General features: G+C 41.2%; 2 protein-coding genes across 4 annotated transcripts; one reads left to right on the forward strand and one right to left on the reverse strand.

The window, feature by feature from the left end:
- The first annotated feature begins 668 nt into the window (after positions 1-668).
- Positions 669-71,846, forward strand: ELK3 (ETS transcription factor ELK3). Of its 3 annotated transcripts, none has more exons than XM_068970057.1 (5): positions 673-984; positions 28,511-28,719; positions 54,638-55,417; positions 63,723-63,845; positions 69,338-71,846. In XM_068970057.1, the coding sequence occupies exons 2-5, from the start codon at positions 28,513-28,515 to the stop codon at positions 69,434-69,436; spliced, it is 1,209 nt and encodes a 402-aa protein (XP_068826158.1). In that variant the 5' UTR covers positions 673-984; positions 28,511-28,512; the 3' UTR covers positions 69,437-71,846. The 3 variants fall into 3 exon arrangements, with proteins under 3 accessions (XP_068826161.1, XP_068826158.1, XP_068826159.1); XM_068970058.1 differs by lacking the exon at positions 673-984 and adding an exon at positions 6,922-7,041; XM_068970060.1 differs by lacking the exons at positions 63,723-63,845; positions 69,338-71,846 and adding an exon at positions 63,405-63,713 and having other exon boundaries at positions 669-984.
- A 2,985-nt stretch (positions 71,847-74,831) lies between these two features.
- Positions 74,832-117,754, reverse strand: CDK17 (cyclin dependent kinase 17). The gene is made up of 16 exons (XM_068972111.1): positions 117,637-117,754; positions 112,251-112,415; positions 108,468-108,601; positions 103,629-103,754; positions 92,106-92,162; positions 91,073-91,187; positions 90,234-90,328; positions 89,844-89,906; positions 87,470-87,593; positions 85,258-85,378; positions 83,065-83,162; positions 82,472-82,577; positions 79,958-80,000; positions 78,449-78,539; positions 77,088-77,165; positions 74,832-76,567 (listed from the first exon to the last, which is right to left on the reverse strand). Exons 1-16 carry the CDS (start codon positions 117,752-117,754, stop codon positions 76,530-76,532), a joined length of 1,572 nt encoding a protein of 523 aa, XP_068828212.1. The 3' UTR covers positions 74,832-76,529.
- Between the last annotated feature and the right edge of the window lie 26,425 nt (positions 117,755-144,179).

The raw sequence follows: 144,179 nt of genomic DNA on the forward strand, positions 1-144,179 counted from the left end.
CTGGAGAATCCTGGCTTCCAGTTTGTGGCTTCTCATCCTTTTCCCCCAAAGTGGGCCCCCTACTCTGAGCGCTGGCTTTTTTTTTTTTTTTTTTTCTCAGACAAAACCCGCGTCTCCTTTTTTGCACATGCAACAAACATCTTCTCCTTAGCAATCACGCCCCCACCCACGATCAAAGCAGCCCTTTGGCCCAGAGCACCGAGACCCCACTCCCAATGCCCCTCGGCCCCATCGCTCTTTCATCCCAGCTGACATTAAACAGCAAATCCAGCCGCCTCCCCACTTTGGGCCTCCGCGTCCAGACCAAACCGGGCAGGGCAAGCCCCCACGGCGGCGCCCAGCGTAGTCCCCAGCCCAGGGACCCCCGGTGTGTGTGTGTGGGGGGGTTGGTTAGAGGGTGGGGAAGAGGGACCCCCCGGCCCCGGCCGCCACCCAAGGTCAGCCCCTGAGCGCGCCGGGGCAGCTCCTCCGGGTTCCTGGCCGACTTGCCCGCCCCCCCGGTGGGGAGTGGCTGCGGCCACTCGGAGTCGCCAGGGGTCCGGAGGCTCCTCCCCGGGGGTGGCCGAGCAGGAAGCGGGGAGCGCGGCGGGCGGGGGCGCGGGCTCGGTGCGGGGCCCGGGGCGGCGGAGTATGCGCGGGCCTCGGCGGCCAGCCCCGGCGCACAGCCGCGGCCGGGGCGCGCGGCGCGGGGCGGAAAAGCCTGTTTACACAGACTGCACACCGCCTGGGGAATAATGCAGTAAAGGAAGTGAGCCGGCTCGGCCTGACTGCTCCAACTTCCTGCTCACACACACCAGAGGGGGGGAAGAAAAAAAAAAAAAGAGGAGCGAGAGAAAGAAAAAAAAAGGGGGGGAAATCAGGATCTCATTACAAGAGCAACAGACCGTCTGCAGACGCCTGTCAGCATGGAAAGTCGGGGGCTTTCGCCCGGTTCCTCCTAGAAATTCCCCCGAAGAAGGATCTTGAAAGCTCCTCCACAACTGGGTAGGTAGTAGGGTTCGTGCCTGTTGCTCGGACACTTGCAAAGTTTCGTGGGGGTTGGTTTTTTTTTTTCTTTCCTTTCTTCTGTGTGGTTTGGTGGGGGTGGGGCGGGTGGGCACGGCTTAGGAGGCTGCAGGCCCGGGGGCTGCGGGGAGGCCGCGGGGAGTGGGCGCCGCGGGATGTTCCTGCGCCTGGGTCCGCGCGCGCCGGCCCCGGGGGCTGCGGCCACCCGGCGCGGGCACACCCCACCCTGGGCTATGCTGCGAGCCCGGAGGAGGGGGCGCGCCGGAGGAGCGGGGGACGGTGAGACTTGGGGTCCCCGGGAGGATCGGTGACTGGAGCAGGCTGCGTGCCTGGAGGCTGGACCACCGCTGACCTTCGAGGGGGGCTGGGACTTCCTCGGGGTTGCATTGGGTTACGGATGCTCGGATTCAGGGAGAACAGGGGTGGGGAGGGAAGAGGAGGGCGTGGGGAGCCGAGCGGCGGGGCTGGGGGCCGCATCCCCTCTGGCTCGGCAGGTGACCCCCAGCCCGGGTCGCCGCCCCAGGCGCACGCCCAACTGGACCTTATAAAGCCGGCAGTCATTACTGGACACGATTTGGGAGGAGGACCCGGCAGGCAGGCGATGGTCTTGGAGCCCCCAGCAGTTTGGGATAGGGCTCTTCAACTTGCAACTGAATGTTGGCCTGTTATGCTACTGTAACTTTAGGGGGTAGGAATCACAATTTTGGAGGGTTAAAAGAAAAATCGGAGGTCTGGATTTTTGTTACGTTTTCTGAACCGAATCATCTTGAGGACAAGCTGCAGTTAGGCGGCGGGTGGGGGTGGGAGAAAGAAATGTTATTTCAGAAACTGCAAAAGGGGCTTTTTAGAAAAAGAAAAAAAAAAAACGAGTGTCGGGAGAGTTTCTGGCTTGTCTGGAAACGGCAAGACTAATTGCCATGCGCTTCCGCTTTGAAACTGGCAGCAGACAGCATCTTGAAAATGACTCACTAGAGGAGCTCACAAAGAAACTGTGGTTTGCTCCTTCTCAGGTTTATATATTTGTGCCTTTTACAGTTTCCTTTGTAGTGTTCGAGGGGTCACCCGCCCCTTCCCCGCCGGCCCCCTCCCACCCTCCCGCTTTTGGAAGCCCCTGGAGGGTCTTTAACTCCCCCAGCACCCCAGCCGGGAGGTGGGGGACGCCGGGAGAGGCTGAGTTGTTTTTGGAGTTGGCTGGGGAGAGGGTTAAAGGGATTCTGCTGCTGCAGGGGGAAAAAGTTCCCTGAATTTTCCACTGGCTGCTGCAGGAAGAGAGCCCCTTTAGTCATTGCTAAGTAATGTCTGCACACACACCAACTAATCTCATTAGGAGTTTCCGCTGCTCAGCACAGGAGGGGTTTTGTGCAGCCACTGTCAGCCGGGGGAGCCCTGCGCTGGAGACCGAGACAAGTTACGGCTTTATTTACTTAGAGGGGCAAGTCGCCCAACGAACCATTTCAGGGCAGCATCTTAAACTTTGAAGTCATTTTGGATTTTGGGCTTACAAGGTTTTTCTCTTCTAGCTGTCCGTGCGCGCGCGCGCGCGCCTGTGTGTGTGTGTGAAGTTTCTATTACCCAAGCAGCTCAAACACACCCATCCTCTCTCATCTGTGCTTCAGTTGGAGGGGGAGGGGGGGTGCGGCGGAGGTGATGAGAAACCGAGCGTGTTGCAGGCATCTATTAATGAGCTCAAATTGATTTCTGAGTCTTATTGGCAAACAGAATACCCTGTGAAATCTCTCCCTTCTCTCTCTCTCTGTGATACACTTTTATTTGGGAAAGGTCAGTTATGAGTTTCAATTTATGGGGATTATAAAATTACAAATTGTGTTAGGAGGGCTCGCGGGTCAGACAGTTAAGAAGACTGTCCCTAAATGTTTTTAGGGTTTCCAGTAATGATCCTCCCTGCAAAACCCCTGATGGTCATTCTATGCCAAATATAGCCAAGGCCTTCTTGGCTTTTTTTTTTTTTTAACCTTTCAATGTTGGAAATGTGTAGTTACTGAAAAGGGTAAATAATTTTAAGGAACCTGATTGGCACTGTAGGTCTCCTTCATTGACAAGGACATGCTGCTCTCTTGAGGGGTTTTTAAGGTTTTCAGTGTTTCTTTTCTGGTGGCAAAGCGTGTCCTGAAAACAACCCAACCAGCCCCACCAGGGTGTGAGTCAGTGGACATGAGTACAGGATGTCCCCAACACCGCACCTGGCACAGAGTAGATGCTCAATAAATTGTTGCATTGAAAGCTGTAAGTAGGATAACAAAACTTACAATAAATAGATAAGGAAAAAAGCTTTCCAAAGGCAGCATCATTCTGCAGGAGCTATCTTAAGGATGAAGGTTGTAAATATTCTCCTCTGTAGACTACATTTCCTTCAAAACAAAAAGGAGGTCAAGTTCTTTATTCTGATAAGTTATTATTTGGAATGCATGATGTTCATTTATATCAGTTCTCAACTAAGAGTAATTTTGCTTCCCAAGGGATATTTGGCAATATCCAGGGATATTTTGGTTGGGTACTACTGGCATCTACTGAGTAGAGGTTAGGGATGCTGCTGAACATCCAACAATGCCCAGGATAGCCCATTACAAAGAATTTTCTAGCCCAAAATGTCAGGAGTACCCAGATTGAGAAACTCTTGTTTACATTAATGATGAAGATGATAACTTTCGTATGAATTCATTCAACAAATAGGACATATAAAAATCATCATTGGCACTTTTCTGTCGTGTTGAATAACAAAGTAGGCATGAATTTTCTCTCCCTTTCTCTCTTTTTGGTTAGTAGTATGTGTGGAATGACATGTAAATAATGATAGTGTGATGGTGTGCCTTTGTGAGGTGACTTAGACCCTCTCTGCACCTCACTCACCTGGTACTAATGCTGTCTAGGCCAGAATGGCAGTAGCCCAGATGGGGGAGAGCAGTGTTTTGGTTTTTTTTCAGCCCTATTTTAATTTTGATGTTTGCTAAACATTTATGAAAGACCTTCTCTTATTTAAAAAAAAAGCTTAATAATTCAAACCTGGTAATGCATAATAACTGTAGTTGTGAGATCCTATATTGAAATTTATATTTGTAATAACTTTTTAGAACATGAGTCTTTCCCTGAAATCGGTTTTAAAGGGCTTCCAGGCAGTGCATATAAATTAAAATATTCCATTCTTAGCTGTCAGATACTGGATTTTATGCATCCTGTGCTGCCCAATTATATGTTTATCAGATTCAGAAAACCAACACCAAATAAACCCAATACACTGAAAAAAAAATTTAATCTAAGGATGTGACTTCCTGGAATAGAGTTTTTTGTTTTTTGTTTTTTTGCTGATGATGAATTACTGCTTACTAATTAATGGCTCTGCTCCGTTCTAGTCCCAGGGAATGATTGAGCCATCTTTGTGATTTCTAGACCTGGGGTTCCTCATTAAACTTTAAAAGAAACAAGATTCTCTATCCCTTTTGGGTTTGACCTGACTGTGGGCAGACAGCTTCTGCCCCAAGGGCCAATACCTGCACGTACAGATGAGCAGTTGTGGTCATTTGAATGAAGGGCTCTATTTCTGGCAGATGTTTCTGTATGTTTAAGGCAAGATTTTTCATGTTTTATTATTTATCTGTAATCCCCTTTGCCTTCATAGATTGACATATTTGAGGTCACATTAGTATAGCAGTATTTTCTAAAGGTTAGTTGTTTTTTTCTATTATAAAAATATTAATGTGAATTATCTTAGGAAGAGTGAGAAAACCACAAAGAAAAAATAAACATCTCCCATAATCCCTGTTAACACTTCAGTGTATTTTTTTTTCTGATCTTTTAAAATACATACACACATACCCACACATGCACACACAAAATTTTTAATTGGAGTCACACTATACTTTCTGTTTTGTAACTTATTTTCAGTTACCATATCGTGTAACACAGTTTAATAACTTGTTCTGAGACCAAAATCACCACCCAAAGAGCTTGTATTTATTGATCCAATAAATGTGTTGACTCAACAGTGAATTGACATAATTTCTACATGAACTCTTTCAGTATTTTTGTCTCTGTGGCTCTCAAGTCATGTTCTAAGAATGCTGCCCTCATGAAAGACTGAATTCATATATGCTGTGAAGTTTGGGATTTTGATGAGCTTCTCTGTGATTTAAGGATGAGTCATGATTTGCAGAAGAATATCAAGATGTAGTAACAGGAAGTCCAGGGTGCTACACATCAAAATAGAATGCTCAGTGGTGAAAACAGAGAAACTAGGTTAGACCAGAAATACACCTTGAACTTCTCTAACTATAAAGAAGAGAAGAAGGTGCTTCTTGCACATTGGGTGACTCTTATTCATTAGCATTTCATTTTATATCAGTAAAGTTTCCGAACTTTGAAATTGGTATTTTCAGTGAATTTTCAGTTCAAGATTATTATTGCCCGTGACCAATTTGAATTGAGATCATCCAGCTTTTTGGCTGAGACTGTGGCAGTGAGAACGTGAAAATTCTGGTTTTGCCACTTAGAATACAGCCTCAGTAAACTGAATTATCAGTGTGTGTGTATGTGTGTGTGTACTGTTTCCTTTTGATTGATACATAATTGATTTATAATAACAAGCTAATTTCAGATGTACAACAATGATTCAATTATGTATATTCCTTTAAAGATTCTTTTCCCTTATAGGTTACTACAAAATATTGAGTATAATTCCCTCTGCTGTGCAGTAGGTCCTTATTGGTTACCTGTTTTATGTATAATATCATATATATGTCAATCCCAACCTGCTAATTCATCCCTGCCAAGTCCTCTTTTCCCTTCAGGAACCATTAGTTTGTATTTTTCTGTGTCTGGGGTGCACTGTTAACACATCCTATGGGCCTTCAAAAATGGTAGATAAGTCAGTCTTTTATGTAGAAATTTGACTCCTCATCATCCCTACCCACAACCAAAATGAAAATTGTTTTCATCCATTACTGGAAACTCAAATATATGTCAGCAATTTAAAAATAAACTTTGGATTGACCGTTTCAATAAGTTGTAATTTGGTTGACTTGCCACTAGGAATTACTCACAGACCACTTTGTGTGTTTTAATTTACAGTTGCTGGAAAGTTATTATTAAATTAGGAATTAAATGGGATTATTTTATAATTGGCTGTGAGATTTATTTGCATATTTTTAAAGAAATTAAGATGATAGTTATGCTAATAGATTCTGATTTGAATTGGATTAAAATAAATTTACTTATATGCATGCTCTAAAGAGAAATTTGAAAGCACATAGCATCCTAAATATTTTCAAAGTTACCATATCTAAGGACAGTTCCTAATTTTCCAAGTATAAATATGGGAGTGATGAGACTGTCTGGTGAGGTTAGGGGTCATTTACTCCAAAAGTAGAATGAATCTGAGACTCTTTGTGTCTTTTTATTTCTTTCACTGATGTATAATTTACATACATGAAATTGCACAGATCTGAAGTGTTATACTATACACCTATGTAATCCCCATCCCTTACCTCCAAGGACAGAAATTTCTATCATCTAGAAACATTCCCTGGTTATTATTATTATATTATGGCAATTTCATGATCCTACCATGTTACTAAACCCCAGAGCACTAGAATAAAATACTGTAGTATTTTTACTTGATCTGCTTGGTTAAAAAGAAATTGTCAAAATGTGTGGATTTCCTCATCATCCTGTAAGAGGAAAAACGAATCCCTTCTACACTATTTAGTATCACTTATGCTAACCAACTGTCATATGTATGTTGTGGGAAAAAGTAGATTCTCTTAAAACAAGTTTGGTTTAGAGGCTGACTTGATCTCCCTGGACGGTTTTCCTGGCCAGAGGATAGAGTGGTTGGAGAGTTAGATCCAAAGTCCTATTTTTGTTGGATTTTTTTTTTTTTTTTTTTTTAGAATAGAGAACTTGAATTCTTCCAGGAGTTGTGAAAGTGTAAAGTGAATGTTGGCTGTCATCCCCCGAAAGCTGATTTTGAGAGACAGGCAGCAAGTTTTTGAAACTGTTTGGTGGCGGAAAAAGGGATTCCCCGTAAGTTTCCCTTCAATCCCATTTCTGCCCCTTGTTGAATCAGGATCACCGGAGGGAAGGTGCCAAGCTCCCTTTCCTCCTCCTCTTGAGGTTTATGGCAGGCACCCCTTGTTTCTAAAGACCACGACTGCCTCATTCTTGGGAACACCAGTGACTGTCTCCAGGTTGGGTACTGAGTGGCCCGGATAAGATTTTGGTCACCGGGTTGGGTCCCTGCTCTTTCCTCCTGATCATATTTGAAAATCCTTCCCCCTGCTGAATCTGAGGGGGTCCACATTTCCCCTCACCCCCTCCGGTCCCTTCCCTGCCCACAAGCTAGAGCAGTCCTTCAAACCCAGTTCCGACCCTGTGGCTCCTCTGCTTACAGTCTCCCAGTGGCTGCAGCTGGGATAGAGACCAAAAATCTCTAATGTAAGCGGCATGCTGTGATTTAGGCCAACTCCACTGGCCTTTCCTCAAGCACTCAAATGTGTAATGTGCCCTCTGAGCACTGGGCCCTTCCAAATGCTCTTCTCTCTTCTGGGAATCCCCTCCTGGCCCTCTGTTCCCATCAACTTCTCTCACTACACTTTTGAGGTCTCCGCTCAACCGTCTCTCCCCGGGGAAACCTCTGCCAGTTCTCCAGACCAGATCTCCCCTATCTTCCATCCGTGGCCTTTAGAGCCCTTGCCACTGGCTTTACTTGTGATTTCCTTTTACCTGAATTCTTCCTCTGCAGATTCTTGCTATCCAAGCGCAGGTACCCAACAGTTTCAGATGTTTATTTCTGGAGATAGGGTTGGTGTTTCTCATTATTCATTAATACTCCTTATTCAAAACTCAGGAATCATGTAGATTTGATAGCTGGCTACTCCTTGTTATCCGAAGTCACCGTCCAAACCCTGAAATTCATTAGATTCAGAAACTGAGGGATATCTGCACATGAATGTATCAAGATGTATTGCTCATAAGTCTTGCCCAACAGTCTGTAAGCTCCCACTGGGCCTCATCTTTTCTCATCCTTGTATTTATTCCAGCCCTTTGTACAATATGTGACATCCGTTGCGTTAAAAGCAATCTGAAGGGGAAAGATTTTGTCAGGATGGCTCTTCTCCCTCCATTTTGCCAGTGAACTTGATAAAGCACTTCATTGCTATTCCTAAATCCAGCTCTTTCTTAGTAAGTTATTTGAATTAATAAGAGGCCTATCTCTTGGTTAAACCAAAGAGACAGCCAAGAAGGTACTCTATAGAGGATATATCGTTGTCCAGATTTGTGAATTTATAGAGATCAGGTTAGTGTGTTATCATCTGAGAGGACAAACTTTAGCTCTGTCTTGATATCAGTGTTATACTCAGAATGCTTGGTTAACAGGTAATTTATAAGATAGTACAGCTTGAAAGAATCTCAATGTAAAGTTCTTTCCATATTAAAATGCATCATTCTACAGCAATCATAGTCCTTTATTGAGACTTCAGTTGACCAAATTTCCATAGATTCCTTGGGCTGAGTTCCATAACACTCACTGTTAAAAGTGCTTCTTCATTTATACTAAAACCTTTGTGTAGCTTTTGTTTATAACTTCTTACAATAAATGACCTTTCTGATTGAATTTTAAAATAATAAGACTGCCTGTGTGTTGATGAGGGGATGAATAATTAAATACCTAAATTGTTTTCAGTTGAGGGCTAGATCTGCTGCTAATTTCAGCTGGGTTTTGCCGAGGAGTAGTTTGTTGATGGTCAAACCTTGATTAATCAGAAGGTGTAATTAAGCAATATTTTTTTTCTCCCTGCAGTTAATTGTCAGAAGAGAGAGATTATGACAACTACCACAACAAAACAAGCCCCGGAATGTATTCCGGGATGTGCTCCAGCGTAACTGCAGGGTCTCTCTGTAGGAATTCACTGCAGGAATTCTTAAGATGTTTACACCTGTAAGTCCTTGTCATTATCAGAACGGTGACAGGAGAGCCCAGGAGAATCAGAATGTTCTGTTAGGCAAATGGAAAAGGCTGTAGACGTGAGAACAGTTTCCCAACACAAATAGTTAAGAATATGTCTCTGATTAATACTCAGTGAACTGGAGAGGTAACTTCCTCAGTACCCCTTTACTGGAGCATTGGCGTGTGTGTACGTGTGCACGCACATGTGTGTGTGCCTCCGTAGGTGGAGCTACAGGAGCAACGCATGAGTCTAAGAGAATGAGACACTGTGTGGTCTCAGTTTTTGCTGCTTCTCCACAGAGTCCCTCCTCTCATGTGAGATTCAAGCCCCAGTTCTATATAGAGGATTGGCATAAGGGAAAGTTTGCCAGACCTCTTCATCCCATCCCAAAGAATCATTACTTCACTGTGAGAACTCAAAAGAGCTTGGATTTTTTAAAATATAATTTTCAGGAGAGAAGAAAGCCCAGTGCATCATAATTTCAGCAAGCCCCATATAGAACATACAGGAAGGGACCAAACCACTTAGCATCCTTTGAAGACTATGTGGATGCAGCTCTTTGATCTTTTCTGTATGGTCTTACATTTGAAATCCTCTGGATTTTAGACTTCATGAGGGTTGTGGGAAAGCTATTTTTGCTAACTTTCCTGCCTGTTTTTCAAACTCCAGATATTGATCATTTAGACCAGAAGGTGTTGGGTAGTAGAGCATGGCTAGGTTTTTTCTTTCTTTCTTTCTTTTTAGAAGCATTTTAGGACAAATATCTCCAGATTCTCCCAGTGATATTCTGAGTCAGGGTTGGAAGTGATTAAACCCCAGGTGGAGAGAGAGATGCTGGTCCCATGGTGCTGAGTCTCTAGAGGAGGGAAGACTGGCTGTTGGTGAGCCCTCTCCATCTTTGATAGTCAAGGCAAAACCAGAAGCATGGCTCATCCAGCCACTTGGCTTTCCTGACTTTGCTTCATTCACTTCTTTAGGTTCTTTAGCACTGATTCTCAGTTCTGCATTTGTGATCCTTGGATGCACTGAGTAACTTTGAAGAGTGTTAAACAATTTCCTAAAGTGAATTACTTTCATTACAGAAGTATATGCTATTAAAAGATGTCTTAAAGCAAACCAAATGAGTACTTGGGGCTCCCAGAAGCTCAGCATCACTGCTCCCCAGAGTTTTGCCCTGCTTTGATTTAAATCAGAACTGAACCACAAGAACAGCACCCTCCTCCAGGCTTTGCCACATCCTTTATTTTTTTTTTTTAACCTAAATATTGTACATGCTGTGCGTGTTCAGTCACTTTAGTCGTGTCCGACTTTTTGCGACCCCATGGACTATAGCCTGCCAGGCTCCTCTGTCCATGGGATTCTTCAGGCAAGAATACTGGAGTGGGTTGCCATGCCCTCCTCCAGGGAATCTTTCCAACCCTGGGCTTGAACCCAAGTCTCCTGCGTCTCCTGTATTGCAGGTGGATTCTTTACCCACTGAGCCACCTAGATATTAAGACATACCAATTTGTCTTCAGGAAAACAGAGACCTTCAGACCTTGATGGAGAAGATCGTATATGTACCAAATGCTTCCAATACAGAAAGGGTGATTTTCTTCAGCAAAGGGAAAAGATCATCTAAAGTTGAAGCTGGCATTTATTTTGTGCAATTAATATATTTGTGTGGAACAATTATTGGAAGAGTACGCAGAGGAACAAGTTTTACGTGACATGTAAGAAAAGGGCTAAACCGACTTGGTGGATGGCAGATTCCCGCATGGGAGTTAAGGTGTGTGAGGAGGCTTTCGGCTCACTGATGTTGGATGCTGATGCTAGCAACAACCATTCTTTTCTGTTGGATGCTTTTGTTGGTGTCTTAAAGGAAACGTGTGCACATCAGCCTGACACGAATGAATGACCTCTCAGTCTTCCACTTGATGACAGTTTCATTGTTATTTTGTTCATTTATTCATTGCAGTTTGGGGGTTAATAAACAGATTTTAAGTATAATGCCTTGGAGAAGATTAGTTTTGAAATCACTCATTATCTGTTTTTGCAACTTAAAAAAAAAAGATACAAGTAATCATATTCAACAGAAACATCAAGATACTTTAAATGTGTTCCACTTTCTACAGTTTATCTACAAGTCAGGCTAGATTTTTGAAATGGATGTTCTGTGAAACAGTGAGATGCCTTTTGCTTGCCATTTTACCTTCACGCCATTGTAGTTTTGCTTCATGTTAAAAAGAACTTTATTAGCAGTTATTTGAATTTAGAAGAAACTCGGCATTTTGGTACCATACTTGTCACATATAGCTACATTTGATATCTCTACAAAAATGTGGGAGAGAATTATGCATATGGAGACAGCAAAGCTATAAAAGTGAGACTCTACCTTCATGACTTGAGATGCAGCTAAAATCCCCCGCAGATGTCCACCACATGAGCAGGTGATGATATTTTGAAGACTGCAGAGTCACTGTTTTTTATAGATCCCTTCCAATGTGAATATATTATCATACCAGATTTATGTATAAATGTTGAGGCCGAGAATTTGCATTTTCTAAACCATGCCAAGCCTTTTGTCAAGAAGAGCGCTCAAGAGAAATAATGATGCTCAAGTAAGTGTGGATCTTTGCTTAGGTAGCCACCCTTGAAAGGCAGGTATTTTGTGCTTCTCCAGAATCCCTACAGAAGGTGTCACAAATACCAGGAACTTAACACTATTTTTGTAACAGTACTATATATAGTAAAGCCCCCCAAACTAGCTAATGTTAGTCAATATATCCCAGCCAAATTTTGACATTTTCAGAAACCAGCACATTTTGTGAAATGTTACACTCCAGAAAAAGGAAAGGGGAAAGGTTTATATTTATATTATCATTAGCCGTTTGTAAACAGTTCAAAAATGCTGTAACGTTTCTAACACCGATCATATACTTCTAAACAATGTCAAGATCAGCTAACTAGTATCGTTTTCTATTTTTAGAAGACATGGAAAATGGTTTTGGTGGACTTATTCCAGGAAAAGGGAAAGATAACTTTACCAGGAGTGTTAATGTTGGTGACCATTTTTCTTTTTAGTGATGTAGGCATTCAGATATGATTGAAGAAATGATGCTTTTTTAAAAAAACCTTTATTTGGAGTATAATTGCTTTGCAATGTGGTGGTATTTTCTGCTGTACAGCAAAATGAATCAGCCATATGTTTACATAGATCCTCTCTTTTTTGGATTTTATGGAGAACAGTGTGGAGGTTCCTTAAGAAAATTAAAAATAGAACTATCATATGATCCAACGATCCTGCTCCTGGGCATATACCCGGAGGAAACCATTCCAAATGATACATTCACCCTAATGTTTATTGCAGCACTATTTACAATAGCCAGGACATGGAGGAAATGATACTTTGATTATTTTAAGTTCCGTAGAGAAGACGAGAGTTTCCAGTGTCTCCGGGAAGACCACAGCTCTCTCCCTCTCCTGGCCGATGCCAGGGCTCTCTGGGAAGGAAAGCTGGGAGGAGAGGGTCAAGGGTCCCTTTTGCTCCATCCTGTTCCCAAGCTCAGGAGCCTGATGTGTCATGTGTGCGTGAGAAGCAGTCGCTGCCAAGAGACGTGTTCAGATGATGGTGGTAAGTGGAATTGAGATGGACTGCAACGACCTGTGGGAGGCTTCGGTCAGACAGAGGAGCAGAAGCAGCGGTCTCCACGGAGAGAGTTTGGGGGACTGGAGATCAGGGCCACAGGGGAAGGGGAAGCTCTGAGCCTTTCCCACTCGGGGGGAAGCGCAGGAGGTTGAAATGCCTGCAGATGTTGGAGGTGGCCCAGACTGAGTGCATTCAGACCAGGGAAAGGGGAAGATGCACAGATGATTACCTTTCTACCAGGAAATGCCCGACCCTGCAGCTGGACGGGGATACCGAGCACAGCTGTGCAGACTTCCTGGTCCCCACAGTCCCTTGGGGGCCCTTCTGCAAGGAAGGGATGTTGTCGCAGGCCACTCCTGACCCCACCGGGGACTCCTTTCTCCCTGGCCTTGTGTGCGTGTGTGTGTACACACTTGTGAGAGAGACCAGGCAGATGTGATGTCGATCATTTGTGTGGGTGCATTGAAGGAATGGCCTGAGGACCGAGGACACAATTGTTAAGCAAAATATTGCTGGTCACCATTGATGGGAAAAGTGCACTGTCCAGAGTTTTAATTAGCAGAGTTTATGACATGACTTTTGTTTAATTCAACATGTTTTCTCTTGCCCTCCTCCTTTTTTTTCTCTCTTATGTTTCCACTGGGTGGTGCTGCAGGAATTCCTACCTTTTGCCTTGAATCTACCCTTCCCAGAAAGACGCCTCTAAAGCATAATAGGAGGAAGTCGGTCCTGATTTAGAAAGATTTTACAGTTTCAACACAATAGTGGAGTTTGGAGGATGCTCTGGCAGGAAATGTCTCAGTTTCTGGATGTGGAAAAACCACCATCATGTTGTATCATGCAGAAGTGTTCTGACTGCACTCTGTATATCCTTGTGGAGTGTGTACACAACTTACTGTTCAGCACAGAAGAGCTTTCAACTTTATCTGAAAGGTTATGGTTTCATCCTAGTAGAAGTGGCATGTGAGATTTCCTTAATTTTTGATTTTTGTAAAAGTAGATAACTAAACATTTTCTGCCTTCAACTTAGTTCACAGATTTAAAAAATCTCTCTGTGAAGGCTCTATTTGAAGCTGAAGGTATTCCATTTTTATTTTAAAGATCATTTAGATAGCAATTGATCCAAAGGATATCTTAGATATTTACTTTTGAAATACTCTTCAGCAAAGGAAAGTAGTTTGTAGTTTGCTAACCCTGTATGGATCAGGGTTAGGGTTGGTCTTACTTAAAAAGTTGAAACAGAGAAATTAACATTCTTTCCTGAGATCATGCAACTCCTCAAGGCCATGACTATGATGAGAATTTATATGTTCTGACATCCAGTGTTTCTCCTTGCACACAGGATTGAATTTTATTAACAGTACAGAAATTTAGGGAAAAGATTTTTCCATTCAGAGTCCTATGAAATATAAGAATCGGGGGGTAGTGTGGAAGAAAAGTACCCACTGGAGATTAGGGAGCTCATTAAATTGAAGCTCAAACTCAAGAACACTTAGCAAGGTTTTAAGTAAGTTTTACTCAATGCAAAACACCTTTTTTATTTTATATGCATGTCATGAGACGCCACGAGATCCCACATATTGCTTTCTTAGAACCTGAAACAGGGATTCCCCAGAGATGTTGGTTTTTAAAGATATTTTTAGCCTCTGCTGAGTGCTCACCAAGTCCCGTGGGTCACGTCTTTTTAGTGGGGTCCCCAGCCTGCCCCTACTCTCAGTGATGTGTTTCTCATGAGTCATGTCATTGTTACATGAAATGCATGCAGGTTTGGGGCTCTGCTTGGGGACTAGGTGAGATCACCTGCCTTTCATTTCCCACGTTCCTCCTCCTGATCCACCATCTAGCGTGTGTGTACACACCAAACGGGAGGATGTCTTTCCTATTGAGAAAGAGCTAAATAATAGAAGGCACAGCTTCTTACCATCAAGAAGCAACCTTGGTTATTTAGCATTGGATGAAGCTGCTGCATATTGAAACCAAGAGTAGATCTTTTAAAAAAGGGAAACTTTTTTTTAATATGTTTTTAAATGATGGGATGGGTTCAAACTTTCTTAGAACCAGTTGGAACAACTGGAGTCACAGAAGCAAAACCAGAAATGAACAAGGAAACTTCTTGATTTGATTTCTCATGGGAATGTTAACTATATTTTCCTCTGTGTTAAAATGGGACATTTCTCTTAGTAGCTGTAAGGTGTGCATATAAGAAATGAAACCTCTGCTGGGAGAACTGTGTGTGGTGATTAAGAAGCTGGACTCAGAATCCAGGTGCACCTGGATACGAGTCTCTGTTTTCCCATAATACTCCTGTGGCTAGAGCATCTTATTCTACCTCATTAAATCATGGGTATCCAATTTAGACAACGTGTATAATGCCTGGTACATAGTAAATGCTCATCACATGTTAACATTAAAAAAAAAAGTTCCTCTTTAAAGAAGAAATCGTGGGGGTTTTTTGGTAGAAGCCCTGTTCTTGAAAATTTCATGGACACTCAGTATTGGTGGTGGTGGGGAGACAGCTAACATTTCCTTTAGAATGGGGCTCTCTGAGATTTATAAATTATCTTTAGGATCTGAATATATCTTTTTCCCCTACTAGAGAATTTTAGATTCTCGAAAAGGGTCCATGGACCAAAGACAGGAGGAAGATACTGCCCTGGGATGAGAGTGTGTATGTGTGTGTGTATCTATTCTCTTGGTATATTAACAACTGTATGTTTTAGGTTAACTCTAGGAGATTGCTGGTATTTGACTATTTTCAGCCCATGAAAACAATATCATATGGTTCAACCTAATAGCTGTATGGTTAAGAACATAATTTGAAATAGCATTATAATGAGAAATTATAATAAGGGATGATTATTTATTTTCATATGTTACTTATCAAAGCCTCAAAAGTCAGAATTCATCTGACAGCCTTGGACCGCTAGAAATCATCCTGATATACGATAACTTCTGTATACAGTACAATCAAGTGGTCTTAAATTTTCACTGGGGACTTATTAGTAGTTTTATCACATTGAATGAATCATTCTTCTAGCTCCATATGACTTTTGATCCAAATGACTACTGTTAGGAGAATTTGCTTAGTATTTTTTTCCATGTTGAATTCATACGGTTAATTACTCTGGGGAAGGGAAAAAGTCTCGATGAATTTCCTTGGGCAATAAGCACAGCAGTGTTCTTTCAGAAAGCAGAGTTTGGCTGTTGTGTTGAGGGTTAAAACAGAGCTGACACACAAGGCAAAATGAAACCAGAGCTGCAATTACAAAGTGGGACAGATGTAGGAGGCCAGGTTTCCTGTGGCCCATTTTCCAGTTTCCTGCCTACAACCTGTAGAAGAAGAGGAAGCTGAATGTTACCAAGTATGAGAGCTGGAGGGAGATGTGCTTCAAGCCAGAATTAAGATCCTCGAAAACAACGCAGACAACAAAAACAACTGCAAAGAATGGGAAGGTTCAGGTTTTAGTCCAAAAATGTCCGGGAAGGAGCAATTCATCTGTTTAAAGAAAAGGCATTGTCAGCAGAGCCTGGGGTTTGTGAGACCCTTTGGGGGACCTGGGGAGTGTCCCAGGTTGTAGGAACCTCTGATTTTTTATAGCCCTACTTATCTTTCAAGATGTGGTCTGGTTTTTTAATACCGTTGGTTACCTGAAAAGATTTTCTCTTCAGTGCCCAGGACTTCTGAGTCTGTTTTTTGGGGCATGTTGATATACAAGGGAGGTAGATGTGGTTAATCGATTGGCTGTAATGAACTACAGCCCCACTTTGGGAGGGCTGGGTGACCAGTTGGCCGCTTTGATCTAGCAGGCTTGTGTTCCCTCAACTGTCCAATAAAATTGTGTCTGATGTTTTCAAAGAAGAGATTAAATGGAGATGTGTATATATGTGGAGGACTACAGATGATAGAATATTTGTGTGGCCTGATTGTAAGCCATGTGGGGAGATGCCGGAGAAGTGGGCAAGTCCATCTTTCTTCCAATAAAAAAGGAGAAAAATAAAATTCTTCTATGTCTGGGCTCTTTAGCAGGTGATAGAAGAGTCTCTGAAGCCAGATATTACAGTCCGTATCTTAAAGGGAAAGAAATTGAGATTCATGATGCGTTTTTGTTGAATGCCCATTGTTTACCAGGTGCTATGCTGGAATTGCCGGATGACACTGATGTAGTGATTGTCATTGTTCAGTTGCTCAGTCATGTCCAACTCTCTTGTGACCCGTGGACTGTAGCCTACCATGGCATTTCCCAGGCAAGAATACTGGAGTGGGTTGCCATCTCCTCCTCCAGGGGATCTGATGGCCAACGAGAAATAGCTCCATCGGTGGGAGGCTTGTTCAAGGCTTCACAGAAGGCATGGATACAGGCAGCATCTCAGTCCTGGGGAAGGCTCACAACGTACAGGGCACTGTGCTGAGCTTTCTCTGTACACCATCTCATTCAGATCGACCCATTTGTTTCTTTCAGGTGCAGAGAAATAGGTGGGTGCTTCTGGGACAGCCAGTTATTTTATTTATTATTTTTTAGCCCTGTGGATTGATCACCACCTCCTCTTCTGGCATAGGAAGAACAAACTCAGCACCAGGAATATTAGGAAGTTTGGAGATGTTGCCAAATTTAGAGACCCAAGGGGTATCCATCCGTGCCAGGCAACCTAGAGTGAGATTAGGCCCTTTCTTATCTGCATGTGGGCCTAGTCTGAAAATGTGGGGCGAGCTAGGACTGGATGTGCAGTGGTGGGGATGGGTGGGGTGGGAAATGGTGGGACATGGCTTGAATATACGGATGTGGCAGAAAGTAGAATGGCTGGAACCTACTTTCCCAGCCGAAGTTAATGTAGCCATCCATTTACTTTTCCAAAGGAAATTCACCCTTTGAAAGCCACCAACAAACCAACTGAGTTGCTTCCCATATATCCGCAGACAACACAGAGTTGTTGGAGTGGATTATATGCACAGTAAATAGCAGGTGTTATTATAGTGGCTATCAGTGACTTCCCCAGAAAAAATCTTTCTCTGTCCTCAGAATGATTTGAAAAATGTTGTGAACCGCAAAAGGTATTAAAAAAAAAAAAAAAAAAAGGCTGAGTGATGACTGCTTTCCCTCTTTTCTTGCTCACTCTGCCCTTTAAGGGGGCCTTCCTAGGTGGTGCTGGTGTCAGTGCAGGAGACCTGGGTTCTATCCCTGGGTCGGGAAAATCCCCTGGAGTAGGGCACGGCAACCTACTCCAGTATTCTTGCCTGGAGAATCCCATGGACAGTGGAGCCTGGCAGGCTACAGTCCATAGGGTCATAAAAGAGTTGTACATGACTGAAGGGACTTAGCTCACACACACTGCTCTTTAAAGCACAGACAATCTGCAGATAGTCACGGAGTGAATGAGAATATTAACATTTTTAATAAATAAAAAGCCTCGAGGGACATGAATTTAGCCTCACAGATTAGCATTTTTTTGCATACCGTGGTTGGCAAGAATTAAAATGTCTTTTGAAAATACATGTCAATAATCTTAGTTTCACCTTCTCAAAAATAATATAAAAAAGACTTCCATTTGTGTTGCTCAGTTACCAAATATTAATCCTTATTTACTTCATGCCCTAAAATTATTCTGTGCCAAGTTACTGCTGACCTCAAAGAGTACAAATTGTTGTTTTCCAGTTCCCTGCCTTAAATACAGGTTTTTGTTTTTGTTTTAATGAAATGGTTTCTGACATTTCTCTACAGAAACAGTTAATAGATATTCTGGGCAGAGGAATTGAAATTCAGAGAATTTTCGGTACTGAGTGTTGAAGTTTCATCCTGACTTCTCTAACTGTGCAAGTTTTAACAAGTAAAAAGTTGTGAACTTGCTGAACACCTACTTTGTTTATTTCTTTCACAGGAGTTTTTTTCCTTTCCTTGGGCTCTCATTTCTAATTGGCTTTTTCTAAGTTGGCTAAAAGTTCTCTAGTTCCCACAATATATAAGCTTTACAAAGACAATTTTTCTGAACCCTCTAAACTCCAACTCAGGGTAGCTTAAAAAAATGAAACTAGAAACATGCAAAGAGAAGTGTTAGGTTGCCGCAGATAGGAAGAAGAGCAAATAAGTGGGTATTTCAGCTTCTAAGAATGGAAGCAGAAACCTCAGGCTTTGCGTACTCTGTGCAGCTCTGTCTCACGTCAGGATGTCTGGCGCCACCTTGCGGCAGAATGACTGCCATCAAGAAGAGGAGCACAGCTTCTCAGGAGGACGCAGCCTGAGAAGGGGTGGGGGCAGGACTAGATTTCGGGAGGTGTGGTGCTGAAGCTTAAAACAAGGTGCAGAAATCCTCTTTGTACAGACCCCCACAAATTATAAATACAAAATCACTAGAGCCCGTAGACTTGTGCAAAGTGATGGTCCCTGAGGCATTAGCTTCACCAGGAGCCCTCTGGTGCAGGGTGACAAGGTGATGCTGGTGGTCATGGGTTGGGGCGGACTCTCCTGGCAGCCTGGCCACTGCTGGAGGCTTGGTGGTGTTTGAAGGAGCACAGTAACCTCTGCTACTGGATGGACTTAGCTATTATTTTGCTTGAGGTGTAGTTGATTTACAACATTAGTTTCCAGTGTACAGCAGAGTGATTAAACATTTTATAGGTGAAACTCCGTTTGTAGTTATTATGAAATACTAGCTATATTCCCTTTGCTGTGCAATCCATCCTTGTAGCTCATTTATTTTACTGACGGTTGTTCAGCAGTTAGTTGTGATTCTGGTGTTTCCATGGGATGGAGTAGGTTCATGTCCTTCTACTCCACCATCTTGTCTCTGCCCCATGCTTATTTATTTTATGCACGGCAGTCCGTGGTCCTATCTTATCCCTCCCTGCTTGCCCCTCCCTATTGGTAACCACTGGTTTGTACCTATGGGTCTTGGGTGGACTTTGTTTTTCAGGCATGAGTTGTCTCTGGGCAGGTTACATGGCCATCTCATCCAGGACTCCACACTGATTCTTACTCTGGACTTTAGCCATCACTGGCTGCTCCCACCCCTGCCCTACCTATGGTGCAGAACTTCTGCCTCTCTCCTCTTTAATTTAGTTCAGTCGCTCAGTTATATCCAACTCTTTGCGATCCCAGGGACTGCAGCACGCCAGGTCTCCTTGTCCATCACCAACTCCCGGAGTTTACTCAAACTCAGGTCCATCGAGTCGGTGATGCCATCCAGCCATCTCATCCTCTCTCATCCCCTTCTCCTCCCGCCTTCTATCTTTCCCAGCATCAGGGTCTTTTCAAATGAGTCAGTTCTTCACATCAGGTGACCAAAGTATTGGAATTTCAGCTTCAGTGTCAGTCCTTACAATGAATATTCAGGATTGATTTCCTTTAGAATGGACTGGTTGGATCTCCTCACAGTCCAACGGACTCTCAAGAATCTTCTCCAACACACAGTTCAAAAGCATCAATTCTTTGGCGCTCAGGTTTCCTTACAGTCCAACTCTCGCATCTATACATGACCAATGGAAACACCATAGCTTTGACAAGATGAACCTTTGTTGGCAAAGTAATGTCTCTGATTTTTAATGTGCTGTCTAGGTTGGTCATAACTTTTCTTCTAAGGAGCAAACGTCTTTTAATTTCATGGCCACAGTCACCATCTGCAGTGATTTTGGAGCTCCCCCAAAATAAAATCTGTCACTGTTTCCCTTATTTCCCCATCTCTTTGCCATGAAGTGATGGGACCAGATGCCATGATGTTCGTTTTCTGAATGGTGAGTTTTAAGCCAGCTTTTTCACTCTCCTCTTTCACTTTCATCAAGAAGCTCTTTGGTTCTTCTTCACTTTCTGCCCTAAGGGTGGTGTCATCTACATATCTGAGGTTATTGATATTTCTCCCAGCAATCTTGATTCCAGCTTGTGCTTCATCCAGCCCAGCGTTTCTCATGATGTACTCTTACTCCCTCCTCTTACCCTTTTCTTTTTGATGGTGAAAGAGTGTTCTTTTCTTGCCTTCCACCCCCTAGAACTTCAAATGCTCTCCTACGACAAGACCTTCTCCTGATGACGCAACTCCATGAATTATAAATCTGTACCAGAACCTGTATGACCCAACAGAAGCTAAATATTAACAAGGAAATGGGAGAAATCACAGGCACGTCCTCTGAACAGAACTCTAGCTTTAGGCTTTTGAAGGAGGGGCATTGGTCAAATCCTCTCACCCTTTTCAGATTTTGTGCATCCTTTTGTTCAAGGCTCTGCTCAAGCTCACTCCTCTAGCAAGCCTTCTCCAGTAGCCTGCTCCCAGTCCTGATCCTGATGCGAGTTCCTTGCTCTTGGTGGAGGCAGTGTAACAGTGGTTAAGTGCACAGACTGAGGCCTGTACTAACCTCAGTCTTATTCATTTGTTTGACAAAGTGGGGCAGAGGGAGGCACCATCGGCGATGAGAGTGATCAGTATATTCAGTCTATAGCTTCCTTCTCTTTGAGACTCCCTCCAGATGAAAGAGTGAATCAAGGATACTATTTGTGCTCTTTAAAGAAAAAAGAGTTGAAAACACAGAATGAGGGTGGAAAGTGACTGCTCAGAGTCTGCCTGAATGTCCCTCCCTCCCTCTGTGCCATGGACGAGCTCTTTACGCTTGAGCAGCCTGGGGAACGCTCCCCAGTTGGGCTCCATCTTCACAGGCAGTATCATCATGGCTGTCCCTTGGGTCATCGTTTTAGAGCCCTTCTTCTATCTCTTTTGGAGCCAATGGTTCTTGTCTCCTTAATTCCCTTCCCTGCTCCAGGGGCACAAGATAGATCAGGGCAGAACGAGTCCCAAGGGAGATGTGAGCACCCAAGGGCTGTCTTCGCTAGAGAAACAACTTGGAAGCTTCAGGATAAGCATTTTACACCAGGATTTCTTAAGCTGAAGGCAGTAGATATGTGTTCAGGAATCTGAAATTTTCTGCCAGAAGTTTTAAAAATCTATTTTTTGACTTTTAAAAATATTGACATAGAGTTGATTAACAATCTTGTGTTAGTTTCAGGTACACAACAATGTGATTCATTATATATATATTCTTTTTCAGATTCTTTTCCATTGTAGATTATTGCAAGGTAGGGAATATAGTTCCCTGTGCTACACAGTAGGTCTTTGTCATTTATTTTATATATAGTGGTGTGTATCTGTTGATGGTTTTTCATCTTTTGATGATAGTCTTTTTAAAAACCCACATAAACATATTCTAGGTCACCTTATAAACAACAGTCACCAAAGAGCTGGAAGATTCTTCCTGGATTTCAGTGCCTATTGTGGAATCATTGCCTAATGAACAAAGAACCAAGGTGGATATAGTATCTAAATAATGCCTTTGAGCTAGGTGAAGGCCAAATATCCTCACAACATGATCTATGAAGAAGTTTCTCTGTTGTTTAAAAAATAATAGTAAACTTTGGAATAACACTGTGTACCAAGTGTAGTTCAAGTGCATTCTTAGGAACTCATGTAATCCTTGCAACAGCCCTCTAAGGGAGATACTTTTATCATCATCTCCGTTTTCCTTATGAGGTAATTGAGGCACAGAAAGGTTAACTAACTTAACCAAAGTCCCACAGCCAAACAGGACTGGTACTTAGATTTGAACCCAGATAGTGTGGCTCTGAATCTGCTCTTCCTCACTGTGTAGCCTTCTAAGTAGACAGAAGCAGTTCACCCTCTCAACAGAAGCAAGTTGTAGAAAATAATTATGCTTCCACAAAAAACTGTGTGTTGTCTAGACTCTAATCTCCTCTGGAGGATGTGATTTTGGTTTTATGGAAGGTTTTACAATCTACTAATTAGAGATAGCTGATAACAAAAATAATTATTGTCTATAGGTATGAAAATTCTCTCCTGTCTTGTAGAGTTCAGTTGACTCCTCTGTCACCCCTCTTTGTGCATTCAATATTCCTAATTTATAAATGCCTTTATTATTCAGATTCTTTTTTGAACTTGTTAGAACACCTGCCAAGTTCCCTGGTTGACTAATGAGTGAAATAAAATCTTTAACATGTCTTCATTTTATATCTGTAGGAGAGCCATGATTTTACCCATTTTGAAAATTATTTTTTAACAAAGGTATTTCTCAGCTCTTAGCTTCTCGATGAGGCCTTCCATGACCTTCTGCTCACACACCCCAGGCTCCCACTCAACCTGCTCTGGTTGCCTTTCCCTGTGACACTGTTTTTCCAAAATATTGTGTTTTAATAGTCATATGTTTGTTTGTGGCCTGTCTTCTCCCATTAGAAGGTAAGATTCACAAAGACAGAGGTCTTCATCTCCTTTGTCTCTGATGTATCCCAAATACCCAGAAAGTGTCTTGGCATAAAATGGATACTCAAAAAAAATTGAAAAAGGTGGAGGGAGAATTGAGTCTCTCTCCTCTTTGTAGGGTATAATTGTATAAACACATACTTACTCAAAATAACTTACATGGCCATAACTTCTGTGTTGGTTGTCTCTCAACCAAGTATCATGTGCCATATGTAAGATTAATTGTTAATTTGCATAGGGTGGGAGCGATCAGCTGGTTGTAAAGGACTATAAACCTTGAGGCACTTATATCCATTTTTCTTCTTAATATTGAAGGGAGACTATAATAAGATATTTAGTGAAGATGATTTGCCCACATGAGGACCTATTAATTTTTTGCCTCCTGCTCCTTCCAAAGGAGGGATGTGTGTTATTCAGATTTGACAAACTGTTTTAAATGATCTAACTATCCTCCACCGTGGCAATATCTAGGCTATAAATTGCAAAGGAGAAGGAACAGCTGGGGGAAATAGCAGGTAGCTCTGTTCTCTGGAGAGGCCTGGAAGAGGCCTTATCCACTGCTGTGACCGTGGTCTTGGGTTAGTTCCAGTAGAAGTGCTGAGGAGAAACCACGTGCAGTGGGCGGCAGGGTCGAGGTGCAGTCAGCGATGGTGCAGAGGGGACCTGATGCGGAGGGCGCCTCTTCCTGCGAGAGCAGCGATGCTTTCACAGTGGATCCTCCTAAACATAAAAGTGCAAAGCTTAATGTTCACATTAAGCACGGCATTATGAGCACTGTAAAATCTAGAGAATCTTTCAATTGATAAAAATTTAACCTTGAAAAAAGAGGAAAAATAAAAATAAGAATAGAATCATGTGCTTTCCGTGAAATTAAAAATAATTTAAAAACCATCAGTCAGTGATTTTGCAGCTATCAAATTATTTTATGAGATTTTTTAAGATTTCTAAGGATCATGTATTCATATTAAATGTTAAATTTTATCGACTTTTGGAAAAAGAAAAGAATGGCATTACCATACCTGATAAAATTTTATCCCTTCAAAATAAGGCCTGGGGCGGGGGCGGGGGGGGGGGCGCGAGGAAGAGTAGCATTTTCTACTCAGCTGAAAGTTTGATTTGGGAAATTTTTTCTAAAGGAAATGATAGCATTTCTTTCATGTATTCTACATATTTTAAGTGGAGAGTTGTGAGAAGTCAGCTAAATGAGGCTAGGCTGATGAAACATATTAAGTTAAAGCAGACCGCCTCTTGTATAATAATGTATCAAACATAAATCTCAAGTATCAGTGCTTTCTTGAACTTTTTATTTAGTAAGAGCCACAGGATGCAGCCTGAATTACACACATTCTTCATAGTGGCAGCCAGATACACTGGACTTGACTGTACCTTCATGTTAAGACATAGGACTTTATTAAGGATTCTAGGCATCAAGGAGTTGATTTTTTAAAAAAACACTAAAAATAATTTTTTGGGGTGAGAGATATATTAATTTTGATGAATTTGCTACTGTGTATTGGTGGTTGGGGAGAGTGTGTTCCCCAGGCATGTGTTAGACTCTTTCCTTTGCCAGTGTCCTTGAGGGGGCAAAGTTTGTAGCTCACAAAGGTGTGAAGCATGACTGTGCGTGAAAACAGTTGTGCAAATGATGACACTGAATCATAGTTACTAAAGCTGGAGCTAAAATCGAGGAAACGCTGAGTATCTTAGTGGTGGGAACCACGGCGGTGAGATCAGTTACTGACCCGCCCACCCCAAGCCCTCCCGTGTTCCCACTGCCCCGCATACACTCAGCCACTTCCATCACCAGAGAGGGTGGCAAGGGTGGAGGCCAGAGTGGCCGTGGGGGGCTCACTGGCTCCCAGCATGACTTTTGCCAAGTGTAGACGTGGGTGACAGATGTTTGTAGGTGTGATAAGCTCGTGGGGAAATATTTCTGAGGCTCATCTCTGAGTCATGTGTGGCTGGATTTCTCACAGTAAAGATTTGTGTGACTGCACACTCACTGAAGCTGGCGGATCCATCGGCGTGGAGGAGTGGCGGAAGGGCTGGAGAAGGAGAATGGGCTGTCAGAGGCGGGTTTGTCATGCTTTAGGCAGGAGTGGGTAGACGGTTTAGTCACCTCCAGTGTAGCCGGGTCACTCACATCAACCCTCCTAGGAACCCTCCCACCCTCAGCGGTGACGGGGGAGGAAGGGGGCGTTCCTCAGCCCCCCAGCCTCACCAAAGCTCTGAGTGTGTGTGCGGGGCAGCCCTCTGATTCCTGGTGCTCAGCTTGTGGCTCTCGGCCCAGCTCATCAGTCCTGGAAATCTGGCAGGGCCTTGATGAGGGTGTCCTCGTCCTTACCCTTCGCTCCTCTGCCTTTTCACTTTCCTCTCTTACGTCTCCCTTTTCTTTCCCTCTTTCCTCCTCTTACCTTTGCTGAAGGCCATGCCATCGCACCCATGATCGTTTATGTGGCCCACTTGTAACCTCAGAGTAAGACAGGATTGGCCAGTCCCCTGCATAACATGCTCTTTCATGCCTAGACACACCTCATGATTACGAATGTAAGTTTACAGTGTAAAGATATCATACCCCAGCAAAGAGAGTGTTTTTAGACTAAGACATTGTAATAGTCAGCTCTCGCTGCTATGATACTGCATAACAGACAGCCTGAGAGTCACTGGTATACAGAAACTTTAATTTTTCCCGTTGGTTGACCTCAGGGACACTGCTTCAGACTGTGATTTGTGGGACTTGTCTCCAGGCTTTGGGTCGAGCTCAGATTGGCTCCACATGTCTCATTTTTGCACCATAGCTTCACAGTAGTAACAGGAACACAAGAGGAAAAGTGCAAACATAGGAAGCCTCTTAGACCTCAGCTGAGAAAGGGCACATTGCCGTTTCTGCTCATCATTCCATTGGCCAAATCAAATAATGTGGCCATCCCCAAATATCAGTGGGATGGGGGAAAAGTACTCTACCCATTCTGGGCGCTGCTGCACGGCCACATGAAAGGGAGGAGGAGTGAAAGATTGAGAACATTTATCCTGTCCGGTCCTCATTGTTTATGCCTGGGGCACATGGCTCCAATACACAGCGTTGGAATGCCATGGAAAGGGATTCCAGGAAGCACAAGAAGCTCTGAAGAGTCCTGGTTGGTAGAAGCACTAAGTGTGAAACACATGGAGATGTTTACATTGTCCTCCTGTTCCATCTAGAACGTTATGGCCCATATCAGAGATGGGGAAGGTGCGAGTGGCTAGAGCCACCAACCCAGGAATCCCTTCCATCCAGACCTCCAAACCCACTTTGGAGCAGGTTCCTCCGAGCATCCACTTTAAAATTTTAGAGATATTTGAAAGCTTACTGTCTGAAGGGTTTGGGTGAGAAAACACTGAAGAATTTGAGACAACTGTTAGCGATTCTTAGTGCCAATGATGGGGAGAAAGTTGTGGTCCGTCCTCAAATAATCAGAAGCTTATATTCGGAGTTGGAGCTGGCGGGCTGCTGCGTGTGTTTACGAGACTCATGAGATACAAAAGGCTGTTTTGATCCAACAAGGAAGTGATTTATTGTCTTACGGACTGAGAGGCCATCGTGGTGAAGACTGATTTCTGAAAAGAATATCTCCTCTAAAGAGCCGTAAATAAAAGTGCCCTATGGGTATTTGAAGAACATTGCTATTCTGTTTCTCTTTAACTGAGAAACCCATGTTGCTCAGAGAAACAGTAAAATGTGTTCTTTTGGCTGAACATGTGAAAGGAAATAAGGAAATAAACACTTATTGGAAAGCTAGATATTTTTCACATGGATCCCCGTGTGGAAAGGGAGAAGAATGATTCATCAGTCTGAAAGCTGCCCCTTTAAGAGAAATGCAGGAGAGGAGGTGTGGAGTTGACAAAAATATTGGTACAGATAAGTCTCCCTAAGGCTGTTACTCTGGCTCCTGGGTCTCCCAGAGTCGTGTGTTTCTCACCGCTCGCTTGTTCCCGTCACCCTGGCTGCCTGCTGGGGCTTCGGTGTTTCCTCTTTGCCTTACGGCATAATCCCTACTTCTCTCTGGCTTTGTCCCCACCTCACAACTGGCCTTCGAAGCTTCTGTCTGTGCCAGAAGCCAGTTATCCACCCTCTGGTCATCCTGGGCTTCCTCATTCCAGCATCTTTTCCAGATCCAAACCCAGGGCACTTCACGTGTCCAGTCATGAGGGTTGAGCTATGATGAAGCTCTCGAGACCAGCTCAACCGCCTCTCCTTTCGTAATGTGCAATTGTTGATGAGACAAATGGGCATTGTTGTTGTTATTTTTACAGTCAGTACCCATTGCCATGAAAGTCTTCAAATGTCTGAAGTTGGGAACGGCCTGGGAGAGTGGGGAAAAATTTCCTTGAGAAAGTCCCATATGAACTGGGTAGTGTTGGATGAGTAGGATTTCACCAAGCTCCAGAGCTGAGGAACAGCATTTTAGTCAGAAGGAACAGCATTTACAAAGTCCTCAACAGAGTCAAGGGGGAAAGATAACATTTTATAGGCTTCCTTCTCATAGTGAAGAAAAGAATGCATTTCCCATCTCTGTGTTTGTGACAGGGGTGGGCTTTTTTTTGGGGGGGCGGGCTCTGCGGGGTCTTATTTACCACATGTGGGATCTTTAGTTGCGGCATGTGAACTCTTAGCTGTGCAGGTGAGATCTAGTTCCCTGACCAGGGATCGAACCCAGGCCTCCTGCACTGGGAGCACAGAGTCTAAGACCACCAGGAAGTCCCACAAAAGGTGTTTCTATCTGCAGCGTGACAAGTGCCTAAGAAAGAGACCACCTCTCTAAGTGGCAGTGACTGATCCCTCAGGTCTTTAAGCATATATCAGTAGGGCACTGGGCTGGGTTATCAGAGCACTGGGAATACAGAAAGTAACCTAACAAAGTCCCTTCTTCCAGAAGCTCCTCACCCAGTCACACCTATTGGCATACCCCCAGCCCCTATGTCAGAGAAGGCAATGGCACCCCACTCCAGTACTCTTGCGTGGAAAATCCCATGGATGGAGGAGCCTGGTAGGCTGCAGTCCATGGGGTTGTGAAGAGTCGGACACGACTGAGCGACTTCACTTTCACTTTTCACTCTCATGCATTGGAGAAGGAAATGGCAACCCACTCCAGTGTTCTTGCCTGGAGAATCCCAGGGACGGCGGAGCCTGGTGGGCTGCTGTCTATGGGGTCGCACAGAGTCGGACACGACTGAAGTGACTTAGCAGTAGCAGTAGCAGCAGCCCCTATGTAACTGCACTTAGCGGCTCCAGTGTTTCATCCAGGTAACAGCCTAGAGGCTGACCAGCGAGGGAGCTGATAGGACAAATGGGAACAGACACCATGTGCATTGTATGGGCAATAGTTTGTATGAGGACTGATTCTAGGAAGGGGCAGTCCGTTAATCATTTTTTTCATATCATCCCCAGTGTAACCCTGTCACCTGTGGGGATGTGTGTGGCGAATACCAGGGTCACAGGGCTTCCCTGTATTTCTGAATCGTGGCTGTTTTGCAGACATGCAGCCGGATATGATCCAGAGTGGCTGGTTGGGATGGAAATGAAAGTCACTTGAGGTTTGCTGCGGTAGGGGTGGTGCTGAGATGTCCACCCGAGTGCCCCCACCCCCCCAGCCCTGGCAGCTGCACTGACGCAGCCCTCCCTCCCCAGGTATGGAGAGTGCAATCACGCTGTGGCAGTTCCTGTTGCAGTTACTGCTGGACCAGAAACACGAGCACCTGATCTGCTGGACTTCCAATGATGGTGAATTCAAGCTCCTCAAAGCAGAAGAAGTGGCCAAGCTGTGGGGACTCCGGAAAAACAAAACAAACATGAACTATGACAAGCTGAGCAGAGCCCTGCGATACTATTATGACAAGGTAAGCCTTGGCCGTTTCGGGAGGCTGTCATGGGGAGGGAGCCACCCTCACGGTCCCCTGAGGACAGTGGAAAATCGTGTACAGTGTGTGCGCGCGCACGTGCATGCTTAGTCATATCTGACTCTTTGCGACCCAGTGCAGTAGTAGCCCACCAGGCTCCTCTGTCCATGGGATTTTCCGGGCAGGAATACTGGAGTGGGTTGCCATTTCCTTCTCCAGGGAGCGTACCACGAAGGGCATCAAACAGGGGCTGCTGATGCAAGTTTGGTTGCTGTTTAAGAAAGGCTGTGCTGTAGGGACTTTTTTTCTGGCAGCCCTTTAGGTGATGGTGTTTTCGTTGTTTAGTTTCACAAGTTGTCTCCAACTCTTTCTCGACCCCATGGAACGTAGCCTGCCAGACTCCTTTGTCCATGGGATTTCCCGGGCAAAAATACTGGAGTGGGTTGTCATTTCCTTCTCTAAGGGATCTTTCCGACCCAGGGATTGAACCTGCATCTCCTGCATTGGCAGGCGAGTTCTTTATCAGTTAGCCACCAGGGAGATCCACCCTTTAGGTGGTACCATGGGTCAAATTTTGTTGCCTCTGCATTTTCTTCTGCGGTTGCTGCAAAAATTTGCTCACAACAGAAATTAGATGCAGGGAGGTTCTGGCGCCTCCGTCATAGGTAGAGTGACAGAATGAATGTGACAGTCGAGAAAGTCTGCTTATCCAGTCTGGTTTGTGATTCACTCAAACAGGCCTTTCCAGGGTGGGGAGGGGATGGTACCTGGGGCAAGCTAAATAACATTTGGGTGCCTGCTGTCCTCATTTATAAAATGGGGCTCAAATAATGTGGGCTCAGGACTGCTGTGTAGAACTAAACAAGCCAGCACACGTGGAACACTTAGAGCAGTGCTTGGTACTCGGGGATCACGACTTCGTGGGAAACCTCCCTAATTAAAAGCAAGACCGTTCTCATGTTTAAGTCCCGGAAATAAGTCAGAGTGCTTTATTAATGATAACACAGCATAGTTTTCAAAGTCTGGACAGTTGGAATGAGCTGTAATGCGTTTCTGGAAAAGCAATTGATGTGCCTGCTGGGGCAAAATTATTGCTCTTGAGGGGTAATCATTTCTGGCCTGTAATTGTTGACCATTTCTGTGTGGAGCTATTGTTGCTGAATATTTGGCCTCATAGACATAAAGATTTGGAGTCCTAATAAGGGTAAGCTTTTGTTCTGGTTTTACTATTCATGTTGAAAGGTGAATTAAAAACTGATTTAAATATTAGTTCCTGAACTATCTTTAGTGCCTTCCTCCTGCCAACCTCTTTGGAATTCAAGACAGAAGGATTACACATTTCAGGAAGTGGCGGCATCGTTAATTATAAAGTGTTCCTTTATATGATCGTAATTGCATATGATTATGTCATTGAAATGTTAAAGGTGCTTCCCTTTAATGTAGCAATTAATTAATGCCGGCTTAATGCAGAGTCCTACCAAGATGTAAAAAGCACTTCTCACAAATTGCGCTGTCTGAAAGCCTCACAGATGGTTTATTGTTTTGCCTTTTTTCCCAGGTTCTAAGTCACACAATGAGAATTGGGGCCCTCTGAAGGAAAACTGTCATCTTGTTGGCTGGCAAAATGCCTAAGAGCATGACTTTGAGCCTGACCAAAAAAAAAAGTGATTTTATAGTTTTAAATCAAGGTGTCACAGAAAAGGGGTTCGGTGTCTGACTTGGTTTCCCCTTTTTCACATGGCCCAGGCACTGGGACAGAGGACTGTGGGATTTCAGCCCAAAGAGAGATCAGAGGCTTAAGGTGACTTCCCCAAGAGACAGGCCAAGTCGTGCAGTACAGTCTACATCTGATCTCCCTTGGGCAGATTTTTAAATCTCTGGGGAAAGCAATTTCAGATTCTGCAGTCACCCTGCATGTTTTGTATAGCCTGGTCTCCACACCCCCTGAGACTGTCCTGTGGGTGTCTCTTCCTTTACAGGTAAGGACATGGGCCTTTGATGGGAAACCTTGCCCACAGTCCTGCAGCCAGAGAGCGGTAGAGCCAGGGTGCCCACGTTCCGGACCGGAAGGCACACACCCTGCCTTCTGAGCCATTTGTTTCCTGTGCCTCTGAGCACCTGATTTCCAGGCAGGCAGGCAGTCAGACAGCACAAAGGGTATCACAGCCTTAGACGTTTTTGTTTTTTGTCAAGCACGCTGGGTCTGAGTGGCCAGTGTGGCCTGCTCACCCCCAGTGTCCCTTTCCTCTGCTGCTGGGCTGAGCTAAGGTCTGGCCACGTGACCTTTGTGCTGCCAGCTAGTGCTGCCAGTGAGGGCCAGCGTGGCTCTTGCCCAGGTGTCATGCGGGCTCAGCCACCAGAAGATGCCCTTCCTCCTTCCTTGGGAACACCTACACCAAATGCTTGTGTGTGCACTCGGCCGTTTGAGTCTTTCTCTTGAGACCTGCGATGGTCATTAGACACTGAATACAGGGTTGTTTGTTTTTTCATATAATTTTTAAAAAATGTTAAGTTATTTATTTGTTTTGGCCATGCTGGATCTTCATCGGGGCATGTAGGCTCCTCTCGTTGCGGTGCGTGGGTTTGGTAGTTGCACCAAGCAGGCTTAGTTGCCCTGAGGCATGTGGACTCTTAGTTCCCCGACCAGTGATCGAACCCATGACCCCGGCATTGGAAGGTGGATTCTTAATCACTGGACTTCGAGGGGAGTCCTGACAGCAGACACTTAATATAGTTTTAAGTGAAAAGAGGAGGAGGGACAACATGGGGAGGAGATGAAGAAGGGACGGGTGCCCTGAGTGAGTGAGGGGAGAGAAAGAACAGAAGGGGGGAAGAACGTGGGAGAAGAGATGCACGAAGGGTGAAAAGTTGTATTTTACATTTTGTGATGGACACTTTTCAGTTTTGTCAGTGTGACTCTAGGACTCTGTGTATTTGAATGGTATGAAATTGCCAATATCTGACTATTTTTGATCCACAAAAATGGCACTCTTACATGATCTGGTCTCTCACCTGAGAGGTAGGTTCGAGGAAGGTCTTTGTGAATGTGGAGTCCCTGACCACGTGGGCGCCCTTGCTGTGCCCCATCCTGCGCTGGGTGTGCTTCTCACGGTCGCACAGCCCTCCTGTGACCCTGTCTGCCTTTCATGCCTCCCTCAGTCCCCTTCTTCCTTCCCCTCCCCTCTCCCTCCCTCCCCCTGACACTTGCTCAGAACCTGCTCTGCACGTGGCATACATTAGGTGGCTCCCCACCTTGTCAGCTGCTTCTTGTTCCTATTGTCTTTCTTCTTCTTTGCCAGCTAGCATCTCTTCCCTGTTGAAACTGTACGTCCCTTGATTTGTCCTAATAGGCAAGTATTCCTGCCAGAGTAAGCAGGCATGAGGACATTATTGTTTTTATATGCTACATGTTACATTTTTAACCCATTCTAATAATATTTAGAAATGGGCAGAGGGAAAAAGTGGAAAATGTATGCAAAACTGCAAAAGACGTCAGAGAACAATGTTTAGGCTAATGGAACCAGGTTGGGGCTGAGGCTCTTTAATCCTTGTTCCTCAGGAGGATGCCCTCAAGTCCCCCACCCCCACACCCCCACCCCTCCACCCTGGGCAGATTATCACAGTGAAAACTACAATAATAGCATTAACTCTGGGCTACAGGGTTTGGATTTAAATCCAGCTCCATGACTAAGTGCTTTGCCTAATTTCTCTTGGCCTCAACATTCTTTTCTGTAAGAGTAGAGACTATGTCATAGGATTGTGGTAGGGATTAGCTAAGTTAACACATGGTTAGGGCTGAGCCTCTTGATGAAGGTGAAAGAGGACAGTGAAAAAGCTGGCTTAAAGCTCAACATTCAGAAAATGAAGGTCATGGTATCTGGTCCCATCACTTCCTGGCAAATAGATGAGGAAACAATGGAAAAAGTAACAGACTTTATTATTTTGGGCTCCAAAATCACTGCAGATGGTAACTGCAGCCATGAAATTAAAAGCTGCTTGCTCCTTGGAAGAAAAGCCATGACAAACCTAGGCAGTATATTAAAAAGCAGAGACATTACTTTGCCGACAAAGGTCCATCTAGTCAAAGCTATGGTTTTTCCAATAGACGTGTATGGATGTGAGAATTGGACCATAAAAAAGGCTGAGCACTGAAGAATTGATTCCTTTGAACTGTGATGTTGGAGAAGACTCTTGAGAGTCCCTTGGACTGCAAAAACATCAAACCAGTCAATCCTAAAGGAAATCAGTCCTGAATATTCATTAAAAGGACTGATGGCTGAAGCTGAAGCTCTAATACTTTGGCCACCTGATGCAAAGAGCTGGCTCATTAGAAAAGACCCTGATGTTGGGAAAGATTGAAGGCAGGAGGAGAAGGGGATGACAGAGGATGAGATGGTTGGATGGCATCACTGACTGGATGGACAGGAGTTTGAGCAAGCTCCAGGAGTTGGTGAAGGACAGGGAAGTCTGCCATGCTGTAGTTCATGGGGTTGCAAAGAGCTGGACATGACTGAGTGAATGAGTGACAACAGGGCTAAGAACAGTACCCAAGCATGTTCAGTGCTGCCAAGCGTTAAGCCACAATAATAATGCAGAGGCTAGTTCCCTGAGCACTTATTTGAAAAATTCAGGCAGGTGCCAAGAAGAAAGTTAGGACTTTTGTGCCAGCGTCCTGCACCAGCACACACCAGGGTGGGGTAGGCAGATCGCGCATGTCCAGGTGTTACAGCTCTTCTTACTCATGCTAAGAAATGCTTTGTGCTGTTTTTTTTTTTTAATGTTTATTTATTTATTTTGGGCTCTGTTGGGTCTTAGCTGTGACACATGGATCTTTGTTGCTGCGCGTGCTCTCTAGTTGTGGCGTGCAGACTTAGTTGCCCCTCAGCATGTGGCATCTTAGTTCCCTGACGAGGGATTGAGCCTGTGTCCCCTGCATTGAAAGGTAGATTCTTAACCACTTGGACCACCAGGGAAGTCCCTGTGGTGCTTTTTTAATATCTGTTTTGGCTGATTTGACAATTAAGCTTTCAAAGATGCTTTCATATTTAAATGACACTTCCCGCCCCTCCTACTCAGACACTTCGCCGTGCTTCCCCTGGTGGGGCGAGCCTCCCCCTCCTCGTGCTCCCTTTGTGGTCAGTGCCATCCTGGTAGAGTCCTACTGTCTCCATCCCTGTGTCTCGGATCCCTGATGGGGAAGTGGGCACCAAAAAGCACCTTCCTCCCTGGATTGTGTGAGGCGTGCGTGTGACCCTGTGCTCAGGTGCCCAGCACCTGGTTGGTGTTCAGTTGCTCCATCGTGTCTGACTCTTTCCCACCCCATGGACTGCAGCACACCAGGCTTCCCTGTCCTTCACTATCTCCTGGAGCTTGCTCAAACCCATGTCCATTGAGTCAGTGATGCCAACCATCTCATCCTCTGTCGTCATCCCCTTCTCCTGTCCTCAATCTTTCCCAGCATCAGGGTCTTTTCCAATGAGTCAGTTGTTCACATCAGGTGGCCGAAATACGGGTGTTTCCGCATCAGTCCTTCCAATGAGACTTCTTTTAGGATTGGCTGGTTTGATCAACACTTGGTAAGGACACACGATAAAAATGTCCGTCATTTCCATTATCTGTGTTTTAAGACTTACTGCCCGGCGGTGCAGGGGTTTGTTTCCGTGACCACTCACAGAGCTATCTACACCACAGGCTCCTGGCTTACCCACGTTCGTCACTCTGCTGCTCTGCACAGAGTCTGGCACGTACCCGGGGGCTTAGTAAGTATTGGAAGCAAATGAATGAGCAAACGGGTAACATAGTGAAGTGGCCTCCACCCAGATTCAGATCACTTCTATCATGAAAGCTGACGCTAAATACATGTCAGAAAAAAGTTACTGCCTTTCGGTTATTGTATTAATTCTCTAGGGCTACTGTAACAATTTGCCACTAAGTGAGGGGCTTAAAACTGCAGATATTTGTTCTTCAGTTCTGGGGGCTAAAAGCTGAAGTCAGGGTGTCAGCAGGACCAGATTCCTTCTGAGACTTGGGGTGGAATCCTTCCTCACCTCTTCCCACCTTCTGGTGGTGGTCATCTGTCCTTGGCATTCCTTGACTTCTAGCTCCAGTCTCTGCCTCTGTCATCCCATGGCATTGCTCCCTGTGTCCAAATTTACCTCTTTAAAGGACACTAGGTGTATTGAATTAGAGTCCACCCTCAATACCGCATCTTAACTCGCTCACCTCTGTGAAGTCACATCCACAGGCCCTGTGACTAAGCCTTCCCCTACCTTTATGGAAGTACACTTCAACCCATATGATGTATATGATTTCTGACACTCCTGGGCTTGCATTTAGATTTTCACAATTACGCACCAAAGGAGAGCTTTGGAGATTGTGGTTTGACTCATCGAATCCTAAAGGATCATTGTTCCTGTGACATGTACAGCAGCTCGATTCAACTGCAGGTGTGAAACTAGACTCTATGAACGGAATGTCACAATGTGTTCACCGTGGACCAGGCACTATGCTGGGTCCCCAGGGTGGAACGAAGGCCATGAGGATGAGCCCCACCTTAGAGGGTTTCAGAGTCTACGGAAATCAGGGGTTCCATGCCCTGAAAGAGCAGAGGACTTTAATACAAGACACAGATTAGAAGAAAAACCTACTGATCCCAATGGCCCCAATCCTGGATTTGTAAAAAACACAGTATCTACAAAGTGTAGTAAAAGAAGGTATGCCTGTGTAATTAGAACCACCCAGAAGCTGTTCAAGAGGTGACTCAGTGCTCTGAATCCCAGGTTGGAAACACGCAGGTCATGAGAGGACACCTGTGTCTGAGCCCATGAAGGGCAGACACCAGGGTAGACAGAGACCTACATGGATGTTCAGTTCATGCCTGGGCATTTCACTGTCATCTCCTACCAAACAACTTGTGTTTCTGTCTTGCTGGGAGCCTCAGAGGTGGGCTGATTCATTGCCTCAGTAGTTCTGATGGCTTACATTTTGGGGGTCGGGTTTTTTCTCTTCTTAGGTTTAAACTGAGTCTTCCACAAGGTACTTCTACAGCCTGATGTAGACATAAGGATCTGTCACAGAGGTTTTATTTATTAAATGGTTTAGCAACTCTAAATAACATTAGGCAGCTGCTGCTGCTGCTAAGTCGCTCCAGTCATGTCCGACTCTGTGAGACCCCATGGACAGAAGCCCACTGGGCTCTGCCATCCCTGGGATTCTCCAGGCAGGAACATCAGGCAGACTTGGTTTTAAAATCTCTTGTCCTGGGGTGGGAAAGAGAAGTGTCCATACCCAGAACACACCTGTCTCTGGCCCTGATTACTGCTGGCACCCATGGGCCTAAGTGTGAGGGGCATGGGGGACCCCTGGGATTCACAGCATTTACTCACCTCATGGACAGCTTCTAGGTGGTTTCTAATTATACAGGCATACCTCGTTTTATTGCACTCTGCAGAAACTGCACTTCTTTATGAATTGAAATTTTGTGGCAACCCTGTGTTGAATGAGTCTGGTAATTCTCACGGTATTTCAGACATTTTTACTAGTTTTACGTTTGTCATAGTGATCTGTGATCAGTGATCTTTAATGTTACTGTTTCAAGAAGATTGACTTGCTCAGATGGTGATTAGCATGTGTTTTATTTTTTTTAATTAAAAAAAATTTTTTTTGATTAGCATGTGTTTTAATCAATAAAATATTTTAAAGGTATATATGTTGTTTTTTCAGATATGATGCTATTGCACATTTAACAGATTACAGTATACTATAAATATAGCTTTTATATGGACTGTGAAACCAAAAAAACTGTGTCTTACTTTGTTGCGATAGTTGTTTTAGGGTGATGGTCACTTTATTGACAGTGATCTGGGAAACCAAACCTGTGGTATCTCTGAGATATGCCTGTACATCCTTCTCAAGTGGGCATGGCCGCTTTCTCTCACCTCTGCCTTTTCTTCTATGGTTAGACCATTCCTTTGAAAACATACCCCCTGCCCTTGAGTGGCTTAGCAGCTGCTCAGGGAGACAAACACGAAAACCAGTTATGATAGCAAAGCGCTGGCTTGGTCATGATTCTAGCACCTACCTTGCAGTAAAGTGTTAGTCATGTCCAACTCTTAGAGACCCCGTGCACTGTAGCCCACAAGCTCCTCTGTCCTTGGAATTCTCCAGGCAAGAATACTGGAATGGGTTGCCATGCCCTTCCCCAGGGGATCTTCCCAACCCAGGGATTGAACCCAGGTCTCCTGCATTGTAGGTGGATTCTTTACCGTCTGAGCCATCAGGGAAGCCTGTAAAGTCAGAGACAAAGCTGCCAGAGGAGCAGACATCTGACCCAGGTCTTGAGTAAGAACACATTTATCAGGCTGACAAAAGTAGCGAAGGGATATACTGAAGAAGGGACCAGCATGTGCAAAGACCGGGAGGTGTGGAAGAGTCTGAGTGTTTATTTAGGGAATGAAGGAGGGATGAGATGGCAAGAGTGAGCGGGGGATGAACTTGATGGTGAGGGCAGTGGAGACCCAGTACAGGGCTGTCTGCGAGAGAGTGCCGTGGTCAGGTTTGCATTTTAGAAATAAACATCTGTGATTCCTCTTGACTCTTCGTGACATCAGTGGTGTCTCCGTCTGACCCCATAGCCCCAATCTTTGTGGCCAACTGGTACCAGTCGATTGCTGTCTGCGGGCCGAGCTGGCACTGTCACACCTTCCGCGTCAGATCTGCACACCCCCTCTAGAACTGACTGAGAGCGAGGGGGAGAGAAGGGACAGGGTGGCGTCTGCCTCCTGTATGCACCCGCCAACTGGCTTCTGCTTGAGGAAGCCCAAGCCATGACTCCCTGTGTAGCTGCAGAAGGAGATCTGGAAGCTTACACGATCTTTTATCCTTTTCTGTCCAACAGAGCTTTTTGTCCTTGTTGTTGTTGGCAGTGAACACTCATCCCAGGGGGAGGCTGAGAGCTCTGCCAGCTCCCTTCTCATCAGGAGATTGAAATAGTGATATGATGAAGACTCCTCCTGTCTCCACAGCAACCTCCCGGCTTAGCCTCATGATGTCCTGAACGGTCTTAACTTAATTGGAAGGGTTTTTAGTAGAGAACAGTCAAGACAGAGTCACTGGCAACATATTCCTGGAAGCAGAATGCATCACCTTCTTAACTTAATTGGATAATTCATTTTAAATTGGGTGTGCAATCACGACAGGAAAATGTTTGCATTAATAATACATATCTGAACCCAACTGCCTGCACCAAGAAGCCTGGCCCGGGTGGAATTCTTTAATTCCTCCAAATAAATTTTGTGAATATTATGTGATGTATTGTCTGTCAGAGTGGAGAAAGAACAAAAGTCCGGCAAGCATTTGTGTCTTGGTACTTTCTAGAACACCTTCGTGGGTTGTGAAATTTCACAGAAGACCCGTCTGTCTTGGACTCTGTTCAGGGGTCTTTTGTGTTTTGGACGGTTCTGTGTGCTCAGCCCTGGGTCTGAGTATTGAGGGCTGGGCATGTTTCGTTGTATGCCTTTTTTTTCTTTCATGTCCCGTCAGCCGCTTGGATGCTTTAAAGTACAACAGATGGCAACTGGGTTTTGCCTGGGGGCCGCGGGGATGACCAGGGCCTCTCTGCAAGCTTTTGGGCCGGGATGCTGCCCGGAAACCTGTGAGGTAGCTGATGGCCTTGTGGAGGGCTTCCAGCCTGGGCCCCATTGCCCCATGAGGGAGCAGCTGGCTTGAGGGAGCCAACCTGCTGGGGGGACCCTGAGGGTTGATTAGGGGTGCCGCCTGTCTTGCACAAACTTCCAAGCCAGCTTCCCCTTTGGCACTCAGTGTTCCCTCAAATAGGGCCGTTGCTAAGAAACACCTAGAGTCCTGGGAGTCATTTCAACACTGTGCTGACGAGGCTGCAGTGCTTGGCAGCCTGGCCAAATCCACTGATGTCAGGCCATTGCCCAAGCCCACACCAGCTTGCCAGCATGAGCCTTCCTGATTCTGGGCTTCTCGTGGCAGGAAAATTGGGTGGTTGTGGAGATAAACTGACAAAAGCCCTAGTGCTCACATCACACCGCCCACCACCCACCCACTGGGCCCAGCTGCTCCCCTGAGCCGCCTCCTTCCCATCTCCTTTGGGCTCCAGCGACAGTTTATCTTGGTTCCTGCCCCACAATTGTGACTGTAACAGGGAAAGCTCACATGTACGGAGCCTCTGTTTTGAGCTAGGCTCATCTCCCTGCATGTGAAATGCCCATCGGCTCTGTCGGCAGTGGACCCATTTTAGAGATGGGGATACTGAATCTCAGCGAGGTTAATAACAGATTCAAGAAGAAACGACTGGTGAGCAGCAGAGCTTTCTACCTAGGAGTCTCAACCCCAAGGCCCATGCTCAGGACTATAAAGCTGGAGGGTCACCCAGCCGCAGGGCCAAGAACTCAAGCTTGAATCCGGTATTCCTAATATTGTTGATGATCGCCCCAGGGCAGGGAGAGGGGCATCACCTCCAGTGTTTGTTTGAAATGACAGTGGAAGAACTGCTGGCAATGTCCTCAGAGCCTGCTGAAAACATGAGGTGGTGGTTCTGGACACCCCAAAACACCCTGCCCTTCCTGTGTGTCCAGATGATGCCAGATCGGGGACTTCCCTGGTGGTCCAGACTCCGCACTTCCAATGCAGGGGGGCGTGGATTCGATCCCCAGTCAGGGAACTAAGATCCCACATGCCACCTGGCACAAACACTAAAAAAACAACTTACCTATTAAATAAAAAAGGCCAGATCAGAGCATGGCACCCCTCTGCTTGTGCACCTGCCTGGCTCCCTGTGGCTTCCAGGAAAGGTTCCAAGCTCTCTACTCCATCTGGCCCCAGCCTGACTGCCTTGCTGCACCACCCCAGCCCCTTGTCCAGACCTCACGTGTGCCTGCACTCGCCCTCTGCCTCTCCTGCCGGGCCCCGGGCATCCTCCAGCTCCTGTTTGTGTCACCTCCTCCCGCTGATGTGGACACTTGGCGATGCCTCCTCTGCTCTGGGAGCTGGCCTTCCTTAGTACTCTCAGCATCTACAGCGCAGTGCTGTGCTCAGGCATATCTGACTGTGCGACCCCCATGCACTGTAGCCCACCAAGCTACTCTGTCAGTGGGATTCTCCAGGCAAGAACACTGGAGTGGGTTGCCATTTCCTCCTCCAGGGGATCTTCCCGACCCGGGGATTGAACCCACATCTTCTGCGTTGGCAGGTGGGTTCTTTTACCAGAGCCACTTGGGAGCCTGGGACCGCATGAACACAGGATGGAGGAAACGATGAGCGAGCACCAAGACAAGCGAAGCATCAAGGGAAATCCACCCTCTTGGAATGTCAGTGCTGGGAGGGACCTAACATCCCCTCCTATCCTGATTGCCCCTCATTTACCATGTGAAGACCCAAGAAGGGAAGCGAAGTTTCAGGAAAATCAGTGGCAAAGCCAGAATGAGATAAGAACATGCTCCCAAACCACCTGTGGTCCCCAACCCCCGCCCCCTCCAGCCACCTGCCAGTGCTGGGGGCGGCTGCTTGAAGCGAGGTCACTGCCAACAACTACCCCACCCATGGGGAAAAGAGGGGAGCAGTTCTGCATTTGACTTTATTAACACTCCAGAGGCCTTTTAAATAAAAATACCCTTGAGTGTTGAAAGGGGCCCAGTGGGAGACAAGACTCTCTGTCCAATGAGAAGCAGCTGCGAGCCCAGAGCGGGTGGGAGGATGCCCTTAATGTCACGAGGTCTGGCTCCCCCCGCCTCCACCCAGCGGGGCAGCAAGAGTTTCTTGAGCAGCAGTGCCAGTAGGATTTGGAAGGGCGGTTTGCCCGACAGCTTAGCAGTGCCAGAGAGTAAAGCGATCTTGTCCCAAACCACATGGAAACCTCCCCCGGGAGTCAGTCAGCTCCGAGACAGAGTTGGAGCCCTTTATTGGCAGCGTGTTATTCTTAGAAGTTGCAAGTGGGGGTGGATATGTGCGGACTTGCGTGCAGGGTGCACTCCGGGCTTCCACAGTGCACCCAGGGTGGCCCAGGCTGCACCTGACTGGGTGTCCTCGGCAACATGATGACCCGAAGGCCAGCCGAGCTCTCAGAAGGGAAAGGCCGGGCCCCTCCACCCTGCCAGAGACAGTAGGATAAGAGAGGATGTTTCCTTGGGCTGTTGTGACAAGTTAACACACAAGTTGGTGGCTCAAAACAATAGAAGTGTATTCTCTACAAGTTGTGGAGGTCAGAAGTGTGACGCTGAGGTGTCAGCAGCACCCGGCTCCCTCCGAAGGCCTTGGGGGCGCCTCCTTCCTTGCCGTTTCCAGCTTCCGGGGCCCCTAGCAATCCTTGCTTCCTAACTTGCAGCTGCATCCTCCAGTCCTTGCCCCTGCCTTCCCCTGACCTTCCTCCTCGTGTTTGTCTCTGGATCTTTCCTTTTCTCGTAGGGACGTCAGTCACTGAATTCAGTGCCCACGTAACTCCAGGACGATCCCATCCTGATGTCCTTGGCTGATTACATGTGAAAGACCCTCCGTCCAGATAAGGGCTCATTCTGAGGTTCTGAGTCGATGTGGACTTTATGGGTGGCAGGGAAGCTCTGTTCAACTCATGACCGAGGGGGAGGACTGCCCCAGGGGAGGCAGTTCGGACTCGGGTTGGGTCTCAGGAGCCCTTTCATAGCTGCTCCAGGGAAGATGGTGTGTGGTGAGCCTGCCCATAACAGGTTCCCAGCAGAGTCCAGTATGGCTGGCCAACCACTGTGTCCCCTCGGGTTCAGGTGGCAGGGGCGAGAGGAGGCGGGGGCTGCCACAACCGTCTGAGTAGCTGTCAGATGCTCCGAGGATGAGGACGAAGACCAGGTTCCCTTCCTTTGCTGTTCCTCAGAACCGAGCAAGGAGCTTCTCATACAAATGCATTTCCAGGGTTTGCTTGTTATGGAGGAGGTACTCGGAGCACGACTCCTACAGTGAGTACTTGTTCTGATTTTGGAGAGAGGACAGTCAGTTTCTGTGTCGGGAAGGAGTGAGTCAGACCACGGTCTGGATGGAAACCCAAGACGAGGAGCTGAAGACTGGGTGTTGGCTGCGAAGCCGGGGGCCTGGAGACTCCCCTTTGTTGCTTACTAGGTTGTGTACTCAGCTCCGAGCCCCAGATTCCTTATCTGTGAAATGGGTTTCAGAGTGCTGTGAGGGTCACATGAGACACTGTAAGCCTTCTGTGACTGCATGCCAAAGCACCCATATAAGGAATTTTGATTACTTGAAGGGAGAATAAAATGAGAAGACAGTGTGATATAATGAGGATGCTATTCAATTAGATCATTGCTTGCTGGGCGACATTCCACCGGGTTAATGCTCAGGCCAAAGACTTCTCCGAGTGAGGCACTGACATACATTGACCTTTTAGAACAAACTGCCCTGTGAGATATTTTTATTTCCCTTTTAGGAATGAACTAGACATCTAGTTGGGGAAAGCAGCTATCTAATACATCTTCTTGTGACATCTTGAATTCATCTGTATGATTTTCAAAGATACCATCGTCCTTTTGAAGATTGTTTAAAATTCATTTTCCTAAATTTATATAAAAAATGTTGCTCTGAGGATATCAACATTTTATATTAAACGTGTTCCATTTCATTGAATTGAGGTGAGCAAACTGAAGCCGGCAAAATTTCAGTACCTTTTCAAGGTCCTAGTAAGTAGTGAAGCTGGGATTCGAACCCCAGGGCGGTTTGTCCCAGTGCTGGCTGCAGTTCGCGTCTGGCCCATCCAGGCTCTGGGCCTGTCTCCTTGCGTGAGCACCTCTACCCGGGCCTGTGGATCCCGGGAGTTGCTGGGTGTTCTCTGTCCTCCCTCTGAGCCCTTTTGCTGTTCAGAGGGGGCCATAACCAGGCCGTGTCTATGGACATCAGCTTCCTGTTATTTTCCCATCACTCGTGGGGGCTGGCTTCCCTGGTGGCTCAGACGGTAAAGAATCTCCCTGCAGTGTGGGCTTCTGGGGTCCATCCTGCTGTGGAGGGACCGCTGGGTCCCCAGTGCCTCCTTCAGGGTGTCCCCTCAAAGCGGGCACCTCCTCTACCCTGAGGGTGGGCAGGGGCAGCTCCATCTGTAGTTACAGATCAGCCTCAGAAGGGCCGGCCAGCCTCAGGAGGCATTAGCCATGCACTGGCTTCCTGAGCAAGGAGCTGATTTTCCCAGGCTTGCCGCAGTTGTCCCGAGGCTTCTCTGGAACGCAGAGCCCGTGGTCCTGGAAGGCTGACTTGAGTAGCAACCTCGGAGCCGACTCAGCTGCTTTCTGGGAGATGGTGTGCTGGTGGGACAGAGGAGGCTTCGTCTGGGCTCTGGACAGAAGCCGGTTCAGCTGCAGCTCCTCTAGTCACAAGCTGCGTCATCCTCAGCACCTAAGGTTTTTAGAGCCTGATTGTTTCTCTGAGTTTGACAAGCAATACATAGGAAACATAATTCTTTTAATGTGAAAACACAGATTGAAAAATTACGAATCAGTGGTAATCCTCAGTTCAGTTCAGCTGCTCAGTCATGTCCGACTCTTTGCAACCCCATGAATCGCAGCAACCAGGCCTCCCTGTCCATCACCACTCCCGGAGTTCACTCAGACTCACGTCCATCGAGTCCGTGATGCCATCCAGCCATCTCATCCTCTGTCGTCCCCTTCTCCTCCTGCCCCCAATCCCTCCCAGCATCAGAGTCTTTTCCAATGAGTCAACTCTTTGCATGAGGTGGCCAAAGTACTGGAGTTTCAGCTTTAGCTTCATTCCTTCCAAAGAAATCCCAGGGCTGAGCTCCTTCAGAATGGACTGGTTGGATCTCCTTGCAGTCCAAGGGACTCTCAAGAGTCTTCTCCAACACCACAGTTCAAAAGCATCAATTCTTCAGCACTCAGCCTTCTTCACAGTCCAACTCTCACATCCATACATGACCACTGGAAAAATCATAGCCTTGACTAGACGGACCTTAGTCGGCAAAGTAATGTCTCTGCTTTTCAATATACTATCTAGGTTGGTCATAACTTTTCTTCCAAGGAGTGAGCGTCTTTAATTTCGTGGCTGCAGTCACCATCTGCAGTGATTTTGGAGCCCAGAAAAATAAAGTCTGACAGTGTTTCCACTGTTTCCCCATCTATTTCCCATGAAGTGATGGGACCAGATGCCATGATCTTCGTTTTCTGAATGTTGAGCTTTAAGCCAACTTTTTCACTCTCCACTTTCACTTTCATCAAGAGGCTTTTTAGCTCCTCTTCACTTTCTGCCATGAGGGTGGTGTCATCTGCATGTCTGAGGTTATTGATATTTCTCCCGGCAATCTTGATTCCAGCTTGTGTTTTTTCCAGTCCAGCGTTTCTCATGATGTACTCTGCATATAAGTTAAATAAGCAGGGTGACAATATACAGCCTTGACATACTCCTTTTCCTATTTGGAACCAGTCTGTTGTTCCATGTCCAGTTCTAACTGTTGCTTCCTGACCTGCTCACAGATTTCTCAAGAGGCAGGTCAGGTGGTCTGGTATTCCCATCTCTGGAAGAATTTTCCACAGTTTATTGTGATCCACACAGTCAAAGGCTTTGGCATAGTCAATAAAGCAGAAATAGATATTTTTCTGGAACTCTCTTGCTTTTTCCATGATCCAGCGGATGTTGGCAATTTGATCTCTAGTTCCTCTGCCTTTTCTAAAACCAGCTTGAACATCAGGAAGTTCACGGTTCACATATTGCTGAAGCCTGGCTTAGAGAATTTTGAGCATTACTTTACTAGCGTGTAAGATGAGTACAGTTGTGTGGTAGTTTGAGCATTCTTTCGCATTGCCTTTCTTTGGGATTGGAATGAAAACTGACCTTTTTCAGTCCTGTGGCCACTGCTGAGTTTTCCAAATTTGCTGGCATATTGAGTGCAGCTCTTTCACAGCATCATCTTTCAGGATTTGAAACAGCTCCACTGGAATTCCATCACCTCCACTAGCTTTGTTCGTAGTGATGCTTTCTAAGGCCCACTTGACTTCACATTCCAGGAATCTGGCTTTAGGTGAGTGATGACACCATCATGATTATCTGGGTCATGAAGATATTTTTTGTTCAGTTCTTCCGTGTATTCTTGCCACATCTTCTTAATATCTTCTGCTTCTGTTAGGTCCATACCATTTCTGTCCTTTATCGAGCCCATCTTTGCATGAAATGTTCCCTTGGTATCTCTAATTTTCTTGAAGAGATCACTAGTCTTTCCCATTCTGTTCTTTTCCTCTATTTCTTTGCATTGATCGCTGAAGAAGGCTTTCTTATCTCTTCTTGCTATTCTCTGGAACTCTGCATTCAGATGCTTATATCTTTCCTTTTCTCCTTTGCTTTTCACCTCTCTTCTTTTCACAGCTATTTGTAAGGCCTCCCCAGACAGGCATTTTGCTTTTTTGCATTTCTTTTCCATGGGGTAGTCTTGATCCCTGTCTCCTGTACAATGTCACGAACCTCATTCATCAGGCATTCTATCTATCAGATCTAGTCCCTTAAATCTATTTCTCACTTCCACTGTATAATCATAAGGGATTTGATTTAGGCCATACCTGAATGGTCTAGTGGTTTTCCCTACTTTCTTCAATTTGAGTCTGAATTTGGTAATAAGGAGTTCATGATCTGAGCCACAGTCAGCTCCTGGTCACATCTGCCAAGATTAATTTTTCTTTTATATATATGTGTGTGTGTATATATAATTATTTTGGTTAAAATAATGGAAGCATTTCAGGCCTGCTGCTTTTTTACCCTAATTTTATTTTAAAGGGGCTTCCCTGGTGGCCCAGGTGGTAAAGAATCCGCAATGCAGGAGACCTGGGTTCAATCCCTGGGTTGGGAAGACCCCCTGGAGATGGGACCATCTATCCACTCCAGTATTCTTGCCTGGAGAATTCCATGGACAGAGGACCCTGGCGGGCTACAGTCCAGTCCGTAGGGTTGCAAAGAGTTGGACATGACTGTTAATTTAAAGACATGGGTAAATGCTAATGATCTATTGTCCTCTGAAAGAGCCCTGGGGGATTCCATTATAAGGTCCACCGAGTACTTTTTTTTTTAAAGAGGATTTAAAATTTTGTTTATTTATTTGGCTGCCCCTAGTCTTGGTTCCCTGACCAGGGGTCCGGGGCTCCAAGCTGAATTCACAACCAGGGATCCAGTCCAGGCCCCCTGCGTTGGGAGCGCAGCATCTTGCCCCTGGACCACCAGGGAAGTTCCTCCACTCAGTATTTAACCTACCCCTGTGGATTGGGAAATTGGATATAACCTCACTTTCAACCAAGAGCCTTGACTTCTGCATCTTTAAAATGGGACCACAGTGCCCATCTTGCAAGGCAGCAGTGCGTGTGGAGCACGTGGTTTATTCCTGGAAATGCTTGCTTCTTTCTTTTCCCCTTTTTGGCCACAGGTTCCTTTCATGTAGGATATCTATCTAGCCCAGCCAGACAGATGTCCCCCAAATAAATCCTTCCCATTTCCCCATCCCAGGATCTCGTTGTCAGGCGCTCAGGGCCAGTTGCTCGCATCACCCTCCCCAGGGGCCGAAGCCACGGTGGATGCTGTGGAGCTGGGCTGTTCCCTCCTGCCTGGGCAGTGCGTTTCCTGCTCTGAGAGGCATCAGGGAACAGGAAGATGGGCTGGGGTTAGTTTTTGCACCAGTTGTCAGGCTGGGTATGCGGCATCTCTGCCGAAGCTGAGGGGGCTTCTGACAGGACACAGATTCTGCAATCGCTCCCATCCTGTGCCCTCCTTGGGCTGGTCTTTCTGCCCACCACCCCCCAACCCCCAGACCTGAATCAAGTGGCAGGTGTGAGGTGGACGTCAAGTGCTGGCCACTCGAGGCGTAATGGACTGAAGCCTAGAGTTTCCTCCTTGTCTGAACCCAACTAAATAGAACTTCCTGCTTCTCTTCCTTGGCTGAGATGTGTAAGCTAGGTGGGCTTCTGTCTGCCACATGATCCACCTGTCACCCAGATCTGTGGGAATAAGCACAGCCTTCTAAGATGTTTAATTTTGACTCTTCAGTTGTTATTAGCGAAAATTGAGGGTGGATTTTTCATTTTGTTTTGTTTTGCTTCACTGGGAGTGTAAAAATCAGAACAGTCAGAGCCGGTATATATTGCGGGCTTATCATGTGCGTTCTGCAAGTTTTATGTGGATTACACATTCAGTCCCATAAGGTAGGTGGTAGGTTCGTCCCCATTTTATAGATGGGGAAACTGAGGCACACGGCAGATAAGAGAGAGGGGTAGTGTTTGACCTCAGGCCGTGGCTCTGGAACGCTCTTTGTCATTCCAGTGGCAGCGCTTGTGACAAGGTCAAAAATCTATGGAACAATCCATCACTCTGTCCTCTGTAGCCCTGCTGCCAGTGTTGGGTTCAGAAAAGGACAGTTACGTGTTATGAGCCTCAGACATTTCTCTGTGTTGAGAACAAGATAGGAAAGTTGTGAAATCAGAGGGCAGGGGTCCTGCAGTCCCTGGGAACCCTGAAATGGTAGAGGAACAAGAGAGCTCCGGCTCTGCTGATGGGGAGCTCAAAGCTGGACCAGCTCCTCCCGGGGGAAGGGCAGTGCTAGAAAGGAATGTGAGCTGGGTAAGAAGTCTGAGTGTTGGAAAGCCACACCCATGACCCTATGTCAGAATTGGGGTGCCAGGCCAGAGCCCACACACACAGCAGGTATTTGCTGGGGACTTAGATAAGTAGAATTACAGTTTAGTAAGCTCTTACAGGGTGGCGCAGTGGTAAAGAATCCGCCTGCCAATGCAGGAGACTCGGGTTCAATCCCTGGTCTGGGAAGATCCCCTGGAGAGGGAAATGGCAACCCACTCTAGTATTCTTGCCTGGGAACTCCCATGTACAGAAGAACCTGGCAGGCTACAGTCCATGGATCACAGAGTCAGGCATGACTTAGCGACTAAACAGCAAGCTCTCACTGTAGGTATGAAGTTGTGGGGCCTTGCATATAGTTCCCAGTGTCTGTCTGGGAGTTTTCCAATAAAAAATGCCGGCAAAAAAGCACATGCCAATACATATATGCAGTGCTTGGTATGGAGCTTTAACCAGCCTGGGGATTAGCTACAGAAAATTGTGTCTGTCATGGGGTGAAGCCGCCGGCTTCCTGCCTGGGTTTGTTCTATCCACAGTGAGAGTCATTCATTCAATAAACGTGTAATGAGCTTAATATTATCCTTCATAACATCAAAATGAAGAAATTCATTTCCACAAACATCTCTTTATTACCCTGTAATTTTTAAAAAAATTATGGAACTTAATAAACATACATCTGAGTTCTCCACTCTAGGGGATTATTTACATAAATTCCTTCTTCTTCAGTGGGAGGAGCAGGCAGAGTTGGGCATGAGGGTACATATTTGAACACACCCGTGGACACACCTATTTGTGTAAGTAAGCCTGGAACCTGTCAGGGCAGCAGGCAGTGCTGAGGGAAACGGAAACGGGACCCACTCTCTCAGCATCATCCACCTTGTTAGGGTGAAGTAACCTAGGGAGGCTCTCACAGGACCAGGGGTGGCTGGTGCTTCTGGAAGGGTTTCTTTGCACAAGGCCACCATGGTGCTGACCCAGATGGACTGCTTGCCCTGTAGGTCCTACAGCCTTAAAACACCCACTGGGCCAGTGGCGATGAAGGGAGTGGTTTGGAGACCTGAGCTACTTCTGCTGGAACTGCCTCTTGGGGTGTACTGGACGAATGTCGCTTTTCCCCTTTGCTGAAGCTGGTCCCGTCCTTGCCGCCTGTAACCTCACACAGAATGCTGGGTCAGGAGTCCTCGTTGGTTGTGAATGCCCATTTGATGGGGAAGTTACAAGTGGAGGCTGGTCCCCCACACGTGGAGGAAAGCAGATGTGTGCAACTGTTGCTCTGAAACCACGCTTGGGAGAGTCACTCAGCCCAGCTGGACACAGACAGCGTTTGTCAGGTTACCAGGCAACCGTCAGCAACAAATACTTGTGAGCCTGGGAGGAAGGGGTGGAAAAAACAGACTTCTAAATATTCTCATCACTTTTCATAATAAGAGCCCATACCCAAGTGCTCTCATGTTCTGGGCTGTGTCAGTTAGCCCAAGTCTTACGTCATCTTCTGTTATGACCAGGGGCTCTGGGGTCTGATTGCCCAAGTATGTGCTTGTGATTGGGGATGATTTAGTCTCTGAGCCTCAGTTTGCCCATCTCTAAAATGGGAGTAATAACAGTTCCACTTTTTCAGAGGATTCAGTGACTTGAGGATGGTCAAGTTCTTAGTACACAGCCTGACACCTAATAGTCAGCAAATACTGTCTAGTGTTATTTCCCTATACTGTGTGTTTTCTCAGCAAGCCCCTCCCAGGCTAAACTCATGCAAGGAAACTTTGCTTTGGAGACTTACAGAAAGATCTTCAGACACACATGCCACAGATAGCATCCTGGGGTCTGTGCTGAAGTCACGTATGAAGGGGCTGTCAGTTCACCTGCCAGGCACGCACCTCCTCCCAGTCTACCCACCCACCTGGATCGCTGGCCTTGAACATCTTGGTCAGGGGCTTTCCTTACAGGTTCTTCCCCTGTGAGCAGACATCTCCAGTGTGGAGTTGGGTTCCTAAACAGCTGGCCTGCAGGCTCTGCCTTCCTTCACACATCCCACCCTCCCCTCTTTCTGCTTCGGTCCCTTTCAAGCCTTCTATCCTTGCAGAGGTTTCAAATTGTCCAGGTAGCCAGATCGAATCCATCTTTCCTGTGAGTTTCTAGAGAAGCAAGACCCAGCCTGGTTCTTTCCAGAAACTGTTTCTTTCTCCTTTGGTCAGCTCCTCTCATCATCTCCACATCCCTGTCCCCGTGTCGCCTTTCCCTAAAAAGCCCTCTCGGTGTCCACCTGGTTCTCCTCACCAAGGCAGAGGCTACTGAAGGGCCCTGACTTCTTCAGCTGAATTCAGTGGGCTGTGCAGTGTCTCTGTCTTTCTGTTCAGAGTGGGGTTTAGCAGGTCATGGCAGTTGCCATCCAGCCATCAAACGTTCCCACCATCTTCCCTTTAAGCATGCCAAAATTCTTCAAATTCCTTATGTTCTGGATGGACCTCGAGGGCATCATGCTAAGTGAAATAAGTCAGAGAAAGACAAATACTGAATGATCTCACTTATATGTGGAATCCACAGAAGCTGAACTCAAAAGCACAGAGTAGCTTGATGGTTACCAGGGGCTGGGGTGGGGAACCAGGTAGGTGCTGGTCATCGGGTACCAGTTTCTAGCAGTGAGATGAGTAAATCTGGGGGACCTAACGTAGAGCGTGCTGACTAGAGTTAACAGTACTGTAATGTATAATGACAGTTGCTGAGAGATCTTAAATCTGCTCACGACAACAAAATGGTCATTATGTGGGTGAAGGATGTGTCAACTAACTTTATAGTGGTAAATGTTTTGTGATATATATATATGTGTGTGTGTGTGTATCAAATCATCGCATTATACACCTTAAATTTATACAACATTCTACGTCAGTTATATCTCAGTCAAGCTGGGGGGAAAAGGTTCATGTTTGTTTGTTTGTTTTTTAAACAGCTTTATTGAAGTATTAGTCACATACTATCTAATTCACCTGTTTAAGGCATATCAGTCATGCCTTTGAGCCTATGTACAGAGTTGTACATCCATCACCATGATCAACTTTAGAACGTTTTCACTACCCACCACCCCCCGCAAACACCTGATTTTTTAACTAGCACCCCTGAGTGCCTCCATCCCACCTAGTCACCCCTTAGGAGAAGACTCATCTATTTCTATCTCTATAGATTTGTCTATTCTGGACATTTTATATAAATAGAGCCCATTGTGTGGCCTTTGTGTCTGGCTTCTTTCACTTAGCAGAACTCATTTGAACTGCATCCATGTTGTAGCGTGTGACAGAGCTTCACTCCTTTTCATGGTTGGATGACGCTCTATCTTATGACTGCTGCTGCTGCTGCTAAGTCACTTCAGTCGTGTCCGACTCTGTGTGACCCCATAGATGGCAGCCCCCCAGGCTCCCCCGTCCTTGGGATTCTCCAGGCAAGAACACTGGAGTGGGTTGCCATTTCCTTCTCCAATGCATGAAAGTGAAAAGTGAAAGTGAAGTCGCTCAGTCGTGTCCGACTCTTCGCAATCCAATGGACTGCAGCCACCAGGCTCCTCCGTCCATGGGATTTTCCAGGCAAGAGTACTGGACTGTGGTGTCATTGCCTTCTCCCTAGCCACTATTTTATTTCTCAGTTAACCATCATGTGGGTTGTTCCGTACTCCTTGAGTTCTCTGTTTAATTAAAAACACTTTTTTGGCTGTGCTGGGGCATTGTTGCTGCATACAGGCTTCCTCTAGTTGTGGGGAGCAGGCTTCTCCCTGTGGTGGCTTCCCTTGTGGTCCACAGGCCCTAGAGTGAGGGCTCAGTGGTTGCTGCCTGTGGGCTCCAGACACACAGGCGCAGTAATTGTGGCCCGTGGGCTCTGGTGCCCCACACCGTGTGGGATCTTCCCAGACTAGGGATCGAGCCTGTGTCTCCTGCGTTAACAGGCGGACTCTTAACCACTGGACCACCAAGGAAGTCCCGTTACATTCTTTTTAACACATCAAGGCCCAGCTCTCTCTCTTGAGTTTGCCTTTCAATTTCCAACCACGTTTATCATTTTTGTCACAGCCCCACATGACTTCTTGGTTTACTTGTGAGTATAATCCTCATTCAGACATTATGTTCTGAATACCCATAATAAAACTAAAGGTTGGTTCTGTTAAAGAATTTATAAGACCTGCCAGAAGAAAGGATTCAGCCCATACAGTTTCTCTTTTCTTCTATGTAATTATCTAGGCTCTAATGATTCACTGAGTTTAGATGAGTGTTCAACCTGGCCGAGAATAAAAGGAAGTTTTGCCCCAGGGAGAAAAATATTATGAGTGAGAAGCAAAAATACCTTAGAATTCTAGAAGAGGAACACACCAGGCAAGATTTCGTTCCATATCTATGGGTCAGGTGGCACTAACAACACCCTTATTTAACCCTTTCCTGCTTGGGAACTGATTTCTCCTGGGTGAGTTGTATACCCAGGCCTGGTGTGTCACCTGCAGAGATGCTGCCCATTAGGCCCAGGGGGTCTTTTAGGTTTATCAGATCTCTCTGAAGTTTCTGAAGGTGGTTTTCAGCTCTGCTAGTGTTAAGTGTGAGAAAGAGGTCAGATGGAATCAATAGGAGCAGGCCAGGGTCCCAGGCACTGGAACTGCCCAGCTTTGAATCTCATGTACTCAGGTCTGAACCTCCTGTGTGCTGGTCCTGAGCCAAGTTTCACCAGGATTTGCGTTATTGGGTTTTCTGGTGCTGCTTGGGGACCTTATGTGTCCCTCCGTTAGGAGCCTGCCCTGAGGAATTCCTCCTTGAAAATCTCAGTGGCTTGGTAATTATGCCCATCCTTCTTACTGCTGAATAAATTCACTTCTGGGATTTGAGCATCCATCTAAGGAGGACAAAGGCAGGCTATAATGTAACAAGAGGGGAGACAAAAACATATTTGTACACCAAACTGATCACAAGAGAAACATCAGAATTTAATTAAATTTCCTCTCATATATTTGAAAGTTGCTAAGAGGATAGATCTTAAAAGTTCTCATCACAAAAAAAAATCTGTGTTGATTGATGTGAACCAGACTTATTGTGGTGGTCGTTGGGCAATATATACAAATATTGACTCATTATGTTGTACACCTGAAACTAATGTTATATGATAATTTTATCTCATTAAAAAAATTTATATGAAATAATTTTAAACTGGCTCTTTCATTCTTTCCCTGAAATTTTGTGTGGAAATGGGAACAAGATTAGGTTTTAGCGTTAGTAATCTTGTGGCTCCCGGGCCCCTCGCTTCCCATCTCTGAGCTCATGTCATAAGCAGGATACCTTCCAGTCTGCAAGTGGGTTCGTGTGAGATCATGTGGGATCACTTGTGCATAATACCCAGGACAGAGTAGATGCTTAGTAGGAGCTACTGTTTGGTTTTCTCTTTCTTCTCACCAGTTATCTACTTCACACATGGTGGTGTATGTGTGTCTGTCACTTCTTCCATTCGCCCCGCTCTCTCCCTCCTCTACTGTGTCCATTCTCTATGTCTGCATCTCCATTCTGTCCCTGCAAATAGGTTCATCAATACCATTTTCTAGATTCCACATATATGCATTAATATAGTAATTTTTCTCTTTCTGACTTACCCCACTCTGTATAACAGGCTTTAGATTCATCCATCTCACTAGAACTGACTCAAATTTGTTCTTTTTCATGGCTGAGTAATATTTCTGTGTGTGTGTGTGTGTGTGTGTGTGTGTATTCTTTATCCATTCATCTGTCAATAGACATCTAGGTTGCTTCCATGTCCTAGCTATTGTAAATAGTGCTGCTATGAACACTGTGGTACATGTGTCTTTTAGAATTGTGGTTTTCTCAGGTATATGCCCAGTAGTGGGGTTGCTGAGTCATATGGTAGTTTTATTCCTAGTTTCTGTCAGTCACTAAATCATGCCCATCTCTTTGCTGTCCCGTGGACCGCAGTACGCCAGGCTTCCCTGTCCTTCACTATCTCCTGGAGTTTGCTGAAACTCATGTCCATTGAGTTGGTGATGCTATCTAACCATTGCATCCTCTCCTTTTGCCTTCAGTCTTTCCAAGAATCAGGGCCTTTGCAAGTGAGTCAAATCTTCACATCAGGCGGCCAAAGTTTTGGTGAAGAGTCAACCCTGAATATTCATCGGCAAGACTAATGCTGAAGCTCCAATGCTTTGGCCACTGATCTCCTCCATAGTGGCTGTTATCAATTTACATTTCTACCAACTGTGCAAGAGGAGCTACTTTTAAAGCTTTTCTCCCCAACATGATTTTTTTTACTCCTTCATACCCAGCTTTTAGAAGGAACAGTTTATAAGGAAGTCCTTTTCCCATAGGATGGCGCTGCCACTTCTCTGTGCGCGATGGAGACCATCCTTGTTTTCCTTGAGTATCTCCACCAGCAAGCATCTGGTGTTTGCTAATGTTCCAATCTAATAAACCTCAAGAACAGTGCAGCCTTTAAAACGAAGTCAATTCTCCCAAAGAGGGGGGAGGGTGGAAAATTTGCAGGGATTATTGGTTTTCATTTACATCCTAATGTTTAGGGATGAGAGCCATAAACTGAAGAGCCAGAATTAGATAACATTAACTTAAAATACTGTATGAATGTCCTAAACATCCAAGTAGACACTTTGTTTTTTTCCTCCAGCAGCTTTCTTGGCAGCAAATTAAAAAGGAAAAAGAAAAAAAGCTACATGACTTAAGAAAACATTGTGGTGTTTGGTGATAATAACTTACATTTCTATAATGCTTTCCGGCTTATAGAAGGCTTTCCCATTATTTCTTCTTTGAATTCTCACAAGCCCCAGAGGTCAGTAAAACAATACTGTATTATGGTTGGGGAAATGCTGCCTCCACCACTTACCTACCATGTGGCTGTGTGGGGGTATTTAACGGCTCTAAGCTTATTTCCCTAAGTTTTAAAATGGGAGTTGAATAGTCCTTTCCTCTTAGCATTGCGGTACAGATTTTATGAGCTAACGAAGAAGCAATGCCAGTGACATAGTAAGTGCTTAATAAATGGCAAGAGTTTTATATTCCTGGGTATAATAATCCTCACTTCACAGACAAGGAAACGCAAAATGAGCATCAGTTTGCTAAGGATCACACCATTTGTAATTAGCAGACCCTGGAATGCGGGTCAGATTCTTCCACTGTCACCCTCAGTCCCGTGTGCACTACGCCTTAGCTGAGATGTGTCATCAAGGCTGTTTTGATGCTCCCGCCTGCAAAATACCCCCCAGGAATGACCCTCTTAGCCGGTTTCTCTGAGGCACTCATCTTTTCCATGTCTACTTTTGTGTCCGCAGAATATCATCAAGAAGGTGATCGGGCAGAAGTTTGTATACAAATTTGTCTCTTTCCCGGAGATACTGAAAATGGACCCTCACGCGGTGGAGATCAGCCGGGAGAGCCTCTTGCTGCAGGACAGCGAGTGCAAGGTGCCCCCTGAGGGCCGTGAGGTGCACAGACACGGCCTGTCCGCCCTCAAGAGCGCCAGCCGCAATGAGTACATCCACTCGGGCCTGTACTCGTCCTTCACCATCAACTCCCTGCAGAACCCGCCCGAGCCCCTCAAGGCCATCAAGACAGAGAAGCTGGAGGAGCAGCTGGAAGACAGCCCCCCCGCGGAAGAAGTCAGGACTGTCATCAGGTTTGTGACCAACAAAACCGATAAGCACGTCAGCCGGCCCGTGGTGTCCCTGCCCTCCACGTCGGAGGCCTTCCTGGCCTCGTCCGTGTCTGCCAAGATCTCCTCCTTAATGTTGCCGAACGCTGCCAGCATCTCGTCCGCCTCACCCTCCTCGTCCCGGTCCCCGTCGCTGTCCCCCAACTCGCCCCTCCCTTCCGAACACAGGAGCCTCTTCCTGGAGGCTGCCTGCCATGACTCGGATTCCCTGGAGCCCTTGAACCTGTCATCGGGCTCCAAGACCAGATCTCCATCGCTCCCCCCAAAGGCCAAAAAGCCCAAAGGCTTGGAAATCTCTGCGCCCCCACTGGTGCTTTCCGGCACCGACATCGGCTCCATCGCCCTCAACAGCCCGGCCCTCCCCTCGGGATCCCTCACCCCAGCCTTCTTCACTGCCCAGGTAAGAGCTGTAGAGTTCAGTCATCCGGGCTGCACACACAGTCACTGGCTTAGGGAAAAGTGGGGAAGAGAGGCAACTTCTGTCTTCCCCTCAGAGGGTAATCCTTGGGCCCCTGTGCATTGTACAGGGAAATCACACCCAGAGAGAGGTGTATGCAAGAGAAATTGGCTGTGGTGGGACACTTGATTGGGTTCTTTTAGAGGCCTAAAGTGATGTAAGATCTCCATCTTACATGGGGCGTCAAAGCAGGTCCAAACAGTGATTTCTGAGGGCAAGTTGAGCACTGACAGTGTTAGTCCCTCAGTCCTGTCCAACTCTTTGTGACCCCGTGGACTATAGCCTACCAGGCTCCTGTCCATAGAATTCTCCAGGCAAGAAGAGTGGAGTGGGTAGCCATTCCCTTCTCCAGGGGATCTTCCTGGCTCAGGGATTGAACCTGGGTCTCTTACATTGAACGTAGATTCTTTACCCTCTGAGCCACTACACTTTTAAGTTGCTGAGCAGGCCAGTGACATTTCAGAAGGCACTTGGGTTTTATGAAAATTTTATGGCAGAATCCTCTTTGGAGGGCACTCATTTGTTTTCTGTTAATAAGAAAGTACACGCTAACCAATATGGCCATTGCAATTATCAGTGGGGATCTGGGCTGTCCTGTAGTCCCTAAAAAGCAATGCAGAGGCCACACCAAACGATGAGAAAGAGATGCTTTAGTAAAAACAGTGCTGGTCTGAGAAAGCCCAGGTCCCTGGCACAGGGGAGGGAAGAGCAAACTCGTGAAGCAACAAAAGTCTTCAGTGTCATTAACTCTACCACGAAGGCAGCCTCTTCCTCTAAATACACTATTCAGATGCTCATTCTAGTCCAGCTGGCAAAGGCAGGGCAGGTACTGGTAAACCTATTTCTGCTTCCCCTGGAAAACTGGATGTATTTCAGTGGCAGAGGTTAAGTTCATCGGCTTCAGGGTCACAGACCTGGATTCAGTTCCTGGCGGCACTGCTGGGTAGAAATGTGACTGTGGGTACTTGCTCTCTGAGCGTTTCCACATCCGTGAGATGGACTGTGTGAGGATTAAATGGGATAATGGCCGTGGGAAGAGAGGTGGCTACCATTGGCGGGTTTTAGAATCATGTGACTTGGTGGCACCAGGGTGGGGACGTTCTTGAAGCGGGTAGGAGCTCTCTGTCCCCATCGCTGTGGGTGTCCTTGCTGTCAGCACCATTAGTGGCAGCACAGTTGAGCATCTCATGTGTCAGGCACTGTTGTAAACACCATCCATGAAGCATCTCAGTTATTTATCATCACAGGCCTGTGAAGGAGAGAACTGTCATTGTCCAATTTTTCCAGCAGAGGTAACGGAGGCAGAGGTCCAGTAACTCACCCAAGGTTACCCAGCTAATAGGACTTGGAGGTGAAAACTTGAACCCAGTTAGCCTGCTCCAGAATCCACGCCCTTTAAGTAAAATGCTCTCTGCACACGTGCTGGGAAAATGCCCAGCCTTCTCTGATCGTGAGATGTCTGTGGAGTCTGCGGGCAGCTGAAAGCAGCTCTTGGTCCTTTTCCTCTCTGTTGCTTCTCCAGAGTGACTGTGGCCTTCTCTGGAGTGACAGTCAGCGTGGCTTGTGAGCCTGTGGTGACAAGCATGCTGCCACGGAGGGGCTGGCCGAGGGCTTGGGGACAGGTCAGAATGAGGCATTTCCTCACTCAGCACCACTGGCTGGGGACTAACAACCACTAAGTAAATGGCTCAGAAACAGCGGCCTCTGGCCTGGCTCAGAGAAATAACCCGAGCAGTTGAGCTCTGAGCGGACAATCTGAGGATCTCCTGCGCGGCCTCCCCTGTGTTTCCAGCCGTGAGGTGTAGGGAGGTCTCAAGCCAGGCCCAGGCCAGCTCTGATTTCAGTCTGTGCTTGCTTGAGGAGTTTGTTATCACCATCTCTGCACACATGCCAGCCCTGTAGCTGTGTCGGAGGAGAGTGGCTCAGGCTGGCCCTGTGGTTTTGGACCAGGATGTGGGGAATGAAGGGAGGCTCCATGCACTGTGGCTGAGGACGTGTGTAGCTGGGCGTGGGTGTGGGTGGGGGGACCTTGACACCTTAGCACTTTGTCACAGAAACTCCACTTTCCCCTCTGGGGTGTGCTGTGTGCAGTGTTTACACCTGTGGGCACCTCCAATCAGTCTTTCTTCATGGCTAGCTTTACAAGAGATAAAAGTGTGCTGTAATTACTTGATACCCTGAAAATGAAGTTCCCAAGAACTTATATTTATTCCAAGAAAGATTTACATTTTATTTAGTCATGTAGTCCACGAATAATCCCATCAGTTTCAGCAAGAAGCATGGCAGGAAGAAGGGGTGGGATTAAGCATGTCTTGGCATGCTTAATGGTCATGTGGTTACATTTCCCTCCCAGGGCCTTATTAAACCACAGACCTCCTGTAAGCCCAAATTCAGATTTGAAATTTCAACCTACATGATGGGCATGAAAAAGTTATCCGCATTCTGCCAGTCCCCAGCATCACAGCCTCCACTCCTGAGAACACTTATGGTACTGCCCCTGGGACCTGTATGAAATGCTGTTGAGATTCCTCTTTATGAGCCTTTGAGAAACCACAATTACTAATGTAGACAGACGTGATGATCACCCAGAGGCGCCCCCAGCATGGACTGTGTGGAACTAAGAAAAATGAGAATACAAAAGCCAGCTGGGTGCCAAGGAGTAAGGCAGTTGGAGCTTGGCCATCGAGGTCGTATTGGTCTGTTGCTAGAAAAGCCAGAATGTTCTCTCTGATGGCATGAGTTACAGAGACTGATGGGAGGTGGGGGAGGAGCTGGGACATGAGACCCTCCCGGCTCCCAGCCAGATATCATGGAAACCTGAATGGTGCCAACTGGAACTTGTGATTGTCCGCATCACCTGTACCTGGGTGTCATCTGGCCCTCCTTTCATTTGCCTCTCCTGTCTAGTCTTTCGCTCCTCCTCTGTCAGCAGTGTAGTTAGTTCAGATGAGTGGCTCATCACTTGTCCCTTCCTTTATGCTAAGACCTCTGTTCATCTCCCATGTGATGTCTAAGATGTTGAACTCAGATATGTGCGGGCACCAGGGCGTGAACTCATACCATCAGAGTCTGAGCATGCATGCCCCGGGCTGTTTTATTAGCAGCGGCTGTGGATTACCACTAATTGAGTAGAGACAGCTTGATGAGGACTGAAATGCTAATAGCTCCTTTCTGCATGTACTGAGGGATATACAACCTTGAACCCAAATCATAAAGTGGGAATTGGGAGTAAGATGGATGCGTGCGGCGAGTGTAGACTGTGTCCTGGCTCAGCTTTGGGTGGTGTCTCAATTTACTGTCTCTTTTGCCATGATCACAAAAGGAAAAATGTTTTTTCCTCCCCACTACTTCATCCCACTCTGTTACACTGCCCTAGCCCAGCCTGTAGCTTCCTCCATCCTGGTCTTGCAGGAGAAGGATGTCCTTTAGAAAGTTGGCAGTGGAGGATGTTGCTGATAGACTTTTGCGTGACTTGACTCTCCAGCTGGAGGTTCTTGCTTCTCCCCCAGCTCTGGGTGCCTAGGATGAACCAACCGTGACAGCCTGCCCCTCTCTTTCCACCCCGGAACCCAGTTTTTTCTGTAGATCCTTCACAGATTGCTGACTCCTCCCCTGTTCTGACTCTGATTTTTCCTCTCTTACCATAGCTACCCTGAACCAGTAGGGTAGTCCTCTTCTTCATTTCAGCACATTCAGTGCTACAGAAACTTCTGTTTGTGACTTTACTTCTTTTTGAAAGTTGCTGAATACATGTTTTTATTTGAATTCATACAACTCTAGGAGTTTCCAGGGGTTCACTGTCACCTTTTGAGGATTTTTTTTTTTTTAACCACAAAACGGCAGTGTCATGGACTTTGTTGGCATCCATGGGAGACTAAGGTTAGAGATGTTTGTTGCTACAACTTGCCCAACCATCAGCTAGGCTCCTGGAGATAGAGAGGTGAGCAAGAAACAGTTCCTACTCGCATAAGCTTACAGGCTGGCTGGCCAATAGGTAAAGAAAGAGAACAATTAGTAACTTAGGGTGGTGTGAAATTATAGAGGGCCCAGGGAACTTGTTGAGGAATTCAGAGGCCAGAAGTCCCATGAATATGAGTTTCATGGGAGGAAGGAATTTGTTTTTATGGGAAAGTAAGAGCTGCTGAAGGTGTTAAGTCAGGGAAACAGAGATTCTTATGAGAATCTATCGACAAGTAATAATTGAGCATTATTTGCACATCATAGGAAGGACGAGTGCCTACTTTCATGACCTTCTGTTGCTGGACAGAGAATTTTTAGGTGTAAAAGGAATACTAAGGAAGAGGGTATTTACTTTGCTGGGGGTGGGGATGCTGCAAAGGCTTTGTGGTCATAAAGATGTGCAACAGCTTTGTGCATTAGGGGAGTAGTTCAGTAAGAGGGGTGGATACATGCCAAAGGTAAAGGAGGTGGTAGGAGGAGGAGCCTGAGTGACCTGGTAAGAACTGTGCTTTAGAAATCGTCCTGAAGACATGGGCAAGGGAGGGATGAGGCTGGAAGCAGTTAGATGACTGTAAAATTCCAGGTGAAAAGACAATGAGGACCTGTGGCTGTGACAGTGGCATGGGGCCAAAGGAGAAGGATCTGACAGACACAGGTGATGGGTGTGGAGGTGTTAGGGGGTGAGCAGAAGTTGAGTATGAGTTTCATGGGAGGAAACAAACTCATGGGGAAAGGTTCCAAGTCCAATTTGGGCCATGTGGAGTTTGAGGACATTTGAGAAGAAATACCCAGCTGCAGTTGGAGCTAAGGAGAGAGTCTGAGGTGGTTATAGGATGGTTAAAAACCATGGAAATAGATGAGATCCTTTGTGGAGTGGCTCTAGCCCAGGGGACCACGGGCTGAGGGGTCATGGAGGTTTTGGAATGATTGCTGAAGAACTACTAGGTTGGAATTGTGTAGTAGTCAGGACCCATGAAGCAGAGAAGGGGCAGGGATTCACGTTCTAGGTTATTATGGGTCTACCTAGAATTTTTTTTTTTTTTTTTTTTGGCTGCATGGCATGCAGGATCTTAGTTCCCCGACCAGGGATTGAACTTTACCCCTTGAGTGGAAGTGCAGAGTCATAACCAATGGACCGCCAGGGAAGCCCGAGGTTGAACTCTTCTCTTCCCTAAAATTGTGAATGGTGTCTTAAGGTGATTGATTCTGTGGCGGTGCTCAGAACAGATTGGAAGGGAGAGACCAGAGACAGCTGGACTGGTTTAGGTGGCAGTTGCCAAATGCCGGCTAAGTTGATGGGGGCTTGGATGCTGCAAGACTGGAAATGTGGGGATAAACAGGAGAGTCAGTTCAAGGAAGGATCTCCAGGCTATGCCCAGAGGTTGTGGCGAGGAGACGGGGGAAGGCACCTGTATCTCAAGGCCTGGGATGCGGGGGTGCAGATGGGCTGTGCGTACAGGGGCAGTGTCACTGCTGCTCTGGCACCTGATACATACTATATACTCCATCAGTATTTGCTGAGTGGTAGAGATATGGTGGTACTGTTGATAGAAACCGAGTCACAAACACTGGATTTGGCAAGGTGGTGAGTCCGTGCCATCTGGGTGAAGGGAAAACAGAAGTCTCTTTTTCAGGAGGCGGAATCTTGGTGGTCAGAGGGCACTCGGAAGGGGCTTGTCTGGACATTAGCTCACTCAGTTGAGCGCAGATGTGTGGGCTTCCTAGAAGACTCAGTATGCAATGAAGAACCGAGTGGGGAGGATGACATGAGGCACCGACAGGACGGTGTTTCCCCTTGAAAGTAAACACCCGTGGCCCTTGGGTCCAGGAGCATCTCCTTTCTTGCAGGTGACAGGGTCAGGAAGTTCCTGTCTGCCGCTCAGAAGACCCCATTTGCTAAGACATTCTTTAGGGAAGGAAGAGGAAGCACGCATTTTGCTGGTAGCTTCTTTCTTTAGCCTCTGTCTAGGACTCAAGGAGCTTCTGGAGACAGGCTCTGAAAGCTCACACGGTGAGAGAGAACTCATGCCAGCCTTCATAGAAATTTTCCCTAAAAGAGTAACCAACTAGATTTTCCCCTACGGCCATAGAATCTTCAGCCAGAACAGGGATGGGAGGGAGAGGAGCGAATGAAGTCATTTTACGGTATTTATTTGCATATATTATAGGAGACATTTCAAATATATTAAATAGGAGAAACAGAAGGTTACTATATTCTGAGTACATCCTGTATCCCTTAGAAACAAATGTGCAAACATCTCCAATCCAGACATGGGTATGACATTTAGACTACGAAAATATATTCTATACCTCATACTGCTCAGAAGGTTAAAAAGGAGTGGCTGTGTATTTATGGCTGTGGATGAGAGAGAAAGCTGTTTTGTAGTTTAAAGGAGTCAGTCTCTTTAGAGCTGTGACTTTCATTGGTAGGTAAGCTAGGAGGCCCTGAACACGCTGGTTAAATGTTAATGTGGCATTCTGTGGTTGGAACCTGGCCTGAGTGACGTGCAAATATTAGTTCTCAGATCAGATGAGCTACAGACCTGACCCTAACACAACTGAGAGGAGCCCTAGGGTCCTGGCTGCCTGGGTTGGTTTGTCTGTTCCAGTTCTTTATACAGTTGAGTATTTCTCCCATGGCTGGGTTTTAATACAGTCAGTCAGATACACTTAATTACTGATAGCAGTCTTGGAACATTTACTGAGCATTTCTAATCTGCCAGCTTTACACAGATCATTTACTCTTCCTGATGATCCTGTAATGTAAGACATGTAGGCATTTTTCTCCCTGTTTTATAGATTAGGAAACCAAGGCAGAGAGTAGTTGTTACCTAACTCATAAGTAGTTGTTCTGAGGTTGGAACCCTAGTAGAGCCCATGCAGAACTGCCAAGTCTGAACCGTTAGGCCAGATGGCCTGGTCTGTCTATGAAACTACCTTGGATTAGAACAAATGGGAAATTTACCCAAAACATGTATTTTAGGTAACTTCGTAGGTCATTCAATATGTAGGAAATACTGTGGAACCAAAACTCAAATTATTTGAGTCTTTTTCAGCAGCTCCATTTTGAGAACCTTTGGATGTTTATCTCCTTTCTGCAGAACAGAGCAGACCTTTCCATTTAGGTTTAAGCCAAACATTCTGGATAATTAACAAAGCTGCTGAGGCCAATTCCAGGGGAAAAAAAAAAACCACTTTCGCATGCAGCATGATGCAATGTGAAATGCTGGTGCCCTCGCCGCCCTTCTTCTTACACAGAGAACCTTATTGACATCACAAACGTACAGAGGGGCTTCTCCTAGTCCCTGAGATGCACAGCCACCCTGGACAAGGAGCTTGTCTCTGCTGAGAATAAAAGCCGGGCAAGAGTGGGTTGTTCCTTCTGCACTCTAGCCGGCTTGAAGACCAGGACTCCTGCTGTGAGTATGCAAGCAAATGCCATCCTTGGCACTCTCCCAGGAAACCCAGCATTTTGGCTTTACATCCTATCTGACAAGAACGGATTTTGTTTCCCTCTGAGCCATTCCTGGGGAGATGAATTCTCATTAGCCCCATATCCTGAGTGAAATCTGGTAAACTCAGTTCAGAGCTTTTCATGAAGCTGCTACAGGTTATTTTAGCAGCAGATCCTAAAGTATTTAAAGGGTTGTTGATAGGGAAAGTGAAGCTTGGGAGGCCCTTTAAAAATGTGTGTGTGTAGCCCAAGTAATGGATGGCCACGGTAGAAAAATTAATATAGAGAAGGAAAAATAAAGCCCTCTCATGAGATCCCCTTTGCTTGTGTATTGTGTTCACGTGTGCTCAGTCATGTTTTGACTCTTTGTGACCCCATGGACTGCAGCCCGCCAGGCTCCTCTGTCCATGGGATTCTCCAGGCAAGAATACTGGAGTGGGTTGCCATTTCCTCCTCCAGGGGATCTTCCCGACCCAGGGATCAAATCTGCATCTCCTGTGTCTCCTACATTGGCAGGTGGAGTATTTACTGCTAGTGCCACCAATCTTGTTTAATGTGTGAGGGGGAGCAAACTGAAGAAAGAAGCTGGACAAAAGTTGTTACAAACTTGAGTTTTCTACTAGAATGGTTATGGAAGGTAACTTTTCTGTTCTTAATACAAATTGCTCATACAGTTAGCACTGAAGGAAATTAAACTGCACATCCCCGCAGAAATAACGTCAGATTTTCCTAAAATGATGAGGTTGGTTTGTGGCTGGTGCCCCTGGCCACACTGTTGACCACAGCGGGAACCGGCGATACAGGTATCAATCCTGTGTGTGCTTTCTTTCCCAGACACCGAATGGACTGCTTCTGACCCCGAGTCCACTGCTGTCCAGCATACATTTCTGGAGCAGCCTTAGTCCAGTTGCTCCATTGAGTCCTGCCCGGCTGCAAGGGCCAAGCACGCTGTTTCAGGTGAGCATTTAGAAATGAACTTGTACATGTGCAACTTTTAAGGGATGTGTTTCCTTGATAAATCCTGCAAGGTAACATTTTCTCTAAATGTAGGGCAGACTCACTGTGTAAGTTTCCAAAAGGAATGTATGGTAACGTGGCTGCAAAAGGCACCTTCAGAGGCCGGTACTTTAATTGAGGTGGCGTGCACATGTCAGCTATCCATAAATGGAACAATAAGTTATCCAACTGTTCCATTTATTTTCACTATGAAAACTGGAAATTTATGAGGAAAAAAATTTCAATTGTATTTTATAAAATCTCATAAGACTTTTAACATACTAACCTATTAGTATAGTAACCACAAAGAATAAAGATAAAAATAGTGAACTCTACATTGTAATAATAGCAAAGTTACCTGCATAATTCTATGAGTCAGAGTCAAGGTTTCCTTGTTCTATAATAGAAAAAAGAAGCATCCAGAGATCTGATAAAAAATGAATTAAGTCTAGCCGTTTGTCTTATAAAGTTCCCTGTACTAGGTAAGCGTATTCATTAGTCATCTCCATACTAGAAACCTGCAGTAGCATCACTTGCTATCATGTGGAAACTGGTATTTCCCCTTGGAGACCCAAAGATTATGACTCACCAACCAAGATGTTACTGTCTGAACATGTGAGTGTAGAAAGGATCCCAGGGACAGGAATGAGGCAAAACTGGATAAAATGCACACACCTTCTATTCCTGAGTCTGACCTTGTCTGTCTCGTTCACCTTGCCTCTCACCTCTGCCCAGCTGACCTCAAGCTGTCGCTCTTTGGTTCGCACTGCGTCTAGCACTGACCACTTTGTACCGCCTGTTTATCTGACAATCTCCCCACTAGACAGTGGGCCCTCAAGAAGCCAGAACTGCATCTTGTTTGCTGTGGCGTGTGCCTGGCATCTAGCACGCTGCTCGGTCCACAGCCTGTTCAGCAGTTACCACTGACTGACTAAAGGAAGGGACGCCTCAGAATTCACCAAGAGAAGAGACGTCTAAGAAAGTTGTGCTAATAAGATCACATCTCCAGTGCTTTTCTTTATTGTTCATTTGTTTGTCAAGGTTAACAGTCACCTCTGTGCCAGGGACTATACATGCTGGTATTTAGGGCCTCATTGGGAGAAGGGTAGAGCTAGAGAGGTGCTGGTTACTATCTTGCTTCTCTGGTTTCCTAGTAGGGATGAGGTAGGGTGTCATGATGTAACTATACTTGAGCTATCAGGTTTCTCTTCCTGGCCTCCCTTCTCATTACAAGAAACTGAGATATGGTCGTGCACAGCCAATGTGTTGACTCTTAGCCATTTTAACTCAGGCAAAGAAACAAAAACTAGCAGTAGCAAAAAGCAGTGAGCAAATGCAGAATTAGGCAAGTTTTAGATTGGTGATTTTTTGGTGGTGAAGCTAAAAGACCTTATTTCCTGGAAGTGTCCAGATGGGAGCAGCAGAGAGTTCCTGAGTAGAGCAGACAGGATCGTGTGCGTAGTCAGTCAGCTCCACAGCGGGCACTGGGGCCTGTAATTCTACCCTAATCCTGGAATCTAACAAAAAGCCTCTCTAGGTTTCCTGAGATATATGTGAATAATGAATGGACTCTCACTTCCCTCCTTGCTGAAAATCCTACGACCTGACTGCAAGGCTTGGTGATTTCTCAAGGAAGCCCTCCAGAACTACTGGTCCAGAATTCTTGGAGATTTCTAGCCCACTACTCCCTAGTAGAGTCGGACACGACTGAGCGACCTCACTCACTCACTCCCAACAGTTAACAGTAATTCATCTCCCCACTGATTCTACACATTAAAAGGTATCAGGAGCTCTGGGAATTGGCCAAGATGCGTATCCCTTCAGTCACTACCGTAGACTGTACTGTACTGTAGACAGTACTGTACTGTAGACCCGTGGTTCTCAAGTTAACACATGGCAGACTCAGCCAGAGGGTGGGTGTGTTAAAATGCACCTGGCTGGGTCCCTCCCTCCCCCAGAGTCTCTGATTCAGAAGCTCTGGGATGGGGCCTGATAATAACATTCTTTAATATATTCCTAGAGATGCTGCTGCTCCAGAAACCCCACTCAGAACCACTGCTGACCAGTGGCTCCTGATTTACATTTAGAATTCTGCAGAAGAAAACTTGCACTTAACGGCTACCTGCTCAGAACTGTGATTTCACAAACTGGGCCAGTCCTCTCTCCTGGAGCCATTCAGAACACAACCCTGAATGGGAAAATGTAACCAGGTGTGGATGGCTGACAGGTTGCATGGCCTTGGGCCCTCTTTTTGGGGTTGGGGTCTGTGGGACTAAAGAAAAATAACTTTGTACCTTTTAGAGTATTACTTCTCTTCCTATGTATGATAAGAGGACTGAGCTGGTGAAAGATGAAATTTGCAGTTTTGAAAATGGTTAAAATATGGCAAGAATCATTTTTTTTAATTAGACATTTCAAATGATTGAGTTTCAAATTTAGATTACTATCAACAGTACTGCTTTTTAAACTAATGAAAGTAACTTTAAAAATAACAAGCCTCTTTCACATATGCTATGTGAATGTGTTGGAGAAAGAAAAAAAATTAGACTTGGCCTATAGTGATGCTGGCAAATTTCCTGTTATGATTAGGAAAATAGATCAGAATCCTTACGGTAACAGTTGATAAGCTGAGGAGGAGTTCTGGCACTGAGGGTCTCTTGCTATTATTAGCAAGTGATGAGCAGATACTGAGAATTTCAAGGGAAGGAGAGGGGAGATACAAGCCTTTCTAGAAGAGGTATGCTTTGTAATTGAGACACATAAAGAGAGAGATGCCAAAGACACTGTACTAAATCTAAATATACACCTTGGTTTATAAAGTGAGATGGGTTCCCAGTTGGACTGTTTAGTATTTTAAGCTTGTCTTTAGGATGTCTGTTCCGCTTTTGAAACAGATTGTGATCATATCTGGAATATACCTAGTAGGTACAGATACAAGGTAATTTTCAACTGAGAATGTTTTCTGTAATTTTTAACTCAACAAATCTAACCCAGAAAATACATGTAAAGCTCTGAGACAGGGACTGTGGGGATATACAACACGTGAATACCAGGTGTGTAAACACAGTGCTCCAGGAACCCAACAAGAGTTGCTCTTTCCAGCTGGGGCCTGAACAGAGGCCCCAAGGCAGAAGAGACATCTGAGCTGGGAAGATGGGACAGGATCACGGCAGAGTGAAGTACATTCTAAATGAACAGATATGCATCATTTGGATATGAAAATAGTCTGTTCTGGAAGGGACCTGGGTGATTGATAGACTGCTTGGGAAAGCAGCAATGGGGCTTGGATAGTATACTAAAGAGTTGTTAAGTGAAAACCATGGGAGGCCTTTTAAAGCTGGAGATAATGTAAGATCTCTATTTTAGAAAGATATCACTGCTATCATAATGTGGAGAGAGGACAGAAGGCAGAAAGAGTAAGGGGCAGGAATACATAGATTTACACTACTCCAAATTCTGAGGGGGAGAACCACCTTTTACATAAGCATGAAAAAGACATTCCAGAGGTAAAATTGAGAGGATGACTTTTAGATGGGTGCAAGGAGTAATTAGTGAAAAATCAGGAAGAGGCAAGCATTACTAAGTGATTAAAAGACTGGGAATGCTATTGATAACAATAACTACAATTCTTTGAGGGCTATCATATGTCAGACATTGTTCTAAAGCACTTTTCATGGCTCCTTATTGAATAGTCTCAACAGCTCTATTTGAAAAGATGACCAATTTTACAAGAAAAAGAAACTAAGGCCCAGAGATGTTGCTCAATTTGCCCAAGATCCCATGTTAACAAGCGGCAGCTTGTTTAGTGTCGTGCTCCTTGCCACCATTCTTACTGACTTTCGAGTGAATGGGGAAGAGGTACTGGGCTATCTAACTGACATCAAGAAATGTTTGTTGAGTACAGCACAGGAGAAAGGAAGGCTGAGGACAAAAGTTGGGGAATGCTGTGTAAGAAAAGGGACTGCTTGTGGATGATGGGAGGGGAGGGGGGCAATAAAGAGGAGTATGAAACATGTCAGAAAGGTCAGGCTAACCAAGAGAAACTATGACACTTGGGTGTATAGCAATAAAGAGGACAGAAGTCAGTAACAAAACCAAAATTTAAAAACACCAGTAAGATGAACAACTACTAAAATGAGAGCAGATGTCAATAAACCACAAGAATAAGAATTCAAAGCCTGCTCTCCTTCCAGTGTCTACTCTTAATCAGTGGGAATAGTGGTTAGGAACACACCTTGAATAAAAAGTGAAGTATAAGCTAGATGTAAACAGACTTGATAACCCAGATGAAATGGGTAAGATTCTATATAACGTTAAAATTCAACATGTCAGGAAAGAAGACCTTGATTATAACCATTACAGAAATAGCAATTAATAGCACCACCCCCTTGCCACTGACATTAAAATAAGTTGGGCAGTTGGGTACAGAAAGCACAGTATATAGACTAAGTAAGAATTAAACTAGAAGACAGCCCAAGAGATCACTGTGACTCACCTTGTCCTCAACAAGGAAAACTTAGTTTTCAACAATCGTGTTTTAGAAGGAGGTCTTTAAGTATTTTGTGTTCAGTTGAGAGTATAGCTGCTATACTTTAGACATGAAAGATATCAAAGCATATACGTTTGTCCCATCTTAGCAACAAGACAAATTAAATTTTGGCACTTACGGGTTATTTTTTTGGTTTGGTATTATCATTTTAACTAGAATATTTTTACAGATATTGTTTTCTAAATCTCTTAAGATAAAAACATTCCTCATTTTTAACAGTTACTGAGAAATATCAGTAGTACTCTGGAAAACAGTTTCAAAATACAATATGAGAAATTACTGATTCATATACAAAGAGTTTCCTAGTTTCCAAAATTGATTTTTCTTAATATGTAAAGCAAATAATCATTCTGAATAGACTGGAATCTTCTAGAAACACTATTAGAACATGCTTTTAAAGTATGTATTTTTTCCTAGTAGCCTCTGCACTTAAAATAATTTGGGATATTTTCTAAGCCTTAGCCTCTGTTATACGTAATCTTGATTTCATTGTCATTTTCCAATTACTCATTCTGTGAAATAATTGGCAACATGGACTTTCACAGTGGTCCAAGCATTAAGAACACGCCTGCCAATGTGGGGAACATGGGTTCAATTCCTGGTCCAGGAAGATTCCACATGCCTTAGGGCAAATAAGCTTGTGCGCCACAACTACTGAGACGTACACGGTTAAAGCCTGAGCTCCGCACCAAGAAAAGCCACTGCAATGAGAAGCCCACACACCACAACAAAGAGCCAGAGCAGCCACAAATAAATAAATAAAAGTATTTTTAAAAAACTGGCAACTGACTTCTATCAGTCACAGAGGTGATGAGAGAACTGGTGCACTGTCTAGGAATGTTAAAAACTCCGGTCTTCCCAATGGATTTGCAATAACTATTGTAAACATCTTTTGCCCCTACAGTTCCCAACACTGCTTAATGGCCACATGCCAGTGCCAATCCCCAGTCTGGACAGAGCTGCTTCTCCAGTACTGCTTTCTTCGAACTCTCAGAAATCCTGATGACATCTGGCCACAATTTAAAGACTCATTAACTGATAAAACAATTTGTCCCCATGGGCTAGTTTACCTGTGTCGTGAGAAGGATGTTGTGAAACCTGTCTGTTCATTTGGTTTGCACTTTTCATAACATGGATGGTCTAGATTTATGTTAGCATTTTAAAAACTTTTTATATTCAAGTATATATGAAAATCTGTTTTGCATTAAGTGAATTTTAATGTTTTTGTTTTTATATCTTCTTAGCTCTTAAGTGTTGAACACTGTTGACAGTGAAGAACTTTTCTAAATGGTTTTCAATGAAATAAGGATGTGAAGCTTTCTTCCTCTTTAATTCTGCAAATGCTGAACTGTGCTTATATACACTATAACCAGCTGTGCCTTCCTTTGCATTTAGTTTATTGTAAATTATCTATATATATTTTTAGTATTAAGAGAAAATGTTTGAAAGACAAAAATTAGTATCGAACAACTCTCTAGTAGAATTTCATTATTTTTCACAAGTAGGCAATATGAAAGCATTCATTACTTTTCTTTTTGGCTTTCAACTGTATGAGAATTGCCTTAGAACCTCTTTTGAACTGAAATTCAGTGAATATAATATCCAAGTAATGTTTTTATAAAAAACAACTAAGCCATATTTAGACAATAAAATTTCATGAAAATGTTCTAAAGTGCATTTTTTGAAAAATGAACCTTGAAAGGCTAGCCTCCTGTTTACAATCTTTGAGACTCCTTCCACACCAAAGCCTGAGATGGAAAAACTATATCAAGTTCACTCAGTCTATGCCCCTGGAATATTTCCTAGGTTAGCACATTCTTATTTAAAAAAATTAACCTGGTTCTTCCCATTTTCCATTGAGAATCATACCTCTCTGATGCATTTACTGTATCTAAGTTAGGGTTTCTCTGAACCCCAGAAACTATAATTAACATTTAAAAATCTATGCTTTGGAAAAGGTTCACAGACTGGTGATGAATACATATAACAAAGAAAACATTTTGTAATACCAGGTATCTTCATGTGTATGGGTAAAGCCTTGGTTGAGGAAATTGAGGTGCAGGATACACTGCTTTATGTATTACTGTTTATGGTGAGAATGAAGGAAAATTGATTAAAAAAATATAAAATTCTTCAGGAACCTTATCATTGTGGAACTGAACTTATGTAACAATCTGCAGTACTAAGCAGTGAATCCTTTTGTGTAGTATAGTTTAGAACAGTGATAATAGAAACACTTTCTGTTCCTTCAGAAAAATCAGCAGGCACTAGTTTACGGTGCCCATCTGTATATGAAGTAGTAAAGTTCTAATGTAAGATTCAAGAACTGGAAGGTGCCCAGTGCATTCAACTCAATAAAATTACCATCCTTAACTATAACAGAAATTTGAAATGTGGCTAAATAATTCACTGGTCCAAATGAGGCGTTGAATGGCAGGGATTATGAGAAAGGGTAAAAAACAAAGGTTGTAAAAACAAACATTTGAGTTTTCAAGAAATCTAAAATTTTGTTGTGATACTTTTAATGCTTGAGATGTTCAACTGGAATTGAGCTTAAGATTTTCAATTGGAATTTTATTTGGTGATGTAAGCCCTCATCTGGGGGAAAAATCCAAACTCTAATATGCATCTTTGAATATAAAGTAATGGGCCTGGTTCCACAATCTGCAAGGAGACACTACTGTCACTACCCACAGGCTAAGGATAACTCTGTACTAAAAGAGCTAGTCCAGGGGACTGGTGTTTACCAAACATAAAATGTTTGTTAGAAGAGGCCTTTGAGATACATCCAACCACCATTTCCAGGTAAGGACAACTGCACAGAAGTGGGAATGCCTAAAGCTACACAGCTCATTGAAGGCAGAACAATGATTGGTGCTCAGTCCAGTTCTACTTCCCCGTGCCTAGCTATAGGTAACTACTGGTCCAAAACTGCATGTTAGGTAGGAAAAAAACAAAAGAGCATGAAAAACAAACAAAAAACTTGTCAGATAAGAGCATACCTCAAATGCAATATTCTTACAGAGAAACTAAGTCAATGTGCAAAAACCTCAACCTGGTATTCCCTTCCTCCAAATGCTATGATTAACATACACTCTAGCTCCATTTATTAGACATGGAAAAAACACAGTATTTTTTGATGCACCAAAAAAAACTCACATGACACAAATAGAGAACTGGAGGTGTTGAAGTATATAATCCTTATTGCTCTGCCTCATTCTGTGTGTGTGTGTGTGTTGGATTTGTCTTTTTTAAACAATTATTTTAGTAAAAAAATAGGTTTCAAAGAACATAATAACTTTGTTTTCCCTTTTTATATGTTTGCTTGATCAGTGTTAAAATGCTATGGTAAAGTTTATAGAACTATAACCTGTTGGTCTCTTTTGTACACATCTTTTCTATGACTGCAAATCTTCACTCAGTTTTCATATATGTATCATTTTTACTGTTATATTATTTTTGTTCAATAAATACTTTGTGATAAAAGGTGTGAAGAGGCAAGTGGGTTGTATTACTTCCATTTACTTGGGATGATTCAAATCATCCCATTCAAATTGCTATTCTATGGGTATAAGTTGGAAAAAGAATTGTTATTTAGCTTAAATATTGCACATTGAAACACTATGTATATATAAATCTTATTTAAACAGGTATTTAAGGAAACAAATATACTTATTGACACTGAGTTGGGTAGAAGGGAATGGATTTGAAAACTGGTCCTCCGATCACTTAAATCTGAAGTTCTGTCATTCTGCATTGAGGTAGGGAAGTAATGAGGAGATGAAAACTATATAACCATTTACTCTTTTAGCTGCGATTAATATCAAGAAATTAAAGCCATCCCATGGTCATGGATTAGAACACTTAATATTGTTAAGATCACAGTACTACCCAAGTGATCTATGGATTCAATAAATTCATCACAATCCCCAAAATTTCATCCTAAAATTTATATGGAATTTCAAGGAACCTAAAATATACAAAACAATCTTGAAAAAGAAAAACAGAAGTGGAGGACTCACACTTGAGTGCAAAACTTATAAAGCTACAATTAATTAAAACACTATGGTACCGGTAGAAGGATAGATATGTAGACCGAGAGCAGAATTAAGAACCTCCAAATAAACCCTCATTTCTATGATCAATTGATTTTCAACAAGGGTGCTAAGGGGGAAAAGGTCAGGTCTTTCAACAAACAGGTCTAGGAAAACTAGATATTCACATGCAAAAGAATGAGGTTTGCCCTTCACCTTACACCACAAACATTAATTCAAAACTGATCAAGGTCTTAAATGTAAGCACTAAACTATAAAACCCTTAAAACGGGGGAAAATATTCACCATCTTGGATTTAGCTGCTGCTGCTGCTAAGTCGCTTCAGTCATGTCCGACTCTGTGCGACCCCATAGAGGGCAGCCCACCAAGCTCCCCCATCCCTGGGATTCTCCAGGCAAGAACACTGGAGTGGGTTGCCACTTCCTTCTCCAATGGATGAAAGTGAAAAGTGAAAGCGAAGTCGCTCAGTCGTGTCCGACTCTTATCGACCCCATGGACTGCAGCCCACCAGGCTCCTCCATCCATGGGATTTTCCAGGCAAGAGTACTGGAGTGGAGTGGGGTGCCATTGCCTTCTCCGTGGATTTAGCTAAAGCAACTTAAATATGCAACCAAGAGCAAAGGCAACACAAGAAGAAATAAACTGGACTTCACGAAAATAAAAAACTTTTGTTTATCAACAGGACACCATAAAGTAAGTGAGCACAACCCACAGAAAAAAATAATTAGAAATCACATGTCATGACATTCTAGCCTATATAAAGAACTACAACTCAACAACAAAAAGACATACAACCAAACTTTTTAAAAGACAAAGGACTTGAATATACGTTTCTCTAAGCAGATAATGGTCGGTAACACGTGAAAAGGTGCTTAACACCCTCAAGTCCTTAGGGAAATCAAAACCACAAAGAGACGCCGCTTCAAAGCTATTAGAATGAATATAATGGGAAAAAAGAAGCAAGGATGAGGTGAAATTGGACATCATGCACTACTACTGAAAAATGTAAAATGGTGTGGGTACTGTAGAAAACAGTTTGGTGGTTTCTGAAAAAGTTAAGGATTGAATTACCAACTGACCCAGCAATTCTACTCCTGGTATATGAACCCAAAGAATTTGAAAAGAAAGGCTCAAACAGATGCTTGTACACCAATGTTCATAGCAACATTATTCACAACAGCCAAAAATGGAAAAAAAAAAAAACGATGTCTATCAACAGATGAATGGATAAGCAAATTATCCATATTTTGCTTGGATATAGAATAAAATGGATAAGCAAATGTTGTACAGTCATGCAGCAATGTTACTCAGCCATGAAAACAAATGAAGTTCTAACACATGCTACAATATGGATGAACCTTGAAAACATTATGTTAAATGAAATAAGCCAGAGACAAAAAAACAAGTGTGGTACGATTCCACTTACATGAAATATGTAGTTTTTGTGTCTATGAATTTGCTTATTCTAAGTAAGAGATTACCCAAAGGATGAGGGAAGGAGAAAACATGGTGGTGTGTGGGGGGTGGGGTGGAGATTATAATGGCTACAAAGTTTCTGTTGTTTGGAGTGATGAAAAATCCTGGAAATAGATAACTGCTTTTCACCACTGTGAACATAATAATTAATGCCACTAAACTGTATGCTTACAAAGGGTAAAAATGGTAAATTTTATGTTACATGTATTTTACCACAATTTAAAAAAATAGTAAACACACACACACACCACATGAACTGTCTTGGGTCAAAAAGATTATAACATGTCAACAAGTAGGCTTTCATAAGCTAATAAAGCAGCCACTTCTATATAGAATATGACATATTCAACATGTTAACATCACTTGGAAGGAAAACAAAAAAGGCATCCCCTCTTACCTTTAAGAACCCTGTCAGTTTAAGACGAATCATCTGTTCAAGGTTCACAATTTGAGCTTCAATTCTCTTCACTGCAAAGTTTTCAGAATCTGAATGATGCTCAAGTATCAAAAAAAGAAAATCAAATTCCTTAATAAAATGAAGGAACATCCGTAGTTTTTCCTATGAAGAGCAATTTTATATAACTGTTGGATACAATTCTTCACCTTTTATATGCAAGAATGAAACATAAGGATAACTGTCAAATTTTCAACAAATCAAATAGATAACCTATGAAATGAAAAATCTGACAAAAGTGCTATCCTATAAAATTACAGTAAAGATTAGTAAATGAATCGCCAGCACAATTATAAATTAATTGCTACTGGCCGAGACACTTCATTATCTTGAGACACATACAAGAAAATGGTCCCATTCTGCACAGCCTTCTTCCCCAAGAAAGAACCGTGACTCAACAAAACCACATTTTAACAACATGAAGATTTTGTTATTATAAATTCTGAAACAAAATGGAGGAATTTTCACATAATATTTATAACCTTCAAAGTACAATATTAATACATGTCTGTCAGTTAGAAATAACAGCAGTTTGTTAGGCTACAGAGTTTAACAGAAAACCAATTTACAAATGTGAAAAGCAGTAGTGGTCCAATATTCACCATTACACATGAATCTGTTTCTTCCAGAAATTTTTTAAAAATTAAAACTTCAGTATCATGAAATATTAAAATAACACCCCAAACATGCCACAATCACTATTCACAAATAAAGTTAAAATGAAATATACAAAAATTCACTTAATACTGTTAAATAACAATAAACTACAAGATTTCCTGAACAGAAATGGTAGGACCCTGAATGTTTTACAGTGAATGTCAGGAAAATGAATTAAGTTATGACTCTTTTCATGATATATAAGCCCCAAATTTACATGACCATTTCAAAATATAGCAATTAAGATTTGCAGTTGGTAAGATGCACTAAACAAATAGTCCTTAAAAGTGAACACAAATGCTTAAAACACTGTTACCAACATCAAGGTGTATTTATGATATTCAAAAAGATGCATAATTAAAACTGTAATATTTACTATCTCTGGTAAACAGATAATACCTAGAATGCTTTAAAACAATCTTCCAAGTTCTCATTTCTCTTGTTTGTTATTTATCATGGCTCATTTCAAACACATATTACATCTTTCAGCTGATTCCAAGTGAATGCTATTAAAACACATACATATACACATCTCTCAAATGAAATAAATTGTTCCCCAATGAAGAATCATCCATTCTAATAAAAGAATTGTATTTAAGACAAATAAACAAAACAAGATCTCTCATGTTTGACCGGACTTGTATGGTTTAACTAAATTAAAGCACAATGTAAAATAGGTTAAGTGTATTAGTATACAAATATCCAATAATATGCAGTAAATATTTCTAAAATGAGGAAAGGTGAAAATAAATAATTGTGGTACTTTAATTTACTGGTAGGTAATTCGAGATCCCCAAAATGTCAGGTATTCACTTGCTTCAATCAACTTCTGCATCACATGCTTTCCTAAACATAATGTGCTTATTGATTTCTTAGCTACTCTATTTGCCAATGTTCAATAAAAAATTATATAGCATGAACGTAAGAGTGTTCAAGTTGGCTCACTTATTTTACTGTTAAGCAAAGCTAAATTTACATTCCAGGAAACAATGCAGTTTAATTTTAAAAACAAACAAAAAATGCAGCAGTAAAACAATTTATGAGGAGAAACAGATGCATTCACATATAATAAAGCCACTGCAACTTCTTCAGGCATCAACTGTTGTGTTAAATAAACAGACAGTAGTTATTTAGCAGCAATGATTCCGCAATAAATAATGCACTGTGTTTCTCAGTCCTGCACAAAAATTGCAGCTATAGTTACATCAACAGCTGTAACCTACTGGCTCTAATGGCAGAGAAGACCTTAAAACCAACTGTACAAAAAAATTGTCACACTGTGACAACAAATATAAAAACAATTTGTAGGTCTGAAATAAAAAGACTCCACTGTGAAGAGGACAGTGTAGACAAACGAAGATTCCAAGTCCACCAAAAGAAATAATTGCCTTCAGATTTGAGTCCTTGATTGATAAGAAAGGCTGGGGGCTGGGCTTGAAACCATGTTATCAGACTTAAAAGAGCATGCTCTGTCTTCTGTTCTTCCCATGTCCTAAAATATAAAGTCATTTTATGAGGCAGTTCAAGGTTCAGTTTTATCCCACATACAGTATTTGGTGACTCTATGAAGCTAATGTTCCCACCAGCAAAAGCTAATTCCATGGTAAGAGTGATCAGCTCTGTCTTAAAGGACCCTCTTGTTGATGGGGTCAGTCTACAGCTTCTATGCTTCGAAGTGATGAACCTGATGACTAGGGGAGCACAGATGTGTCTTCTGCCTCAGGTGCCAGGTGTGGCGTGTCAGTGATCAAGCCAGGTCACTTGTAAGAGGTCTCTGTGCCATCTGCAGCTTTCAGGATCCCTGATTGGACTGAGTCAGATTCTCTCTGAAGAATTACTGAGCTGCCCACATCATACAGAAAAGTGAGTATGTGCAATGCTAAACATACACCATTGTGGAATGCACTGTACACTGGTTTTTACATAATTTTACTGATCAATTTATAAACCAAAAACTTGATTCCACGCAAAATTTCATGATCGACATGTGAAATGGTTTATGACAAACACACCTGTCTCTGGATAAGAAGAATTTCGAAAACCGGGATCCTTTTGCAACTGAATCTCTTTCAAACTGAATATTGATACACCTAAAATGCACAGACAAAAAATAGCAGATGAAAGCCTATCATTAAAGCAAATATAATCCAACCAGAGACAAAATGTCTAAATTATATACTGAGTGAATGTGAAACATTTATACTACATTTACAAGGTTAGAGCCCCACTGAAGTATTTTCTCTTTTGTTCCAAGGTTTTGAGAAGAAAACCAAGCCAAATAATCTCCCCTCAGAATCTTTCTCCTCCAATTTGGCTTTAAATCAGGCTGTGAGTATGTGTTTCTCTGAGGAGAATGTACACTGTTTATTTCTAGGGCTTACTGAGGTTGGGAGACCTCATCAAAATGTATCACTCAGTTTTATTCTATCCGATCCATTTGTCTTATGATGGCAGTGAAGGTCAAACCCTCAAACTATCTTCAGAATTTTACAGAAAAACAAGAAATAGGTTTATACACCTTTCCTACAACTCAAACTTTAAAACTTGATATTATTAGTAATAATAAAATGTACATAGCATCTTAAAAAATACTTGTAATTCATCTTTCTCATTTCCATCTCTGCCACAGAGGTAGTCTTTCATTACAAAATATCCTTTAAGTTCTAAGTGAAAACTCATGAGTCTTGATTCCAATTAGAAAACCACTGTCTAGTAAATGAGAATGGGAAATTAATGAAAGCTTTTGGTAGCTCATTTCCGAAATATTCTCTTAATTCCCCACTCACCTTGCTCAGTTTTAAAGTAAAATATTGGGGTAATTTTTAAGAATGTTCTGAGTAAAATCAAGCAGTTACCTCAGGCATGAGAAATCGGCTATTTTAATGACAATATGCTCACCTCTGTCATGGGGATAGTTAAGTCAGAGTGAACACAGTAAAGGAAAACCATCTTCATGTCTTAAAAAGGAAATTTACTTTCATGAGAAAACTAACGTTTTGGCTGTGTTTCATTACGACTTGCTTGAAATCCATTTTTAACAACTCTAAATCAAAGTAATTCAGATTGGGCCTAATGACAATGTCTATCATAGGATGACATTTTCCAGCTTAAGTCCAATAAGACTAATGAGCCACATATAAGCGCTACTGATTTCTTAAGAGTTGTAGCAACATGCTCAGTGTTAAAAGAAATAAATTAAAACAGGTAAATAAGATATATGCCTCCCTTCAGGGATTTCTGATCTAATTGCAAAAAGACCAGAATTTAAGGCTTAAAAACCAATAGTCCCTTCCTAAACTCCTAATTCACCCCAGTCTCCAAACCTGGATAAAAATAAAGGGGATGGGAGGACACACTCTAGAATTTCTCTTACTTTCAGGCAGAGCATGTATTCTTGGTCCCAGACTTCGAAAGTACACATGTTTCATGGCCTCTTCTGCTGAAACCCTTTTCTTAGATTCATACTGTGAAAAACCAAAAAAGCGGCTTCATTAATTTTTTTCTCTAACTACTGGAAAAAGCATGTGTGAGGGGTAGGGGACACACACACAAATTAGCATTTAAACGTTTAGAGCTACCGTTATCTTGATTACTTAATACTTAATAAAAATTACTTATTTTTAAGAACCAATTTACTATCCTCTAAATTGAGTTACTACTGAGCTTGTATAGCAACGATCCCAGTTTCAAATTTCCAAAATAAAGCTGGATCTTAACTAAAGATTAAGATTCCTTATATTTTCTGAAGTGATAGAAAAAAAGCAAAATATCTGACCTGTGGTGTTACTTTTCTTCATGAACAACAAAGAATTATTAGAAATGTAACTAATACCTTTAAGAAAGATATTATTAAATTACCTATTCAATACCCATTTCCCTTTCTTCCTTCATGAGATAATGTAGATTTAAGGCATTCATGCTTCCAGCTCTGACATAAGAACCATGACTGTTCTAAGTTTAGGCTAATTATGGCAATCCAGCTCCCCAGTTCTCAGCCTCTCTTACAATCAACATTCTAGCTATATGAAGATTTCGGAGACACAGGAAGAAGTCCTTAGAGGGGTTTTTGGAAAAGCCTTTGCTCTACAGATACAAGAGGACTAATGTGACTGACACACTCTTATCCTCTCTGTCGTTTCTGCTCTGAATGCAGGTAAGGATGGATTTGGAGGAACAACAGCCTACAGAGCGTAGGTACAAGGAAAAAAGAAAGCAAACCTAAGAAAACCAGAACTGCAGAGAACATGGCCTTGACACAGTTGATCAGTGCCAGCAGCTAACTACCTCAGTGAAGGGAATATGCTATGCACATTTTTGTATGTCTTTTTTTCTGTTTCTACACAGTCTGGTGGTGAATCACCAAGAAAGTTGACGGACAACAACAGCAATTAGCAACTATCTCTTTGGCTTCTAAATAATCACCAAAATTAAGCTTCAAAAAATAAAAAAAGGGGTTAGTGAAGGGAATATGCTATGCACAGAATATTCCCTTCACCTCAGACTGTTCTGGGTTACAAGGAGAGACCCAGACACACTAGGAGAAACCATATTTTTTCACCTAAGCACATGTCTTAAGCATGCTAGATGGGCTTCCCCGTGGTCTAGGGGCTAAGACTCCAGGCTCCCAATATTGGGTGTCTGGGTTTGGTCCCTGGTCAGGGAACTAGATCCCACATGCCACAACTAAGTGTTTGAATGCTGCAACTAAGGCCCGAAGCAGTCAAATAAATAAATGTTTAAAAAAAAAAAAAAGCATGCTAGATACTAGCATAAATAATCTTATTTATGGGAGAGATATTACTGATCCCATTCTATAGATGAAAAACTAAGGCTCAGACAAGTCAACACACCATTTAATGACTATAACAAAGATGTAACTTACCTGAAGAAATTTTGTTATCAACTCAATTCCTTCAGAGTCTAACCTAAAAACAAAGAAGGACAAGTAGCAATTTCTTTATTAATCTTAGCTGATAGCAACTTTCTAAATAAAACTACTTTCCAAGTGTTTTCATCTGCTAAATTCAAGTGCCCTAAAATAGAACACTTTGCTGCTTTTCAAACTGATTCAAATCTGTTTTAACCTTAAGATTTATCGTGCCACTTGTTTAAGAAACCATAAGTAACTGGGCATCAACTCAAAATTTCAATATTCAAGAGTAAATTAGATTACTAAAATGATAGAATTTTTTTAAATCACTATTTTACCTCTAAACAAAAAAACCTGTATTATTGAAAAAAACTTTAGTAAGCCAGATCTGTTTTCAGTGTTCTAGTGAAGGCAAGAGTACAACGGCATCATTTTGTATTATACAGATGAAAACAAAACGGTGAGACCTCCAAATTTATCACTGTGGTTCAAGATAAACAGAGATGAATCACTCAACTCATTTTTACAGGACAATATGCTGAAGGTTGGGTACTAGAAGCTATAAAGTTCAATTTAAATATGCCTCAATTTCATAAAACTTTATTTAAGAGGGATATAAAACCAATGACATAATCAATAAAGACAGAAAATTGTTTAAGGATGGAATTAATAAACAGGAGTAAAGGATTTAGGGGTTATCTTAAAGGGATAACCTCTTGATCAGAAGTCACAAGTCACAAATCCTGTTGTGCACTGATATTCACTGGCAAAAGCACAATTACGGAAACTGTCTCCCCTCCCTTCCACCTGAAGTGCTCTTAGTAGGTACTGTGGATGCTGTGGCCTAGAGATTCTCCAGAGTCTACTAATCCTTTGCAGTTTGCCATTCTGACAAACACCCGGAACTATGTGGCTACAGATAAAGTGAAAGTTGCTCAGTCGTGTCTGACTCTGCGACTGCAACTGCCTGGACTATACAGTCCATGGAATTCTCCAGGCCAGAATACTGGAGTGGGTAGCCTTTCCCTTCTCCAGGGGATCTTCCCTGGAGAAGATCAACCCAGGAATCAAACCCAGGTCTCCCACATTGCAGGCGGATTCTATACCAGCTGAGCCACAAGGAAAGCCCAAGAATACTGGAGTGGGTAGCCTAGCCCTTTTCCAGTGGATCTTCCCGACCCAGGAACTGAACCAGGGTACCTGCACTGCAGGCGGATTCTTTACCAACTGAGCTATCAGGCTACAGATAAGCTAGGTGCTAAGCTCATGAAGAATCTGCTTTAAAGAGCTGCAACTTTTTACCCTGGACATTGTAACAGCAAGCAATATATATATGACAAAAACAGGATTTATGCTTTTATGCTAAAAGTTTAACACGTTATATTATTCTTCCTTCTTAGGAAGCCTACTTAGAATGTTACCAGTTAGTTTAGTGACAAGGCTATCAAATCACATAAACACTTTCAAAATAGTTTTGGCACCAGAATGATCTTACTCATTATCCCTATCTTGAGAATAAATGGAACTAGAGTATGTTATGTTGTGAGCAATGTGAATGGCTTTTGATTAAAACAGATATTTGCCTTATTTGGTATCTTGGTGCCCTTTTCACATCTATTTTTTCTTAAGATGAAAAAATAAAAAGGGGGTTAGTGATTCTAACATTACTTACAGAAATGTAATACATTCCGTAAGTAAAAACATTCTGACTCAAATTTTAATGGGAGTCTTAGATGGATCTGAGGTAGGTCTGTAATTGGATGGGCAACATATAGGATATGAAGGGTCAGAAAGTTCATATTCTTCAAATACAAATTATCATTAACACTGGCCAAAATTATGATGGGTCATCCTGTATGAGAGCCAAGATTTTGCCTATAACACATTCCTAAGTAAACATAGAATGTGCGTGCTCAGTCGTGTCCAACTCTTTGTGACCCCATGGTCTTTGTAGCCTGCCAGGCTCCTCTGTCCATAGGATTTTCCAGGTAAGAATACTGGAGTGGGTTGCCACTTCCTCCTCCAGGGGATCTTTCTGACCCCGAGACTGAAACCCGTGTCTCTTACATCTCCTGCCAATGGCAGGCAGATTCTTTACCACTACACTACCTGGGAAGCCCAAAATATAGAATAATTGTGTAGAAAAAATAAATTTCATCATGGTCTTCACAGTACTGAATTAGGCATAAATCAATGTTTTCTTTCTGGGAAAAGGAACAACCTACATAAACCCTAGAATTATAGAATATATATATACTCTATGCTCATTTTATTTATAGTTCAATTCTGTGGACTTACATAGTTTGGTGATTCTTGGTCATTGAATTATAAAATTAATTTGACATAGGAAGAAATTAAATTCTAAAATATTTAAGAATTGTGTATGTAAATCAAGTATTTTTCCTGAATCCTTACCATGACAAATGGTTCAAGACTAAAAAGAAAAAAAAAGAGAGAGACTAAAAAGAATTAAAAAAAAAAAAAATACTGTGTTCCCCCTTTCACATAAAGAAAGAAAAAAAATACCTGGGTGCATGGTTAATTAGAGGCTGCGGTTTATATTTTGGAAAGTTGTAGTTCTTGAACTCATCATTTGAAGAAACACCTGGCCAATTTTCCTGAGATGGAGTTCCTGAATTTAAAAATATATATACTTATAAATATATAGAAATTTTTATACAGGCAAATATATATAGGCAGAACAAAAGTGTCTTAAATAACAATTTATATTTAGTAGATAATTTGACTGTTTCAACTAAAATTAGAATGACAGAAATAGTAAACATACAGACTTCTTTTCAGATTAAGCAAAGATTGCACCAAAAGGATGCCTATTGACATCTAAGCTAAAATATTTCCTAATAATGTGCTAAAAGTCCCTTTCCAATAATATTTCTCTTCTGTTTCTTCATAGAATCATTGCACAGGTAGAAGTCAGTAAATAAAAAGGAGAAGTTATCTAGAAGGATCTTTATCTTAACATGGAAATTATAATTCTTCTAACAGCTATTTATGTTAGTCTCAGTATCGAATTTATAAATATATATTTGAAAGATGTAGTCATATCCAGCTACTCAATTACAGGTAACAAATCACTGAGAAGAGAGTTCTTCTGTTACCTAGCAGTCGGAAAATTAAGTGCAGTTCATCTTCCACAGTTGATCCTGGAAACAGAGGTCTTCCAGAAGCCATTTCAAAGAAAATGCAACCAACACCCCTATAAAATATACCATTAAAAAAAAGATGAGTAATCCATTTATATATTATTAAGCATAAGAATCTTTTCCCTAAGGCTGCCCTTCTGGAGAATTTTGTACTAGCCTGCTAGAAAATCTGCAGATTTCTTTCAGATATAACTAAACTAACTTGCTAACATTTAGCTTATCATCTTCCATACTTCTATATCCATTTTCCCCATTTAAAGTGTCCAGCCCTCTTCTGCATGATCCCTGAAGAATACCACTAACCATAGCTAATAGTGATTTAATGCTTACTATGTGTTAGGCAGTGGTCAGCAGAGCTAGGTAGAAACAAATGATTCAAGATGTTTTTATGTAGGAAGCAGAGACAGAGCTCACAGATGTGGGGTAAAGTGAGTGAGAGTGAGTAAGACACAGAGAAAGAGAGAGAGAATGTGTTAAGAGAAGGAAGAGAAATGGACAGACGCTCACTAGATACTGTCTTCACCTGTGTGAAGACATGAGTTTAAGATAGGAGTCCTTCCTTTAAAAGACTCACAACCTAGCAATTACATATATATATGTGTGTGTGTGTGTGTATATATATATATAAATTATTATACAGAAGATTAAATAATGGAGCCACTATGGCAAACAGTATAGTAATTCATCAAAAAATGTAAAACATAATTGCCATATGATCCAGCAATTCCACTTCTAAGTATATAACCAAAAGAAAAGCAGTATCTCAAAGAGGTATTTGTACACTCATGTCCACAGCAGCACAACAGCCGAAACGTGGTAACAACCCATCTGTCCATCAGTGCATGAATCAATAAACAACATATACGTACAATGATTATTCAGCCTTAAAAATGAAGGTAATTCTGACACATAAAAAAGTCAAGTATCTATCTTCACCAGAGATAAACCTTGATAACATTTATGCTAAGTAAAATAAATTAGTCACAACAAAACAAATACTATATGATTTCACCTATATGAGGTACTTAGAAAAGTCAAATTCACAAACCCAGAAAGAAAAATGGTGGAGGGAGAGGGAAATGGAGAGTTACTATTTAGTAAGTACAGAGTTTCAGTCTGCAAAATGAAGAGAGTTGTGGAGACTGACGATGATGGATGCACAGCACTGTAAATGTACTTAATGGTAAATCTGGTTATATATATATTCCCAAAATTTAAAGAAGCTTAAAAAAGAAAAAATGTTTCACAATACAAATTATATAAACGTTCAACCCAAGACAACAACAAAACAAAGTATATGATTTATCACTACACAAAGAGTACTTGCAGTAAGTGTAACCACAGTTCAAGGGAAAAAATTAGCCATGGGAGGCTAGGTTATAGTCAGGGAGGATTTATGAAAAACTATGTTTTGAAGGCCCTAGGCACAGGCCTTAGACAGAGAAACAGAGTAGTCATTCAAGACATGTGAACTGGTATGAATACAAGAGCAAAGCTGGGAAAGCCCAGGTTATTTATGAAATATAGTAAGTAGCCATTTGGCTAAATGGAAACATCTACACTGAGTAGTCTGAAGTAAACTGAAAAAGGTAGAGACGTTTCATGAAGATTATTAAATACCAGGTTGAAGAACGATACCCTATTCTATAACAGGCAGTGAATGTGGAAGCAGCAAATGTGTTTGAATAAAGGAGTGTCATGATCAAAGTGCCGGGTGAGGAAGATTACTATTGTATTTCACTATTTCAAGATCAACTTAAAGCAAGTGGGTTTTGGTGAATATTAAATGATGATAAAAATAATAATTTTGTACCAGACACTCTTCAAAATGCTTTATATAAATCAGCTCATTTGGTCTTAACATTATTCACAGAACAGGCTTTTAAAGTAGTTATTGTTATAATTCCCATTTCCTTAATTGAGGAAACTGAGGCACAGGCCAGTAATTTCAAAAAGGTTATATAGTTATAAGTGATAGAATTGGTCTTTAAACCTAGGTGATCCTACTTGCCAGCACTCTTCATCATTGTTTATATTGTCTCTCTTTAAAATAACATCTCCTTAAAGCCAAATACCAATCAGTATGTCCTGTGTTAATGGCTACATTCTTTCAAAATTATAAATGGCAATAACTATGCACATATTTACCACATGTCAATCTGTGTTGAGTACTCTGAGGAACCCAGAAGCACATCAGGCGGCCGGTACCAAAGTGTGACAACTTCATTTGAGTAGGTCTTTGTGGGAACTGACTTGGCTCTGGCTAGTCCTTCACAGGGAAAAGAAAACAATTAAGAAATAACTAGAATGTATTTCTCAGTTCATATGACAATGACTGCAGTCACAAAGATGCCCGAGATGATTACTCTATACTGTTGTGAAGCTTAACAAAATTCATTTTATGAATTTTTGAGTGTGTACCGTCTTGGGTCAGCAAATCTTCATGTAATTAAACTAAATAATAATAATTACACAGTCAGGGACTATGTTTACTTTTACGAGTGAATGCACCTGGCCTCAGTATCTGGGCTAATCGAAACATAAGATATCTTCCTTCTAGCCATGATTATGCCAAAATTACTTCCTACTTCAAGTTAAATTAATGCAAAACAGGCCAATGATATTAAGATAAACTGTACTTCTTACAGTTATAGGCTTATTGACTTTTAACCTGATTACAATTTTCACTTGCTGTACCAATTCTTACCAAAAAGCATGAAGTTACTGGTCCATAATCCTGTTAAGTTTTATTAACAATTCCCTTGCAGAAGTTTTTATTTAAAGTTTTCTTGGAATGAACTACATTGTCGTTCTGTACTTCTTAAGTTTTACATTATATAGTTAATATTAAAATACAATGAACCTGTCTTTGGATATTATTAGTTGCTGTAGACAACATGTGCTATTCCTTTGCCTGTTGAATATGAAATTCACTGATTATCCAGATATAAAGGCAAGAGCTTGCAACTTTCTCTCTTGAGCCACTAATGTAAGAGTTGCTTTTATTACCCCCATGCCTCCAAATTCTTATCACCTAAAGAAGTAACTTTTTAAAAGATATCTGAAGAAATATAAATTTTAACATATATGAAGAATTGATGCTTTTGAACTGTGGTGTTGGAGAAGACTCTTGAGAGTCCCTTGGACTGCAAGGAGATCCAACCAGTCCATTCTGAAGATCAGCCCTGGGATTTCTTTGGAAGGAATGATGCTAAAGCTGAAGCTCCAGTACTTTGGCCACCTCATGTGAAGAACTGACTCACTGGAAAAGACTCTGATGCTGGGAGGGATTGGGGGCAGGAGGAGAAGGGGACAACAGAGGATGAGATGGCTGGATGGCATCACGGACTCGATGGACGTGAGTCTGAGTGAACCCAAGGAGATGGTGATGGACAGGGAGGCCTGGCGTGCTGCGATTCATGGGGTCACAAAGAGTCGGACACGACTGAGTGACTGAACTGAATACTTCATTTCAAATAGGGAATAATTCATTCACAGGCTGTGATTTCTGCTATAACTATTATATCTGATTAAAATCCTAAGTAAGAAAAATGTCATAGAAGGATATTTTAACTGTTAAACCCAAGTGAAACCAGAATTTTTAAAAAAAAATCAGCCAGTATTCATAGTATTCTCATTTAGTTTAAGGGCTAAAGGATGTAACTGAAATAACGTTGACACTATTTTATTTAATTACAGATTTTATTCGACCATCCCAACTTGGTAAAATAAATTCAAAATTTTTTGATAATTAGCAACTTTCGGATTCCTCTTCCTGATATCATACTGGGTTATAAGGGGAAAAGGACAGGCTTCACATTTGCTATTCCTACACATACAACCTCAAAGCAACTGCAGCTGTAGTTTCCTCAGTACCTTTTTCTTCTCCTCCTGAGAGAATTCTAAACTATGGTACTTGCTCAAACAGGCTTCTGGTTCAGTTCACAATTAGATTTGCAATACTAACATAAAATGCAATAGACAATAATTTCATCCAAACCAAATTAACTAAATGTGACATGGTATTATTATATAAGCCATTTTCTATTATTAATGAAAATGTCTATTTATATGAGTACTTCCCTGATTACAGGAAAAGTAGAATTTTCATCTAGATCAACAACAACTTTATACCTTTGGAGATCCCCTGAAAGGGTCTCAGCACGCTTAGGGGACTATGGACCACTTCTGAGAACCTGTGATGGTTAGCATTCACTAACATAACTGACCACCAAAATTTTCAAATATCTTCCAAAAACTTCCAAACTCACATAAAAGCAATCATACAGTGTCAACACTTGTTTTTTCTTTTAAACTTAACCACCTGGAACTATCTATAAATATTTCATACATTCCGTACCAAAATCTGCTAGCTTTAATTCTCCTTTTTCATTAATGAGGAGGTTCTGTGGTTTTAAATCTCGGTGTAACACCTTTCTTCTGTGGCAATATGCCAAACCACGTAGAATCTGGTATAAAAACAGCTATGGAAACAAAACACAGAAATTAGTCTTACAGATAATAAGACATACTTTGGTGTAAGTTATGGTAAACAGAAAAGCAACTGGCCTAGAACAGTCAAAGGAAAAAAGGAACCATCTCCTTTTCCTTACATACTTATCTAAATTTTACAATTCATTATTCTATTTGAAACATCTATTTTTTAAGTGTGAACGAATGAAACTTTATCTTAGTAGTAACAGTTCACTTGTTACTGAAAATGATTTTAAATAAATGTACCTCATAAACTTACAGGTCTACTAATTAGGTTTACAGTTTATTTATGAAATTCTCACAAAACAATCTTCTACCATTACCCAACCCTCCGCCCCCTGAAAAAAAAACTGATGTGGGACAAAGCCTTTAATATAAGGCACTGGAGTTGGTGGTTTTATGAACATTTTCAAGTGTCAAAGAGATCAGTGCTGCACAGCTCTGGCAAATTATGTGCTATAAAAATAACCTAAAATAACCTAACCCAGCTTCTATCACCCACCTCCTGGGTACTTTACTTTCAGCACCTCCCACTCAGCCTTCAAAACCTGCTATGATTCAGAAAAGGGATTAAGCACTGTGGAGCTCTGAATGACTCTTGGAAAAAGGCAATTCCTATAAGGCTAATGGTAGACTTTTTCGTTGTGGATTTTGGTGGAAAAGGGAATATGAAACACAGAAGGTATTTGATTCTTTGTGGTTAACAAAAAAGAGCCTCAAGTCCAGAACATTTAGGAGTGTACCCTTGGTTTTCTTGGAAGGTGAAAAATAGCTTTAGAACTTCGAGAATAAGCCAAGGCAGCAGGTGAACAGTGGGCTGGAAGAAACTGTAATTAGCAGAGCTTCTATACTCTACGTATTTGTATTTTGAAAACTCTTAAATTATTACGTCCAAATATTCTCATTACTTTTTATGTTTAACAGAGAATAAAATACTTTTCAACTTAATTCAGGCATGTAGACCTGGCTTACGACAAATAAACTTCTCAAATCTTAGTCAAATTATGATAATTAAGGACAACTTTATTTCCAAATTACTGATAATATGACTGCAGGAAAAACAACATAAAAGCCATAAGCAGAAGTAAACATAAATGAGATTCACAATGCCTTGCCAAATAAAACATAAAATATGATGAGAACAATTCTCATAGAAACTATATGGAAAAGAGACTTAAAACTTAAAGCCCTATTCTAAAATTCCTAGCAATCCATATATTTTGAACTATTTTATAGTAAAAGAAACTGGTTCTCCTTTATAACAAACAACTATTTAAAAAAGTATCTTAAGTTTAAAAGTTAGCATCTATAGAACTGGAACTGTCGCAAAACCACAGCTGGGACAGCCTATTTCCAGAACAGTCTCACGAACCATTGAGTGAGTTTGGATAAACAGATCTTTGCTAAATTTGGAGTAAATCCAGTCAAAGAAACCTGCTGTAAGAACACAACTGTATCAAGGGTTTTTACCTGATCTTCCTTTTACTTTTGGGCTTTATCTGGCACAAAGTTTATGTCAAACTTTTCTATCATTACTTGCATCTTCACATATTTTTCAGGTAAGAAAACATAATTATCTTACTTTCCCTCTTAATAGTGCACAATGGTATTTCCAGCCTAGTATTCATAATACCTATGTAGCTTCCTGACCTTACTCATTAGATTAGCACCTTCAAAAGTTGCTTTATAATTAAATACCATTGTAAACATGAGGACTTTGCCATTTAAAGGAGGCCCTTTGCAAAATGCACTGTATCATTTTCATTTACCTTAAACATTTGGATTCTGATAAAACAGGCTTATTGTTATCTTTCTAAGCAGAATATACCTGTAAATGTATTCTATATATATCCAAGAGAACCAATAATACTGTGAAAGGAAATGTCAGAAGACTTTTCTGTTTTGAAGTAGAAAAAGGTTAAAAGTTTATTGAAGGGCCAAGCAAGGAGAACAGGTGGCTCCTATTCAAAAACCTCAAATTCCTCCGAAGTACTTATTAAAAATTTTACAATGAAGTAGTTCTACAAAAAAGGTCTGATTCTAGGAAATACTATAGTATAGCAAACAGAAGTTCTGAGTAAATGTGTTCAGACAACCTCAGCTTATTTAAAATGCATAACAAAAAATTCCGAAGCAGAACAGTTATGAGACTGGCGTATTTCATTATGTAATGCAGTGCAGTTTGTCTCTGCTTAAGTGTTCGTCTCTAAACACAATTTTAAACGACACAGTAAGCTTACCTTTACATTGTGCATACTCATGATGTTTCCACAGTCATCCATGTACTGTTTTAGATCTTTATCCTGAAAAAAATAGAGCACTATGTGATACATAGTTTTGAGAAGGCATGACATTTACTTAGTTTTTAAAAATAAGTTTGCTTTTTAAAACTGAAGTATAGTTGCTTTTCAATGTTGTGTTAGTTTCTGGTATACAGAAAACTGATTCAGTTATACACAGGTATTAAATATTGTTTTTTAAAAAAATTAGTTGTTTTCTGAAGAAAGATCCTGAATGTACCATACATAATTAAATGCTAATAACAAGAATGTCCCTGGGGCTGTTAAAAAATCCAATCTGTATGTTTTATGATAGCAAAATTAAATACTGAAGTTTTATGAAATGCTTACCAGATACTCAAAGACCAGAGTCAAAGACTTGTCTGTATGAACAATGTCATGTAAGGTTACTATATTTGCATGCTTTAGATCCTTTAATAGTGAAACTGCAAAACAGGAAGGAAAGCCAATTATTTAGTCTGTGGTAGCCAGTCTTTTAAAGAACCCTAAGTTTAACATACAAATGCCTGAATTTAGGAGTCTCTTAAAACAATCCAAAGGGATCTGTAGTAGAAATTTTAGAAGAATTTTTCCTTTTCTTTTATGGTACTGGGTTTGATATTTTTAATACTTCTAAATTATTCCCTATACTACATTAATACTCTCCATAACATCCTTTTTTTCACTCAAATATTAACTTATTGAGACTGTCCCAAGATATGTTTTCTTCTTCCAAACTGGCTTATCAGTTGCCTCAAACCATTTTCTGGATAATCCTTTTAAAAAATGGTACCATTATAAAAATATATTTGCATTCTGTATACACTATTTATGGCCAGCTCTTTCCCCATGCACCAACATTTCCCAATGGCAAGTATTTGTCTATGACAGTAATCTTATGACTTCCTAGTATTTCATCATAAGCTGTATGATAATATATCTAATCCCATTTTGTTAAATATTTTAGCTTTAGATATTGCTTCTACCCCCAGGGCCTCATTTTATTGTATTCTTTTTCCTCAACGAGATGCCATTAGTTGTGATGGCATATTATTTTCCAGTCATGTATTATTTCTATACCTGAGCTCTTTGTACTTACAAAAAATGAACTCTTATTACATAGCTTTGGTTTTAAAATGTTCTATATAAATTTCATAAAGCATTCTGCTCACAAAAAGTACTAATTATACCTTCTCTTATTGCTGTGCAGGGTGCACCTTCTTCATGTTCCAACCGGATCTCTTTCAAGGCCACCAAATTCTCTGTCAATTTACTTCTTCCTTTATATACTGTTGCATATGTACCCTACAAAATATATTTTGCAAGATACATGAAAGTAGCATGAGTCTATATCATCAATACAAGAAAGAGCCCTAACTAAATTTCTAATTTTTAACCATGTGTTAAATTCCATCTTGCAGAGAAAACTCCACCATGACTAGTCTTGGTTTTCCTACAGCTAAGAGGACTTTCAGTTCCCTGTGCACAGCTTCCCTACTCTTACAACCCTTCAGAGTACTTCAAAAGTAAAAACATAAGAAGAATATTTAATTTAAAAGTATTGTATTAACTATAACTACAATGGTATGTGAAGATTGAGGAAATTAAGCAAGAAAACTTAAGGTGAAAACTGAAACTGTAACTAACGTATTATTAAAATTTTACCCATTTTCAGATTCTTTTAATGGTAGAGCTCTCCTTTAAAAACCAAATGTATTCTACAGATATCTTCTATCGTTGCGAAGACAGTTCTCAAACTCCCTTAAGGCTTCCCTATTAACTAATTCTATTATTTTCTTCGCACTTTATCACTCTGGGAAGCAGACCAGTTCAAAACTAGTACTAGTAGCAAGTTCAAGAAAACCTTGAATTTCATTTCAAGAAAATGAGCCAAGAATTTCCTTAACCTTTAAGATATGTCTTTAGCTTTACAGATAGTATTTTTATTTTTCACAAGTTAAAACACATGGAATTTCCCATATGACAGCATAGTCACAGAGTACCAAGGAGCAAACTAAAAGATAGATGCCTATTTTGTTACCAAAAAAAGCACAATATTTTGTGCATCAACAAAAGGTTACAATGCTATTTTAAAAATTCATTTCTTCTCACACTGATGGAATAATTTCAAGAATTGAAGGGTATTTCCTTCTAACATTCTATTGCCTTTATAGGACAAGATACAATCTTTTAGGTGATGATAAGAAAAATATGTTAACTTACCTCTCCAAGCTTTTCCAATTTGATGTAGGTTTCCATTTTTCCAAACCCAATTTCTGACTGAAAGCAAACAATTATAAATTTAGTATTCTTAAAATTTCAATACTTCTCTGCCTCAATATCTGAAACTCTCCTGCTCTGGGAATGTTTTGGAACAGACAAATCTGATTAAATAGTTGAACATCTGTCAAATTTAAAAATTGGAACATTTAAAGGCTCAAAAACAAAGTTCACTATTAAAACTGTCAACTCATCTTTTTTACAAATCGATTAACATTCTGCTTTGAAAAATTTCTGTTCTACCTTAAGACTGAAATTTTAAGATATCACAGGCATTTTAGGATATAAAAGGATTTTATAAAAGGTAACTACATGATTTAACAAAATCACAAAATAAACAATTTTCCTACATATTTTCCTTCATCAATCTTATGTTTTCCCTAGGAAGGGCTGCAAACAAAACACTTTTCCCATCGAAATATAGTAAGACAGATAACTACATGTCATACTCTATGATAAGTCAGGAAATGGCTGACACAGAAGTAATATAAGTCTCAATCAGTCTCCTCCATCCCCCACAAAAGGCTTTAAAAGTGAGTTCTGAAAAGCATTGCTTTTAAACCTTGAGCTTGACTATTTTGTACAGAGTCGATAAATGAGGTAGATGGAATACTCAAATATGCAATGGAAACCCAGTATTTAAAAAGTAATTTTAAAAAAACCACCTAACACAAAAGATTTAGGGTAAAAAACAAAACATTAAAAAATTTAGAGACAGAGAGCAGAGATGGGGGCAAAAGTTAAAAAGAAGAGAATAAGAATTTTCTTAAATTCCTTTCTAGTATCCCTTTTGTAGATAGTGGAAAGGGGAACAGTAATCTAAAACTTCACTTATCAGAGTGACACTAATGCCCTTAAGTAGCCAATGAAAGGAATAATGTTCTTTTATATATAACTCTTAAAGGTGCATGCTGGATTATTAAATTCTATGTCAAATTCTGGAGGTTCAGATACACTTTTTCTGGAGGTGTTGAACAAAATAAAAATGATACTCGACAATTTGACTTAACATCACTCACCACTTGAAACAAAAAAGGTAAACTGCCCAAAACTGATAGTCAAAAGTATCAGGGGCCTCTCAAAGGAACTGTTGTACAAGGAACTTTGTTACAAGACATATGTATCACTTTAAAAGCCATGAGGAAAACTGCATATTCAATGGTACTCATTCAATTTTGGTAAACTAATAAAAACTGTGGTCACAGGTGGTACTGGTGGTATCACTGAAGGACTGAAAAATTGCGTCTCTCTGTGTATTCTTAAAGACTTTTTCCTATATATGGTATTTTCAAAAAAAAAATTAAATAAGTGAGATTTTTGGAACCCATCATGATCCATACGCCCACACACTATTTTATATATGACTGACAGATATTAAGTCCTTATTCTCTATTGTCAATAATTATACAGGATAATGAAACTACAATAGACAACACTTTCCAAATACAAATAGGAGTTTTTTAATTTTAATATGGGAAATGTGGCAAAGAGACCACCATTTGATACACGAGGACCTGATTCTGAATCATCTTTTGATTTTGTAGTTTTTCTATAGTCTATTTACATACAATCTCACATAACACTTAAAAGATCTCACATAAACACTTTAAAAAGGCTAACTGCCAAGGTCACACAAACTATGTTACAGTGTTTATTTTCTTATACCTATTTTCTAGAATTCAGATGATTAAATTCACAAACATGGAACTATTTTGACATGAATTTCAAATCTCACCTCATTTTTTATGAAGGAAAAAGAACAGCAAGAAAAAATGGAAACTAGTATGAATGAAATAATCAATGCCCCCCCCCCAAGATGTAATTAAAATGTCATCACCTGTAACAGTGAGAAGTACATAGAAAAATATAACTACAAGCAAGGAACCTTTTTTTTTGCCACACCACGTCTTGTGGAAACTTAGTTCCCCAACAAGGGACTGAACCACGCCTGCAACAGCAAAAGTACATTGTCCTAAACCACTGGACCACCAGGGAATTCCCTGGGAAATTTCTCTTATTAGGAGTTGGGAAATTTTCTTATTCCCTTTTTTAATCTTAAGTGAATAAATACTAGAATGTCCTTATAAGATCATGTATACTTTTCTCTAACGGTGGCTTTCACAAAAATGCTAAAGTTTTCTTTTTAAAGAGTGGATAAATGAACTACAAACTCAAGACTGTAAACACAGTACTGATGTAGAGATTATCGTATCATATAAAGTATACAAGGAATAAACTATAAGAGAATACTCTTATAGTTAATATAAGAGATGTATTAACTATACAGCATAGCATCTATATTAACATTACATGAAATATTAACATTAAAAAGAGGCACTCTTTAAACAGTGAAATTTAGTGAGATCATTAAAATATATTAAAAGTACGCTTTTCAAAAAGAGGGTAAATACTGGAATTGTCTGCCACAACCCAATTAAACAGGTTTTGAATTGGGTTGACGACATTTTAATGATTCCCAACCTTCAGGATTTAGTAATTACATCCAATTTACTGCTTAACTGAATCTTTGTATGGAATTTCTAGAAAAGTTTGCTTGCATTTTTATCTGCTGAGCAAAACAATAGACATAATGACTAGCTTGTTGACACACTCTCCTACGGAAATTATTCAGAGGACAGAAGACAAAGCTCATTTATTCAACATTTACCAGGCATAATGCTAGGTACTGGGGATAGAGTGAAGAAGACAGATATGATTCCTCCTCTCATAAGTTCACAATCTAGACTGACTTTCACCCTAGATTATTTTAGAATATTTTTAAAGTCTAATAAAAACAGAAATAATAGCTGTATGATTGAAACAATACACTTTGCATTTTAATACAATATAAAATCTTAATTCTGCTTCAAATGAAGATAATTTTTTTCGATACTTCACTGCTCTAATACTTAGCTTTTTGGAAAACCAAACAAACTCCTGTTCAAATAGCTCTTATAGCCGAGTAATATTTCACTGTTAAGTCAGAAAGAGAGAGACAAATACTATATATTAATGCATGCATCTGGAATCTAGAAAGATGGTACTGATGAACCTATTTGCAGGGTAGCAATGGAGACACCTAACTTCCCTGGTGGCTTAGATGGTAAAGCGTCCACCTACAATGTGGGAAATCCAGGTTCAATCCCTGGGTCGGGAGGATCTCCTGGAGAAGGAAATGGCAACCCACTCTAGTACTCTTGCCTCGAAAATCCCATAGAGTGAGGATCCTGGTAGGCTACAGTCCATGGGGTCACAAAGAGTTGGACATGACTGAGCGACTTCACTTTCACTTTCAATGGAAACACAGGACATAGAGAACAGACTTCTGGACACAGTGGGGGAAGGAGAGGGTGGGACGAATTGGGAGATTAGCATGGAAACATATACATTCAGTTGATTTCAGTCGCTCAGTCGTGTCTGACTCTGCAACCCCATGAATTCCAGCATGCCAGGCCTCCCTATCCATCACCAACTCTTTGCATCAGGTGGCCTAAGTATTGCAGTTTCAGCTTCAGCATCATTCCTTCCAAAGAACACCCAGGGCTGATCTCCTTTAGGATGGACTGATTGAATCTCCTTGCAGTCCAAGAGACTCACAAGAGTCTTCTTCAAAACCACAGTTCAAAAGCATCAATTCTTCGGTGCTCAGCTTTCTTCATAATCCAACTCTCACATCCATACATGACCACTGGAAAAACCACAGCCTTGACTAGACCGACCTTTGATGGCAAAGCAATGTCTCTGCTTTTCAGTATGCTATCTAGGTTGGTCATAACTTTCCTTCCAAAGAGTCAGCGTCTTTTAATTTCATGGCTGCAATCACCATCTGCAGTGATTTTGGAGCCCCTCAAAATAAAGTCTGACACTGTTTCCCCATCTATTTCCCATGAAGTGATGGGACCAGATGCCATGAACTTCGTTTTCTGAATGTTGAGCTTTAAGCCAACTTTTTCACTCTCCTCTTTCACTTTCATCAAAAGGTTCTTTAGTTCTTTGCTTTCTGCCCTAAGGGTGGTGTCATCTGCATAGCTGAGGTTACTGATATTTCTCCCGGCAATCTTGATTCCAGCTTGTGCTTCTTCCAGCCCAGCGTTTCTCATGATGTACTCTGCATAGAAGTTAAATAAACAGGGTGACAATATACAGCCTTGACGTACTCCTTTTCCTATTTGGAACCAGTCTGTTGTTCCATGTCCAGTTCTAACTGTTGCTTCCTGACCTGCATACAGGTTTCTCAAGAGGCAGGTCACGTGGTCTGGTATTCCCATCTCTTTCAGAATTTTCCACTGTTTATTGTGATCCACACAGTCAAAGGCTTTGGCATAGTCAATAAAGCAGAAGTAGATGTTTCTCTGGAACTCTCTTGCTTTTTTGATGATCCAGCAGATATTGGCAATTTGCTCTCTGGTTCCTCTGCCTTTTCGAAAACCAGCTTGAACATCAGAGAGTTCACGGTTCATGTATTGCTGAAGTCTGGCTTGGAGAATTTTGAGTATTACTTTACTTAGCATGTGAGATGAGTGCAATTGTGCGGTAGTTTGAGCATTCTTTGGCATTGCCTTTCTTTGGGATTGGAATGAAAACTGACCTTTTCCAGTCCTGTGGCCACTGCTGAGTTTTCCAAATTTGCTGGCATTTGAGTGCAGCACTTTCACAGCATCATCTTTCAGGATTTGAAAGAGCTCCACTGGAATTCCATCACCTCCACTAGCTTTGTTCATAGTGATGTTTTCTAAGGCCCACTTGACTTCACATTCCAGGATGTCTGGCTCTAGGTGAGTGATCACACCATCATGATTATCTTGGTCATGAAGATCTTTTTTGTACAGTTCTTCTGTGTATTCTTGCCACCTCTTCTTAATATCTTCTGCTTCTGTTAGGTCCATACCATTTCTGTCCTTTATCGAGCCCATCTTTGCATGAAATGTTCCCTTGGTATCTCTAATTTTCTTGAAGAGATCTCTAGTCTTTCCCATTCTGTTGTTTCCTCTATTTCTTTGCATTGATCGCTGAGGAAGGCTTTCTCATCTCTTCTTGCTATTCTTTGGAACTCTGCATTCAGATGCTTATATCTTTCCTTTTCTCTTCTCTTCTTTTCACAGCTATTTGTAAAGCCTCCCCAGACAGCCATTTTGCTTTTTTGCATTTCTCTTCCATGGGGATGGTCTTGATCCCTGTCTCCTGTACAATGTCACGAACCTCAGTCCATAGTTCATCAGGTACTCTCTCTATCAGATCCAGTCCCTTAAATCTATTTCTCACTTCCACTGTATAATCATAGGAATTTGATTTAGGCCATACCTGAATGGTCTAGTGGTTTTCCCTACTTACTTCAATTTAAGTCTGAATTTGGCAATAAGGAGTTCATGGTCTGAGCCACAGTCAGCTCCCAGTCTTGTTTTTGTTGACTGTATAGAGCTTCTCCATCTTTGGATGCAAAGAATATAATCAATCTGATTTTAGTGTTGACCATCTGGTAATGTCCATGTGTAGAGTCTTCTCTTGTGTTGTTAGAAGAGGATGTTTGCTATGACCAGTGCGTTCTCTTGGCAAAATTCTATTAGCCTTTGCCCTGCTTCATTCTGTATTCCAAGGCTAAATTTGCCTGTTACCCCAGGTGTTTCTTGACTTCCTACTTTTGCATTCCAGTCCCCTATAATGAAAAGGACATCTTTTTTGGGTGTTAGTTCTAAAAGGTCTTGTAGGTCTTCACAGAACCGTTACCGTATGTACAACAGACAGCAATTGGGAATTTGCTGTGTGACTCAAGGAGCTCAACCCAGTGCTCTGTGACAACCTAGAGGGGAGGGGTGGGGTGGGGAGGGAGGTGGGAAGAGGGTTCAGGAGGAGGGAGGGGACATATGTATACCTTTGGCTGATTCATATTGATGTATGGCAGAAATCAACCCAATATTGTAAAGCAATTGTCCTCCAATAAAAATTTTAAAATAGTTCTTATATAGTAAGCACATGAAAGTGAAATAAAATAAAAATAAATTATAATTTATAATAGCCTTCCTGTAATTTCGAGTAACCTGTAAGTAGCATTGATTATTATAGGGAATTTCTTCGTTACTTTGGTCTAAGAGTATAAACATTCTACTAAAGTTATAAAGAGGTATTGCATGCTGGCAATGCAATTCTAAATGAGCTTGACAACAACTAAGACATGCGCAATAACTCTATTAGATGCCATTCTAAGAGTAAATGTGCATATAAAACACACGGGAGGCAAAGACAGATTTTTCAGTTATCCATTTCCCGCCTTGTGAGATTTACCAAGTTACTGTTATTGATAGAAATGTCTGTCTACTCAGGTAGACTGGGGTAGGTCAACTGAGAATCTCTATTCTACTTGATCATTTGTCTTACAAAATATTACCTTACCCCTGTCCATAATATGCCATAGGTAAATTAAATTGTGGATGAACTTTGAACCTCATTTCCACACCATAAAATCACTTCTGAAAGACATCAGGACTTGATACCCTATTTTCTCACCTGTCCTTAGAAATAACGGCTATGTATGATCTATACTGGTAAAGCCATGAATGAGAAACCCAAAACTTAATGTTTAGGAAGAGGCATATTCTTAGAATTCATATAACCTAAAATTCAATAAAATGAGACAAACTTTCCTATATAGACTTAGTTTACTAAAGTTGCACTTAACACTCTTACGAAATTTCCGTGGGGCATGCCATCACTGTAAGTGTAACAATGCTCTAATAAATCACGACCTGTCTATGGGCTTTCCCACTAGTCATTAGTTTAAGCATTTTAAGAGTTAGAATATTCCATTCCTTATCAACTATAAATGAATATTAAATAACACTTTACCAATCCAATCACCAGTATCTTTAAAATAAGACAGAACGTCTAAATGTAATGTAGTGTCCTAGATGGGATCCTGGGGATAAAAAGCTATTAGTGAAAAACTAGGAAAATTTGAATAAAGTATGGAGTTTAGTTAATAGTAATGTACCAACATTGGTTTCCTTTTGTGACAATGTACTAAAGTAATGTAAAATGTTGATAATAGGCATAACTAGGTATGTGGTATACGAGAACTCTCTATATGATCTTTTAAATTTTTCTGTAAATCTATAACTACTCCAAAATAACTTATTAGAGTAGAGTTAGTATAGCTATAGGCAGATTTGCACATTTGTAATTCAGAAAATGAGAGGGTTTCTAGTTAGTGGCTTCTCTCTTCTTGCTCGTGTAGTGGGAAGAGGTCATCTGCTTCGAGTGAGAGAAGAATTAACCAAAGAAATACAATAGGGTAGCCAAACGATACTGAGGATCCAACTGAGCTTGATGCTCTAAATTCTACAGAAGAACCAGTCAGCCCTACTGTATCTTCACCAGAAGTGAACTCAGACTTGTTTCTTACCTCCTACTCAAGTGATTTATGTTATTTTTACTACTCTACTTATTATACATTGCAAACTGAAAGTACAAAAATAAACATGTACACATTGCTATATTTAAAATGGATAACCAACAAAGACCTATTATAAAGCACATGAAACTCTCAAGGTTATGTGCCAGGGTGGGTGGGAGGGGGGTTTGGGAGAGAAGGGATAAGTGTATATGTATGGCTGAGTCCTTTTGCTCTTCGCCTGAAACTACCACAACATTGTTAACTGGCTATACCCCAACACAAAATAAAAATTTTTAAGTTAAAAAAAAAAGTTTATCCTTTTAGAAAGACAAAATTTTATATTTTGTCTTGAAACAAAAATGTTTTTAAGAGTATATCATCCATGGAAACATAAGCTCTAACAAATGTGAAGAGTATTTTCGTTTTCCCATCTCCTTTCCCCGGATTCCCTAAATCCCTCCCCTTCACATATAAACCTAGGGTATTAAGAATAATTTTCTAATATACTTCAAAAGAAACCATGACTTTAGTTAAAAAAAAAAGATAAACAATGAAAAGAATGATGAACCAATGAAAACCAAAACAGAGCTGCAATGATTACTATGAAATCGGTAAGCCATTTCAGATTAAAAAAACAAGGGAATTAAGATAGGAACTTTCAACACAATGAAAACTCCAGTCACTCAGCATTCATTAAAGGGCACTGTTTTCCTTAATTTCATATACACTGAAAAAGATAAGTCTTAGATGATAGCTTTGGCGATTAAACCATACCTTTAGTCCCAAACTGAATATTTACTAATTCTAAAATTTATCCTAAGTACCAATCTTTAGTAAAACTTGATAACCAAAGAACACTTTCAACCTGGTAATTAAATGACAATGTTATGTTAATGAAAATGTCTTAAGCAGTGATGTAAAACTATGATGATCCATAAACCAATACCAAAATCAAGCTTTAACCTTACTGTATACTAGTGAACAGTGAACGGTGAAAGTTGCTCAGTCGTTTCCAGGCCAGAATACTGGAGTGGGTAGCCTTTCCCTTCTCTAGGGGATCTTCCCAGCCCAGGCACTGAACCCAGGTCTCCCGCATTGCAGGTGGATTCTTTACCAGCTAAGCCACAAGCGAAACCCAAGAATGCTGGAGTGGGTAGCCTATCCCTTTTCCAGTGGATCTTCCTGACCCAGGAATCAAACCAGGATCTCCTGCATTGCAGGCAGATTCTTTACCAACTGAGCTATAAGGGAAGTCCCTATTGTATACTGGTGAATGTCAAATAATAATGTGCTCATATTATACAGCATTAGGTAATTTTATTCTTTAGAAAATGCAACCAAAATGGAAGTTGTTGGCAGATAAAAATATTCCACGATACAATATATAAGAAGAAGATAAAACAACTGTTAGTGACACAATACTCATCAGTGGCTCCTTCTTCAGACCCAAAGTTTAAGTGGGTACTCAGTTCAGTCACTCAGTCGTGTCTGACTCTTTGTGACCCCATGGACTGCAGCACACCAGGCTTTCCTGCCCATCACCAACTCCTGGAGCTTACTCAGACTCATGTCCATCGAGTTGGGGATGCCATCCAACCATCTCATCCTCTGTTGTCCCCCTTCTCCTCCTCCTTAGTACTAAGTGGTTCCTGAGTCCTGAGTATTTTATCTTTACACAGTCCCTAGCATCTGGGCTCTACTTTCCATTTCCACATGACTACCACATCATCCTTAACTATGAATTCATTTCCTAATTCATTTCCCTGCCTCTAGTCTTTCTCTTGTTCTATTTGTTTACACTTTTCCTGAAGCAACAGCTATGAAACAAAAATGTGATTATGCCAGCCCTTGTTTAAATAAATGTCTCTGAGGTCCCTCTTTTTACATGGGATGAAGTAAACTCATTGGCCTGACAGCTGAAGCTTTTTAAAGTCAACAGCAGGGGTCCCCAACCTGTGAGGAACCCAGCCCCACAGCAGGAAGTGAGCGGCTGCACAGCAGGAGGTGAGCAGCAGGCAAGCAAAGCTGCATCTACCACTCCATCACTCACATTACCTCATGAACCATCCCCCCAGTCCTGTCCATGGAAAAACGGTCTTCTACTAAATTCCTCCTTGGTGCCAAAAAGGCTGGGGACCGCTGGTCTAGATCTATCCTATCCTTTCAAGGCTTATTCTTTAAAATTATTCCATATCCACACTTCATACCAATTATAATTTCTCCAACATACTCACATTCTCTGGGTTTTACTACATGAAGTTTCCTTTGCTTAGAACACTCTTCTAATAACTGTCAACTTGACAAAATTCCTACCCACCTTTTTAAAGCCAGCTTAAGCACTATCACCTCTGTAAGCCTGTGATGTGCAAAGACATTTCACTTGCTCTTTAATTGTCCCATAGCACTTTCTATACACTTCTACATAGAACTAAAGTCATCCAAAAGAGATCCTCACATACACAATCACCTGAATTTATGTCAAGATGACACTGCAACAGGGAAAGCTATTCTTTCAAAAAGCAGTGCTGGGTCAACTGCTACACAATAGGAGACCAAGATACATAACTGAAAAGAGCCTTTTATACAGAATGTATAAAGAATTCCTCAACAATCAATCAGAAAAAGGCAGACAGTCCAACAGAAAAGAAATAATAAAATTCAACAATTAATTCAAAGAGGATATTTGAATGGCCAATAAACATTAGAAAGGTGTTCAACTTAAGCCATCAAGAAAATGAAAAATAAAACCACAATGCCTGAATGCTCAGTCAGATCTGACTCTCTGCGACCCCACAGACTGTAGCCCATTCCTCTCTGTCCATGGGATGTTCCAGGCAAGAATACTGGAATGGGTTGCCATTTCCTACTTCAGGGGAACCACAACGAGATAACACTATACACTCATCAGAAAAATTTAAAAGTTTCTTTGAAAAAGAAGAAAACAGTACCAAAAAAAAATCATGGCAAGCAACTAGAATGGGATGTAAAATGGTATAATCACTTTGGAACCAACTTTGACAACACCTAGAAAAGCTGAACATGTGCACACAATTTACCCAACAACTCCACTCCTAGGTATGCATCCAACAGAAATGCTTACATATGTTAACCAAAACACATAATCAGGAATGGTGATATAAGCAATATTTGATAATAGCCAAAATTAAAAATAACATAAATGTAAACGTTCATCAACAGAAGACTGAATAAAATATAGTATACTCACCAATGGAACACCATGCAACAAAAAGAACACATGAATAACCTAACTACATGCAATAACCCAAATGAACTAACACTAAGCAAAAGAAGTCGACTGCAGAAGAATACATATTGGTGTACTTCTATACATAATAGGATATTTTTCTATACTATACATATAAACTTGTATGTATATATATTTATATATATATTTGTGCAATATATCTTATTTGTATAAAATGTATTTTAAGCATTTGTATATTCATAATTACATAAAGTTCAAAAGTTTAAGAATAATCAAGAAAAGAATATCAAACGCATTTTTAAAATTAATAAGAATGTATGTAAATCAAGATGAAGTCTTTCTTTATATTAAACACTATAAACATAATCAAAACAATGAAAAACATAAAGGTAAAACGAATCTCTGGCATTAGAAGGCAGAGATAATGCCAAAGTAGAGGAAGGGAGGGTGGAAGTGAACAATGAAGTGGCAGGGTGAGTTTTCTGGAATTTGGGGGATTTTCTTTTATTTATCTGGATACAAGTTACACACGTATGCTAACTTCACAAAAATTCATGAAGCTCTACAATTAGGTTTATGTACTTTTCTGTGTATCTAGTCCATATTAATACATACTTATATACCTGGTACATATTTTGTACATCTAGTATGTATCAGTAAAATTTACCAAAAAATAAACCTAAATTCTATTCAATATAGCATCTTTAAAACGTTAAGGGAAAATGACAAAATCCAGAAAAGAATATAATATACTTTAGTTATTAACAATATAAAAATTAATATAAAATGTTTATAACCAGAAAATCCAACAACCAGATCTAATATAGTAGGTATAGGAGACTTAAAAACTTACTAAGGAAGCTCTCCGAGACCTTCGGCTCATGGGTTGATCAAATGGTGGACTGTTTATCTGCAACTTTTCAAGATACCCGTCAGGTATTCTGATATCTGCAGGCAGTGATAACCGCTTATTTAAATCCTTTTAAAAACCAAGAAAAAGAAGATCTATATAGGTAACCACAAACAGAGACAACAAGGGCATTTGACTTTTTAATTCATAAGCTCTAATATATTAATGCTTAGCAATCAGTTAGCTATAAACGTTTGTCACAATTACAAAGGTATTTACATTAATTATAAGCAGATTCTTTACAGTCTGAGCCACTAGGGAAGCTGTATGTAATATACTGAAAGCAAATGTATTTACGGTAAGCAAAAGTATACAATGCAATTTTAAAGAAATGATGTTCTACAACTGAGTTGAGTGCCTACATTGAAAAAAATCACCATGGAATTAATTTTAACATTATTATACCATATCAGTTCAGTTCAGTTGCTCAGTCATGTCCGACTCTTTGCGACTCCATGAATCGCAGGACTCCAGGCCTCCCTGTCCATCACCAACTCCCGGAGTTCACTCAAACTCACGTCCATCGAGTCGGTGATGCCATCCAGCCATCTCATCCTCTCTCATCCCCTTCTCCTCCTGCCCCCAATCCCTCCCAGCATCAGAGTCTTTTCCAATGAGTCAAGTCTTCACATGAGGTAGCCAACGTACTGGAGTTTCAGCTTCAGCATCATTCCTTCCAAAGAACACCCAGGACCAATATCCTTCAGAATGGACTGGTTGGATCTCCTCGCAGTCCAAGGGACTCTCAAGTGTTTTCTCCAACACCACAGTTCAAAAGCATCAATTTTTCAGCACTCAGCTTTCTTCACAGTCCAACTCTCACATCCATACATGACCACAGGAAAAACCACAGCCTTGACTAGATGGACCTTTCTTGGCAAAGTAATGTCTCTGCTTTTCAATATGCTGTCTAGGTTGGTCATAACTTTCCTTCCAAGGAGTAAGCGTCTTTAAATTTCATGGCTGCAATCACCATCTGCATTGATTTTGGAGCCCAGAAAAATAAACTGACACTGTTTCCACTGTTTCCCCATCTATTTCCCATGATGTGATGGGACCAGATACCATGATCTTCGTTTTCTGAATGTTGAGCTTTAAGCCAACTTTTTCACTCTCCTCTTTCACTTTCATCAAAAGGCTTTTTAGTTCCTCTTCACTTTCTGCCATAAGGGTGGTGTCATCTGCATATCTGAAGTTCTTGATATTTCTCCTGGCAATCTTGATTCCAGCTTGTGCTTCTTCCAGCCCAGCGTTTCTCATGATGTACTCTGCATAGAAGTTAAATAAACAGGGTGACAATATACAGCCTTGACGTACTCCTTTTCCTATTTGGAACCAGTCTGTTGTTCCATGTCCAGTTTTAACTGTTGCTTCCTTACCTGCATATAGGTTTCTCAAGAGGCAGGTCACATGGTCTGGTATTCCCATCTCTTTCAGAATTTTCCACAGTTTATTGTGATCCATACAGTCAAAGGCTTTGGCATAGTCAATAAAGCAGAAATAGATGTTTTTCTGGAACTCTCTTGCTTTTTTGATGATCCAGCAGAGGTTGGCAATTTGCTCTCTGGTTCCTCTGCCTTTTCTAAAATCAGCTTGAACATCTGGAAGTTCACGGTTCACGTACTGCTGAAGCCTGGCTTGGAGAATTTTGAGCATTACTTTACTAGCGTGTGAGATGGTGCACTAATTCGTGTCTGACTCTTTGCAACCCTGTTGACTACAGCACGCCATGCTCCTCTGTCCTCCACTACCACCCAGGGGTTGCTCAAATTCATGTCCATTGAGTTGATGATGCTAACTATCTCATCTTCTGAATCCCTCTTCTCCTCTTGCCTTCAGTCTTTCCCAGCCATCAGGGTCTCTTCCAATAAGTCAGCTCTTCACATCACTTGGCCAAAGTACTAGAACTTCGGCATTATCCCTTTCAGTGAATATTCAGGGTTGATTTCCGTTAGGATTGACTGGTTTAATCTCCTTGCAGTCCAAGGGGCTCTCAAGAGTCTTCTCCAGCACCATAATTTGAAAGCATCAGTCTTCACCGCTCAGCCTTCTTTATGATCCAACTCTCACATTCAAACATGACTACTGAAAAACCACAGCTTTGACTATACAGACCTTTGTTAGCAAAGTGATGTTTCCACTTTTTAGTATGCTGTCTAGGTTTGTCATAGCTTTTCTTCCAAGAAGCAAGTGTCTTTTTATTTCATGGCTGCAGTCACCATCTGCAGTGATTTTGGAGCCCAAGAAAATAAAATCTGTCACTGCTTCCACTTTTTCCCCTTCTATTTGCCATGAACTGATGGGACTGGATGTCATAATCTTAGTTTTTTGAATGCTGAGTTTCAAGCCAGCTTTTCCACTCTCCTCTTTCACCCTCATCAAGAGGCTTTTTAGTTCCTTGTTTTCTGCCATTAGGGTATTATCATCTGCATAGCTGAGATCGCTGGTATTTCTCCTGGCAATCTTGATTTCAGCTTGTGCTTTATCCAGTCTGGCATTTCGTATAATGTACTCTGCATATAAGTTAAATAAGCAGGGTGACAACATACAGCCTTGTTGTACTCCTTTCCCAATTCTGAACCCGTCAGTTGTTTCATGTCCGGTTTTAACTGTTGCTTCTTGACCCACATGGCCTGGCGAAGGTATTGCATAACTCAGTGAAGCTATGAGCCATGCCATGCAGGGCTACCCAAGACAGAGAGGTTAGGTAAAGAGTTGTGGCAAAACAAGGTCTACTGGAGGAAATGGCAAACCACTCCAGTATTCTTGCCAGGAGAACCCCATGAACAGCATACCATATAGTTCAGTTCAGTTGCTCAATCGTATCTGACTCTTTGTGACCCCACGAATTGCAGCACACCAGGCCTCCCTATCTATCACCAACTGCCAGAGTCTACCCAAACTCATGTCCATTGAATCGGTGATGCCATCCAACCATCTCATCCTCTGTCATCCCCTTCTCTTCCTGCCCTCAATCTTTCCCAGCATCAGGGTCTTTCAAATGAGTCAGCTCTTCACATCAGGTGGCCAAAGTACTGGAGTTTCAGCTTCAGCATCAGTCCTTCCAATTCAACACTGATTTCCTTTAGGATGGACTGGTAGGATCTCCTTGCAGTCCAAGGGACTCTCAAGAGTCTTCTCCAACACCACAGTTCAAAAGCATCAATTCTTCTGTGCTCTGCCTTCTTCACAGTCCAACTCTCACATCCATACATGACGACTGGAAATACCATATAGTAGGAATAGGCAAAGTCTACCATAAAATGGGGTTGGTTTGAATAACTAATCATGTGGATACTGCATGATTTTGTGTGCACACAGTGAGATAATTGAAATATTTTATTATTGCTATGTCAGTGGAAACAAGTAAAAGGTATTTCTATTTAATTATGTGAACTGAGAGAAACAGAGATCTTGCCTATATTATCACACCAAGAAACATAAACCTATAAAAATAAATCCCTGCTATTAATAATAAACAAATCAGGAGACAAAATTGAGATGTATAGAAATTATACACAGATTTATTGAGAAATATATGGCTTAAGTATCGAAATATATCATGGTCTCAACTGATGAGAAAATAATAATTCTCCCAAGTTAGTTTTATATTTTACATAACTCTAAACAAATCAAAGTAAGATTATTCTTGGAACAAAACATTTAAAATTTATCTAGTGTATCACCTCTGGGGGAGAATACAGCTCAATAGATGAATAAGAAAGTCCAGATATAGATCCTAGTATTAAATAAAACTTTTAAACCTATAATAAAGAAAATCATACATATGGTGAAGAGAAATAAATATTTTTATTACTATTGTGATGTAATTTAAACAGTGATATGAACAGTTATCATGAGTTTGAGTGAGCTCCAGGAGATAGTGAAGGACAGGGAAGCTTGGCATGCTGCAGTCCATGGAGTCGCAGAGTCGGACACAACTGAGTGACTAAACAATAACGAACGGATATCAAGTTGATTTCAAGAGTTGAAGATGGTATTTTACCATTTAAAAACTGGTACTGTTTTGCATAACTGATTCAGAAGCAATCTTTCATCAGCAAAAATGCAATCAACCAAGAGGGCAAATACCCTATTCATCAATACCTCAACAGGACTGAAGAAAATAACAACACTCTTATTTCAAAACGTGCTCAATTTTCTAGAGAAAATTATTTTTAATCTATAGTATATATATGGAAATAATAATATTCATAATCAACTTCTGTCCTCAAGGTTATACACAACATTGACAGACAGAAGGAAATGAGCTTTTCATTCTTTTACATGGAGAAATAACTTACATGTGCTACAGAGATTAGTAGGTATAATACACCAAAAAAGGAAGTGATATCCATATTCATAATACACACCAAGGAAAAAAAGCTGGTGCTTATTTTTTGTATACTTTTTGAAATCTGAAAATATTTACAAAATCTGAAGTACCTAAATGAATCTCAAAAATATTAATTAAAGTATTTTCTAAAAGGTCGACTTTCCCTAATGTATCGTCTTGGATTTCTGAAACTTTTGAAAATTCAGATTTCCCTTACAAAGACTCTACATAGTATTTTGCAGAATGTTTAAGTATAATACTGCATATGTGACTTGGTATAACAGATAATTAGGAAAAAATATTCACAGATTAGTTTTTATTAATGCAAAGAAACAACTTTCTTACAGGTGTCATTGCTGTCATGAAAATTTTCAAATAGGCATTTATTCTTATGTATTTATACACACAAACACAGGCATATTTATGTTTTTTTTTAAAAAAGGTACCTCTATTGAGATCCGCCTATGTATACGATTTCTAAGACAAACACCCGTAGGTGACTGGACTTCATCAGATGATGTCCCAGAAGCTTGGTCACTCTCGCCATCTGATCCCATTTTTAGATTTTCATGAACAATATCTATATCAGAAAATGAAATATTATTTATCTTAGAAGAGATGTATTAAATTCTACAGAATCACATAATTTATTATCTCTACATGTAAGATGTACACAGCCAATGGCCAAAAATCATAGCATAAAAGGTCTTTTACATTCTGGGTACCACAGATGTGCAGTTAATAAAAACTGCATATTTACGACAAATGTCCTAATACAGTAGTAATAAATCCTCTTATGCTCTAAGATTATAAAAAGTTATTTTAAAAAACTAACATTCAAGTTATTACCAAGAGTTAATAAAATTAGAGACCGAAAATAACACTTGACGATTATTTCGTCAGTTCTCTTATTTTCCAGATCTAGAAACTGAGATCTTGAAAGGTTAAATGACTTTCAAAGGTCACAGAGCTTAGAGGCAGAGCCAAAATAGAAACCTGATCTTTTCTTTAGTTTAATATTCTTTCCATTTAATAATGTGCCATTGGGTCAAATCAAGATGAACTGGTTTTTTACATAGTCTTTTAAAACTCTGTTTTACAGTTACTAATGTAGCTCCCCTTCCCCAAGTGTTAAAAAAAAAAAAAAAGTATTCACTGAGTGCTGATTTTGTTTAACTACAAAAACAGCACCACAGAATCTACTGGGGGCAAAAACATTTCACTTACAATGCAAGGTAAATTATGATTTTTTAAAATAGGAGTAAAAGTTAAATGGGAGTAGAGGGTAGGGAGATTAATTCCTTTGGGGAATATTAAAAATACACTTGTACACTTTTATACCTGCTCTTATATTTACATTTGTCAATCACCTTCTAATTTATCTAGCAAGAGTAGCCCACCAGAAACAAATGTTAGATCTCAAACACATCTCTTTGCATGGGTTCTCTCCACAGAATTATTCACTCCCCCAAAAGTATCATGTTCTTCCATACTGAAGTGCTTTAGCAAGCTTTTTGTTTTTTCTTATCTGTAAGAGATTATTTCTTCATTTTATCAATGTGGTGAATCCATTCTTCAACAGTATGCTCATATGTCATATCAGGCCTTTTCTACTCTCAGACACAAATTAACACTGTGCCCACACCTAGCACACCAACTGTGTTGAAGAGCAGTTTTTGGTTCATGTGATTTTATATCAAGCTATCAGATCCCCTGGGGGCAGAATCTGACTTATTCGCTTTTCTATTCCTAGAACCAAACTAAATTTGTTTAGTAAGTAACTCAACAAATACTCCACTGATTTAAACACTTACTAAAAAAGAAAAAGAAAAAATCAAAGGATGGACCAGACAACTGGACCTTTTCTTTCAAATGAAATGTTGTATGAAATATCACCATGTAAAATAAATAAGTACTTCAAAACTACAAATTTGAACTTCTAGTTATTTACTTACAAAAATATGAGAACTATTTAACAAAAAAACTGAACTCAAGGGTCTCATCAAATCAGTCTTAGGTTTCATACATTTATGTATTTTGTATTGGTAACACATTGAGAAAATTCTTATTCACACTATAAGCAACTGCAAAAATAATGATTTTTAATAGACCAATATGTAATTTAAGAATATAGTTTAATGACACATTTCTGGAGAAATTTTATACTGAACAAAAAATTAATTTGGCAGTAGAAGTCAATGTACTGGGTGACTGATTTCTAATCTGATGATATTTAAGACATCTGAGACCAAGCATTCTTTTCTACCATTCTTTATAAATGTTAAAGGTAATTTAATCATGTCTTCTGAAAATCCACAAATCTTCCTCAAGAAAATGTTGAATGTACTTTAAAATGTATAGCTGAGTTTGCCTGACTGCATGCTTAATACCCAGGAAGCAGAGACAAAGAGAGAACTGAAGGTCCAAAGTTGTTATGCAAAAATTGACTGTCACTTTCTTGGGAGGGGTTTCTTATCTTGGTAAGACTGTGCTTGGATTTAGCCACCACACTGAAATAAAGGATGAAACCTTGGGTGTCCCACTTGAAAATGAGAGCTTTCTGTAGAAAGGCAGGTGAGTCTCAAAAGAGCTACATCTTCAGTAAAAGGTAGACTTAAGAACAGAAATCTGCTCTCCCACATGAGGACTACAGCAGTTTTATCAATTTCAGACTATGAGTAAATACTTGGTAGCATCTGACTCAACCAAGAAACACCTCATGTCACTAACAAGCTAGTCCTAACATGAATACCAGTTGGTATTTTCACTTCCATCAATAAAGAAAGAGTGAAGCAATGAAGCCTTATATCAAGACTTCATTCGTCACCAGTATGAGCAACTTCTTTTCTGAATCAGGTAGTAATTCTTAAGTAACAGAAGAACTTACTTAAAAAATTACTTCTCAAATGGCTCAATTTTTGTGTAATTCACAATGTTAAGAGCTACAGACAGATATAACCCACTTTCAAATTTAATCTGCATTACTAACATTTTCAGCATCACTAAGTTTAGACCAAGGATCAGCATATATGACCTGTTTTTGTATGGCCCTGAGCTAAAAATGGTTTTGGCATCCTCTTGGATTATTTTAAAAAGATTATGCAATGGACCATATATGGCCCACAAAATTTGAAAAAATTTTTACTGGGTGAACCTTTATAGAAAAAGTTTGCCAACCCCTAGTCTAGATATCAAGAAAACTAATAAATTAAGCCCTGATCTGAAGTGTTTTCCAATTTCTGTGAGGGTAAATACTCCCTTTGTGGCCAAACCTCAAGCTACTAGTATGGTATCACTGAACACCTAGTTGGGTAATATAAATACCATGACATTAGTATTTTTGAGTATTCAGATACAGGGGAAATATCCCCAAAGCGTAGGCGACAGTTAACTGTAGTACAATAATTAGGAAATAATGATTTTGGCTATTTATTACCTATGTTTTTAATTTGATTTACTTAATTGTAAGTTTATATAATTTAAGTTTAATAATGGCTATGATTAAAAATCAGCTTGCAAAATTTCTGAAATTTTAACAATCATCTCTCATGAACCAGTCTGAGACACAGACAAAAACCTCTGTAGACAAGCTCATCCTCCCAAAATTAACAGAACACATAAGAAAATAATCTGTGGGTTGATACCATGGTAAGACTAAGTAGATAAAGAAAGAAGCAGAATAAAACCTTCAGAAACTTCAGTAAATGTCATAAGCCTATAAAATAATTATATTTAAAATTATTTAAAAAAAAAACATGATAAGAAAGCATTAAAAAAAAAGACCAGAGAAATAAACAGAAACTTGCAGACATATATTTTTCTTAGATATTTAAAATGACACAGAGACAAGAACAACAACTCAGGTAATAATCATATATACTAATTACTGAACTTAGCTATCAAAGTGATAATCTAGAGTTACTGAAGTATGACCCCAAATTAAGCACCATGTCAAACTGCTATCCATCTTGAAATTTCCCATCTGCCTCTTCCAGGCTCCATTTTCTTTCTGGTGAACAGGTTTCAAACATTACTCCTCCTTAGTGTCAGCACTACCGCCTCTCCAGAACCTTCCAGTTTTCTGCTCTCTCTCCTATTCCCTTGATTGTTACCTTACAAGAAAAAACTAGATAATAAAGGCAGGCAGACTCGCATACAGGGGAAACCAAGCTATGGACATAACCCACAGTCAGAAAAAAAATAAAAATAAAAAAACCCAGATACATTACCTAATCTGCTTCCATTTCTGGGCATTGCCATGAAGGAACCAAGGCTTCCTCCAATAACGCTATGTGGTCTCCGCAATGGGGGCTTCTTAAAGGACCCTGTGTACTGGTGGAGGAAGGAGTGCATACTGTGCGAGGTTGGAGGCCTGCCATTCTTCACGATAGGCTCTGCAGTTCACAGTAGCCAAAAATCATTCCATTAACAGCCAAGATCCAGGATGACAGGAGAAGGATTGAGAAAGCAAAAAAGGAAACAAGAGATTATGATAGAGATCATTACATTTAACCTCATTTCCTTGGCTATGCATATAAAGTACTAGAATTAAAATAATTTCTACAAAAAATACTTACAGAAAATACTATTTGGAACTGATCCAGTAACTTAAAGATCCACTTCTAAAAATTTACTTTTTAATTGGAGGTTAAGTAAGTAAGTGTTAGTTGCTCAGTTGTGCCCAACTCTTTGCAACCCCATGGACTGCAGCCCACCAGGCTCCTCTGTCCGTGAGATTTTCCAGGCAAGGATACTGGAGTGGGTTGCCATTTCCTTCTCCAGGGGATCTTCCCAATCCAGGGATTGAACCCAGGTCTCCTGCACTGCAGGCAAATTCTTGACCGACTGAGCTACAAAGGAAGCCTCAAATGGAGGATAGTTGCTTTATAATGTTATATTGGTTTCTGCCATACAATATGAGTCAGCCATAAGTGTGTGTGTGTGTGTGTGTGTGTGTGCGTGTGCGTGTGTGTATATATATATATATATGTCCCACCTCTCCTCTCTGAGTCCCACCCCTCTATTTTTAATACAATTGAAATTGGTTAGCAATCACAAAGCTACTAGTATAGCCCACAGGTTTCTGATCTGTTTAATACATCTCAAAATTGTTTCCATAATTCTCCTAACATCTACTGACTACCTCATATATGCCTTATGATTAGGAATGCTGTAGGATATAAAAGCAGAGAAGGCAATGGCACCCCACTCCAGTACTCTTGCCTGGAAAGTCCCGTGGACGGAGGAGCCTGGTAGGCTGCAGTCCATGGGGTCGCTAAGAGTAGGACATGACTGAGTAACTTCACTTTCACTTTTCACTTTCATGCATTGGAGAAGGAAATGGCAACCCACTCCAGTGTCCTTGCCTGGAGAATCCCAGGGATGAGGGAGCCTGGTGGGCTGCCGTCTCTGGGGTCGCACAGAGTTGGACACGACTGAAGCAACTTAGCAGCAGCAGCAGAATATAAAAGACAAAATCCTGGCCGGAAATAACTATATCCCTGTTTGCTAGACATTCAAAAAAGTATGTCAAGTTAGTAAATAAAACAGAAGTACTTAAGTACGTATCAATATAGACGTTCTGAAATTACCCCCAATTTAGAATTTTTCAATAATTTAAAAAGAAAAAAAAAATCACAGACCTACAACCATGCAGAAACATTACAAAAATATAACACTTAAAAAGAGCAGATGGCTCAGAACCACAGAACAAGACCAAGGCATGGGCTTGGGAAAAATGAGCCAAGAAGGCCACTTGGTCTCTGCCTCTACTAATAATGGCTGTCTGAAGGGAGAGAGAGAGATGGAGGATGGGACAAAACAATCCTCAAGGACCCCACAGGCCTAGGTCATCTACTCTGGATAAAACACCAGACTAGAGGTAGGGGCGGGGAAGGCAATGGCATCCCACTCCAGTACTCTTGCCTAGAAAATCCTACGGACGGAGGAGCCTGGTAGGCTGCAGTCCATGGGGTCACTAAGAGTCGGACATGACTGAGCGACTTCACTTTCGCTTTTCACTTTCATGCATTGGAGAAGGAAATGGCAACCCACTCCAGCGTTCTTGCCTGGAGAATCCCAGGGATGGGGGAGCCTGGTGGGCTGCTCTGGGGTCGCACAGAATCGGACATGACTGAAGCGACTTAGCAGCACCAGCAGCATCAGAGGTAGGGGAAGTGTATTACTAGTAATGCCGAACATCGGTCCAGGCCCATGCCTGGATGTACATTCCCTGATGGTAGCTAGCTGATCAAAGACTGGGGATCTTAACTTAAGCAGAGCAAAATGAACAATGACTTAATAATGAATGGCGGCAAAAACATATTTCACTTCAGTTCAGTCACTCAGTCGTGTCCGACTCTCTGTGACCCCATGAATCGCAGCACGCCAGGCCTTCCTGTCCATCACCAACTCCCGGAGTTCACTCAGATTCATGTCCATCGAGTCAGTGATACCATCCAGCCATCTCATTCTCTGTTGTCCCCTTCTCCTCCTGCCCTCAATCCCTCCCAGCATCAGAGTCTTTTCCAATGAGTCAATTCTTCGGATGAGGTGGCCAAAGTACTGGAATTTCAGCTTTAGCATCATTCCTTCCAAAGAAATCCCAGGGCTGATCTCCTTCAGAATGGACTGGCTGGATTTCCTTGAAGTCCAAGGGACTCTCAAGACTCTTCTCCAACACCACAGTTCAAAAGCTCAACTTACTAGTATACAAATGACTATCATTAATAGTTTTTGAAAGCTATGTATGTAGTAAATATATAGGAAACTACAATGGTAGAGGAGGGGAGAAACAGCGAACAGAAAACTAAAAGAGAGAAAAGGATCAAGAATAATTCCTGGATTTTTAGTTTTAAGTGATTTAGGTTAAGTGAGGAAAGCTGGAGAAGAGGATGATTTGGGGGGAAGGAAATCAGGATTTGTGGTCTGGTCACATTAAGTTTAAGATTCTTATTCAACATCTATGTGAAGAAGCCAAATAAGCATTTGGAAATGAATCTAAAAATCCAGACAAAAATCCTGACTAGAGAGACAAATTTAGGTGTAGTCAGCATGTACAGAGTAGCTCAAGTCATGGGACTAGATGAGGTCAATTACTCAAATATTTCAAGATTATGACAGCAATTAACTAGACAGTTCAGGAGGATAATAATATTCTATATCTTTAAAAGTAGTGGAAATCTTTAAGGCATTATGCTAAATTTATCATATGCATTATAATTTTTCTAAGATTTTTAGAGTATTATCTCCATTTATGTGTACTTACTCATTCGTTTTATTCTAGGGTATACATGAGAGTCACTTGCCTATATATAATGCAAGAGTGAGAGTATTCTGTTGGTACAAGTGACTGAATAAGAGACAAGAGATCAAAAATTGGTTCAAAGGTAGTTTACTTAGGAAATTTATAAACTATATTCTTCCTCCTCAAGTTAGCATTGCCTCTATATGGTTAGACAAAGACCACTTGTTTCACAAACTGGTTGTATAGCATGTGAGGAGATCATTTTAAAAGTACAGTCTCTCTCTTCTCGTTTGTTAAACCATACTCAGATAGACGGTATGTGTTACTGATCTTAGGAGCTTTTTACCCTCTAAGATAAATTCCATTAAGAAAGAGTATGTTGGAACCAGCTATCAAGCTTTGATAGATGACCAAAAAGATACTGAATCTTTGTGAAAACTGTCCCATGTTCTTTATACACAGGGAATAAACAATAACAGATAATAATTCAGAGATAGCCTATGCTACCAGCAATCTCTGCAACTGAAGAGGAATCAATGTCTATTATGACACCTTCAAGTATTACTTCAAGTAATTTGAGAAATTTATAGAGGAAACTGAGTAGTTTCTATTTTTCTCTTCTTTACTAATTTTAATATTACTATTAGAATAAAAGTAAATTTTAATAAACTATTTTACTTCAAAATTTTAAAAAATATTTCACCATTCACTATAAACTAAGCATGTTTTAAGACAGTTAATACCAAAGTATTCCAGAAAATATGTCATGAATCAAAAATATTAACTCTCCAAAAAGTATCTACATTTTCTCTGACTCACACTTTTTTTTAAAAGAAGATTTATTTTGTCTTGTAGTCAAATTCCTATCAAGAATGTGTCCTAGAAACCATCCATGAAGAGTATTCTGTGCCTACTTTACTTCTGAGTATCACTGGCAGATAGCTAACAATACTCATGGAGGCTAAGAATGAACATACAGGGCTTAATTAATATCAAGAATTCAAGGAGATCAGAGAGATTTAAGGATTTTTCTCCTGGCAAGAGGAGAAGACATAATAATATCAGCTTTGAGATTTGATTAAAATCTCAAATGTAAAATATTTCCCTCCTACATGTAAGTAAATTATACCCAAATTATTAAATTTTCTACCCAACTCATCTATGTTTCTGTATTATGAGCCAGATAACCTTGAGTAAAGTAACAACACTCTGAAGAAAACAGTATAAACTGAAGCTTGGGTACGATAAATTACTTACCCAGAGTCATGCAACTATTAAGTATATAAATGTATATTTTAAATTCCAATCCATAACTTTTAACTTAACATCCAGAGTGCTTTTCATTTTATCTTTCCCTCTCTCACAAGGATATTTACATTTCACCCAGAGGGGGTAAAGAAATTCATGATTCCACCCACTGCCACAAATCTCTAACAGGAAAGTTTCAGGCAGAGGCAAGGAAGGCTTTCCAGAGAATCTGCACATTATGACACACGGGCAGCCACTCCTGTACGCTCCTTCCTTATTATTATGACATCCCTAGGGCTATTTCAGTTTTGAATATGTGGCCTTATTCTATAATTTCATCAGGATTTTGCATTATAATGCATTCAATTTAACAAATCCTTTTTATTTTAAATTAACATCTGTGTACTAACTACACTATAAAAAGAACTGCCAAACTTGTGGAATATTATATGCCTATCTTACTATAAGAGCTCTCAATACTATGGATAGATTCGTTGGTCAATATAAAATAAGAAAATAGTATGATTCAGTCATGTGAAAAACCTTGTGGTCTGTGTGGACAGTCAATATGCATACATAATGTTATAAATCTGTGATGAGGTCTCAAACAGAAATTTCACAAACTTTTTTTCCTGGACACACCACGCAGCATGTGGGATCTTAGTTCCCTGACCAGGGATGGAACCTGAGACCTTAGCAGTGAAAGTGCTAACTCTTAACCACTGGACAGCCAGGGAATTCCCCGGAATTTCACAAACTTACTCTGCACTTCTAAGCTGTAGTAACTTTAATTATAAGAATAACAAAAATATTTAAATGTTAATTTAAAAGTAGGTACTTATCTAGGACATTACAAAGTATTGTTATTCAAGAACCACTGAAAATGGAAAGATAAACAGGATATAGAATTCATCAGTGTTAGAGACCAGGTAGAGTTACACTGTTTAAGAATGGAACATTCCAGTAAGCAAGCGAAAGTTACTGAACTAGGGAAGGAGGCAAAGAAATAAACAAAAGGAAGCTATTAGGAACTAACCAGGAAAGTAAACGTACATTGGATTTATAAAGCAATTCAAGGGAGAAGCATCTCTCCTTCCCACCCCACTCACCCAAATATTTACCATTATCTTTGCTGCTGTTTTCTTCAATAGTCATTTGCTCAGCCAGTTCAGACAATGATTCATCAATAGTCTGGCTTCCTCGAAGCGTGAGGGATAGCCTTCTCTTAAATTTTTTCATCCTATCAACTGAATGTGACTTGAAAAATCCTGAAAGAAGAGAACAGAATGAACACAAGAGTAAAGCTATGAATATCTTACTGCTCAAGAACAATGTTTTTCTGGGTTTACTGGGAATCTTCAAAATACGTATAAAGTAAGAATTCGCATGTGCATCAAACATCACAAAATCTAGCCTCTTCCTTAAAAATATCCATTCATTTTGATTAATGCCATATGTATATAGCATCATCAGAAGAGCAAGAATTCTACAAAACTAAAGACAGATTTTAAGCATCACAATTAAACTTAGAAGGATTAGAAGTTTTCCTAAAATGAACTCTTTAAAAGCCACTTCAGTGAAAATATATTATTATTTTGATGTGTTAGTTCCATCATTATAAATATCAATCATCGTATTGGAATAAGTGATATCTTTAGACACAACTGAGGAGATAAGACAGGTGAAAGCAATGAAGCAGGGAGAGAATAAAGAATGAAGTCTGACAATTTATTAAACAGCACCAGCAGAAATTTTCTTATAAGTTCTTATTTAGCCAATATACTGGGGTTCTGTTCCCTCACCCCATCCCATCAGTTGTCAGGAGTCTCTTCCTACTATCATAACAATGCCAAATTTTAGAAAGAAAAAAATGAAAGTCTAATTAACAGGTTTCAAAATGCCTACTCCATAAGACTATTCGTATCTTTTAATTCATTTAGCCTTCCTAATTCTAAAGAGTAGACTATACTATCCCAATTTCACAAATAAGCAAATAGGCCCAAAGAAGTTCCTTGAGTGAAAACAAACAATGACATAACTGAGATTTAAAACTAAGATTATCATTTACCTTTTCCCCCACATTTTAACATCTCTGAAATCAAGATGTATCACAATTAATGCAATGTCAGCTACAACTGACAGCTTTCTCTTTTCTTAGTAGTACATATACCAATGGTACAATTCATAGTAGAGTCTTAGGTATGATTAAACAAGGTACTGGTTGCCAAAATCAAGTCCTCAATTATTTACCCGTAACTTCTTTCCTAATTTACAGTCTTAACTGTTGGAGAAGGAAATGGCAACCCACTCCAGTATTCTTGCGTGGAGAATCCCATGGACAGAGGGGCCTGGCAGGCTACAAGAGGGTAGCCATAGGGTCACAAGAGTTGGCCACGACTTAGCAATTAAACCAGTTTACCAGATTACCAAGCATATTAAAACCATTAGCCGAACTAAAAGTAAGAATCTTCTAACACTAATATGTTAAAATACCTGTTTAACCATCTAGCTCTGGATATCTATTCTGAATTGGTAAGTATTTTGCTTACTTTTTCATTCCAGGACTTTACTCCAAGTAGCTGAGTGTGCTAAACAAGCTACATAAGGTATTTATAATGAATAATTTTTGTCTGCTCAAAGGCTGGGGGGCGGGTATCAAACACAAATTTGTAAGTAATATTATGTTTTACCAATTCTGTTTTACATTCTTAAAGATAAATTACTGTTGCTGACTATTTTCTACTATCTTCCAGTTGACTAGTTCTCTTTTCAGCTGTGTCTAAACTACAGTTAAATTGATCTATTGGGTTCTTAATTTCAGCTACTCTATTTTCAGTCCTTTATTCTTAATTGATTCCTTTCTATAGATTCAAGTTCTCCAGTGAACTTCTTCACCATGCTGTCTATTTTCATGACTAGGTTAGTTACAGTACTTTAAAGCTCTTGCTATAGCTCCAGAATTACATAACCTATGAATAATCTGTATAACCTGTTTCGACTGCTGGTTTTCTTCTGTTGGTCCTACTGCATGCATAGTAATTTTTTTTACAGAATACTACACAGAATACTACACATTGTATGCAAATGACTATATGAAAATACTTAGGAAAAAATGTAGAAGCTCTGGATGATGTTTTCTTCTTCTAGAAAGGATTTAGTTTTTTTCCACCTGCTCTTTCAGAGTAACAGCAGACCACCTCAGTCCAATTAGGAACACAGCTGGTTTGAGACTGAGTTTCAGATACAGTAAAGATTGGCCTACTTCTGTTTGTTTCCACTCCGACAGTGTGGCCTTTCAAACAATGCCAGCTGCAAACCCAGGACAAAAGTAACAACAAAATCTACTGAAAGCTCCACTCAACTCCCTCAAGTCATATTTTGCTCACCTCTCATACACTGCTCAATTTTATCTTCTTATCCCAAAGAGCTTAAGAGGTGGAAAATATTTCAAGAGGAAACCCAGCACAGAGTATCTCTCTCTCTCTTGAATCTTTACTCCTGAAGTCTTGACTGACTCAGAAGCTCTACAATGCCTTCAAAGTATAGTTTTTCCCTAGTCTAATAAGGAGCCTTAGTGGTGGTTTAGTTGCTAACTCCTGTCTGACCCTTGCGACCCTATGAACTATAGCCTGCCAGGCTCCCCTGTCCGTGGGATTCTCCAGGCAAGAATACTGGAGTGGGTTGCCATTTCCTTCTCCAGGGAATCTTCCCAACCCAGGAATTGAACCAGGGTCTCCTACATTGCAGGCAGATTCTTTGCCAACTGAGCTACGAGGGAAGCCCTTGATAAGGAGCCTTCAGTTCAGTTCAGTCGCTCAGTCGTGTCCGACTCTTTGCAACCCCATGAATCGCAGCACGCCAGGCCTCCCTGTTCATCACCATCTCCCAGAGTTCACTCAAACCCACGCCCATCGAGTCGGTGATGCCATCCAGCCATCTCATCCTCTGTCGTCCCCTTCTCCTCCTGCCCTCAATCCGTCCCAGCATCAGTCTTTTCCAATGAGTCAACACTTCGCATGAGGTGGCCAAAGTACTGGAGCTTCAGCTTTAGCATCATTCCTTCCAAAGAACACCCAGGACTGATCTCCTTTAGAATGGACTGGTTGGATCTCCTCGCAGTCCAAGGGACTCTCAAGAGTCTTCGCCAACACCACAGTTCAAAAGCATCAATTCTTTGGCGCTCAGCTTTCTTCACAGTCCAACTCTCGCATCCATACATGACCACTGGAAAAACCATAGCCTTGACTAGATGGACCTTTGTTGGCAAAGTAATGTCTCTGCTTTTCAATATGCTATCTAGGTTGGTCATAACTTTTCTTCCAAGGAGCCTTGGTTTGATACTAATTCCTCTCATCATAGACAGAAATGGAAGTTCAGATACGGATTAGACGGAGATAATATATATTCTAACAAACAAGGTGAATTTATAGGAGGCAGTCAGTAAACTCAAAGATTGATTCCAATTAAGAAATCTGTAACTATAGAGCTGTCCTAAATGTTAGATTCTTTACTTTTCAAAGTCAGTCTTCATTTAGCTCTACCCTGAGGGTCAGTAATCCACGCTATTTGTTTAAAAAACAATAGTATTTAAGGTGAATTGAGCTATTGCCAATCTCATCTACCCTTTAGTTTCTTTAGGAATTTATACTAGAGACACACCCTTCCTTTCTAAAGCTCCAGGATCACCCTGTGCAATAATGGGCTAATTCGCAAGTTTGGGAGGTGGGGGGGGGGGGGGGGGGGAGAGGGGTCAAACTCTGCACATTCCAAAGAGGGATCACTTAAGACTAGCTCCTGGAAGATAACCTCTGCCTCCTGCAATATCCTGCCTGATAAATTTCTTTGTATACCTGAAATCTTGGGCCACACCCAATAATTTATATTAACAATGTAAATTACGGTAAATCCCTATCTTTGCATGCCTGTCAGTTTGACCTCTAGGGAGAGAAAGAATAAGGGAAGCTGGAGACTGAGTAACTAAAGACAGCCATGTAGGTACTTCCACGCTTATGTAATTGACCCCCAAAAATACCTCTGCACACCAAGATTCAGGTAAGCTTCCCTGGTTAGCACCACTCTGACACGTTGTCACACAAGACAATGGGAAGAATGAAGCACTGTCATGCAACTCCACTAGGAGAGAATAACTGAAATTCATACCTCGCTTCTCTTGGACTCTGCCCTACACACCCTTTCCCCTTTGCTGACTTTAATCTTAAGTATTTTTTCCCTCTAATAAAACATAATCATATGCTTAAAAGCTTTTTAAAAATCTCTATGCCCTTTTGCAAATTATCAAGCATGAGAGTATCCTAGGAACCATCAACACATACTCCTTCAAGAAATCTGCGTATCCAAACAAAAAGCCCTAAGAGCTACTCGCTCACAATTACCAACTTTTTGACTCCAATTTTCTCAAACACAGTCACATGGTTGCTAAGTCGCTAAGTCACTTCAGTCATGTCCGACTCTGCGCAACCCCATAGACGGCAGCCCACCAGGCTCCCCCATCCCTGGGATTCTCCAGGCAAGAATACTGGAGTGGGTTGCCATTTCCTTCTCCAATGCATGAAAGTGAAAAGCGAAAGTGAAGTCGCTCAGTCGTGTCCGACTCTTAGTGACCCCATGGACTGCAGCCCACCAGGCTCCTCCATCCATGGGATTTTCCAGGCAAGAGTACTGGAGTGGGGTGCCATCACCTTTTCCAGTCACATGGTTACTAATGTCTAATTATAAAAACATTACCACTTGAGAATCTTACATACCATTTCTGAAAATTTGCTGACCATGTACCTGCCTCTTGTTTTAGATGACAATAAAGATTTAAAAAAAATTATAACAGATGTGTTATTATGGAATTAATTCACATAACACAGAAACAACCCATTCTGACCATTTGAAAAGTAGACAATCCAAACTCCCTTGTACTCTAAGTAAAAAATACACACTGGATTTTAAAGGCTTAGTAGTTTAAAAGAATGTGAAAAAAAAATCATTAGATGCATAATGATTTTTTAAAATTCTAGATATATTTAGCTAAATAAAATGTATATCAAAAACTAATTCTACTAACTGAATATGCCTGCAAAATACTTTAAAAATCCAGTATGGTGCTTGCATTGTATTTCTCTTGGGATACTGCCAATATAGAGTTTTAAGTAAATTTTGGTAGTTTTAAGTGGGTACCAAAAAGGGGGATGGAGGAAAATCACATAAGCCTTTAATTTTTCTTCATACAATGCTTTTTGAACAAAATAGTAAGAGAAACTCTGTGTTTATAACTTAGAATAGTAGGCATTTCCATCAAGAGGGGAGAAAATTCTAGTCTATAGAAGAACTTTATATGTATTTTCTAATCTGTCAGGATTAAGAAAGCCATTTCTAATTCATATTAGTAAGAGAAAAGACACTTCATAATAAAACACATCACAACCTCAAAAAGGTCCTATTTTTATCTTCCATGCTGTAACCGTAACCTTTTAATTAAGTCACAATGATCAGTAAACACGGATGTTAAAGAATTTCATCAACACTGCCTAGATCATTATTAAAGAAAAAATACTCCCAAATTAAAGATTTACCAACATTTCTAATTATCTCTAAGTTGAGTTGTGCATACCAACCTTTTTTCCCATTAGCCTGATGACAAAAATACATACAATGCCACAATGAAACACTTATCGTGAAGTAAAAATTACTATTTACATTAACTACTATATTATAATAAAGCAGGGCTAAATTACTGATTTCTTAAAACCAAAACTCTCAAGAAATGGGATAAAATATTTTTTCTGTTTTGGCAAAAACTTTTATTTGGAACTGTGAGGATCTTTCATTTCAGTTCAGTCGCTCAGTTGTGTCCAACTCTTTGCAACCCCATGAATTGCAGCACACCAGGCCTCCCTGTCCATCACCAACTCCCGGAGTTCACTTAAACTCATGTCCATCGAGTCGGTTTTGCCATCCAGCCATCTCATCCTCTGTCATCCCCTTCTCCTCCTGCCCCCAATCCCTCCCAGCATCAGGGTCTTTTCCAAGTACTGGAGTTTCAGCTTTAGCATCATTACACCATCACTTTTATGAAGATTAAGATATGGTAAGAATGTGATTTAGAGTGAATGCTTGAATATTTAGTTTTATATTTAATTCATGCCACTGAAAAAACTATTTTTACCTTAGAAGTAAATGTGCTGTGATTTAAAATAAACCCTAAATAAAAACTCTGCAACTGTTTGGTTTTAATATTTTTAAGACCCATCTACAGAGAGAACAATTATTTTCAAACTGTTATTGAAATTATTATTACTGTTATTGAACAAGTATTTTAAAAATCAAATTTCAGCCTAAGTATTACTGTTACTCTTTACAGGGCTCTTTCCTGACCCCATCTATTCCTTTCTTTTTTTCACTCACAGCACTTAACACAAATATACAAATACATAAATACATTTATATTCCATTCAAATATATGTGTGCATGTATAATCCAAAACAACTTTTATGCCTTTCTAGCTGTCAAAAAGATCTCCAGTTTTTTGCCATAGCTAGATCAAAATTTTAAAGGTAAATAAACAAGTGGACAGGGACAGGGAAGCCTGGCGTGCTGCAGTCCACTGGGTCACAAAGAGTTGGACACGACTGAGGGACTGAACTGAAACAACTGGGACCTGATTAACTTAAAAGCTTTTGCACAGCAAAGGAAACTATAAGCAGGGTGAAAAGACAACCCTCAGAATGGGAGAAAATAATAGTAAATGAAACAATGGACAAAGGATTAATTTCCAAAATATACAAGTAACTTATACAACTCAGTATGAGAAAAACAACCCAATCAGAAAGTGGGAAAAAGACCTAAACAAACATTTCTCCAAAGAAGAGAACAAATACATGAGAAGATGCTCAATATCACTCATTATTAGAGAGATGCAAATCAAAACTACAATGAGTTAACACCTCCACCGGTCAGAAAGGCCATTATCAAAAAGTCTACAAACAATAAATGTTGGAGAGGGTGTGAAGAAAAGGGAACCCTCTTGCACTGTTGGTGGGGATGTAAATTGATACAACCACTATGGAAGATAGTATGGAGATTCATTAAAAAACTAGGAATAAAACCACTGTATGACCCAGCAATCCCACTTCTAGGCATATACCCTGAGGAAACCAAGACTGAAGAAGACACATGTACCCCAATGTTCATTGCAGCACTATCTACAATAGCTAGAACATGGAAGCAACCCAGGTGTCCACTGACAGCCGAATGGATGAATAAACTGTGGTACACATACACAATGGAATATTACTCAGCCATAAAAAGGAACACATTTGAGTCAGTTCTGATGAGGTGGATGAAGCTAGAGCCTATTACACAGAGTGAAGTCAGTCAGAAAGAGAAAGAGAAATAACCTATACTAATGCATAAATACAAACTCTAGAAAGATGGTACCAAAGAATTTACTTGCAGGGCAGCAGTGGAGAAACAGACACAGAGAACAGACTTATGGACATGGAGAGAAGGGAGGAGAGGGTGAGATGTATGGAGAGAGTAACATGGAAACTTACATTACCATATGTAGAATAGTCAGTCAACGGGAATTTGCTGTATGTCTCAGGGAACTCAAATAGGGGCTCTCTATCAACCTAGAGGGGTAGGATGGGGAAGAAAATGGAAGGGAGGTTCAAGAAGGAGAGGACATATGTATACCTATGACTGATTCATGTTGAGATTTGACAGAAAACAACAAAATTCTATAAAGCAATTATCCTTTAATTAAAAATTAATTTAAAAAATTTAAAGGTAAAAGGGCAATAAATGATACTCAGAATGACTTCATATAAACCGTGCCTCTTTCCCTTCCTCTGCCAAATACACACAAGCAGATGAAAATGTTGAAAAATCACTTTCCATCTACAAGTGCTTAAAATATGTAATGTGTTGGCTTACTTTATCACCGGAGTCTAAATTTGATCTGGGATTGCCTGCTGTACAATTAAGAAAACTCTTCAGGTTATTTTTTTCTTTTAAATCCTGAAAATATAACTACAGGCATACCTTCTTTCATTGCACTCTGTTTCACTGCACAACAGATAATGTGGGTTTTGTTTTGTTTTTACATTAATGGAAGGTTTGCGGCAACCTGCAAGTCTACTGGTACCATTTTCCAATGGAATTTGCTCACTTTGTGTCTCTGTGTCCCATTTTGGTAATTCTCACAATATTTCAAACTTTTTCATTGGTAGTATATTTGTTGTAGTAACCTGTGATCAGTGATTTTTGATGTATTATTGTAATTATTTAGTTAGTTCAGTCGCTCAGTCATGTCCGACTCTTTGCAACCCCATGAATTGCAGCACGCCAGGCCTCCCTGTCCATCACCAACTCCCGGAGTTCACTCAGACTCACGTCCATTGAGTCGGTGATGCCATTCAGCCATCTCATCCTCTGTCATCCCCTTCTCCTGCCCCCAATCCCTCCCAGCATCAGTCTTTTCCAATGAGTCAACTCTTCACATGAGGTGGTCCAAGTACTAGAGTTTCAGCTTCAAAGAACGCCCAGGACCGATCCCCTTTAGAATGGACTGGTTGGATCTCCTTGCAGCCCAAGGGACTCTCAAGAGTCTTCTCCAACACCACAGTTCAAAAGCATCAATTCTTCAGTGCTCAGCTTTCTTCACAGTTCAACTCTCACATCCATACATGACCACAGGAAAAACCATATCCTTGACTAGATGGACCTCTGTTGGCAAAGTAATGTCTCTGCTGATATATATATATGTCTTTAAAAATGTATGAATTTTTGCCTAACTGAAAAATTTATGACATTTTGATTTCTTCTTGACTTAGTATGAATGGAATGCTAGATTTCTAATTTAAAAAAAAATAAATATGCAACAAGCAACAAAGGTTTATTGTACAGCACAGGGAACTATAGTCAATGTCTTATAATAACCTATAATGAAAAATAATCTCAAAAATAATATATGTGTATAACTGAAATCACCTTGCTGTACACTTGAAATATTGTAAGTCAACTATACTTCAGTAAACATACATAGTAAGAAGAAAAAAAAAGGAAATCAAAACAGCCTTACTTCTGATATGGAGAAAGTTTTAGTAGGCTGGATGGAAGATCAAGCCAGCCACATTCTCTTAAGCTAAAGCCTAGATCACAGCAAGGCCCTGCTGCTGCTGCTGCTAAGTTGCTGCAGTCGTGTCCGACTCTGTGTGACCCCACAGACGGCAGCCCACCAGGCTCCCCGTCCCTGGGATTCTCCAGCCAAGAACACTGGAGTGGGTTGCCATTTCCTTCTCCAGTGTATGAAAGTGAAAAGCGAAAGTGAAGTCGCTCAGTTGTGTCTGACTCTGTGCGACCCCATGGACTGTACCCCACCAGACTCCTCCATCCATGGGATTTTCCAGGCAAGAGTACTGGAGTGGGGTGCCATTGCCTTCTCCACAGCAAGGCCCTAACTCTCTCTAATTCTATAAAGATGAAAGAAGGTAAGGAAGCTGTAGAAAAGTTCTAGCAAAGGCTGGTTCATGAAGTTTAAGAAAAGATGCTATCTCCAGAAAGGTGCAAGGTAAAGCAGCAAGTATTGCTGCAGAAGCTGTAGCAAGTTATTTAGAATATCTAGTTAAGATAATTAATGAAGGTGGCCACACTACACAACAGATTTTCAATGTAGACAGAACAGCATTCTACTGGAGGAAGATGCCATCTAGGATTTTCACTGGAGGAGAAATCAATGCCTGGCCTCAAAGTTTCTAAGAACAGGCTGACCCTCTTGTTAGGGGCTAGCACAGCTGGTGACTTAAAGCTGAAATCAATGCTCATTTACCAGTCCAAAATCCTAGAGACCTTAAGAATTATGCAAAACTACTCTGCATGTGCTCTGTAAAAGGAACAACAAAGTCTGGATGACAACACATCTGTTTACAACAGGTTTCCTGAGTATTTTAAGCCTACTCTTCTTGAGACCTACTGCTTAGAAAAAATTCCTTTCATATTACCACCGGAGAAGGCGATGGCACCCCACTCCATGGAAATCCCACGGACGGAAGAGCCTGGTGGGCTGCAGTCCATGGGGTCGCAAAGAGTCAGACACGACTGAGCAACTTCACTTTTCACTTTCATGCACTGGAGAAGGAAATGGCAACCCACTCCAGTGTTCTTGCCTGGAGGATGCAGGGATGGGGGAGCCTGGTGGGCTGCCGTCTGTGGGGTCACACAGAGTCGTACATGACTGAAGCGACTTAGCAGCAGCATATTACTACTCACTGACAATGCATCTGGTCACCCAAGAGCTCTAATGGAGATGTACAATGAGATGAATGTTTCGTGACTGCTAACACAACGTCCACTCTGCAGCCCATGGATCAAGGAGTAATTTTGATTTTCATGTCTTAAATATATTTAATACAGCTACAGCTGCTATACACAGTGATTCCCCTGATGGATCTAGAAAAAATAAATTTAAAACCTTCAGGAAAGGATTCATCATTCCAGATATCATTAAAGACATTCTTGATTCATGAAGAAGGCAAGATATTAACAGGAGGTCTGGCAGAATTTGATTCCAATCTTCATGGATGACTCTGAGGAGGTCGAAGACTTCAGTGGAGGAAGAAACTGCAGATTTGATAGAAATAGCAGAGAAGTAGGATTAAAATGGAATCTAAAGATATGACTGAACTGCTGCAATCTCACGATAAAAAGATTTAACGGTTGAGGAGCTCCTTCTTAAAGATGAGCAAAGAAAGTGGTCTTCAGAGAAATCTTCTCCTGGCGAAGATGCTATGAAGATTGTTGAAATAACAACAAATGATTTTGAATACCACATAAACTTAGTTGATAAAAGAGCAGAAGAGTCTGAGAGGACTGAGTTCAATCTTGAAAGAAGTTCTACTGTGGGAATAATGCTATCATACAGCATTGTATTCTATGGAGAAATCGGTCATGAAAGGAAGAATCAATTGATACTGCTGGGAGCCAGCGTGAGGAATCCCACCCGTGACAAGGTCATGCAGAAGAGCTCTGATGGCAAGGCTAATCAGACCTCAGGTTTTCCCCCTGGTATTTCCTGAGCATGTACCCAAAAAAATAAGAATCTGCCTGCCTTATTGTATTTTTCTACTTTTCTGACACTCTCTGGAAAAAGTTAACTCAGGGCTTTAGTCTTCTGCATTTGAAAGGGATGTTTCATTTAAACCCCCTCTGATAACTCTCTAGCTTGCCTAACAGGTTCCCCTGGACCTCTTAAAGCTTGTGAATTGCTTACAGCCCCCCAACCGCAAGAAGCACAAAGCTTAAAGCATCTTAAAGATACAGAGCCTTTTCTAAAGAGCTAAAAATCATATTGGTGATGGGTTTTCACTGTTGACTCAATGATTGCTGCCAGACCTCCATATTCTTTATCTTTTAGGCACCTGGGAGGATGTTAATCAATGTAAACGGCATATGGAAAAACATATATAATAGTTCTGATGTTAGCAACACTAGACTTTTGAGTTAATTACTTTCCTTTGTTATAAATCACTGTGCACCTTTTACTTGTTATAAATTGCTGTATCTTTGCTATGTAAGAATGTAACTTTATTTAGTGTTTTCTGAGAGTGGCACCAGACTTTGAGAAGAACACCACAAATAAGTCTTCTGGTTGACAAACCCTTATCAGAAAAAAGGCTGTAAAATGTTAATTGGCCCTTTTGGCCAGAAGATGATGTAAATCACCTAAGGCTTGTGTATAAAATTAGGTATGCAGAGAGAAAAGCCTGGTTTTGATAAGAGTCTGGGCTGCTAATGCTGCATAACTTCGTATTACCCATTGATCTCTATGTACAATCAAAAAGGTATAAAAGGCCTTTCTAGACAACAGAGGCCGGGCCAGTCATTGGAAGGACTGGTTTCCCCCATGTCTCCTCTTTACTCTAATTTCAGGCTGAATTCCCATCTGGGGCGTGGAGGCTCGCCATGTCTAGTTACTTGTCCCGGCTTCTAAGATCCATAAGAGAGAGAGCCCAAGGCAGGGCACTCTCCAATATTCAAATGGACTAACATAGATGGTGCAAGCTCCTTGTCTGGAACTTTATTGGCTTTCCACGTAAACCAAGTTATTCAGCCTCTTTTCTCCACTTAATTTTCCTACTACACTATTTCTTCCTAATCTAATCTTATATTAATAAATAAATGTTTTTTCCTCGCCAACGCCGTCCCCGCTTCGAATTCCCTGGATCCACCGGGGCTGGACCCCGGCATGACACATCAGTTGTTACAGTAAAAACTTGCCACAGCCACCCAAACCTTTAGGAACCACAACCCTCATCAGTCAACAGACATCCTCCAGCAAAAAGATTACAATTCACTGAAGGCTCAGGTTAACAGCATTTTTTAGCAGTACTTTTAAATTATGGTGTACATACTCATTTTTTAGACATAATGCTATTGCACACTTACAAGACTATAGTATAGGGTAAATATAAGTTTTATATACACTGGGGGAAAAAAAATCTGTGTGGCTCACTTTAATGCAGTGTCTGGGACCAAATCTACAGTAACTTTGAGGTAGGCCCATATTCCATTTACTTACAGAATATGCAGATAACCATTCTGGAATACCAACTGAGTTTTGCCATAGGAATGGGAAACCACTTCTTTCTTTTTTACTGTTGCTACTGTTTTTAAGCTGTATAAAGCTATAAAAACTCACAACTAGGTCCTTCACTATGAGTATTTACCCATAAAAATGCTGTCATTTTGTGGCCCTTTTGGTATTTCCAATAAAAAAAGAATTTGTACTCAAATTTACCTTTTAAACCAAACTTTTCCTAATTAAAAGATTTGAGAGGCAATTCTCTGCTTATATCTTTGAAATATTCTTAAAACAATTTCTTACTAATAACTGTAGTTCAAGTCAAGGAAAAAGCTAAAAATTGTTTTTTAAAATGCTATGACTTTCTTTTAGGTAAAGAAGCTAAATTTACATGCAGAACAAATTAAGCATTTTAAAGTTTGGATTAAAATCCAAGACTGAGGGACTTCCACGGTAGTCCAGTGGCTACGACTCTGCTTCCAAGGCAGGGGGAATGGGTTTGATCCCTGGTCAGGGAACTAGGATCCTATATGGCACACAGTGAGGCCAAAAAATAAAATTTGTTTAAAAAAAATTTTAATGCAAAATTGAAGTGACAAACTAATACTTTTTCACTTAGCCCTGCTGTTGTCAACCTTTCCAAAATATCTAGTAGTTAATATGACTTCTCAAAGAGAGCTTTATTTACTTCTTTATAACATTTTCTTCAGTCACTGTGGTTTTATATTAAACATGTAAATGAAATAAATTCACTGAGTGGACAGTAAGCAAATTTTCTAATAGTTTTTCCTCAATAATTAAATCACAATAAATATCTACCACTTTCTGGGACACTTGGGCTAGCTATACTTAGAGGAATAACTAAAAATGAAGTTTTTTCACTAGATACAAAAATTTCTTATTTGTATAAAACACAAAGTTTTGTACAAAAGATTGACAGAGCACTGAAATAAAATTTCAGTCATGCCTGTGGGTTTTTTCCACCACTTAAGTATCTTAATCTTTTATGTGTTCAAATATGAGACTGAGTCTTTTCATTTGAAAGTATGAGCAGTCAAACACACAAACCAGGAAAAAAAGAAAAACACACCTACCAAAGACTTTTGTCTACTCACAAACACACATTAGAGGGACAATATAATACTGTGACACTTCAGATGCAAAATATCATTGCAGGAAGCTCTTGGGGTTGCTCCCACCCCACCCCAGCAAAACCAACCAGCAAAGTGAGAAAAGGACCAGAACCAACGATCTCAGACCTCTGTCACTTGACTGAACCCAAGTAACCACCAGGGGAGTGCGTGCTAAAGGGACAAGCTTCTGATCCTGACAGGAGAACCACATGTGCCAACCAGTCAACACCGCTCACTCCTCAGCCTGGTTCCAACGACAGAGATGGCTGCAATGCAACCTGCATTTCTAGAGCAGCTGGCTGGTGCCAGGGAAGACAGTGGGGACCTTTGACACACAAAAAATGGAGGCTGCAGATTTTGGTCAGTCTGGCAAACTCCTTGGCAGACTGACACAGATGTAGACACGCTTAAGACCCTTTTGGACTGCCAGGTGCGCCTACACCAGCATCTGTTGGGAGGTTTAAAAAGACAGCAATGTTTTTTTTCGTTATTGCTTGAGCCAAGTATTAAAGAAGATCTTCATCAGGTCACTACCTGACTGCAAAGGTAATGGAACAGAAACTTCAGTGACCACACACAGGAATACACATTTGCAAAAATAATTTGGCAAAGTCACAAATGGATGGGAGCAGACCTCAACAGCCAAGAAACACCCACAGCCATGGTGTAGGAGTATCTCATTTACAATTACCACATTATAGTACAATGTCCAGATCTCAACAAAAATCACACAGCACACAAACAAGAAGAAAGCATGGCCCATTTATAAGAAAAAAAGCATTTCACAGAAACCTTGAGGAAGACCAGAATTTGTAATAGCCAAAGGTATTAAGTAAACTGCCCTAAATATGCTCCTAGTTAAAGGAAGCTAAGAACAAAGAACTAAAGGAAACCAAGAAAACAATGTATGGAAAGATAGTATTAATAAAGAGACAGATATTATAAAGGAACCAATGATAAAATTCTGGGTTCCCAGATGGCACTAGTGGTAAAGAACCTGCCTGCCAATGCAGGAGACTTAAGAGATGTGGGTTTGATGGTCAGGAAGATCCCCCTGGAGAAGGGCATGTCAACCCACTCCAGTATTCTTGCCTGGAGAATTCCATGGACAGAGAAGCCTGGTAGGCTATAGTCCACGGGGTCGCAAAGAGTTGGACACAACTGAAGCAACTTAGCACGGCACAATGTAGATTCTAGAGCTAAGAGTACAGTAACTGAAAAATTCACGAGAGACTTAAGTAGACAGAAGAAAAGATTAGTGAACTTGAAAGAAAGTAAAACTTACTAGTCTGAGGAACAGAAAGAAAAAAGAAGAAAAATGAATAGAGCCTGAGGGACCTATAGAACATCATCAAGCAGAGCCACAAAACCAGTCACAGGAGAGAAGAGAAAGAGCAGAGGGTTAAAAAAAAAAAGTGAGGAAATAAAGAGTGAAAGTTCCCTAGTCTGATGAAAAACATGAACATATACATCCAAGAATCTCAACAAACTCCAAGAAGGATAAACTCAAAGAGATCCACACTGCAACACATTATATTCAAAGTGTCAAAACTCAAAAACAAAAATAAAAAAAAAAATTGAAAGCACCTGGAGAGAAGCAACTTGACACAAACAAAGGAACCCTCAATAAGATTAACAATTGATGTCGCATGTGAAAATACATGAAGATCAGCTGGCACTGAGAATAATGTATTTAAAGTCTGAAAAAGAAAAAAAAAAAAAAAAACAATTGGTCAACCAAGAATTCTAATTTGGCAAACTATTCTTCAAGAATGAAAGATCAATAGACATTTCAGATAAAAGCTTAAGAGGTTCATTATTAGTAGATCTGCCCTATAAGAAATGCTAATGGGAGAGTTGTAGGTTGAAATGAAAGGACATTCGATGGTAACTCAAAGCCATAAAAACTAAAAACTACCAGTAGAGGTTAAGTATGTGTAGTTATAAAAGGTAGTATCATTGTACTTTTGGTTTGTAGCTTCACTTCCCCCCACTCTTTCCTATATGATTTAAAGGACAATGCACACACACACACACTTACAAAAATGGTAAACATAAACCTAATGGGCACACAATGTATAAAGAGGTAATCTGTGACAATAATATACAGACAGGGAAGTTAATATACTATTTATAAATATATATTTATACATATCAGAGTGTTTATATACTATTGAGGTTAAGCTGGTATTACTCAAGGTAGGTTATTAGAAGTTAATTCTAGTTTCCAAGTACCCATTAAGAAATTAACTTAAAAATATTACCGAGGGCTTCCCTGGTGTCCCTGTGGTTAAGAATCTGCCTTGCAACGCAGGGGACACTGACTCAATCCCTGTTGCAGGAAGATCTCACATGCTGTGGAGCAACTAAGCCCATGCACAGCTACTGCAGCCTACACGCTCTACAGCCCACGCTATGCAGCAAGAGAAGCCACCAGGATGAGAAACCTGTGCGCTGCGACCAGAGAGTGGCCCAAGCACATCAGAGAAGACCCTGCACAACCAAAAATTTAAAAATTACTTTTAGAAATATCACAGGACAGGGAAAAAGGAAAAGAGTAAGAAAATCAACTACAAAAAAAATCAAGGAAGTGTAAAACAGGGCAATAACAGAGGAATGAAGGAACAAGAGACAAAGATATATAGAAAAAAGTAGCTAAACAGAAGAAATCCTTCCTTATCAGTGGTGGTTTAGTCTCTAAGTCATATACAACTCTTAGAACCCCATGGACTGTAGCCTGCCAGGCTCCTCTGTCCACGGGATTCTCCAGGCAAGAATGGAGTGGGTTGCCATTTCCTTCTCCAGGGTATCTTCCTGACCCAGGGATCAAATCCAGGTCTCCTGTACTGCAGGCAGATTCTTTACTGACTGAACTCCAAGGAAGCCCAATACCGGAGTGGGTAGCCTTATCCCTTCTCCAGTGACTCTTTCTGACCTACAAAACGAACCGGGGTCTCCTGCATTGCAGACAGATTCTTTACCAGCTGAGCTACAAAGGAAGCTACATTAAATGTAAATAGACTAAACTCTTCAATGGAAAGGCAGAGGTTGGCAGAATGGATTTTAAAATATGGTCCATCTATGTGCTGTTTATAATAGGCTTATTTTAGATACTAAGATTGAAAGTAAAAGGATAAAGATATTCCATGAAAACAGTAACCAAAAGAGAGCTGAAATAGCTAAATTTTTTGCCAGAAAAATAGAACAAAATAGTGAAATAAAGGTTGCTGCTGCTGCTGCTGCTAAGTCGCTTCAGTCGTGTCTGACTCTGTGCGGCCCCACAGACGGCAGCCCACCAGGCTCCCCCATCCCTGGGATTCTCCAGGCAAGAACACTGGAGTGGGTTGCCATTTCCTTCTCCAATGTATGAAAGTGAAAAGTGAAAGTGAAGTTGCTCAGTCGTCTCCGACTCTTAGTGACCCTACGGACTGCAGCCTACCAGGCTCCTCCATCCATGGGATTTTCCAGGCGAGAGTACTGGAGTGGGGTGCCATCGCCTTCTCTGGAAATAAAGGTTACAAGACACAAAGACACTATGATAAAAGATTAAGACATAACAATCACAACATCTTCATGTAACAACAGAGGCTAAAAATATACTAAGTAAAAACTAACAAAATTCAAAGGAGAATCAGACGGTTCTACAATAGTAATTGGAGACTTCAATATTCCATTTTCAACACTGGACAGAAGAATCAGACAGAGGATGAATAAATAGAGGAACTGAACAACACTATATACCTAGAGTAACAGACTCAACAGACATATACAGAATGCTCCTCCTAACAACAGAAGAATACACACTGTTCTCAAATGAAAACAGAACATTCTCTGTGATAGACAATAGTAAGACCACAAAACAAACCTTAATACATTTTAAAAGACTGAAATCATACAACGTATATTTTCTGATCACAAAGAAATGAAATTGGAAATCAGTAACAAAGAAAACTGGAAAACTCATATATATACAAAAATGACAAATTAGACATTACAATTAAAAACTTGTGCATCTATAGACAGTATCAAGAGAGTGAAAAGACAACCTGCAGGATGGGAGAAAATATCTGTAAATCATGTATCTGATAAGAGTTTACTATCCGAAAAATATAAAGAGCTTCAACTCAACAACAAAAAACAGTTAAAGAATGGGAAAAGGATCTGAGCAAACATTGCAGATGTTCAACATTATTATTCATTAGAGAAAAGGAAATCAAACCACAGTGGGATACCACAGAACACCTACTAGGACAGCTATTATGAAAGCGAGGATGGGAGGGAAGAAGGAAGGGCAAGCAGGTGAGGATGTGAACACACTGAACACTTGTGTCCTGCTGCTGCTGGGTGTTTAAAATATGCAGCCACTGGGACACCTGTCTGGGGGTTCCTCATAACCGCATGACCAATGATTCCATTTCTAGGGTTATACCCAAAAAAATTGAAAACAGGGACTCAGATACTTTTTCACAAATGTCAATAGCAGTATTAATCATAATAGACAAAAGGTAAAAACACCCAGGTGTTCAACAAGTGAATGGATAACATGTATATATACACATATATACCTACACAAAAAATACACACACCCACAAACACACACACAATGGAATGAACACTACGGTGTCATAAAAATGTAAAGAAGTTCTGACACATAATCAATCATGAGCGCTGCGCTCAGTCATGTCTGACTCTTGCGCCTCCATAGACTGTAGCCTGCCAGGCTCCTCTGTCCATGGAATTCTCCAGGCAAGAATACCGAAGTGGGTTGCCATTTCCTCCTCCAGGGGATCTTCCCAACCCAGGGATCGAACCCAGGTCTCCTGCATTGCAGTCAAGATTCTTTATCAACTGAGCTATGGAGGAAGCAATGAACCTTAAAAACACTATGCTAAATGAAGTAAGTCAGACACAAAAGGACATACTGTATGATTCGACTTTTATGAAATATCTAGAATAGGCAAATTCATATACACAGAAAGCAGAATAGAGGTTACTACCAAGGAATAAAAGGGAAGGGATGATGAGGAGTTATTGTCTAAAGGGTACAGCGTTTTTGTCTGGGGTGAAAATGTTCTGGACATAGACAGTGGTGATAGTTACACAACTTTTTCAATGTATTATTGTCATTGAATTGTACACTTAAAAATGTTTAAACGGTATACTTTATGTTATGTATATTTTACTACAATAAAAGATATCAGCTGTTGTGTCAGCAGGTATTCTTACCAGTTTTTTAATCAAACCTACATATGGTCAACACCTTATTTAGTACAATTTTATTAAAAAAACAAGCTAAATAGTTTCAGTTTGAACAGTCAACCTATACAAATGATTCTGAACACAAAAGAGTAAATACTAGGACTACTGCTTATGGTTGGGATGTAGAAACTTACAAAAGGCTATTGTTGCTCCCACTTTAACAATAAGAACAACCCAGAAAGACTATAAAATCATAGTTTTTTAAACTCAGTTGAGATGCAATCAATCAATAAACAAATTAAATTCCTAGAGAGAACTAGCCCTTTGTAGGAATGAAAACAGTAGTGGCTGGGGTCACAGTGAAAGGAGAAGTAAACCTGCCATTAAAGGGGGAAACCAGCCCAACTGTTAAGAACCTTTCTAGGAGTTCAGGGAGGCTGGCAAGACACTAAAACCTGGAGCAGCTTCAGTGCTCTGTGGAGCAAATCTGTACTTTCTCAACAGGACTCTTTCTAAGTACTGACACTGTATTAACAAGGGAGTGGGGATGCAGGACTGCAAAATGCTGGGGACAGTGCAGCAGAGCTAACAGAAAAAACTCTGTCCACAAGGGGCGAGTCCATGCCTCTACAGAAAGGTACACAGGTATTCATTAGGTGAATGCTTTCTCCAGAGGCGAGGAAAGCCAGGAGTGGGGCTAAAGAGAAAAGAAAACTGCTCGGCTGCCCAGAACACCAGCGTCTCAGCTGTGAAACAGAGATCTTAGAGTTTTACTGTTGGCTGGACTTTAAACCATGAAGAGACTTCCTGAGTCTCACAGGTGGCTCAGATCCCAAGCCCTAATGAAGGGAAAATTCTGATTCTGCACTCAAAACATTTGATACCAGTAATGAACTAAAGTAATTATAACTAAAGCTGTAACAGAGTTAGGACCTAAACTAGGCTGTTTTCTTATCAAATATTATATTTCAGCTTTTCCCCCACAACTATGTCATGGAGACCTATTTACATAAATGAGTATAGCTATTCAAAAGAATTAAAAGTCTAACATCTAGGAAAGACATCAAGGAGAAAAATAACACTGTATCTCCACTGCCTCCAAACCCTGCTCCTCTTATAATTTTCACTATCCCAGTAAATGGTAACTAGAGTCAATCACCTGCTCTGGTTGTCTTCCGATTTTTGAAACCCCAAAATCAATATATCACCAAAAACTGCAGGCTCCTTCAAAATATATCCACGGTTTGACCACTTCTTACCACCAGAACTGCTAAAATCCTGAGGAAAGTCCCATCATCTCTTTGCTTACACTATTTTGAGCATCCTAATTGGTCTTCTCACTCCCACCCACCACACTCCCCCTCCCTGCCCCACTACCCATGGCATATTTTCTATACAGCAGCCAGAGCAAACATATTAAGTCATCGATAACATCATCTCTTTTTCAAAGTCTTCCAACGACTGGCACTTTATTCAACAGCTAAACCCAGAGCCCTGAAGTGGCTACTAGCCCCTGGACGTCTGCTCTGTCACTGCCCTTTTTAACCTCATCCACTACCACGCTACTCCACCCACTCTACTCTAGCAGCACCTGTCTCTGGCGATTCTCGCCTTTGCTCTTCCTCCTCCTCGGCTGGCAATGCACTCCTCCCAGACACGTTTAAGGTTAACCTCCTTCTGGGTTCTACTCAAATATCACCTCCCTGGTCACCCTGTATAAGACAGTGACAACTCTTCAACCAAGTTACACATTCCATCCCCCTTGCCTGTTTTAATTTCCTTTATTGCCTTACTTGGACGTGGGGTCTCTCTTCATGGCTGCTCCAGAGACCCCACATCCAAGGTAAGAGAAACCCAAGTAAGACAGTAGGCACTGAGAGAGGGGATCAGAGGGCAGACAGACTGAAACCAAAATCACAGACAACTAGCCAATCTGATCATATGGACCACAGCCTTGTCTTAACTCAATGAAACTAAGCCATGTCGTGTGGGGCCACCCAAGATGGCCTGGTCGTGGTGGAGAGGTCTGACAGAATGTGGTCCACTAGAGAAGGGAATGGCAAACCACTTCAGTATTCTTGCCTTGAGAACCCCATGAACAGTATGAAAAGGCAAAAAGATAGGACACTGAAAGATGAACTCCCCATGTCGGTAGGTGCCCAATATGCTACTGGAGATCAGTGGAGAAATAACTCCAGAAAGAATGAAAGGATGGAGCCAAAGCAAAAACAACACCCAGTTGTGGATGTGACTGGTGATGGAAGCAAGGTTCAATGATGTAAAGAGCAATATTTCATAGGAACCTGGAAGGTTAGGTCCATGCATCAAGGCAAATTGGAAGTGGTCAAACAGGAGATGGCAAGAGTGAACATCGACATTCTAACAATCGGTGAACTAAAATGGACTGGAATGGGTGAATTTAACTCAGATGACCATTATATCTACTACTGTGGGCAGGAATCCCTTAGAAGAAATGGAGTAGCCATCATAGTGAACAAAAGAGTCCAAAATGCAGTACTTGGATGCAATCTCAAAAATGACAGAATGAACTCTGTTCACTCCCAAGGCAAACCATTCAATATCACGGTAATTCAAGTCTACACCCCAACCAGTAATACTGAAGAAACTGAAGTTGAATGGTTCTATGAAAACCTCCAAGACCTTCTAGAACCAACACCCAAAAAAGATGTCCTTTTCATTATAAGGGACTGGAATGCAAAAGTAGGAAGCCAAGAAACACCTGGGGTAACAGGCAAATTTAGCCTTGGAATACGGAATGAAGCAGGGCAAAGGCTAATAGAGTTTTGCCAAGAGAACGCACTGGTCATAGCAAACACCCTCTTCCAACAACACAAGAGAAGACCCTACACATGAACATCACCAGAGAGTCGACACTGAAATCAAATTGATTTTATTCTTTGCAGCCAAAATGGAGAAGTTTTATACAGTCAGCAAAAACAAGAGAGGGAGCTGACTGTGCATCATATCATGAACTCCTTATTGCCAAATTCAGACTGAAACTGAAGAAAGTGGAGAAAACCACTAGACCATTCAGGTATGACTTAAATCAAATCCCTTATGATTATACAGTGGAAGTGAGAAATAGATTTAAGGGACTAGATCTGATAGAGAGAGTGCCTGATGAACTATGGAATGAGGTTCATGACATTGTACAGGAGACAGGGATCAAGACCATCCCCAAGAAAAAGAAACGCAAAAAAGCAAAATGGCTGTCTGGGGAGGCCTTACAAATAGCTGTGAAAAGAAGGGAAGCGAAAAGCAAAGGGGAAAAGGAAAGATATACCCATTTGAATGCAGAGTTCCAAACAACAGCAAAGAAAGATAAGAAAGCCTTCCTCAATTATCAATGCAAAGAAATAGAGGAAAACAATAGAATGGGAAAGACTAGAGATCTCTTCAAGAAAATGAGCAAAGATGGGCTCAATAAAGGACAAAATGGTAGGGACCTAACAGAAGCAGAAGATATTAAGAAGAGGTGGCAAGAATACACAGAGGAACTATACAAAAAAGATCTTCACAACCCAGATAATCACGATGCTGTGATCACTCACCTAGAGCCAGACATCCTGGAATGTGAAGTCAAGTGGGCCTTAGAAAGCATCACTATGAACAAAGCTAGTGGAGGTGATGGAATTCCAGTTGAGCTATTACAAATCCTGAAAGATGATGCTGTGAAAGTGCTGCACTCAAATGCCAGCAAATTTGGAAAACTCAGCAGTGGCCACAGGACTGGAAAAGGTCAGTTTTCATTCCAATCCCAAAGAAAGGCAATGCCAAAGAATGCTCAAACTACCACACAATTGTACTCGTCTCACATACTAGTAAAGTAATGCTCAAAATTCTCCAAGCCAGGCTTCAGCAATACAAAAACCATGAACTTCCAGATATTCAAGCTGGTTTTACAAAAGGCAGAGAAACCAGAGATCAAATTGCCAACCTCTGCTGGATCATCAAAAAAAGCAAGAGAGTTCCAGAAAGACATCTACTTCTGCTTTATTGACTATGCCAAAGCCTTTGACTGTGTGGATCACAATAAACTGTGGAAAATTCAGAAAGAGATGGGAATACCAGACCACGTGACCTGACTCTTGAGAAACCTGTATGCAGGTCAGGAAGCAACAGTTAGAACTGGACAAGGAACAATAGACTGGTTCCAAATAGGAAAAGGAGTATGTCAAGGCTGTATATTGTCACCCTGCTTATTTAACTTCTATGCAGAGTACATCATGAGAAATGCTGGGCTGGAAGAAACACAAGCTGGAATCAAGATTGCTGGGAGAAATATCAAGAACTTCAGATATGCAGATGACACCACCCTTATGGCAGAAAGTGAAGAGGAACTAAAGAGCCTCTTGATGAAAGTGAAAGAGGAGAGTGAAAAAGTTGGTTTAAAACTCAACATTTAGAAAACTAAGATCATGGTATCTGTTCCCATCACTTCATAGCAAACAGATGGGGAAACAATGGAAAACAGTGTCAGACTTTATTTTGGGGGGCTCCAAAAGCACTGCAGATGGTGACTGCAGCCATGAAATTAAGATGCTTACTTCTTAGAAGGAAAGTTATGACCAACCTAGACAGCATATTAAAAAGCAGAGACATTACTTTGCCAACAAAGGTCTGTCTAGTCAAGGCTATGGTTTTTCCAATGGTCATGTATGGATGTGAGAGTTGGACTATAAAGAAAGCTGAGTGCCGAAGAATTGATGCTTTTGAACTGTGGTGTTGGAGAAGACTCTTCAGAGTCCCTTGGACTGCAAGGAGATCCAACTAGTCCATCCTAAAGGAGATCAGTCCTGGCTGTTCACTGGAAGGGCTGATGTTGAAGCTGAAACTCCAACATTCTGGCCACCTGATGCGAAGAGTTGACTCATTTGAAAAGACCCTGATGCTGGGAAAGATTGAGGGCAGGAGGAGAAGGGGACGACAGAGGATGAGATGGCTGGATGGCATCACCAACTCTATGGACATGGGTTTGGGTAGACTCTGGGAGTTGGTGATGGACAGGGAGGCCTGGCATGCTGCGGTTCATGGGGTCTCAAAGAGTCAGACACGACTGAGTGACCGAACTGAACTGAACTGAATTGCCTTACTGCTTGACATTCTAAATACTGGTTTATTACAGATAACCTCCACTAGAATTTAATCTCCTTGAGAATAAGGACTTAATGTTTTGTCAATCGTTTTATTTAGTACAACCTAGCATTTAGCCCAAAACCTGGCATTCAATAGGCATCCATCATTTGTTTGAATGAATGAATGAATCAGTGAATAAAAGCAAATCATAGAGACAAGTCATCTTTTATAACCCAAAATCTTTCTATCTCAAGTCAATCTATCATCTGGCAAAAGTTTTAGATCACTGTCATTTTGATCTGCTTAAGATTTACCCTTATGTTAAAATGTTTTATTCATTCATTCAACAAACATTCACAAAGAGGCCCTACCATGTCCCAGGCAATATGAGGTAGAAAGATAAATAAGATATGAACTCTGCCCATAAGAAACTTAGCTTGGGAAGGTGTCATATCATTTTCAGAACGATGAAGTTGTAGTACAGCAAGTGAGTAACTCTAGGTTAATACATTAATCATTTTTATAATTTTTACAAAAGCCAAGCAATTTATTCAACCAAGAGGACAGTCAAACTGCACTTTTTGTGAAAATCGTTTCATCAATGTGACATATCATGTGAAATTTAATTTGACTGGCTAACTTTATTACGGTTGTAATATCAAAACATTTTGTTCATTATACTGGAACCCCTATAGGTACATGACATGACTCATGATCCCTGGTGGCTCAGACGGTAAAGAATCTGCCTGCAGTGCAGGAGACCTGGGTCTGATCCCTGGGTGAGAAAGAACTCCTCGAGAAGGAAATGGCCACTCACTCCAGTACTCTTGCCTGGAGGCGCCCATTGACAGGGAAGCCTGGCAAGCTACAGTCTGTGGGATTGTGAAGAGCTGGACACGACTGAGCAGCACAAACTTAGATGAAATATAAACCAGTCACCAAGGAGTCTCTACCGGGCTTCTTAATGCTGAATATTAATACACTGACTGGTATAAATAATCTCCCAAATTCTTCATGTTTTAGATGGTAACGCTGCTGCTGCTAAGTTGCTTCAGTCGTGTCCGACTCTGTGCGAACCCATAGACGGCAGCCCACCAGGCTCCCCCATCCCTGGGATTCTCCAGGCAAGAACACTGGAGTGGGTTGCCATTTCCTTCTCCAATGCAGGAAAGTGAAAAGTGAAAGGAAGTCGCTCAGCCGTGTCCGACTCTTAGTGACCCCATGGACTGCAGCCCACCAGGCTCCTCCATCCATGTGATTTTCCAGGCAAGAGTACTGGAGTGGGGTGCCATTGCCTTCTCCGTTAGATGGTAATAGGTTTCCTCTTATTTTGTTGTTGTTTAGTCACTAAGTCGTGTCCAAGTCTTTGCAACCCCATGACTATAGCCCACCAGGCTCCTCTGTCTCTGGGACTCCCTGGGCAAGAAGAGTAGAGTGGGTTGCCATTTCTTCCTTCAGGAGATCTTCCCGAATCAGGGATCGAACCTGTGTCTCCTGCATTGGCAGGCAGATTCTTCACCACCATTCTTCCCTGATCATTCAGTGGAAGCCAGAGTCAGACATGACTCAGTGACTAAACAACAACAATAAAAGTTATTTTAATTATTTTCTTTAAACATGCATTGTTGATACATATTCCGATGGGAAATAAGTTAAAATTCAAAATGTGATTAAAACCCGATTTAAAAATCACTCAAAATGTAGATATTTCCATCATGAGTAACCATCAACTGATTTGCAGATGAAAAATCCTCACAGAAAGGGCATTTGTTTGAAACAGCTGTTCAGTTTCAGTGAATTCAGAAAGTCATCTATTAAGAAATGTCATCTGATGCTTTTGACAATAATGGTCTTACTCAGAGCAGAACCAAAAGAGCAATTGTAATCACTTGAGGTAGTGCCTCATTTTGATACACAAATGGTTATACACAAAAAGGAAAAGGCCCATCAAAACAGCAGCCAAGATGTGGAAATAAAATGGTATCTGAAAAATGTATTATCTCATTAATGTTTATTTCTTTGTAAATAAATCAAATTCTCTTAATTATTCATTTCAGCTAGATTTGTTGTATGAAATTCTCTGTGATTTAAACAAAAACTTGAAAATAAATTATAAAACCAGGAGTTCTTAAAAGATACAAAGAGCTGCTCTTAAAACACTTGTTCTGCCAATTATCTCCGACACTTGAAATCAATCATCATCTCTGTAGCTAGTAAAACATAGCTACTCTAAAAAAATTAAATTTCTCCACTGTAATTAAAAAACAAAGAATGCAATTCAGATTACCATTCTGTATCACCTGATCTTGGGTTTGCATATAAGGACTTTATTTCTCAGAGTACAACCACAGGAAGGTTACAGTAGACTTGATTACTCTCAGCTTTAAATTACTTTGTCCTTTGAGATCTACCACTCTTAAACAATAAAGTAAACACTGGGATTTTACAGCTTTATGTAGTATCTATCACATTTATTTCATGAAGAGTGAAATATTCATTTGAAAATATGTGGGTTATTTTCAAATATCTTCTGATACTGATTCCTAACACAATTTCACACTAATAAAAGGTTCTGTATGATTTCAATACCTTTAGGCCATGAAATTTTTGCACCTTGTTTTATGTCCCTGGATATGTTCCAGTGTCT

The sequence above is a fragment of the Capricornis sumatraensis genome, chromosome 4 (assembly GCF_032405125.1).
Source record: "Capricornis sumatraensis isolate serow.1 chromosome 4, serow.2, whole genome shotgun sequence".
Lineage (NCBI taxonomy): Eukaryota > Metazoa > Chordata > Mammalia > Artiodactyla > Bovidae > Capricornis > Capricornis sumatraensis.

Bases quoted from the DNA above. Each gene is read 5' to 3' on its own strand.
- ELK3 (XM_068970057.1), top strand. From the start codon at position 28,513: ATGGAGAGTGCAATCACGCTGTGGCAGTTCCTGTTGCAGTTACTGCTG. The intron at 55,418-63,722 runs GTAAGAGCTGTA...TTTCTTTCCCAG, and splicing joins CAGCCTTCTTCACTGCCCAG to ACACCGAATGGACTGCTTCT. The intron at 63,846-69,337 runs GTGAGCATTTAG...TTGCCCCTACAG, and splicing joins GGCCAAGCACGCTGTTTCAG to TTCCCAACACTGCTTAATGG.
- CDK17 (XM_068972111.1), bottom strand. From the start codon at position 117,754: ATGAAAAAATTTAAGAGAAGGCTATCCCTCACGCTTCGAGGAAGCCAG. The intron at 78,540-79,957 runs GTAAGTTACATC...GGTTTTTCACAG, and splicing joins TGATAACAAAATTTCTTCAG to TATGAATCTAAGAAAAGGGT. The intron at 77,166-78,448 runs GTAAGAGAAATT...TGTGCATTTTAG, and splicing joins AATACATGCTCTGCCTGAAA to GTGTATCAATATTCAGTTTG.